Raw genomic sequence first — 124,127 nt, 5'->3', positions numbered from 1 at the left:
TAAAAAAAAAAAAAAAAAAAAAAATACAACATATAAAAATGTATGGGACACAGGCAAAGTGGTGTTTAAATAAAAATTTAAACATTAAATTAGAAAACAAAAGTTTCAAATCTGTAATTAAATCTTTCATTTTAAGAAACCAGATAAAAGAAGAGGAAATTAAATCCAAAGCAAAAAAGGAAGGAAATAAAGTAGAAATAATGAAATTGAGAATAGAAAAACAATAGAGGCCTGGCGCAGTGGCCCACACCTGTAATCCCAGCACTTTGGGAGGCCAAGGTGGGTGGATCACGAGGTCAGGAGCTCAAGACCAGCCTGACCAACATGGTGAAACCCCATCTCTACTAAAAATACAAAAATTAGCCAGGTGTGGTGGCAGGCATCTGTAATCCCAGCTACTCAGGAGGCTGAGATGGGAGAATTGCTTGAACCTGGGAGGTGGAGGTTGCAGTGAGCCAAGATCACGCCACTACACTCTAGCCTGGACAACAGAGTAAGACTCCTTGTCAAAAAAAAGAAAGAAAGAGAGAGAGAGAGAGAGAGAGAGAGAGAGAATAGAGAAAAATCAATGAAAACAAAAGCTGGTTCTTTAAAAAGATAATTAAAATCAATAAACTGCTAGACAGACATGTCTAGAAAAAACTATATTAAAAAATTGATAAAGGAAGAGATGGGGTCTTTGTAGGAGCTGCCGATTAGGGGAGGGACTGACTACAAAAGCGCTTGAGGGAACTTTTAGGGAATTGGAAAATGCTCTATAACTTGATGAGGATGATGCACATAATAAGATAGTCCTTCTACATAAAATACTAAAATGCATTCATGTTTTCTTTCCTTCTTTTTTTTTGTGAGTGGGTGGTGAGAGTCTTGCTGTGTTGTCCAGGCTGGAGTGTAGTAATGCCATCATAACTCGCTGCAAACTTAAACTCTTGGTCTCAAGAACTTCTCTTGCCTTAGCCTCCCAAAGTACTGAGATTGCAGGTGTGAGCCACTGCACCTGGCCTAGGTGGACAGTTCTATGTGCTTTGATAAGTGTACACAATTATGTGCATCATCCTGTTGTCCAGGCTGGAGTGCAGTGGCGCCGTCTTGGCTCACTGCAACCTCCACCTCCTGGGTTCAAGCAATTCTCCTGCCTCAGCCTCCCGAGTAGCTGGCATTACAGGTGCCCACCACCATGCCCGGCTAATTTTTGTATTTTTAGTAGAGATAGGGTTTCACCATGTTGGCCAGGCTGGTCTTGAACTCCAGACCTCAGGTGATCCACCCGCCTCAGCCTCCCAAAGTGCTGGGATTACAGGCGAGAACCACTGCGCCCGGCCTCAAGCATTTCTTTCTTGCCTTCCTGTGTCTGACTCTCCGCCTTTCCCCTCACGGTCGGAAGCAGAGGAGGTGAGAAGGACAAAATGCTTCACCTGACAGGCACACACTAGAAGTGGTTTTGGTTTTCTCTGGCTGTGGCAGACGTTCAAATTGACTTTTGCTCTTGTGCGATGTTTGTGGGTCTTTTATAAACTCCCAATAGCTAAATGTCTCTCACTTATACTCTGTAGCCTGAACTTTGAATTATTTTTTAAACTTTAGGTTCAGCAGTACATGTATAGGTTTGTTATGCAGGTAAATTGTGTGTAATGGGGCTTTGGTGTACAGATAATTTGATCCCCCAAGTAATAAGCACAGTACCTGATAGGTCCCACTTTGAATTTGTCTAGGCATTAGATTGGCTGCAGTTCTCTACCACTTCCTGTTATCCCAGGACTTTACAATGTGCCTTGGCAGCTGGCCAATCTCACCAAAAGGTAGGGCATGATGGCTCCCACATGGAGTCCCAGCTACTTGGGAGGCTGAGGCAGGAGGATAAGTTGAGCCTGGGAGGTGGAGGCTGGAGTGAGCCATTCATGTTCATGCTACTGCACTCTAGCCTGGGCAACAAAGCAAGACCCTGTCTCAAAATAAACAAAAAAACATAGTGAAACCCTGTCTCTACTAAAATATACAGAAATTAGCTGGTGGTGGCATGCACCTGTAATCACAGCTACTCTGATGGCTGAGGCAGGAGAATTGCCTGAACTCAGGAGGCAGAGGTTGCGGTGAGCCAAGATCGCACCATTGCACTCCAGCCTGGGTAACATGAGTGAAACTCTGTCTCAAAAAAAAAAAAAAAAAAAGAAAAAGTTTGATAACACACTCAGCTGACAGGGATGAGGAAAGGAAAGTGATACTGTCACACATTGCTGACAGGAAGAAGGGCACGCTGGTGCGGCCTCTACAGGAAGCAATTTAAAATTATCTACCCAAATCAAGTATTTACATATTCTTTGACCTAGTAATTCTACACTTCAAATAACATACATTTACACTGGACATTTTTTTTTTTTGAGATGGAGTCTGCTCTGTTGCCCAGGCTGGAGTGCAGTGGCACAATCTCAGCTCACTACAACCTCCGCTTCCTGGGTTCAGGCGGTCCTCCTGCCTCAACCTCCCAAGTAGCTGGGATTATAGGCACACACCACCACGCCCATTTAATTTTTATATTTTTAGTAGAGACGGGATTTCACTATGTTAGTCCGGCAAGTCTTAAACTCCTGACATCAAGTGATCCACCTGCCTTGGCCTCCCAAAGTGCTGGGATTGTATGTGTGAGCCACCATGCCCGGCTTACACTGGACATTTTTGAGAGTCAAGCGAGCACTATAACAAACAAGGGGCCTGTGTGGCGGCTCATGCCTGTAATCCCAGCACTTTGGGAGGCCAAGGTAGGCAAATTACTTGAGGCCAGGGGTTTGAAACCAGCCTGGCCAACATATTGAGAGACCTCATCTCCATTAAATTAAATTTAAAAAAAAAAGAAGGAAGCATCTCTCTGTTTGACTTCAAGAGATTAAGTGAGGAAAAGCAAGGCAAAAAATAGTGATCATGTATTTATATGTATGTACATATTTATACATATATATTTATATATATTAACACACGATTGCATATATAGACACTATCTCTGCAAGTGCAGCAGACATAGGTTGGTGGGTGGCTGAAACTTGTACGATTTTGGTGGCCTGTTTTAGGAGAAAAAATACCAAAAGTATAAATGCAAAATTAGGTACAGACCAGCCTGGCCAACACAGCAAAACACCATCTCTACTAAAAAAAATACAAAAACGCCTGTAATCCCAGCACTTTGGGAGGCCGAGGCGGGTGGATCACGAGGTCAAGAGATCGAGACCATCCTGGTCAACACGGTGAAACCCCGTCTCTACTAAAACTACAAAAAATTAGCTGGGCACGGTGGCACGTGCCTGTAGTCCCAGCTACTCAGGAGGCTGAGGCAGGAGAATTGCCTGAACCCAGGAGGCGGAGGTTGCGGTGAGCCGAGATCGCGCCATTGCACTCCAGCCTGGGTAACAAGAGCGAAACTCCTTCTCCAAAAAACCACTCAAAAAAAAAAAAAAAAAATACAAAAACTAGCCACGCATGGTGGCGCATGCCTGTAATCCCAGCTACTTGGGAGGCTGAGGCAGAGAATCACTGGAATCCGGGAGGCAGAGGTTGCAGTGAGCCAAGATCTCATCACTGCACTCCAGCCTGGGCGACAGAGTCTCACTACATCGCCAAGGCTGGTGTCGCCCAGGCTAGAGTGCAGTGGTGTGATCACAGTCCACTGCAGCCTTGACCTCCAGGTCAGGTGATCCTCCTGACTCAGCCTCCTAAGTAGCTGGAAACTCCGGTGTGTGCCACCACACCCAGCTAATTTTCCTTTTTGTTTTTTTTTTTTGAGTGGGAGTCTTTGTCACCCAGGCTGGAGTGCAGTGGCCCAATCTTGGATCACTGCAACCTCTGTCTCCCAGTTTCAAGCAATTTTCCTGCCTCAGCCTTCCCAGTAGCTAGGAATACAGTCATGCACCACCACATCCAGCTTTTTTGTGTGTGTATTTTTAGTAGAGACAGGGTTTCACCATGTTGGCCAGGCTGGTCTTGAATTCCTGACCACAAGGGATCGCCCTCCTTGGCCTCCCAAAGTGCTGGGATTACAGGCATGAGCCACCGTGCCTGGCCCTGGCTAATTTTTTTTTTTTTTTTTTGAGACTGAGTCTCGCTTTGTTGCCCAGGCTGGAGTGCAATGGTGAACTCTCGGCTCACTGCAACCTCTGCCTCCCAGAGCTGAAGCAATTCTCCTGCCTCATCCTCCTGCGTAGCTGGGATTACAGGCACCTACGACCTTGCCTGGCTAATTTTTGTATTTTCAGTAGAGACGGGATTTCACCATGTTGGCAGGCTGGTCTTGAACTTCTGACCTCAAATGGTCTACCTGCCTTGGCCTCCCAAAGTGCTGGGATTACAGGAGTGAGCCACCATGCCTGCTTTGTTTTTACTTTTAATTTTGGAATTTTGCTCATGTCTGAAGTCTTCCTCAAATATCTGGTGTTCCTTAACTCAGCACTCATGTTTAAGAGAGAGCCCGCTGGGCACAGTGGCTCACATTTATAATCCCAGCACTTTGGGAGGCCGAGGCGGGTGGATCACTTGAGGTCAAGAGTTCAAAACCAGCCTGGGGAACAGGGTGAAACTACATCTTTACTAAAAATAAAAAATTAGGCCGGGTGCAGTGGCTCACACCTGTAGTCCCAGCACTTTGGGATGCCAAGGCGGGCAGATCACCTGAGGTTAGGAGTTCGAGACCAGCCTGACCAACATGGAGAAACCCCGTCTCTACTAAAATACAAAATTAGTTGGGCATGGTGGCGCATGCCTGTAATCCCAGCTACTCGGGAGGCTGAGGCAGGAGAATGGCTTGAACCCAGAAGGCAGAGGTGAGCCAAGATCGCACCACTGTACTCCAGCCTGTGTAACAAAAGCGCGACTCCATCTCAAAAAAAAAAAAAAATTTTAGCAAGGCATGGTGGCGGGCACCTGTAATCCCAGCTACTTGGAAGGCTGAGTCAGGAGAATTGCTTGAATCCGGGAGGCAGTGGTTGCAGTGAGCCGAGATGGCACCACTCCACTCCAGCCTGGGCTGAGACAGTGTAAGACTCTGTCTCAAAAAAAAAAAAGAGAGCTACCAACAAGCTGGTGAGCTAGCTGCTCTAGTACCTTGTCAGGAGCAGTGTGATTCAGAGAAAACCCAGTTTCTTTTTTTCTTTGAATAATGCCCAAATATGGTTATTTTTTTTTCAGGGGATCAGTTTCCTCAGATATTCAGATCCTAGAGGGTAGGTTGGGCTCAGTGGCTCACGCCTGTAATCCCAGCACTTTGGGAGGTCAAGGTGGGCAGAATACAAGGTCAGGAGTTCGAGACCAGCCTGGCCAACATGGTGAAACCCCGTCTCTACTAAAAATACAAAAAATTAGCCAGGCATGGTGGCTGGCACTTGTATTCCCAGCTACTCAGGAGACTGAGGCAGAAGAATTGCTTGAACCTGGGAGGCAGAGGTTGCAGTGAGCCGAGATGGTGCTATTGCACTTCAGCCTGGGCAACGCAACACTCTGTCTCAAAAACAAACAAACAGATCCTAGGGGGTAAAAGTGAGTTGCCAGCCTTCTGGGACCAGCTGGCTGGGGGAAGGGGGCTGGCTGGAGACTTCATTGCTCCATATAGAAACCTTCACTAAAGACCCTTGATTTCATTATGGACCCTCATCCCTGCTCTCAGTTGGGCTTGCTGTCCGGGGCCAGAAACTGCTTTGGTCTTTCCCCAGTTTTCTCCCAGCATGATGGGTGGGCCTGGGATGGTGGGGGTTACCAGTGTGGGGGAGGGAGACTAGCTCTGCAGGTATCTTCGCTCCTTCAGAATCTTTGAATCTATCTTCCTGTTGCACTTCTGGCTTTCTTTTTTTTTTTTCTTTTTCTTTCTTTCTTTTTTTTTTAGATGGAGTTTCACTCTTATTGCCTAGGCTGGAATGCAATGGTGCAATCTCAGCTCACTGTAACCTCCACCTTCTGGATTCAAGCAATTCTACTGACTCAGCCTTTTGAGTAGCTGGGATTATAAGTGCCCGCCACTGCACTTGGCCTTGATTTTTAACTTGAGTTTACACCTATGATACATAAGCCTCCATATTTACTCTTGCCCTGGGCCTCTGTAAATGCCTACACCTCTTCTCTCCTCAAATCAACATTTGATTCCTGGGTTGAGACAGAAAAAAATACAAATTGAGTGTAGATTATTATTGTCAGGAAGTAGCAAGTGCTCAAATAACACTGGGGACATTTCAAAAGGACACCAGGGCCAACCTGAAGGGCTTCCCCATTTGCCAATTTTGGGATAATTTGAGCATCGAAATAAATAATGAGGCCATGTGAGGTGGCTCATGCCTGTAATGCCAGCACTTTGGGAGGCCAAGGCAGTTGGATCACCTGAGATCAGGAGTTCAAGACCAGCCTGGCCAACATGGCGAAACTTCGTCTCTACTAAAAATACAAAAATTAGCCGGGTCGTGGTGGTACGTGCCTATAATCCCAGCTACTCAGGAGGCTGAGGCAGAAGAATGGCTTGAACCTGGGAGGCAGAGGTTGCAATGAGCCAAGATCACACCACTACACTCCAACCTGGATGATGGAGTAAGACTCCACCTCAAAATAATAATAATAATAATAATAATGATAGAAACTGATTACTATTCCTTAAGTAAAATAGAAAAGTATAGGTCCAGACAAGATAAATAAATATGAAAGTAATGAATAACAATTCACTGAGTAAAATATGAATCCATGAATCCATTTAATATAAACAAATGAGTAAACGAAGAAGAAGATAAATTTTCTCTCATAATAGATTGCATTTTCTTTTCTTTTCTTTTTTTTTTAAAGACGGGGTTTCACCATGTTGGTCAGGCTGGTCTTGAACTCCCAACCTCAGGTGATCCACCCGCCTTGGCCTCCAAAGTGCTTAGATTACAGGCGTGAGCCACCACGCCCGGCCTAGATTGCATTTAAAAAGAAGAAATGAAGCCAGGTGCGGTGGCTCATAACTGTAATCCCAGAACTTTGGGAGGCTGAGGCAGGCGGATCACTTGAGCCCAAAAGTTCGAAATCAGCCTGCACAACATGGTGAAACCCCATCTCTACCAAAAATTTACAAAAATTAGCCGGGTGTGATGGCATGTGCCTACAGTCCCAGCTACTTGAGGGGCTGAGATGGGAGGATAGCTTAAGCCTGGGAGAAAGAGGTTACGATGAACTGAGATTACGCCACTGCACCACTCCAGCCTGAGTAACAGAGCCAGAGTCTCAAAAGAAGAAGAAATTATATAAATATAAACTCACCATTTAACAAGTATTATCATAGTAGTTATTCTAACAGGAGTCATCATCTATGGATACTAAAGCAGATAGCCAGAGTTTTGATGATATACCCGACAATTAGGACTTACACAGGAACAACTTTATGGTGAAAAAACCTGGCAGACTAAGTTGGCAGTACTAGGGGAGGGATGGGTTTACCTCCTGGGGCCCCTGATACAGTGCACTGAGAAGGACACACATTATTATTATTATTTATTTATGTTTATTATCTTTCTTTCTTTCTTTCTTTTTGAGACAGAGTTTTTGCTCTTGTTGCCCAGGCTGGGGTGCAATGGCACTCACCAAAACCTCTACCTCCTGGGTCCAAGCAATTCTCCTACCTCAGCCTCCCAAGTAGCTGGTATTACAGGCATGCGCCACCACACCTAGCTAATTTTGTATTTTTAGTGGAGACGGGGTTTCTCCATGTTGATCAGGCTGGTCTCGAACTTCCGACCTCGGGTGATCTGCCTGCCTCAGCCTCCCTAACTGCTGGGATTACAGACGTAAGCCACCATGCCCAGTCTTTTCTTTTTTTTCTTTTTGAGACAGTCTTGCTCTGTCGCCCCGACTGGTGTGCAGTGGCACGATCTTGGCTCACTGCAGCCTTGCCTCCCAAGTTCCAACGATTCTACTGCCTCAGTCTCCTGAGTAGCTGTGATTATAGGCGTGCATCACCACACCCAGCTAATTTTTGTATTTTTAGTAGAGAAGAGGTCTTACCACATTGGCCAAGCTGGTCTCGAACTCCTGGTCTAAGGTGATCCACCTGCCTCAGCCTCCCAAAGTGCTGGGATTACAGGTGTGAGCCACTGCGCCCGGCCTAAAAAAAGGTTTTTAATCCTTGCCCCCACAGCCTCCTCAACCACATCCTCCACCAGCAGCCTCTCAGACCCGGACCATCAATGGCAAAACTTCACTCTTCTTTAAAATTATCCCGGCCGGGCTCGGTGGCTCATGCCTATAATCCCAGCACTCTTGGAGTTCCAGGCAGGTGCATCATTTGAGGTCAGGAGTTTGAGACCAGACTGACCAACATGGTGAAACCCCATCTCTACTAAAAATACAAAAAAAATTAGCCAGGTGCGGTGGCACATGCCTGCTGTCTCAGCTACTCAGGAGGCTGAGGCAGGAGAATTGCTTTAACTCAGGAGACAGAGGTTGCAGTGAGCCGAGATTGCACCACTGCATTCCAGCCTGGGAGACAGAGTGAGATTCCATCTCAAAAAGACAAATAAAATAAAAATTACCCCAACAGCCAAGTCCCAATCACACACCCTTGCTCTGCTGATCCATCACAGTCTTTGTCTTTTTATAAACCTCCCCTTGGGCTCATGCAGTCAATGATAATCCTCTCTTGAAACTGCAGAGAACAGAGGTTAGGAAGAGAGCGCTCTGGCTTATACTATCCCAAACTTGGCTGCCTGCAGACCCAGTGGGGAGAACTACTCCTGTGAGAACTCAAGTCCCCTCTGCTTGTTCCCACCCACCTTGGTCAGGAGAGACCATCTCACCCCCTACCATCCAGCCAGAAGGGGCTTTAGACTGACAATGGCTCATAGATGCATGGTAGGTCCATTTCCTCACTATCAGTTGGGACTCAAGACTTTGAGCCTTGCGCCTCGAGTCCCAGAGCGACAGGCAGTTCTAGCTTATGCCTCCATGTTGGGCCTTCAGTTTCCAAATCACAGAATCGTACTATGAAAAAGCTGAATGGAATTTATGGATCATTTAGTCCAGACCTTTCACATCACACTGGATGTTTAAATAATTGTTCCAAAGGCTCAGAGGACCTGTCTCTTTTCTCTTAGGTGTGGGAATTAGGGTCAGGACTGGCAGGTGCAGGACTTGCTACAGCCACACCCCTTAATCCCTGCAGTGCTGAGCAAGGCCTTCCATCCCTGCCCCCTGATCCAGCCAGCTGTCTGATTGTGAGTTGGTATGGCCGAGGAAGGTGATGTGGATGAGGGGGATGTGTTCCTGGCATTTGCCCAGGGTCCCTCTCCTCCCAGGGGTCCCGTGCGACGTGCCTTGGACAAGGCTTTTTTTATCTTCCTGGCCCTCTTCCTGACACTGCTGATGCTGGAGGCTGCTTATATGCTGCTGTGGCCACTACCATGGGCAAAGTTAGGGGACTGGATCCTGGGGACACCTCAGAAGGAGGAGGAGCTGGAATTGTGACCACCTTTCCTATAAACATCCTCTTTCCTCGCCAAGGAGGTGAGAAGGGAGACAGGAGAGAAATGGGAGTGTTGGAAGCTGTGGAGGAGATGCTTGGATAGCTTATGGCAGCAGCAGTCTTAAATTCTGCACCTATACTTGGGGAATAATTTTGAAAAAGTATATACTCCTTCACATATCTTTAAGTAGGTATCTAAAAATTTTATCATACATTAAAATTGTGGCCAGGCATGGTGGCTTATACCTGTAATCCCAGCACTTTGGGAGGCCGAGGCAGGTGGATCACCTGAGGTCAGGAGTTCAAGACCAGTCTGGCAAACATGGTGAAACCCAGTCTCTACTAAAAATACAAAAATTAGCCTGGCTAGTTGGTGGGCGCCTGATTCTCCTGCCTCAGCTATTCAGAAGGCTGAGGCAGGAGAATCGCTTGAACTTGGGAGGCGGTTGGGAGGGAGCCAAGATTGCTGCCACTGCACCCTGGCCTGGGTGACAGAGCGAGACTCCATCTCAAAATAAATAAACAAATAAAAATAAAAATAAATAAAAATTGTCTGAAGGATGTACTTCTGGCACACTGAAAATATTCATTTGATTGATTGATTGATTGAGATGGAATCTTGCTCTGTTGCCCAGGCTGCAGTGCAGTGGCGCAGCCTTGGCTTACTGCAACTTCTGCCTCCCAGGTTCAAACAATTCTCCTGCTTCAGCTTCCCAAGTAGCTGGGACCACAGGTGTGCACCAGCATGCCTGACTAATTTTTGTGTTGTTAGTAGAGACGGGTTTTACCATGTCGGCTAGGCTGGTCTTGAAATCCTTTTTGTTTTTTTCTTTGAGACAGTCTCCCTCTGTCGCCCAGCCTGGAGGGTGTGGCAGCGATCTTGGCTCACTGCAGCCTCCGCCTGCCAGGTTCAGGTGATTCTCCTGTCTCAGGTCCCCAAATAGCTGGGACTACTGGTGTGCACCACCATGCCCAGCTAATTTTTTTATTTTTAGTAGAGAGGAGGTTTCACCATGTTGGCCAGACTGGTCTGGAACTCCTGACCCCAAGTGATCCACTCACCTTGGCCTCCCAAAGTGCTGGGATTACAGGCGTGGGCCACTGAGACCAGCCTATTTATTTATTTATTGAGATGAGGTCTTACTGTGTTGTCCAGGCTGGTCTGTACTCCTGAGATCAAGCAATCCACCTACCTCAGCCTCCCAAAGTGCTAGGATTATAGGCAGTGAGCCATAGCATTTGGCCACATTTTATTTTGTGTTTGTGTGTGTGTGTGATTTTTTAAATTTTTGAGACAGAGTGTCGCTGTGTCGCCCAGGCTGGAATGCAGTGGTGCAATCTTGGCTCGCTGCAACCTCCAAGTCCCAGGTTCAGGCAATTCTCCTGCCTCAGGCTCCAAAACAGCTGGGACTACAGGTGTGCGCCACGATGCCCGGCTAATTTTTGTATTTTTAGTAGAGATGGGGATTTCACTATGTTGCCTAGGCTGGTCTTGAACTCCTGACCTCAGGTAATCCACCCGCCTTGGCCTGCCAAAGTGCTGGGATTACGGGCGTAAACTACCGAGCCTGGCCTATTTTTTTATTTTTTGAGATGGAGTCTTGCTTAGTCGCCCAAGCTAGAGTGCAGTGGCACAATCTTGGCTCACTGCAAACTTCGCCTCCCAAGTTCAAGGGATTCTCCTGCCTCAGCTCCCAAGTAGCTGCGATTGAAGGTGCCCACCACCATGCCTGGCTAATTTTTGTATTTTTAGTAGAGGCAAGGTTTTATCATGTTGGTCAGGGTGGTCTCAAACTCCTTATCTCAAGTGATCTTCCTGCTTCAGCCTCCCAAAGTGCTAGGATCACAGGTGTGAATCAGCGCGCCTGGCCCCACATTTTAAAATAAAACAATTAGCTGGGAGCAGTGGCTCAGGCCTGTAATCCCAGAACTTTGGGAGAATGAGGTGGGCGGATCATGAGGTCAAGAGTTCGAGACCAGCCAGACCAACATGGTGAAACCCCGTCTCTACTAAAAATACAAAAATGAGCTAGGTGTGCCTGTAATCCCAGCTACTCAGGAAAGCTGAGGCAGGAGAATTGCTTGAACCTGGGAGGCGGAGGCTGCAGTGAGCTGAGATCATGCCACTGCACTCCAGCCTGGGCAACAGAGCGAGACTCCGTCTCAAAAAATAAATAAAAATAAAAAATAGCCGGGCGTGGTGGCTCATGCCTGTAATCCCAGCACTGTGGGAGGCCGAGGCGGGTGGATCACGAGGTCAAGAGATCGAGACCATCCTGGTCAACATGGTGAAACCCCGTCTCTATTAAAAATACAAAAAAAATTCAGCTGTGCATGGTGGCATGTGCATGTAATCCCAGCTACTCAGGAGGCTGAGGCAGGAGAATTGCCTGAACCCAGGAGGCGGAGGTTGCGGTGAGCCGAGATCGCGCCATTGCACTCCAGCCTGGGTAACAAGAGCGAAACTCCGTCTCAAAATAAAAATAAAAATAAAAATAAAAAATAAATAAAATAAAATAAAACAATTTACTGTCCAGAGGAATTGAAATATCGGTGGCTCATGCCTGTAATCCCAGCACTTTGGGAGGCCAAGGCAGGCTGATCATGAGGTCAAGAGTTCCAGACCAGCCTGATCAACATGGTAAAAACCCATCTCTACTAAAAATACAAAAATTAGCTGGGTGTGGTGGTGAGCACCTAAAATCCCAGCTACTCAGGAGGCTGAGACAGGAGAATTGCTTGAACCTGGGAGGTGGAGGTTGCAGTGAGCTGAGATCATGCTACTGCACTTCAGCCTGGGTGACAGAGGGTGACTCCATCTCAAAAAAAAAAAAAAAAGAAATATCATAGTAATTGTTACCCACCACTACCCATTTAAAAATGTATAAATAGGCCAGGCGAGGTGGCTCATGCCTGTAATCCCAGCACTTTGGGAGGCCGAGGTGGGCGGATCACAAGGTCAGGAGATCAAGACCATCCAGGCCAATGTGGTGAAACACCGTCACTACTAAAAATACAAAAAAAATTAGCTGGGCATGGCTAATTTTTTTGCAGCACACGCCTGTAGTCCCAGCTACTTGGGGGGGCTGAGGCAGGAGAATTGCTTAAACCTGGGAGGGGGAGGCTGCAGTGAGCTGAGATTGTGCTACTGCACTCCAGTCTGGGCAACAGCAAGACCCTGTCTTAAAAAAAAAAAAAAGTATAAATAAGTTCTTACCAGTTGGGAATCATTCCTTTTCTTCTTTTAGCATTCCTTTTCTTCTTTTATCATTTCTTTTCTCCTTGAACTCCTACTACCATTCCACTTCCCCACAGACTTTATGCTTTTATTTTATTCTATTTTATTTATTTATTTATTTTTGAGATGAAGTCTTGATTTGTCACCCAGGCTGGAATGCAGTGGCGTGATGTTGGCTCACTGCAACCTCTGCCTCCTGGGTTCAAGCAATTCTCCTGCCTCAGCCTCCCAAGTAGCTAGGATTACAGACGTTCACCACCACGTCCAGCTAATTTTTTTGTATTGTTAGTAGATACGGGGTTTCACCATGTTGGCCAGGCTGGTTTTGAACTCCTGACCTCAAGTAATCCACCCTCCTCAGCCTCCCGAGTAGCTGGGATTACAGGCGTGAGCCACCGCGCCCCGCCAAACTTTATACTTTTATACTTGAAGGTCCTTCATTGACCAATCTTTTATATCTTTCTGCCTGAACATATATGTTAATGGAGATGAAAAATATCTTTCTTGTGATTGTAAGTTTCTAGTTGTTAAAAAGTCTTCTGGGAGGAGCTACTGTTACAATTATTATGGGAACAGAATGTTCAAACAGTATAAAGATTGTACTTTTTTTTTTTTTTTTAAGATGAGGTTTCACTATGTTGGCCAGGTTGGTCTTGAACTCCTGACCTCAAGTGATCCACCCGCCTAGGCCTCCCAAAGTGCCGGGATTATAGGCATGAGCGACAGTGCCCGGCTGATCTGTCTTTAAAAAGAAAGGAAAAAGATAGGTGTTGATGGTGCCCTGGTGAAAGAAACGGGGTACTTGTCCCTTTATTTTAAACAGGTAAGATTACCCCAGAGATTTCATGGTTGAGAACTATAGTTTTGAAGGGGGAGGAACTATACTTTTTTTCTCTCTCTCTTAAGAGGGTGACTCTATTGTAAAAGGAGAAGTGAAGAATGAGAAGCTGTATCGCAAGTGTTTCCTTAGGAAGACCAATTTTGGGAAAGTTGAGGTTCTGGAAATTAAATCCCTTACATCTCCCAAGTCCCAGTCCCCTCGGAGAGTTTTATGTTCCCATTTTGAAAGCTGTAGACTTTGACGACTGGAGAGAAGTGATGTGGGATTGTTTAATGGATGGTGTTTGACATTCTGGGACTCAGCGTTAGGGATCTAAGGACCTCTGTGGCCCTATTTAAGTGGCAAGATGTTGTGAAAGTGGGAATCTTAGCGATTGGGACCCTGTTAACATTTCTGGTTTCCTCATAAGCTCACTTCTGGAACCAGCCTTGCCTCCATGAGACCCTACGGTCTCCCTAAACTCAACGAGGTGAGTGTCAGTCTGCTTCTTCATCCTCCATTCTTTTTTTAGCTCTCCCAGAAGAGGAGGCGGAGACCCAGGTATTTTAGGAGCCTCGTTTCGTCTCACAGACCTCGCAGCGGCAATTTGCACAGACTCTCCTCCAAGTCCCACCCCATCATCGCCTATCCGCAGACCCTGAGCCTCCACGACAAAGCAAGGCCTCCTGATCAGCACAAACGGCCCCTCGAGGACCCCCTCTGGAGAAGCAGAACCATTCAGGTCCCACCAGTTTCGTTGGCCATTAGTTCTGTGGTGAAGTTTGAAAAGCAAATCAACAACAGTAGCAATAATAATAATAACAACACTTCTGCATGCCGCGCTGTGCTCATTTGTATGCATGCGTTATAACGGTCGGGAGATGCAGACCCTGGCAGTGGAAGCAACTGCTGGACAGCGGCAAGGAGCGCGCCGCCTAGCGGGGAAAGGGGAAGGGGCAGCCGAATAAGCCTTGGAAATGGGAATCTGGGGGACAGGAAAGCAGGGCCAGAAGGCTTGCCAACAGCCCAGCTGAAAGAAAAAGGTTTTACTTTCCTTTTAAGAAACTTCCGCCCTTCCCTGAAACCCTGCGCAGCTTTGGAAAGCCCAGTTCCTTATCCACCCTGTTCGGTTCCCCTGCCCCTGCTTGAAAAGGAGGCTCTGTCCTCCCCACACGCTACTCGCCGGCGATTGGGCCCCAGGCAAGAAGTTTCTGATTGGCAGAGTCGTAGAAGCACCGGGTGAAAAGAGCTCCACTGGCTGCCCAGCGGAGTCCAGGTTTAGCCAGCGCCGTACGGCAAAATGGCGGCCCCCAGCTGCCTTGGGACGCCTGGGCTGAGGGAGACAAACTCCGAACTGGAAGGGAGTGCTGACTATGTGGGCGGCACTGAAGGTGTTCGCGGGGCGGGCCTACTGCCACTTCCGGCCACAGGAAGACTGGGTTCCGTACGACAATATGGCGGCGCTTAGTTCCTGTAGGCGGAAACTGTGACTTCCGGTCCGTAGTGGGGCCTGCGGTGGGAGGGGGAAGGAAGGCGGAGGGAACCATGAGAGGTTCTGAGATCAGCCGCGAGGGTCGCCTCGAGAGACCGTTTCTGAGGTGGGGGCCGGCCGGTGCGGGGACCAGAGGCGGGGGCGGGGTTATCGGGGGAGGGTATTGGGGAGAGCCGGGCATTGAGTCTGAGGGGAAAGCTATGATACCTTCCTATCCCTGAAAGGGAGTGGGGCGGCCGGGGGCTGAACTGGGGGAGGGGGATTTGGCGGGAAGCGCATCTACCGGACCTGCCCGACCCAGGGTTGGGATCTAAGAAGAATCGGGAGAACGCAGCGTGAGGGGCGGGAGGGACTTTTGATCAGTTACAGGTCACAGAGAGAATGGGGAAAATTAGGGTGGGGTGAGAGGGAGGGGACTTGGAGTAAAATATCTTCAACCTGAAGCCCCAGTTTGAGGAGACTCATCAGAGGGTGAAATATGGAGCCAGTTCAAGGAGGGGAAAAGAGAACGGACTGTTGGGAGGGAACCTCTTTCGCCTCAGAGAGTCTAGAAGTTGGGGTGATCATTCAGGATGGGGTGGGTGTGGGGTTGACGTGTTTGAGGACAGAGGTGGCAAATACATAAGGTGGCGCCCATAGGAGTGTGTTATCTGTGCAAGGGGGTGTCAGGACGATTTGGGGTGCAGTGCGGGAGGAAGACGCAACTTGCCAACTCTGAGAAATAGTGGAGAGACGCGACTGAAAGACCGGAAATGGACGTGAGGGGTGGAGCAGAGGGTGGCAACTTATGGTGTGGGGGTGGTTTGCCCTCCCCACACCACTTGAAGGGCCCGAAAAGCATATAGAACTAATGGTTATTGAAATTAGGTGGTGAAGATAGTTTTGGTCAGGGATGGATGTTACTGAAACCCAAGGAGTTCGGAAAATGTGTGAGGTGAAGGGATGGGGCAATGCTGGAGGGGCTCATTCTGAGGCCCCATCCCCTTCCAGCAGGAATTCTGAAATCCCCACCACTTCCTCCGTCAGGGGGATTTGATCCCCCATGGCCACCGCTAACAGCATCATTGTGCTGGATGATGATGATGAAGATGAAGCAGCTGCTCAGCCAGGGCCCTCCCACCCACTCCCCAGCGAGGCCTCACCTGAGGCAGAAGCCCCTACCTCCTCTGAGCCTCATGGGGCCAGAGGACGCAGTAGTTCGGGAGGCAAGAAATGCTACAAGTTGGAGAATGAGAAGCTGTTCAAAGAGGTGAGCTTTAGCGGGAAGATTTTTGTACCCCAGGGAGGGGGATGGCTGACTGGCTCTCCTGTCCTTTCTTTCCCACTAACCCCACCACCCCTTTCTCTCAACCCCTTCCCTTGTCTCTTTTCCGCTCCCTTCTTCCCCTGAACTTTCCAGTTCCTTGAACTTTGTAAGACGCAGACAGCAGACCACCCTGAGGTGGTCCCGTTCCTCTATAACCGGCAGCAACGTGCCCACTCTCTGTTTTTGGCCTCGGCGGAGTTCTGCAACATCCTCTCTCGGGTCCTATCTCGGGCCCAGAGCCGGCCAGCTAAGCTCTATGTCTACATTAATGAGCTCTGCACTGTTCTCAAGGCCCACTCAGCCAAAAAGAAGCTGAACTTGGCCCCTGCTGTCACCACCTCCAATGAGCCTTCTGGGAATAACCCTCCCACACACCTCTCCTTGGACCCCACAAATGCTGAAAACACTGCCTCTGAGGCCCCAAGGACCCGTGGTTCCCGGCGGCAGATTCAGCGCTTGGAGCAGCTGCTGGCGCTCTATGTGGCAGAGATCCGGCGGCTGCAGGAAAAGGAGTTGGATCTCTCAGAATTGGACGACCCAGACTCCACATACCTGCAGGAGGCACGCTTGAAGCGTAAGCTGATCCGCCTCTTTGGGCGACTATGTGAGCTGAAAGACTGCTCTTCACTGACGGGCCGTGTCATAGAGCAGCGCATCCCCTACCGTGGCACCCGCTATCCAGAGGTTAACAGGCGCATTGAGCGGCTCATCAACAAGCCAGGGCCTGATACCTTCCCTGACTATGGAGATGTGCTTCGGGCTGTGGAGAAGGCAGCTGCTCGCCACAGCCTTGGCCTCCCCCGACAGCAACTCCAGCTCATGGCTCAGGATGCCTTCCGAGATGTGGGCATCAGGTTACAGGAACGACGGCACCTCGATCTCATCTACAACTTTGGCTGCCACCTCACAGATGACTATAGGCCAGGTAGGGGGTTAGTGGGATGCCTGTCAGTACCTTTATATGTCAGGTATGAGGCGGATGGGGCATCTCTCTAGTCCTTTCTAGGGTTTGTACTCTTCTACGCCCTTCAAGGGCTGAGTGCTCTGACTTTATGTCTTCCCACGTAGGCATTGACCCTGCGCTATCAGATCCTGTGTTGGCCCGGCGCCTTCGGGAAAACCGGAGTTTGGCTATGAGTCGGTTGGATGAGGTCATCTCCAAATATGCAATGTTGCAAGACAAAAGTGAGGAGGGCGAGAGAAAAAAGAGAAGAGCTCGGCTCCAAGGCACCTGTTCCTACTCTGCAGACATCCCCAATGCCTCCTTGGATTCTGGTGAGGTGTGGATGGGGTACAGCCTTCAGAGAGACTTTCTCCTTCCCCTGCACTGGCCACCAGGGAGTCCAGGTTGACTGATGGGGGAGTCTGAAAAGGAATGCAAGAATCAAACCCTCTGGGGCAAGGGATTCCTTAGAGAAACTTCTTTGTCCCCAGGGCCCTAGTGGAATGGCATCCCAGGGGTGCCCTTCCACCTCCAGAGCTGAGACAGATGACGAAGATGATGAGGAAAGTGATGAGGAGGAAGAGGAGGAGGAGGAGGAGGAGGAGGAAGAAGAGGAGGAGGAGGAGGCCACAGATTCTGAAGAGGAGGAGGATCTGGAACAGATTCAGGATGGTCAGGAGGACGATGAAGAGGAGGAAGAAGAGGAAGAGGAAGAAGCAGGTAAGTCAAGGGAACGTTATCCTCACCTGTCATTTCTGTTTTGTTAGGCATGAGCCACCTGTTTGAGACCTTTTCCTTCCTCCTCCTAGTGTCCTCTCAGCAGTATTTTTTTTCCCTTATTCTCAAGCTACCCTCTCCCGTTTTCCTCTTTTCCAGATAAAGGTGGAGACAGGAGCCCCATGTCCTCACCACAAATCTCTACTGAAAAGAACCTGGAACCTGGCAAAGAGATCAGCAGGTCTTCAGGGGAGCAGCAAAACAAAGGACTCACAGTGTCACCATCACTACTGTCAGAAGAACCCCTGGCCCCCTCCAGCATAGATGCTGAAAGCAATGGAGAACAGCCTGAGGAGTTGACCCTGGAGGAAGAAAGCCCTATGTCTCAGCTCTTTGAGCTAGAGATTGAAGCTTTGCCCCTGGATACCACCCCTTCCTCTGTGGAGACAGACATTTCCTCTTCCAGGAAGCAGTCAGAGGACTCCTTCACCACTGTCTTAGAGAATGGGTCAGGCACGGTATCTTCTACTTCCTTCAATGGAGGCGTCTCTCCTCATAACTGGGGAGATTCTGGGCCCCCCTGCAAAAAATCTCGGAAGGAGAAAATGCAAACAGGATCAGGGCCATTGGGAAACAGGTAATAACAACAGGAGGAGGAAGAGTCCATTGCAAGGAGGGATTGCAGGGGACTTTTGGAGAGGAATATGGGGGAACTGAGTCTGTTGGGAGAGACTGGACTGCTTCCCTCCAGCCTCAGTCTTCCCGTACCCCTCTACATATTTATGTTTCTGTTCCTAGCTATTTGGAAAGGCAAAGGTCAGTGCATGAGAAGAATGGGAAAAAGATATGTACCCTGCCCAGCCCACCTTCCCCCTTGGCTTCCTCGGCTCCGGTTGCTGATTCCTCCACGAGGGTAGACTCTCCCAGCCATGGCCTGGTGACCAGCTCCCTCTGCGTCCCTTCTCCAGCCCGGCTGTCCCAAACCCCCCAGGCACAACCTCCCCGGCCTGGTACTTACAAGGTAAGAAGGGGAGGCTGGGTTTGCTCTGATAATTTGTTCTTTTTCATTGTCTGTTTCAGCTGCTCTATCTGAATATTTCACCCTCCACATCCTCTCTCTCCCTGTTTCCCACCCACGTTTTATCCTCTAAATCCTCCCATCTGTTTCTTTTCCCCTGTACTCCATATCTCTCTGACTCTTTGTCTCTCACTCCCCTGCAGACGAGTGTGGCCACACAGTGCGATCCAGAGGAGATCATCGTGCTCTCAGACTCTGATTAGCTGCCTCCCATTCTCCCTGCCTCCAAAATGTTTTGGGATAGCATTTGGAGGATGGTGGGAAGCAGATGACTGAGGAAGGGATGGACTGAGCTAATCCCCTGTTGGTGTTTCTTTTAAAAAAAAAAACAAAAAACTTAAGTTTTACACAGAAACATTAATAAACAATAAACTTCTTTTCTTATTGTATCACTGTCTTTTCCTTCTGCTGTCACAGATTGGCAATAGCTGTCCCTTTCCTTGCTCATGGTTTGCCCAATGTTCCCGGGATAGTCCTGATCTGCCCTTTCTAACCTGGTCTTTTTTTTTTTTTTTTTTTTTTTTGTGTGTGTGTCTCATCATATCACCTAGGCCAGGGTGCAGTGGTGTGATCACAGCTTACTGCAGACTGGACCTCCTGGTCTCAAGTGATAATGCCTCAGCCTCCCCAGTAGCTAGGACTACAGGCGCGCGCCACCACGCCTTGCTAATTTTTGTTGTTTGTAGTTTTTGTAGATACGGGGTTTCGCCATGTTGTTGAGGCTGTACTTTTTTTTTTATAAGTGCTTCAGCCGCCTTAACGCACTTTACTTTTTCACTTCTTGCAGTTGGAGTGAAAAAGCCAATGAGAGGCCGACTCAAGGTTATTCGGCCAATCCAGGCCCGGAGACAGGGGGCGGGGCTTCAGGGGAAATGTCAGGAGCTAGGAAGGGGGCGATTAGATCCCACCAACCAGCTGATGGTCACAGCTCAGAGGCGGAGCCTGGGGAACGATGCCCGGACCCGTCGCCAATGGGAAAAGGCAGGCTTGTAGCTTTAAAGGGGAATAAATGCTTCGGCCGAACCAAGTCCTGAGTTCCCAGCGGAGGAGGAGACCTGATCCTTTAAGGTGGAATGAGGCGACGGTTCTTTAAAGGCAAAGTGGCCGAGTCGGCCGAGTATTGCCCAGCGGCACGGGCGGGGTGCCCGGCTGTGCCTTTAAAGTCGGAGGGGCGGGAGGCGGAGCGGAGGCGGAGGGCGGAGGGAGTCGGCGCAAGATGGCGGCGGGAGGGGCCCAGGCTGCAGCTCTGGCCGCCGAGTGAGGGGCGGGGGGGGGCCCGGGGGCGCGCGGCCCGGTAAGCGGGGACGCGCGAGGTTGAGGGGCGCCTTCCGGGTGGGAGAAGAGGCCGAGGTAGCGCTTGGGGCGGAGCGGGGGGGGCGGGGTCCGGTGTGGGCGGAGGTAGACAAGGGGCGGGGTCGAAAGGCCCGAAAGTGGGCGGGGCACGGGGCGAGCCTGGAAAGGGGCGGGGCTAGGTAGAAGCAGGGGCGAAAGCGGGCGTGGTCGGCGAGAGAGCTGGGGGGCAAAGCCTGAGGGGAGATTGAGCAGAGGGTTGGTTTTCAGTAGAGGAGCTGCCCTGCCCCCTCCAAAAAAATGGGTACACAACGCCAAAAAGGTAGATTTTGGAATGTCAGGCTCTCAGGTAAATGGGAAATAGGGTTTAATTCCGAAGGAAGGCACACCACCCTCTAAGAGTGCCTTATTTCTCTAATCTCCAAGGAAAGGGCTCAGGATTTGTCAGATACTTGTGTTTGCTAGCGCCGCCACTTACTGTGTGACCTTGAATAATCTCTTAATCTTTCTGAGCCTTAGTTTCCTCCTCTGTTAAATGGGGTTGAGAGCAATACCTACCACACGTTTGTGGGGAATTACACAGATAATGAGTATAAACGGGCTGTGTCATTATGAGATGTTATCATTATTCTTTTCTCTTTTTCTTCCCAGAGACCCCCCCGGCCGCCCTCCTCCTTCCTTTGTTCCTGTGGCTGGGGGGGTATCCCCTCCCTCCACAACATGGAGCCATCTCCTCTGTCTCCCGGTGGGGCAGCACTCCCCCTGCCGCTGTCACTGGCTCCACCCCCACTACCCCTGCCAGCAGCTGCCGTGGTACATGTGTCCTTCCCTGAGGTGACCAGTGCCCTCCTGGAGTCCCTCAATCAGCAGCGTCTTCAGGGCCAGCTCTGTGATGTGTCAATCCGAGTGCAGGGCCGGGAGTTCCGGGCCCATCGGGCTGTTCTGGCTGCCTCCTCCCCTTACTTCCATGATCAGGTCCTACTCAAGGGCATGACCTCCATCTCGCTGCCCAGTGTCATGGACCCAGGCGCCTTCGAGACTGTCCTAGCCTCCGCTTACACTGGCCGCCTTAGCATGGCTGCTGCTGACATTGTCAACTTCCTCACAGTGGGGTCTGTGCTCCAAATGTGGCACATTGTGGACAAGTGCACTGAACTACTCCGAGAAGGCCGGGCCTCAGCTACCACCACCATCACTACTGCTGCAGCCACCTCTGTCACTGTCCCTGGTGCTGGGGTCCCGTCTGGGAGTGGGGGCACTGTGGCCCCTTCTACCATGGGCTCTGTGCGCTCCCATGCCTCCAGCCGAGCCAGTGAGAATCAGTCTCCCAGCAGCAGCAACTACTTCAGCCCCAGGGAGTCCACTGATTTCTCATCTTCCTCCCAAGAGGCATTTGCAGCTTCTGCAGTGGGCAGTGGGGAGCGTCGAGGAGGTGGCCCTGTATTCCCAGCCCCTGTCGTTGGCAGTGGGGGCGCCACCTCTGGGAAGCTGCTGCTGGAGGCAGATGAGCTGTGCGATGACGGTGGGGATGGAAGAGGGGCAGTGGTCCCTGGGACTGGGCTCAGGAGACCCACCTACACACCCCCTAGCATCATGCCACAGAAACACTGGGTATACGTGAAGCGAGGTGGTAATTGCCCAGCACCAGCACCCCTGGTTCCCCAAGACCCAGATCTGGAGGAGGAAGAAGAGGAGGAAGATCTGGTGTTGACCTGTGAGGATGATGAAGATGAAGAGTTAGGGGGTAGCTCCAGGGTTCCACCTGGGGGAGGGCCTGAGGCTACCCTCAGCATAAGTGATGTCCGTACCCTAAGTGAGCCCCCAGACAAGGGGGAGGAGCAGGTCAACTTCTGTGAGTCCTCCAATGACTTTGGCCCCTATGAGGGTGGGGGTCCTGGAGCAGGTCTTGATGACTCAGGGGGGCCAAGTCCCTCTTCCTATGCCCCCTCCCACCCTCCTCGACCGCTCCTTCCCTTGGACATGCAGGGCAACCAGATCCTGGTCTTCCCGTCGTCTTCATCCTCCTCACAGGCTCCTGGCCAACCACCAGGGAACCAAGCAGAACACGGGGCAGTGACCCTGGGGGGTACATCGGTGGGGGGGCCTGGGCGTGCCGGGTAGCGCTGGTGGGGTCCCTGGAGGAACTGGCAGCGGGGACGGGAATAAGATCTTTCTGTGCCATTGTGGGAAGGCCTTCTCCCACAAGAGCATGCGGGACCGGCACGTGAACATGCACCTCAATCTGCGACCCTTTGACTGCCCCGTGTGCAACAAAAAGTTCAAGATGAAGCACCATCTGACTGAGCACATGAAGACACACACAGGTCTCAAGCCCTATGAGTGCGGTGTCTGCGCCAAGAAGTTCATGTGGCGGGACAGCTTCATGCGCCACCGAGGACACTGTGAGCGCCGGCACCGCCTGAGTGGCAGTGGGGCTGGACCTGGGCCTGGGACGCCCACGGGGCCATCCTTGCCGGCCAAGAGAGAATCCCCTGGAACAGGTGGGGGCAGCGGCGACGAGGCGACTGCGGCCACGCCCCCGTCCAGCAGACGAGTGTGGTCCCCACCCAGCGTCCACAAGGTGGAGATGGGCTTCAGTGGAGGTGGAGGAGCAAACTGAAGGGGCAGCCTACTGGGGTGGGGGTAGCTTTCGGGGAAGAGGGAATAAGCACGATCCAAGGGCAATTTGGCCCTCGGCGGGTCTCCCACCACAATTACTGTCTTCCTTTATCTCTATGGACTTGTATATATGCTGGAAGGGGAACCACAGTTGCACCATCGCCCGCCCATTCTACTCCTCAACCCCTCCCTCCCAAGGAATTTCTGGAACTAAGCCCTTCCTTTCCCTCTGATGGGTACACTGAAGCCCCGGCTCCACAGAGTAGGGTGCACGTGGAGGGAGGGAGAGTGGGTGTGTTGAGCATCCTGCAGTCACAGGGTCAAGGGTCAGGTGGTTGTAGTCTGTGCCTGAAGTCTGTGTTTGTGTTGTCATGGGGACCAGGCCTTTGAGCCCCACCCTTGTCCTAAAACCTACCCCCTCTCAAGGATGTGCTCTTTATTTCTACCCTGTCTACCCCACCCACCCCGCCTCCCGGGGAAATCCCCAACTTGGTTCTCTTGGAGGAGTGGGTGGAGACAAGGAGGGAGTAAGTAGTAGGAGTACGAGGTTTTTATTTTTTTTAACAGTGATTAAAATATTTATTGGTCATTTACTTGGCTTCCCGACAACCCATGTGTTTGCTGGGGACCCGGCACAGGTGGGGAAAAACCGTAGTAATGGTTCTCGGGGAAAGTGGATGCTGGAGGGCGCACACAGGAGGGGGTGGGGGTGCTGGGTTTGGGGAGGGCTCAAACTCGTGGCTGCTGGGTAGTCCAGGAGGGCCAGGCTGGGGTGTCCTGACGAGAACTGGAGAGGCTTTTCCCGGATCCCTGCCTGATCAGCAGGGAAACACCAGTCTCCCAGGCACCCACACCTAACCAGAGCGGGGATTTCCACCGCCCCTCCTGCCGCCCTTTGGAGGAAAGTGAAAGTGAAAGGAGGAAGAGGAGGCTTCATGGCTGAGGGGACCGCAGCGCCATGAAGTCCCTGTTTCTGGTCCTTGCTATGGCTTTGGGTGAGCGAACCCCGCGACTCATCGCCCAAGAACTAGAGGGAAGCGGAGGGAGGTGGCCCCACTGGCGCCGACGCGAGTGGGAGTGGGTAGGTCACCAGACATCTAAGCCGCCCCTCACTTGCGCCCCTATGTGCCAGGCCTGGCGACCGCCGTCTCGGCAGGACCGGCGGTGATCGAGTGTTGGCTCGTGGAGGATGCGAGCGGAAAGGGCCTGGCCAAGAGACCTGCTGCACTGCTGTTGCGCCAGGGGACTGGGGGACCGCCACCCCGGCCGGACCTCGACCCTGAGCTCTACCTCAATGTGCACGGTGAGTCTTTAGGGACTTGCCGCCCCCCTACGTCTGTCACCTCCACAGAAACCCCCTCCTCTTTAGATCGGGCAGTGACCTCGGGGCCTCAGCTTCCTCCTTTATAAAGGGAGTCTCACTGTGGGGTAGTCTGTACATTTGAAGTGCCGCGAACCCTGCCCTTCCAGCCCCCTTCCCGCCCTTGAATCTACAGCTGCAACTTCCTTTTCTACACTCAGACCCCGCGGGCGCCCTCCAGGCTGCCTTCAGGCGGTACCCTAGGGGCGCCCCCGCGCCGCACTGCGAGATGAGCCGCTTCGTCCCTCTCCCTGCCTCTGCAAACTGGGCCAGCGCCCTGACCCCGGAACAGAACTGCCCGCGGGCCCTGGATGGGGCTTGGCTGATGGTCAGCATGTCCAGCCCAGTCCTCAGCCTCTCCAGCCTTTTGCGACCACAACCAGAGCCTCAGCAGGAGCCTGTTCTCATCACCATGGCAACAGGTAGCTGGGGAGGGGAGGTGGAGAAGGATGGGTAGATTCTAAGGGTCCAGATCAGCTGGTGGACTCGCTTTATGTACTTGAGCGAGACATTTCGCCAATCGGGGTTCCGTTTCCTTTTTTAGTTAAGAGAGATGGTTTGGCTAGAATCAGTCAATCTCTACTGCTCTTTCTAGCCCTCACCCAGTTAAAAAAACAACAAAAAAAACCTGCGACTGGGAGGGGAGGAGGTGACTTTGTGGTGTTTCGAAGGGCGGGGCTTTGGAAAGGTGGGGTTTCTCTATACCAGACCTTGAGAGACTTGTCAGGTGATGCGAGGTGGGAGGAGTCCAGAAGCAGGAGGGTTTTTTCTCTGCTCCTCCCAGATCTGTATCTTGCTAGGCGCCCTCCGCTTTGAGGTTCACTCTATTTCGAAAACTGTAGCCCCACCTGCGCCCACACCCGGCGCTGCGGCAATCTGCAAAGCAAAGGCTCTTGCACTGTAGCGCGTGGACATTCCCTGACAGCCGCTTGTGGGGATGTGCTGCCTCTCTGTGGTCCGCAAACAAGTGGGCTTGAGTGGGCGGAGCGAGGCGGCGGGAGATCAGATGGTTCCTATTGCATCAAAGGGTGCATTGCAGTTTGAGGCCCCATGCTTTGCTGGGCTGGGACGCGGGAGGGAGTGTGCAGATAATTCAAGAATGAGGAGGATCTGACCCTCCACCCTTCCTCCTCTCCACCCTCCTCACTGAGAATGACCCACAGAGCCAGGGAGACAAACTGGAACCCCACACTGAAACCCTCTCCTTTGCCTATACCTCCATTCTTAGTTTTAAGCCCCAACCCTGGCAGAAGCTGAGGAACACCGCTCTGGTGTAGACAGGCGCTCTCTGGGCTCAGGGCTGGGGGGAGAAATATTTCCTAGGGCTACCGGCTTCACGGAGGTGATGATGAGAATGTTCTTTGCTTTCTGAGTTTGTTTTTCTAACTGTAAAATGTAGGTACTATTTCCCAGCTGCCTTTCTTGTTATGACTATCAAGAGAGGCACTGTATTAATTTATTCATTGATTCAATAAATACTTATTAGCACCAAGAATGAGTTAGGACTCAGTAGTTCTCAGTACAGGCTGTAAATAAGAATCACGTTGGGGCTGGGTGTCGTGGCTCACATCTGTAATTCCAGCACTTTGGGAAGCTGAGGCAGGTGGATTACCTGAGATCAGGAGTTTGAGACCAGCTTGGCCAACATGGTGAAACCCAATGGGTTTTTCTATTAAAAATACAAAAATTAGCCAGGCATAGTGGTGTGCGCATATAGTCCCAGCTACTTGGGAGACTGAGGCAGGAGAATCACTTGAACCTGGGAGGTGGAGGTTGCAGTGAGCCAAGATTGCACCACTGCACTCCAGCCTGGGCGACAGAGTGAGACTGCGTCTCGAAAATAAAAATGAAAATAAAAAGAAGAAAAAGAAAAATCCTGCTGGAAGTTTCTAAAATATACTGAAACCTGAGTCAATCCATGTCTGGCTCAGCCGATTAAATCGGAATCTCTGGGATGGCCTTGGGTAATCTTCAGGGTCACAAAGATGATCTGATGTAGATTCTGCTCTCCAGGAGGTTCCGGGCAGATTTGCCACAGTCCTAATGTAAAGTAGAAAGCGAAGGACGTGCAGACAGGGAGCCCTGAAGTGCCCAGGTGGGTAAGATTGCCTGTGTCTCACAAACAACTGGGGTAACAGCAAGTTGCTGTGCCATTTATTTATTTATTTTGGAGATATAAATAAATGGAGTGCCATGACACGATCTTGGCTCACTGCAACCTCTGCCTTCTGGGTTCAAGCGATTCTTCTGCCTCAGCCTCCTGAGGAGCTGGGATTACAGGCATTAACCACCATGCCTGGCTAATTTTTTGTATTTTTAGTAGAGACAGGGTTTCATGGCCGGGTGCAGTGGCTCACACCTGTAATCCCAGCACTTTGGGAGGCTGAGGCAGGCGGATCACGAGGTCAAGAGATTGAGGCTATCCTGGCCAACACAGTGAAACCCCGTCTCTACTAAAAATACAAAAATTAGCTGGTCGTGGTGGCGCAAGCCTATAGTCCCAGCTACTTGGAGGCTGAGGCAGGAGAATCGCTTAAAAAAAAACAACCCGGGAGGCAGAGGTTGCAGTGAGCCGGGATTGTGCCATTGCATTCCAGCCTGGCAACAGAGCGACACTCTATCTCAAAAAAAAAAAAAGACAGAGAGAGAGATAAGGTTTCACTATATTGGCCAGGCTGGTCTAGAGCTCCTGACCTGATGATTCACCCACCTTGGCCTCCCAAAGTGCTGGGATTATAGATGTGAGCTACTGTGCCCAGCCCTATTTATTTTTGAGATGGCATCTCTCTCTTGTCATCTGGGCTGGAGTGCAGTTGCAGTGGCACAATCTTGGCTCACTGCAACCTCCACCTCCCAGGTTCAAGCAATTCTCTTGCCTCAGCCTTCAGAGTAGCTGGGATTACAGGTGCCTGCCACCACACCTGGCTGATTTTCGTATTTTTGGTAGAAACGGGGTTTTGCTATGTTGGCCAGGTTGGTCTCAAATTCCTGACCTTGGGCGATCGACCTGCCTCGGCCTCCTAAAGTGCTGGGATTACATGTGGGAGCCACCATACCCAGCGGACAAGTATACTTTCTTATTTATTTATTTATTTATTTGAGACAGGGTCTCACTCTGGTGCCCAGGCTGGTGCGCAGTGCAGGCTGGAGAGCAGTGGTGTGATCTCAGCTTACTGCAACCTCCACCTCAATGGCTCAAATGATCCTCATGCCTCAACCTCCTGAGTTGCTGGGACCACAGGCATGTGCCACCATGCCCAGCTAATTTTTGTTATTTTTTTTTGTAGAGATGGGATTTTGTCAGGTTGTCCAGGCTAGTCTTGAAGTCCTAAACTCAATTGATCCGCCCACCTTGGCCTCCCAAACTGCTGGGATTACAGGTGTGAGCTGCCTGGCCCCAAATATGCCTTCTTAATATACTTTGTGTGTATAGTATTTAATTCTCACCATTCTTTGTTTTTTCTTTTTTTTGAGACAGAGTCTTGCTCTGTTGCCCAGGCTGGACTGTAGTGGTGTGATCTCAGCTCACTATAACCTCCGCTTCCCAGCTTCAAGCGATTCTCCTGCCTCAGCCTCCAAAGTAGCTGGATTACAGGCACGCACCACCACACCCAGCTAATTTTTTGTATTTTAAATAGAGACGGGGTTTCACTATGTTGGCCAGGCTGGTCTCAAACTCCTGACCTCAGGCGATCCACCCACTTCAGACTCCCAAAGTGCTGGGATTACAGGTATAAGCCACTGCGCCTGGCCTAATTTTTGTATTTTTAATAGAGACGGGGTTTCACCATGTTGGCCAGGCTGGTCTCAAACTCCTGAACTCAAGTGATCAGTCCACCTTCACCTTCCAAACTGCTGAGATTAAAGGGGTGAGACCCTGTGATGCCTGGCCTGTGGATCTTTTTTTTTTTTTAAAGACGAAGTTTCAGTCTTGTTGCCCAGGCTGGAGTACAATGGTGCGATCTCGGCTCACCGCAACCTCCGACTCCCAGGTTCAAGTGATTCTCCTGCCTCAGCCTCCCGAGTAGCTGGGATTACAGGCATGCACCACCATGCCCGGCTACTTTTTTTTTTTTAAGACAGGGTTTCACCATGTTAGTCAGGCTGGTCTTGAACTCCCGACCTCAGGTGATCCGCCTGCCTTGGCCTCCAAAGTGCTTGAATTACAGGCGTGAGCCACCATGCCCAGCCGACTTTTTTTTTTTTTTTTTTTTTTTTTTTAAGATGGAGTCTCACTCTGCCGACCAGGCTAGAGTGCCGAGGTGCGATCTCAGCTCACTTCAGTCTCCCCTCCCAGGTTCAGACGATTCTCCTGCCTCAGCCTCTCAAGTAGCTGGGACTACAGGTGCCCACCACCAAGCCTGGCTAATTTTTATATTTTTAGTAGAGACACGGTTTCACCATATTGGCCAGGCTGTACTTGAACTCTTAACCTTGTGATCCACCCACCTCAGCATCACAAGATGCTGGGATTACAGGTGTCAGCCACCATGCCCAGCCTAAATTTGTATTTTTAGTAGAGATGGGTTTCTGTATATTGGTCAGGCTGGTCTCAAACTCCCAACCTCAGGTGATCCGCTCACCTCAGCCTCCCAAAGTGCTGGGATTATAGGCCTGAGCCCTTGAGCCCAGCCTGTGGATCTTGTTTTTAACAATTCAAAAGCATGTTTCTGGATTTTGACAAATTAAGTGAAGTTGCATACTTTTTTTTATTCTACTGAACAGTTCCATGAAGCTGAGAATAGTTTCACCTTATAGGCCTCAGAAGCTAGGATTAAAAAGAACATAAAGATAATTATAAAAAGATTACTTCTATCTGAAGGACCTAGACCTTTCTGGGAAGAAACAGAGGTGAAAGTGACCTTAAAGTACATGGAGCATTTAGATCAGGGGTGTCCAATTTTTGGCTTCCCAAAGCCACATTGGGAGAAGGTTAATTTTCTTGAGCCACACATAAAATACACTAACACTACGATGGCTGACGAGCTAAAAAAAAAGATCACGAAGGCTGGGCGCCGTGGCTCACGCCTGTAATCTTAGCACTTTGGGAGGCCGAGGCGGGTGGATCACGAGGTCGAGATCAAGACCATCCTGCCCAACATGGTGAGACCCCGTCTCAAAAAAAAAAAAATCAAGAAAAATATCTCATAATGTTTTAAGAAAAATTATGAATTTGTGTTGGGCTGCATTCAAAGCCATCCTTGGTCGCATGTGGCCTGTGGGCTGGAGGTTCAATAAGCTTGATAGATGTTAGGGAGAAAATGGGAAAGACATTGTAAACTGAAGGGACCTCATGACCAAAGCAAAGAGATGCTCAGTGATGAGCACTTCTACTAGGCACAAGAAAGGGGTTCTATGTGGCTGGTTTGTAGGGTACAGGAGAAGTCTGGAAGGGTGGCTTAGGGGTTCAATGTGCAAATACCTTGAAAGCTGGGCTTTGTTCTCTAGGTAAGAGTGAGCCATCGGCTGGGCGCGGTGGCTCACACCTGTAAACCCAGCACTTTGGGAGGCTGAGGTGGGTGGATCACGAGGTCAAGAGATCGAGACCATCCTGGTCAACATGGTGAAACCCCGTCTCTACTAAAAATACAAAAAATTAGCTGGGCATGGTGGCACGTGCCTGTAGTCCCAGCTACTCAGGAGGCTGAGGCAGGAGAATTGCCTGAACCCGGGAGGCGGAGGTTGCAATGAGCCGAGACTGCGCCATTGCACTCCAGCCTGGGTAACAAGAGTGAAACTCCGTCTCAAAAAAAAAAAAAAAAAAAAAAAAAAAAAAAAAAAGAGTGAGCCATCAAAAGTTTTTTTGAAGGGTGAGTCATTCTAAAAAGCTTTTTTTTTAAAAAAAATTACGTATGTATTTATTTTTTTTTTTGAGATGAAGTGTCACTCTTGTTGCCCACACTAGAATGCAATGGAGCAATCTTGGCTCATTGCAACCTCCGCCTCCTGGGTTCAGGCCATTCTCCTGCCTCAGCCTTCTGAGTAGTTGGGATTACAGGCACCACCACCACCCCCAACTAATATTTTTTTGTATTTTTAGTAGAGATGGGTTTCATCACGTTGGCCAGGCTGGTCTCGAACTCCTGACCTCAGGTAATCCACCTGCCTCAGCCTCCCAAAGTGCTGGGACTACAGGCATGAGCCACCGCACCCGGAAAAAGCCTTTTATTTTCCTTTTTTTTTTTTTTTTTTTAAGATAGGCAAGAATCAGATCATTGGACTAGTGAGGAAAATATAGGTTGATTTTTCCCCAAGTTAACCAGCAAGTCCACGACAATGATGAAGGTAATGAAAATAGTTAACAGCTAACATTTATTGAGCATTTTCTTTATGTCAGGCCCTGTTCTAGGCACTTATACACATAATCTCACTTATTCCTCTCAACAACCATAAGCTATAGATTTTAATATTATTCCTATATTGTAGACAAAGAAATATGAGACACAAACCAGTTAAATGATTTACCCAAGGTAAATCTTTTAACTTACACACTTACACAGTGTGTAAGAAGCAGGGTAGAAATTGAACCCAGGCCATGTAGCTTCAGCCTATGCCCTTTATCAGCAGATTTCCAAGGTATTTGGGATTTTTATTTTATTTTATTTTTTTGAGACAGAGTCTCACTCACCCAGCCTGGAGGGCAATGGCACGATCTCAGCTCACCGCAACCTCCACCTCCCTGGTTCAAGTGATTCTTTTGCCTCAGCCTCCCAAGTAGCTGGGACTACAGGCGCATGCCATCGTGCCCGGCTAATTTTTTTATTTTTAGTAGAAACGAAGTTTCGTCATGTTGGCCAGGCTGGTCTTGAACTCCTGACCTCAGGTGATCCACCTGTCTTGGCTTCCCAAAGTGCTGGGATTACAGGCGTGAGACATCGTTCCCTGCATATTTGGGATTTTTGAACAGGCAAGTGATGGGATCAGACTTGTAGTCACCTTGTTTGGCTACAGCGTGAAAGAGGAGTTGAAGGCGAGAGAGACTGAGAATAGAAAGACCAGACAGGAGGGCTGCTGAATCGTCCAAATGTACGTTGATGAGAACCTGAGTTGGAAGCAGATATGAGACGTTGGGTCCTGGTGGAGATAGCACATAGCACGTTATTTTTGACAATTTGCTTGTCTATCATTGGACTGTCGGTAATTTGAGGGCAGGGACTCCCTGTCTTGTTCGCCACTCTGTCGTCTACCAGGATACCTTGAACATCTTCGGAGCTCAATAGCTGGTGAATGAAGAAATGAGTCTGAGTAACTTCAAGGGTTTGGTTTTAGTGTCTGGCAGGCTTGGTGATTATTCATCAAAGGCAGGGAAGATGGGCATTGGAGCAGGGTGGGGAATGTTGCAGAAATGCTGTTGACTTGGGGTATGCTAAGTTAGGTGTAACTACAGCAAACACATGTGTAGACTTACTGTGTTCCAGTGTTCTAAGCGCCCTTCATATGTAGGTGTCTCTGTTATCTAAAATTGGGAACTGAATAGATTTGAGTAGCAAGAGGTATTAATGATTTAACCCTCACAACAACCTTATGAAGTAGGTACTATTATTATCATCATCTTTTAATTTTAGAAATTAGGAAGCTAGACCAGGCATGGTAGCTCACGCCTATATCTCCGCACTTTGAGAGGCCGAGACAGGCGGATCACCTGAGGTCGGGAGTTCGAGAACAGCCTGACCAACATGGAGAAACCCTGTCTCTACTAAAAATACAAAAAAATTATCTGGGTGTGGTGGCACATGCCTGTAATCCCAGCTACTTGGGAGGCTGAGGCAGGAGAATCGCTTGAACCCAGGAGGTGGAGGTTGCAGTGAGCCGAGATCACGCCACTGCACTCCAGCCTGGGCAACAAGAGTGAAACGTCGTCTCCAAAAAAAAAGCAGGATTAGGAAGCTGAGCCATGAAAAACTGAAGTGGCCCAAGGCCATATAAGCTGCAGAGTGGAATTGAACCAGGTCAGCCAGGCTCCAGGTGCTTAGCCACTGCACTGTACTGCTTCAGTAGAGCATAGAGGTCTGTGCTCAGGTCTAGACTACAGCTAGAACCTTCTAGAGTCTTTAAATATTCTGTATAGCACCACAGGACTGACAGTCATGGCTCAATCATTGTCTTCGTCAGTAATCAAGAAAGGCTTGCTTTCTCAAGGCTGGTGCTTGGAGACTAGAGTGGTTCAGAAGTGTCAGAAGTGCCCTCAGATTCTGCAGTCCCCAGAGCGTGAGTGGGCTATGTGTTCAGAGCAGCCTTCAAAGGCCATACCCCCTCACTGCCCATACTCACCACCCCTAGACGTCTCTGCCCACCCTCAGTCACACTAGGTCCCACCCAGTCCCAGAGCAAAAGGAGTTTGCAGGGAGGGCTAGGAGATGGTGAGTATCAGAAAAGGTATCCTGAGACACCTGAGATGGTGGGTGAACTACAGTTTGGTCCTCCCCAATAACTGCATTTCTCTTTTTTTTTCCTTCTTTCTCTCCCTCATCCCCATCTTCCTCAGTGGTACTGACTGTCCTCACCTACACCCCTGCCCCTCGAGTAAGACTGGGACAAGATGCTATGCTGGACTTGAGCTTTGCCTACATGCCCCCCACCTCTGAGGCTGCCTCATCTCTGGCTCCGGGTCCCCCTCCCTTTGGGCTAGAGTGGCGACGCCAGCACCTGGGTAAAGGACATCTGCTCCTGGCTGCAACTCCTGGGCTGGATGGGCAGATGCCAGCCGCCAAAGAAGGGGCAGTGGCATTTGCTGCTTGGGATGATGATGAGCCATGGGGCCCATGGACCGGAAATGGAACCTTCTGGCTGCCTAGAGTTCAACCCTTTCAGGAGGGCACCTATCTGGCCACTGTACACCTGCCATACCTGCAAGGACAGGTTACCCTGGAGCTTTCTGTGTACAGTGAGTAGGGGGACGGAGTCTCCAGGGGTAGAGGGTGGGCACTGGATTGTGGGTACTGTGATGGGGGAAGGATGATAGAGAAGAGGGTGCCTGGGTGAGTGAGTAGAGATAGAAAGGGGTTCCTGGGAGTCAGAGGGGTAATGGGAGGCTAGAAGGTTCCTGGGAATTTGAGGGGCTTTGGCATGGGTATTCCTGTGTTGCACCAATGGAGAGACAGTGGGTTCCCCATTGCAGGAGAACAAACCCAACCTTCTTTAGCTCTGAGGAAACCAGAAGGCAAACTGAGGGTCTTTTAGGGAGGACAGTATGGACTGATTTCCCCATGCTCATTTCCTTCTCTTTCCTCAGAACCCCCGAAAGTGTCCCTGATGCCAGCACCCCTTGCATGGGCCGCCCCCGGGGAGTCGCCCCCAGAGTTGGTCTGCCTTGTGTCACACTTCTACCCTTCTGGAGGCCTGGAGGTGGAGTGGGAACTCCGGGGTGGCCCAGGGGGCCACTCTCAGAAAGCCGAGGGGCAGAGGTGGCTGTCAGGCCTGCGCCACCATTCTGATGGCTCTGTCAGCCTCTCTGGGCACTTGCAACCGCCCCCAGTCACCACTGAGCAGCATGGGACACGATATGCCTGTCGAATCCACCATTCCAGCCTGCCTGCCTCGGGGCGCAGTGCTGAGGTCACCCTGGAGGTAGCAGGTAAGAGCTGGGAACTCCAGGAGCCTGAGCCAGCACCTGGGAAGACAGGAGCTCACTCTCACCCCTTCTGCTTGTCAGGTCTCTCAGGGCCCTCCCTTGAGGACAGCGTAGGCCTCTTCCTGTCTGCCTTTTTTCTGCTTGGGCTCATCAAGGCACTGTGTTGGGCTGGTGAGTGTGAGCCCCACCCTGACCATGACCTGGGGCTGGTGAACTTTCCCCACCTACTCCAAGGAGCCTGACACCCATCCCTCCACCCTCCCCCTGTACCACTCTACCATCCAATCCCTTCTCAATTTCTTCCCACAGCTGTCTACCTGTCCACCTGCAAGGATGCAAAGGAGAAGGTACAGTGCCCCACATCTCTGTGTCTTTCCCTTGTCATTTTATCTCCTCATCCTAACTCAAAACCCATGAAGGGAGGCTGCTGGTGTGGTAGGCAGAACCCAGGCTTGAAATTCACACTGATCTGGGTTAAAACCTGGCACTATATCCTAACTGTAGGACTCTTTGAGCATGCTACTTAATCTATATCTGTTTCCTTGGGTGTAGGGATTAAAAAAAAATTATGTAGGCAGTGCTGTCCATTAAAAAGATAATGCAAGCCACATATGTAAATTTAAATAATCTGGTAGTCACATTAAAAAATAAGCAGAAACAGGTAAAATTAACTTAATAATATACCTTATTTAATAATTCTGGTCCCTTATCTGAAATGCTTAGAAAAAGAAGTGTTTTTGGATGTTGGATTTTTTCAGACTTTGGAATATTTGCATATATATATAATGAGATATCTTCTGGATCAGACCCAAATCTAAACACACAATTCATTTATGTTTCCTATGTGCCTTATACACATAGCCTGAAGTTTTTGTTCTTTTTTTCCTTGCTCTGTCAGCCAGGCTGTAGCGCAGTGGCGCGATCTCAGGTCACTGCAACCACCACCTCCTGGGTTCAAGTGATTCTTGTGCCTCAGCCTCTCAAGTAGCTGGGATTATGGGCATGTGGCACCACATCCAGCTAATTTTTATATTTTTAGTGGAGACGGGGTTTCACCATGTTGGCTGGGCTGGTCTCAAACTCCTGGCCTCAAATGATCCACTGGCTTCTGCCTCCCAAAATGGGTGGGATTATTGGGGGGAGGACTTGTCCCAACTTTTTTTAAATTTTTTTTTTTTTTTTTTTTGAGACAGAGTCTTACTGTGTCGCCAGGCACCAGGCTGGAGTGCAGTGACATGATCTCAGCTCACTGCAACCTCTGCCTCCTTCAAGCAATTCTTCTTCCTTGGCATCCCAAGTAGTTGGGGCACGCAGCAAGACGCCCAGCGAATTTTTCGCATTTTTAGTAGAGACAGAGTTTTGCCATGTTGATCAGGCTGGTCTCAAACTCCTGACCTTAGGTGATCCAACTGCCTGGCCTTCCAAAGTACTGGGATTACAGGCATAAGCCACCGCACCCGGCCACAATATTTTTTTGTTTTTTAACACAATGTAAACAAACACAGTATTTTTAATAATATATGTGACCCATCATATGAGGGCAGGTGTGGAATTTTCCACTTGTGGCATCATGTTGGCACTAAAAAAATTTCATGTTTTAGAACATTTCAGATTTTAGATTTTTGGATTGGTGGTGCTCAACCTGTACACCCAAAATATTCCTTCGACATGTAAACAATATAAGAAATTACAGGCCAGGCACGGTGGCTCACGCCTGTAATCCCAACACTTTAGGAGGCCAAGGCAGGTCTCAGGATCACCTGAGGTTGGGAGTTCAGGACTAGCCTGAACAACATGCAGAAACCCCATATCTACTAAAAATACAAAATTAGCTGGGCATGGTGGTGCATGTGTATAATCCCAGCTACTCCAGAGGCTGAGGTAGGAGAATCGCTTGAACTTGGGAGGCGTAGGTTGTGCTGAGCCCAGATCTTAGCACCACACTCCAGGCTGGGCAACAAAAGTGAAACTCTGTCTCCAAAAAAAAAAAAATCTTGACCAGTCATGTTGGTTCACGCCTATAATCCCAGCACTTCAGGAGGCTGAGGCGGGCGGATCACTTGAGGTCAGGAGTTCGAGACCAGCTTGACCAACATGGTGAACTCCCGTCTCTACTAAAAATACAAAAAAATTAGCCAGGTATGGTGTTGTGCACCTGTAATCCCAGCTACTCAGGAGGCTGAGGCAGGAGAATTGCTTGAGCCTGGGAGATGGAGGTTGCAGTGAGCCGAGATTGCACCACTGCACTCCAGCCTGGGCAACAGAGCGAGACTCCATCTCAAAAAAAACCAAATTAGCTGGGTGTGGTGGCACACACTTGTACTTCGGGAGCTGTGGCAGAAGGATCACTTGAATCCAGGTCGAGGCTGCAATGAGCCAAGACTGTGCCACTGTACTCCAGCTTGGGTGACAGTGAGACCCTGTCTCAACAAAAAAAGAAAAGAAAAATAAAAAGAAATTGCAGTCTTTTTTCCATCCTAAATCTTCAAAAGCAGGTATTTAAACAGTCAGCACATCTTAGTCTGGACTCATCACAAATGTTTAATAGCGAAATGTGGGTAGTGGCTGCCATATTGGACAGCAGAGCCTGAGAGGACTGTCAGGAGGATTAAAGAAGACAGTGCGTCTCCTTTAGAAGATGCAGGAGACAGAGCACTCAACACAGTGTCTGGAAGGCAGAAAATACAGAAAATGTTAGCCTATCCTTCTCCCATCATCTGTGCCCATGGAATGAGGCTAACATTTTCTGTCAGTCTCTGAACTGACCATGTGCATCTCAACTACCTTCTAATATCCTGAATTCCTCACCACCTTCTTCTCTTGCAGAAAGCAGAGTGAGGGCACTCACCACCATCCTGTGGAAGCCACTATCAACTCTGGCCCAAGCTTCTGCAGTAGCTCCCCAAAATAATACCTGTCATCTGCTCCTATTCCCTCCAATCTTCCTCCACTGAGTGACTGGAATGCTTTTTTTTTTTAACTTGTCAAGGGGGAAATAATTTTTTTTTTTTGAGATGAAGTCTTGAGTTGCCCAGGCTGGAGTGCAGTGGAGCAATCTCCGCTCACTGCAACTTCCACCTCCTGGGTTCAAGCGATTCTCCTGCCTCTTAAGTAGCTGGGATTACAGGCACACGCCACAACACCAGCTAATTTTTGGATTTTTAGTAGAGATGGGGTTTTGCCATGTTGGCCAGGCTGGTCTTAGACTCCTGACTTTAGGTGATCTACCCCTCTGGGCCTCCAAAGTGGAATTACAGGCATGAGCCACCACACGCGGCCCGGGAAATGCTTTTTTGAAAAACACAAACCTTATGGCATTCTCCTTCTTGGAGCTCTAGGGCAGTGGTTCTTAAGATTTTTTTCTTTCAGGACCTCTTAAAAATCATCAAGGGAGGCCAGGCGCGGTGGTTCACGCCTGTAATCCTAGCACTTTGGGAGGCCGAGGTGGGTGGATCACCTGAGGTCAGGAGTTCAAGACCAGCCTGGCCATCATGGTGAAACCCCTTCTTAAAAAAAAAAAAAAAAAAAAAAGTCTTAATCTCGCATACCCCCGGACAGTCTCAGCGACCTGTAAGGCCGAGGCTATACTGGGAGAACCGGTGCTCTAGGGCCAAATCCATTCTTCTTGCCCTGGCTTACAAGTCCCCCGCACTGGCGCCACTGCTTAATTCTCCAGCCCTAGATGGTGCTCCCCAGCCCTCCTCTCGACGCTCATCACACAGAGAATTATTCCTTTCCTCCAATGAAGCAAACGCCTCCCGCCCACCTCCAGGTCCCAGCCCTCTTGTTCCCTCTGCCTGGTTCTACCCTTGCCCTCGCTGAATCGCAGACCAGGTCAGCCTCGTCATTCCCCGCAGGCTGCCGCGCGTTCCTCCTGTGCGGCTCACCAGTTGTATTTAAGCGATCGTGTGAGTCGTCGTTAAATGCCTGTCTCCCCGTGGACCGTGCGCTCCTCGAGGACTGGGACCCGCCTATCTGTCCACCGCTGTAAGCCCCGCGCCGGGGCTAACGCCCACTGGAGGGCGCTCATCAGATAGCTGCTGGACGTTGACGAAGGAAGCGGCGGCGCAGCTTACGGACGTCCGAGTCAGGACGGTCGGACAGACCGACGGCGTAACGGGTTTAATCGTGTGGGAATAAAATTGTGTCCCAATGCTTTCAACCGGGTCTCTCATTCCAACCCCTTTCCAACCTGAATAAATCTTCCAATCACTTCTGGTCCCTTCCAGAGTGACCCTGAATCCCTCACAGAACGCCCCGTCGACACAGTTCGGCGTCGGGCGCTACTACTGGCGCATGAGATGTCCGCAAGCAGTAGGGACTCCACCGGCGAGGCGACACCTAGCCAGCCGAGATCCCAGCCCCAGCGCCGGAAGCCCCAGAGCGCAGAATCTGGAACCGGAAGTGGGTACTTCCTGCCCCGCCCCCTGGCGCGGGGGCGGGAACCGAGGGCCCTTCGGAAAACCCGGCCGGGATTTCGGTCCGCTACATTCGTGGGTTGGGTGGGGAGCATAACCCCGCGGGGTGGAGTGACCCGCTCTTTCTCCGCCTGAAAAGCTTACCGCGGGAGTTTTAGTCGTGTTCTTGTTGGGGAAGGGAATGTCAAATTCTGCTCCTGCCTTTCCCCGCGGGCTGGAGACAGGAATCTTTATTGCAATTCAGTGCAGGGCGACGTGGTCTCCAGAATCGCGGAGTGCGGAGGCGGAGGACAGTGGAGCTAGGGACTTGGGCTCCTGGGTCCTGGCCCCTGAGCGTCCAGCGCTCCCCTAGTCCGTGGCCCTGGCTCCTGTCCTCACTTCCTTCCCCTTTTGGCTCCTGCTCTCGGAGCGGGCGGACGCGGGGGGGAGCGGAAAGGGCGGGAGGCCTAGGAGCCCGGCGGGGGGGTTTCGAGGGGTACGGAAAAGCCGGGGAGGGGACTCGGTCCGGGTCCGGAGACCGACAGCAACAGCGGCCCAGGACCCACGCTGCCCCCACCCCTCCCGAGCAGGTCAGAGCCTGAGCACCCTGTGACCCTGCGCGTCCCCGTACTCGTGACCCCGTCCTCCCCCAACTGCACCCAAAGGCCCCCCATTCCACCCCATTGTTGCCCCCTTCCCCCAGCTTTCCTGCAGAGCTCCCTTCCAGTCTTCTTGACACCCACCCCCGTCCCTTCCCTGCCCCGCTCCCCCGCGCCCTCCTGACTCTCCACCCCCACCCCACCCCGTCTCTCCCCAGGCGCCCCCATGGCCCGACCCCGCTGATTCCTTCACTCGGCCATGCTCCCGCGGCCCCTGCGGCTGCTTTTGGACACGAGCCCCCCCGGGGGAGTCGTACTGAGCAGCTTCCGAAGCCGGGACCCCGAAGAGGGTGGGGGCCCGGGTGGCCGGGTCGTGGGCGGGGGGCAGGAGGAAGAGGAGGAGGAAGAAGAAGAAGAGGTGAGACGCAGGTGGTGGGAGGTAGGGGGCGTATGCATTTCTGAAGTCTCCACCTTTCTCTTGTCTCTGGGTCCCTACATCTCATCCTCCTAGCCTCAGTTATTCTCGCGCCTCCCTGGGTGTCGGTCCGTTTCCCTGCTGCGGGGAGTCCTGGCATCTCTGTGGTTCTCTGTCAGTGTGACTCAGGACCTGCCCGCAGGGACCTGCCTGCAGGAACCTGCCCTGTTCCTGCCTGGAACTTCTGGCTGGCTGTTCCTTCGGGTCTCTGCCCCTCTCTGCCTCTGCCTGAGTGTGCCGGCCTCTCTGAGCAGTTGTGTCTTGGTCCCTGTCTCCCTCCTTGTTTTTGTTTGGTGGGGAGGGGTTTGTTTCCACAGTAACCAGCTCCTCTGACTCTGGGATTGGGGAGGGAACCCTCAGATTTCATGACCCCTCCTTCCCCCACTTACCCACCGCCCCCACGCCGGGAAGTCGCCAGTTCCAGAACAGAATGGTCACCCGTTTTCATTAGGGATTAATGGTGGTGGCCAGGAGCAGGATTTAGGGCCTCAGGAGGGGCCACAATTTGGATTTGGGGCCCCGAGGCCCTAAACTCCTAGGTCCAGATACTAGGTGAGGGCAGGGTGACTGGCAGGGCTGGTTTTTCGGGATCGGTCGGGGGAGGGGCTGGAGCCACGTGATTCTCTGAGTCTACCCCCCCCCCCATCATCCCACTTCCCCTTTTCCTTCCTGTACTAGGATTGGAGCTGCTACCTTCGAGGGTCCCTTAGGGCTGAGATAGTGGAGGCGCTACCCGAGGGACCAGGGTGAAAGGGGGCCTGAGAAGGACTAATTCTCTGGGCTGGTCTAGTCCTTGGTGGGGAGGGGCGGGGCATGCGGCAGTGACTGGACTGAGGTTTCAGCTACTCCAGGTTGCTGGCTCTGGCTTCCCTCTCCTGCCCTTTGTATTCTGCTTCTCTGTCTTTTGTGGGTTCAGCTCTGGGGGGAAGGGGCTTTGGGGGTCTCCAGGATCAGGATTCCTGTACTCCATCCACCCCTCCACTGCAGCCCCTTCGACTCCACCAAGCCCTGAGGCGGCTGGGGTGGGGCTGTCTGGGCCCCAGTGGGGGAGACCTGGGGTCACCAGCCTCCCCCACCCTTCCTCGCACTCGCTGGTACTATCCCCTGCCACCACAGGTGAGGGGTACAGAGGGAGGAGCAGGGCCTGTGGTGAGGGCTGAGGGCAGTGGGGGGTGGTGTGGAACTGTCTGACTTCCCCTTCCTTGCTCCTCCAGGCCCCTGTGTCAGTCTGGGATGAGGAGGAGGATGGTGCCGTGTTTACCGTCACAAGCCGCCAATATCGGCCTGTTGATCCCTTGGTGAGATCATGACTTTAGCTTCTCATCTCTGACCCTTCACTCCCACTTTCCCTTCCTCTGGCTGACTTTCTGGCCAGAGTGCTAGGTTGGAGTTCTGGAGTTCTGGACTCTGCTGTGTGACATAGGCCAAGATTTTTGCCCTCTCTGAATATCAGCAAAATAAGTCTGGAACATCTTCTAGGTCTGGGATTGTCCTCAGAAATCTAGGGGAGTGGGAGAAAGGGTTGGTGATCATCTCTCTGTGTCTTCCAGGTCCCTATGCCTCCCCCGCGTTCTTCCCGACGGCTCCGAGCTGGCACTCTGGAGGCCCTGGTCAGATACCTACTGGATAGCCGGACATCAGGGACTGACGTGACCTTCATGTCAGCCTTCCTGGCCACCCACCGGGCCTTCACCTCCACGCCTGCCCTGCTAGGGCTTATGGCTGACAGGTCAGAGTCATAAGGGACCCAGGGTCGTGGAGTGTCTGTCTGGATTTCCTAAAGCTCCAACATCCCACTAAAATAGGCAAGGCCACTGGGAAAAATAGACAGATAAATTCTCTTCTACCCCTCAGGCTGGAAGCCCTTGAATCTCATCCTCCCGATGAACTAGAGAGGACAACAGAGTGAGTGACCTCTGCTTCTTAACCTCACAGTCCCCTCTCTCCAGGCTGCAGCTTTACCTCTCACCTTTGGCTGATTCCCCTTCTCCCAGGGTAGCCATCTCTGTACTGTCAACTTGGCTGGCCTCTCACCCTGAGGATTTTGGCTCTGAGGCCAAGGGTCAGCTTGACCGCCTTGAGAGCTTCTTACTTCAGACAGGGTATGCAGCAGGGAAGGGTGTTGGGGGGGGCAGCGCTGACCTCATCCGCAACCTCCGGTCCCGGGTGGACCCCCAGGCCCCCGACCTTCCTAAGTCCCTGGCCCTCCCCGGCGATCCCCCTGCTGACCCCACGGATGTCCTGGTGTTCCTCGCTGACCACTTGGCCGAACAGCTGACCCTGCTAGATGCGGTGAGACCCTGACCTCTGACCCCTGTAACCCCTGACCCCCTACTAACCTCTCCTGACTCCAGATCCTTTCCTTGCTTCCACCCCTTCCTGATCCACCTCCTAACCTGTTTCACCTTCCATTTTGACTTTCCCCTTTTCCCTTTGGTTGTTACCCTTCAAACCCTATGCCCCTCTAGTTCCTTGGCCACCTGAGATCCTCAGATCCCTGATATTGGAAGGCTGACCTCACTTGACTATTAATTTTAACCTCTGACTTCTACCCTGCAGGAGCTGTTTCTCAATTTGATCCCCTCTCAGTGCCTGGGAGGCCTGTGGGGTCACAGAGACCGGCCAGGACATTCTCACCTCTGCCCATCTGTCCGAGCTACTATCACACAGTTCAACAAGGTGGCAGGGGCAGTGGTTAGTTCTGTCCTGGGGGCCACCGCCACTGGAGAGGGGCCTGGGGAGGTGACCATACGGCCACTCCGTCCCCCACAGAGGGCCCGGCTCCTGGAGAAGTGGATCCGTGTGGCAGAGGTGAGAGATAGGATTGCCCTATGGTTGGCCAAGGTGGCATGGAGAGGGCTCCCATAGCCTTAGCTCTCCTCTTTGACCCCAACAGGAGTGCCGGCTGCTCCGAAACTTCTCTTCAGTGTATGCTGTGGTGTCCGCCCTGCAGTCCAGCCCCATCCACAGGCTTCGGGCAGCCTGGGGGGAAGCAACCAGGTGGGGAGACCGAGGCACTGGACTGGGGTGGGGGTTCCTCAGAGGGCGGGGAAGAGGGGGTGACAGAGTCAGGCCTGTCCTTAGGGCCATTCTTCTCCCTTCCCCAGAGACAGCCTCCGAGTCTTTTCCAGCCTCTGTCAGATTTTCTCTGAGAAGGATAATTATTCCCAGAGCCGGGAGCTGCTCGTGCAGGTGAGAGCCTAGTTTCTGGCATTCCCACCTCTCCCTGCTCCCTACTGCTCCCCATGTCTCTTTATTTTGTCACCACCAGGAGGTGAAGCTGCAGTCTCCTCTGGAGCCACATTCCAAGAAGGCCCCGAGGTCTGGCTCTCGGGGTGGGGTGAGTGACTAGTGGGCTGGTGGGCTTGGGGGTGGTGATTGTGAAGGAGTGAGGAGCGTGTTTGGGGGGAGCAGCCTGAAGGATGGGAAAGGGAGACACAGAGGGATGAGGAGAATGAAATCTGTTTTCTGAGGCAGTGGAGACGGCAAGTGTGGAGGGATGGAGGGCCCTCACATCAATGGCAGGCATGTCTGATCCTGACCCTTTACCTCAGGGTGTGGTCCCATACCTTGGTACCTTCCTGAAGGACCTTGTGATGCTGGATGCAGCCTCCAAGGATGAGCTGGAGGTCAGTGGTGTGTGTGTGTCACTGCAAAGTGCCACTGGTTTACCAGACAGCTGTGTGTGCATGCCAGTGTGTGTGTCACTGCGAAGATGTAACAAGTGGGTTGCAGGGTCACACAGACCCCCCCTTGCAAAGGGCTATCAATAGCTGAGTGTGGGACTCTGGAGTCAAAGCCAGATCTGTTACTGTGCCAAGTTGCCTCGGTGATCTGTAAATGGGAAACTAGAAATAGCATCTACATCAATCTGTTATTATGGGGGTTAAATGAATTTGTATTTGTCAAATGCTCAGAACACGCCTGAAACGTAAGCACGTCTATGTTTTGCGATGGGCTCCTGCTCTATTGCTAGAGTTTGTCAAGTAAACAAATACGGAGACCTTGGGCAAGTTCCTCATCCTCTCTGGATAAGGAATCCTATCCAATGGGATCCTATCCAGTCTTCTCATCTGCAAAGCAGATTTGTTGTCTACCTGAGATACTCAATTTAAAGGGTCGAGTGGAGTGCTTAGGGCATTATAGATTGAGGGGGGAGGGAAGGGAAGGAAGAGTCAGAGGCTGCAGGGAAGTGGTTGTGATTGAATGTGGCTGTGTGTTTAAGAGAGGGGATATATTCTCTCTGTGGTCTGGAAGGTAGGGTTAGAATTTCACCCCATCCCCGTTTTCCTTGCAGAATGGATACATCAATTTTGACAAGCGGAGGAAGGTGAGCGGAGTGCCTGGGCTGGATGCTGGACTTCCTTATCCCTGTCCCAAGAAGGGGAGGGGGAAAAGTCAGGGGTCCCTGAGTTTTGGCTCCTGCAGTTTGAGGGCTCCTTCCCAGGAGTTTGCAGTCCTTTCTGAGTTGCGACGGCTCCAGAATGAATGTCGTGGCTATAACCTCCAACCTGACCATGATATCCAGCGGTGGCTACAGGGGCTCCGGCCACTTACAGAAGCTCAAAGGTGACTGGTGGCTGAGGTTGGGACTCCAGGACTCTGGACATGTGTGGGGGATTGCTGTCATGTTCTGAGCTCTGCCTATTGCCCCCCAACCCAGCCATCGTGTGTCCTGTGAGGTGGAGCCACCTGGTTCCAGTGACCCTCCTGCCCCACGGGTGCTTCGGCCAACGCTGGTCATCTCGCAGTGGACAGAGTGAGAGATTCACTGGCTGGGGGGTGGTTTTTTGGGACTTCCACTCCTCTTCTGATCCTCCCAATCTCGTGCCACTGCAGGGTTCTGGGCTCTGTTGGAGTCCCTACCCCGCTTGTGTCCTGCGACCGGTCCAGTATAGGGGGAGACGAGGTGCCTGCAACTCCTGCTCCCCTGCTGACTCGGCTGGCCCAGGTGAGCTCGGCTCCTGACCTCTGACGTTGATGCTGACCCTCACTCTGTAAATGTTTCTTCTTTAACCTCCCTGCCTTCATGCCAGTCCCCTCATGTTGTTTGTTCCTAGCACATGAAGTGGCCATCTGTCTCGTCACTAGACTCTGCCCTGGAAAGCAGTCCATCCCTGCACAGTTCGGCTGACCCCAGCCACCTCTCCCCGCCAGCCTCCTCCCCTAGGCCTTCTCGAGGTCACCGCCGCTCAGCCTCCTGTGGCTCCCCGCTGAGTGGGGGTGCAGAAGGGGCCTCGGGGGGGACTGGATATGGGGGAGGGGGATCTGGGCCAGTGGGATCTGGGCCAGGGGCCTCTGATTGCCGAATCATCCGAGTCCAGATGGAGCTGGGGGAAGATGGCAGTGTCTATAAGAGCATTTTGGTGAGGGAGCCTTGGGATGGAGTTGGGGTGAAGGATGGTGTCTTGTTGGACTATAAATGTTGTTGGAGGTTTGGGCAGCCAAATGGAATTGAATGTAGTTTTAATTTTGACCTTTGGTTTTGGCAGTTATATTTTTTATCTTCTAAACTCCAGTCTTCAATACAAGCTGAAATTTGTTTTATTTTGATGGCTGTTTTGCATTAGTTGCTGCACCTTAAACTTTTGGTGGTCATAGTAAGATGTCAGAATCAACAGCAGTTTCCCCACAGGGAAGGAGCTGTTTCACTGGGTACCATGTGGGCTGGCTTATAGGGTATAGGAAGCTACCATACTGAGTTTCCCTGTTCATTTTAAAGCCTTGGACACAGTAACCTTTTGTGGTTGGGTCCAGTGGCTAAGGGTAGAAGATGGGAAATCATGGCTGATTGATTGCTCTTTTGGTCTCCTGTCCTGCCAGGTGACAAGCCAGGACAAGGCTCCAAGTGTCGTCAGTCGTGTCCTTAAGAAAAACAATCGTGACTCTGCAGTGGCTTCAGAGTATGAGCTGGTACAACTGCTACCAGGGGAGCGAGGTCAGAGGCCATGAGGGAAAGGCACTCAGGAGGAGAGTGGACTGCTTCCACACCTGGGCGGCTGTGGGGGGGAACGACTGTGTTTGTGCTTGATATCCACCCTCCGAACCTACAGAGCTGACTATCCCAGCCTCGGCTAACGTATTCTATGCCATGGATGGAGCTTCACATGATTTCCTCCTGCGGCAGCGGCGAAGGTCCTCTACTGCTATACCTGGCACCAGTGGCCCATCTGCCTCAGGGACTCCTCCAAGTGAGGGAGGAGGGGGCTCCTTTCCCAGGATCAAGGCCACAGGGAGGAAGATTGCACGGGCACTGTTCTGAGGAGGAAGCCTCACTGGCTTACAGAAGTCATGGTGTTCATACCAGATGTGGGTAGCCATCCTGAATGGTGGCTGTTGTTTCACAATGAGACAGAAATTCAGAAAGGTGGCCAGCCACCCTGGGGCAGTGAAGTGCCACTGGTTTACCAGACAGCTGAGAAATCCAGCCCTGTGGGAACTGGTAATTTTATAACCAACTTGGATACCTGTGTATAGCTTCCCATCTTCCACCAGCACAGCACACAGGTAGTGTTGGAAAAAGGCATCAGTTTCTGATTCTTGGCCATATCCTAATGTGAAGGGCCAAGCAAACGCCTCAAGGCTCTGAGCCCCAGGCAGATGGGGATGGCAAAAAGTAGGTCCTTGCAGGAGTTCCTCTTCCCACTCTGGGGTTTCTATCACTGTGACAACACTAAGATAATAAACCAAAACACTACCTGAATTCTACTCCCCTGTCCTTGCAGTGTGTATCAACTGGCTGCTATGAGTGGGGTGGGGAACTGGCTGAAGGTAGATGCCATTGAGCAGGAAGGGGCACAGTGTTTTCTATCCCCATAAACAGAGCAAAAAGCGAGGTACTTGGTGAACAGTTTCCTCAGAACAATGCTGCAAATGTGTATAAAACAATTTTAGGACAAAGAAATGGCAGAACAACCTTATGGACAACATATAAACTTGGGAGGACTTATAACACCATAAAGCATTACATGCTAGGATTTTAAGTCAGTTTAAGCTACATTCAAGCAAATTCTAGAAAGACAGAGGCTGAAAAGTACTAATAGAGATGTCAGGACTGCTGGCAAGGAGGGTAACCACATTTCATCTAGGGGCCTCATGTTAGAGAAATGTATTCTTCAATTAAACTGACATTCCTCACAATATGACCTGTTGTAAATGCCCCTCTAAAAGAATCATGCCAACCAAGATGAGGGAGAGTTAAAAGAAGGTTTGAGGACATTTGGGATTTCACTTTCAAGAAAGAAAGAACACTGTGCCACAGAGAGATTTCAAGTGCAAGAGTTTGGACCTGAGGGAGTAATATAGGTGGTGTGTGTTAAGGTGGAAGGGGCTGTGGGGATATGCCTGACCAGGAAACAGAGGCAGGTGTTTTTACATTTTATTAGCTACAATATAGATCTTAGAGCTGCCTCATTCCCTCCGCTCCCCTTCCCCCACCATGGGGTCAGGCCTTGCCAGGAGCCCCTGCCTTTGCTGCCTGGGCCCGCTGGAACTCCTGCTGCAGCTGAGCAAGGGTCTCTCTCTGTTGCTCTGACTGCCGCTCAAGATCCCGGAGCTGGGATTCGTATCGCTTACTGAGGAGAGACAAGCAGAAAAGGAGAAATTAGTGGGACTTACTATGGAGGGTGCTAAACTCAAGAAAGATTTCCATCTCTTTCTTGAGATCTAGGTAAGGGCGCAGAAGGGGTGTTGGAAGGGGTTTGGAGGAACTGGAGGACTAGGGGCGACTATGGAGAGCTGTTCTGCAATGGTTCCTCAACACCTCTACTCCAATGGTTCAGTTAGACTCACATTTCAGCTGTAATATAGTCCAGCCTCTTCCCCACCGTGGCCCGAGCCTCTCCCAGCTCCTGTTTGACCAGCACCGGACCCAGAAGTTTAAAGACCACGTTGGACCCATCCAACAGGGCCAGTTCCTGATGGAGGGACGGGACATATGTAATCAGAACCATGGCCAGTACAGGCCCCTCCTCGCCACACAAATCCCAGTCCCTCACCTCTTTCACGATATTATTTTCTGTTAGTTGTGCTTCAAGTTTCTGCCTCCCCGACATGGATTTACTCAAGTCTGGGGATGACAGAAAAGGCAAGATTAGAAACATCAAATGTGCCACCTATCCCCACAATCCTAGTCAGGAGAAAATGGATCTGAGGAAGTAGACAAGGATGGGGGCAGCGGGTCAGTGAATAGGGACGAATACTGATGAGGGAAAGTCTCCGCACGCGAAGGCACGCAGATGGGGCAACAGACCTTATCTTGGTATGGTTTTGGCTTGTGAGTGCATCGGGCGAGGCCACACTGACCCTGCTCCCTTACCCTTCTGTAGCTGTTGATATTTCTCCACTTCTCCTTGCAGCTTCTTTTGAATCAGCTCCGCCATGGCGGGGATGAAAGCTTAAGGGGAGCGAGAGAAGGGCGCTGGATCTTACTCTCTGGAAGGTACCTGAGCTCCCCTTTCTGATCTGGCCTGCGGAAATGATGGCACTCTTGACAGGTAGCCCTGAGGGGGACCGCAAACTCCCCACGTTCCGGATATCGACTCCACCCTGTTCCCAGGAGATGACGGGCGAAACACGAAACCCGGAGCCCCTCAACCGAAATCCTAACCTACTCACGTTCTCCCTTTAGTAGTAATAAACCCGGAAGTAAACAAAGAATGCTGGGAAAAGACTGTGCCGGAAGTTTATTTCTGACCCTTGTTGGGAAGTGTAGTTCTGACATGTTTAGTGAATGGCGTTCTGCTAAAAAGACTAGACTCGGACATTTTTAGGCAAGACGGGGAAACTAATCCGGAAAAAGAAATCGCACCGCTACTTAGTCCCTGGTCCCGGACCTGCCCTTTTTTTTTTTTTTTTTTAAAGTGCGACAAGGTGCCAAGAGCTGTTCTGCCCCTCTAAATAGAGAGCGTGCCCTCACTCAAGATGGCGTTAAGAGAGCTTCAATTTGGTACGCTGCTGATTGGATGAAGGACAGAGGGCTTCCGGGAGTTTTCAAGCCGACTGTGGGGCAGCTGAGAGGAGTTTTGCACGTGGAAAGCCGTTCCGGTGGGCGAGATGGAGACAGCCCCCAAGCCGGGGAGGGGTGTCCCGCCCAAGAAGGACAAACTTCAGACCAAGAGAAAGGTAAAGGCCTCTCTGGGTGGGAAAGGAAGTTTTTAGCTGCGGAGTCGGGGGGCGTGGCGTAGGTGCGGAGTATCAGGGCTCCTGATCTGCCCGTAGAAACCGCGGCGATACTGGGAGGAAGAGACCGTTCCGACCACAGCCGGAGCCTTTCCAGGGCCTCCTCGTAAGAAGAAGAATCGGGAGCTCCGTCCCCAGGGAGCAAAAAGTACTCACATCTTAAAGAAGTCTGGGATCTCCAAGAAGCCTCAGGTCCAGAAGAAACCCCGAGAATGGAAGAATCCGGAGTCCCAGCGGAGCTTGTCCGGGGTAAGCGTGGGACCTAATGGGTGGCGAGGCAGGTCGCTTTGTACTTTGAGAGTGAAAGGGTTGGGGTCAATTTAAGGCTGTCTGCTAATTGCGTCCTTCCTTCCCCTAGGCCCAGGACCCATTCCCAGGCCCCGCCCCCGTCCCTGTGGAGGTGGTCCAGAAGTTCTGTCGCATTGACAAATCCCGAAAGGTGAGGTCCAGCTGGAGAGTTGGGAAGTGTTGGAGGCCGGGAGTGTCAGTGATTTGGATGGAGGCTGGGCCAGGTAGCCCTCCTGTGACCCCACCTATCCTGTGGTTCTTTTGCCACTTTTGCCTACCAACAATGTTATAGCTACCACAGTCTAAAGCCAAAACTCGAAGCCGACTTGAGGTGGCTGAAGCTGAGGAAGAGGAAACAAGTATCAAAGCTGCTCGTTCTGAGCTGCTGCTTGCTGAGGAACCTGGGTGAGTGAGCCCTAATCTGGCCCCCCGCATTCCCTGCTTTATAGGACTCTCATTTCTCGTTTTTATGTTGGTACACTTGCTTCATATTGGGAAACTTTACTGCCATCCTAACCCTTGCTTTCAGGTTTCTGGAAGGGGAGGATGGGGAAGACACAGCAAAGATATGCCAGGCTGACATTGTGGAGGCTGTGGACATTGCAAGTGCAGCCAAGGTGAGCGAGGAGATAAAGGAGCTAAAGGGTTGATTGATGGTGCAGGACAACAGAGGAATGGAGGCTAGAAGAAGGCGTTACTGCAGAGAACTCATTCTTTTTTTTCTTCACTCTTTCCCAGCACTTTGACTTGAATCTGCGGCAGTTTGGACCCTACAGACTAAACTACTCTCGAACTGGGAGGTAAGGTTGAATCTAGTGACTCTTGAACTAAAATGTGTTTCCTTAACCACTTCAGCCATGCCCATTTCAGCTGTTCCCCCTGTATGTTTGGGTTGTTGATGAGGTGAGAGTCCTGCGATTTGCTTGGGTGTGAGGGTGAGCACCTACAGCAACATCTGTCTGCCCACCTGGAGAGGGAGAGGCAGGGCTGGCATGGGGCAGACCTCAAGTTGTTTGAGTTGGTGCTCTACTGCCTTAACACCCTGCTTGCCCCTCACCTCCAACAGACACCTGGCTTTTGGAGGGCGTCGGGGTCATGTGGCTGCCCTTGATTGGGTAACAAAGAAGCTTATGTGCGAGATCAACGTCATGGAGGCAGTGCGGGACATCCGGTCAGTGGCCTCACTGTCAGCAGTCAGTAGGGGTGAGACAGTCCATCCCTGATAGAATGATAGCCTGTGACCTCATTTCCCAATTGAACCACTCTTTCTCTCCTCCAGGTTTCTCCATTCTGAGGCACTGCTTGCTGTTGCTCAGAACCGCTGGCTCCACATCTATGACAATCAGGGCATTGAGCTCCACTGTATCCGCCGTTGTGACCGAGTAACACGGCTTGAGTTCCTGCCCTTCCACTTCCTCCTGGCTACCGCTGTGAGTGGCCGTGGGGCTCAGGAACTGGGTGGCAGCCCTTGGGAAGACCACTTCTCCTTTAGGACCCCAGGAGAAGGAATACAGAGGGCAATCAGGACTGGGTCATTCCCTCTCTCTCTCTCTGTCTCTCTGTCTCTCTCTTTCAGTCAGAAACAGGATTTCTAACCTACCTGGATGTGTCAGTGGGGAAGATCGTGGCAGCTCTGAATGCTCGAGCTGGGCGGCTTGATGTTATGAGTCAGAACCCTTACAATGCCGTCATCCATCTCGGACACAGCAATGGTCAGTCCCTGGCTTAGTTTTGACCCTGACCATCCTGACTTGCTTTTCTTTATATTTGTACTTCATGAGTTACCTTAAAGGTACCCTTTTATTTTCCTTTTTTATTATCTCTTGGTCTTGAGTTCCCATCTTTCCCAGGTTTAATAACCTCAGGGTTAGGTTTATATTAGCAACTTTGGTTCTTATTCCCTTCCAGGTACTGTGTCTTTATGGAGTCCAGCTATGAAGGAGCCACTGGCAAAGATTCTCTGTCATCGTGGTGGGGTCCGGGCTCTGGCAGTGGATTCTACAGGCACGTAAGTCACTGGTGGGATGAGATACTGGGAGTCACAGGTGGGCAGAAACGTGTGGAAGGCAGGTGCTTTAGGAGCACAGACTCTATAGCCAGGATGACATGGTTTAGATCACAGTGTTACTACTGATGGGCCTTGTAAGCATGGGCATATTGCATAACCTGTGTGCCACAGTTTCCTAACCCCAAAGGTGGAAATATGAGTGTCCAGTTCAAAGGTCCACAAACTTCTTCTGTGAAGTGTCAGATAGTAAATATTTTATACTTTGCTGATAAGAGGTAAAATCAAAGGGTACTATGTAGGTATTTAAATACCAAGAGGAACCGAATTATCATAATTTTTTTTTTTTTTTGAGATGGAGTCTCACTCTGACATCCAGGCTGCAGTGCAGTGGTGCGATCTCAGCTCACCGTAACCTCTGCCTCCCGGGTTCAAGGGATTCTCCTGCCTCAGCCTTCCAAGTAGCTGGGGTTACAGGCACTCGCCATCATGTCCGGCTAATTTTTGTATTTTTTTGTGTGTAGAGATGGGGTTTCACTATGTTGGCCAGGCTGGTTTTGAACTCCTGATCTCAGGTGATCTGCCCACCTCAGTCTTCCAAAGTGCTGGGATTACAGGTGTGAGCCACTGTGCCCAGCCCACAAATTTTTAAGTCATAAAATTAAACATAACATGAGGCTGGACACAGTGGCTCATGCTTATAGTCTTAACACTTTGGGAGGCTGAGGTGGGCAGATTGCTTGAGCCCGGAAGTTTGAAACTGATCTGGGCAACATGGCAAAACTCTGTCTCTATGAAATATATAAAAATTTGTCAGGGGTGGTGGTGCATGCCTGTAGTCCCAGCTCACAGGAGGCTGAGGTGGATCACTTGAGCCCAGGAAGTTAAGGCTACAGTGAGCTGTGATCATGCCACTGCACTCCAGCCTGCGCAACAGAGTGAGAGTCCGTCTCAAAAAAAATAGTAATTGTGATAATTTGTTTTCTCTTGGTATTTAAATTCTTCCATAGTACCCTTTGATGTTTACCTCTTATCAGCAAAGCATAAAATGTTTACTATCGACACTTTACAGAAAAAGTCTATGGACCTTTGAACTGTACACTCATATTTCCACTTTTGGGGTGAGGAAAAACTCTAGCATGGGCAACAGAGAGACCCTGTCTCAAAATAATAAAAATAATCAAATTTGATATTTTTGTAATACAGAGCTACTAATGGGAAGAACTGAATTTCTCTTTTTGAGGATAACATTTTGCCTAATTGATGTACAAAGTTAGTGTTCCAAATGGTCAAATTTGATTGTAGATATTCATGTTCATGCTGATCTGTAGAGATTTCATGTATTTCATCTTTGAAAACATCTTTTGACACAGATAGCTAATGATAGGTGACATGAGATGCTCAAAATGCTGTGAAGCATTTATGACTGTGTCACTGTGACTTGTAGTATGCAAAGCAGCAGTGCAAATCAAGGTGCCATAGTCTCTGCCATGACCACTCGGCTGTGTGTGTGGTAGAGCAAAAGCAGCTACAGTGTAAATAAATAGTCAGTTTGGCCATGTTCCAATAAAACTTTATTTGTGGATATTGGAATTTGAATTTCATACAGTTTTCACAGTCTCAAAATATTTTGATTTTTTTCAACCACTTAAAAATGTAAAAACCATTCTTAGCTTGTGGGCTACACAAAACTAGATGATGGGCCAGGTTTGGCCCATGGGCAGTAGTTTGCCAAGCCCTGGTTTAAAGCCCTCATAAAAGCTCTTGTAGACATTAAGATGAGTTAAGGCATATATAGTTTGGCACAGTGCCTAGCAAATAGGGAGCACTGTGTTCATCACTGTCATTCAAGGTGATCACTCTCTCTAGGTCTGGCTGGTAATGTGGGGGTGGAGGTGGTATCTGCTTTGGATTTCTGCTGTTCCTGAGAGAGTGTGCATTTTCCACAGCTGTTCTGTCTGATTTGTATTTTCCTCTGATTCCTTTCATCGTCAGGTATTCACTGGGCACCTGCTGTGGGCTGGACTCTGTGCTGAGGTTCTGGAGATATAAAGATGAATTGTTGAGCCTGCCCTGGTGTGGTGCTCCAGTTACCCTTTAGGTACAAAAACTTATGGCTATGGTTTTTGAAAATGATTGGCCAGTAAAATGTATTTATTTATTTTTTGAGATGAAGTCTTGCTCTGTCCAGGCCGGAATGCAGTGGTACAATTTTGGCTCATTGCAACCTCCACCTCCTAGGCTCAAGCGATTCTCCTGCCTCATCCTCCCAAGTAGCTGGGACTACAGGTGCATGCCACTGCACCCAGCTAATTTTTCTATTTTTAGTAGAGAGAGTGTTTCACCATGTTGGCCAGGCTGAGTCTAGAACTCCTGACCTCAGGCGGTCCGCCCACCTCGGCCTCCCAAAGTGCTGGGATTATAGGCTTGAGCCACCACGCTCAGCCCTGGTGATGCCAGTTTCTGTGCAGTTGTTGTCTGTTATCCCAGACTCAATGTGTCCATCCCTGGATAGGTCACCCCCTCCTAAAGTTTCTCTTGACCTGCTCTCATTCTCTCAGAATTGTCCTGTCACCCAGAATTTGACTCAGACACACAATACCATAGCCAGCTAATTCTTCTGTTTTTTTGTAGAGATGGGGTTTCACCACATAGCCCAGGCTGGTCTCAGTCTTGAACTCCTGTGCTCAAGTGATCCTTCCACCTTGGCCTCCCAAAGTGCTGGGATTACAGACATGAGCCACTATGTCCAGCTTGGCCACCAGCTTATTGAAAGTCTCCAGGATTGGCCGGGCGTGGTGGCTCATGCCTGTAATCCAAGCACTCTGGAGGCCAAGGCGGGTGGATCACCTGAGGTCGGGAGTTCAAGACCAGCCTGACCATCATGGTGAAACCATGTCTTAAAAAAAAATAAAGAAAAGAAAAGAAAAAGAAAGTCTCCAGGATGCTGGGACCCCGCGCCCTTGCCCTTCCATAATTGTATCTTTGTGAACAAGTGATTTAGTTTTGCCCTTTTTACTCCATATCTATACCAGCCTGGCTCTAGGAGAGTGGGGAGGCCTGCTCTAAGGTTTCTGCCCTCTCTGGGCCACTGGGCCAAAGCTGTAGCTTGGCCTTCGTGGGCTACCTGGGTCAGCCACTCCTGTGCTTAGGGCTTAATCACTAGTTTACTGAGGCCTGAAGTTTAATCAGCACCTTGATGCTGAACAGCTCTTTTCCTTGATCTTCAGCCCTCCTTGCTTATCTCTGGTCTTCCTCTGACAGAAGCTTGTCAGACAGGCGATGGGGGCTCCAGTGATGAAGCTGACCATCTTTCTTAAGAGGTGTTCTGGAAGCTTGCACTAAGATTGGATTGGGTTGACTTCTTAAAGCTGAACTGCTGTTTGCAAGTTTGGTAGTACAATAGCATGGCCCAGACTCCCATCTGGCATAGGGCTGGTCTTTACCCAGGAATCCCACAGATGGGGGTAAGGAGGGGAGAGGAGCCAGCATGCACCCTTGAGTCATTAGATTATCAAAGGATGTGACCCTGTGTCCCAGGAGCGCTTGGTAATTCCTGGTTTGCACTGGTGGCCTTTCTCTGTGGCAGTCAGGGCCCTGATTATCTTGTCAGAAGTATCCAGCTGGGTCTCTCTTGGGCTCCATCACCGTTCAAGTCTCTGCTCTTAAGAACTCTTTAAGTTGGGTGCAGTGGCTCATGCCTGTAATCCCAGGACTTTGGGAGGCCAAGGTGTGCAGATCACCTGAGGTCAGGAGATCGAGACCAGCCCAGCCAATATGGTGAACCCCCATCTCTACTAAAAATAAAAAATTAGCTGGGCGTCGTGGCGAACATCTGTAATCCCACCTACTTGGGAGACTGAGGCAGAAGAATTGCTTGAACCTGGGAGGCGGAGGTTGCAGTAAGCCGAGATTGCACCACTACACTCCAGCCTGGGTGACAGAGTGAGACTCCATCTAAAAAAAAAAGAACAAAAAACAAAAAACTCTTTAGTTCCCTTCTCCTGGGTTCACAGCCAAGGCAAAAAAGAGAGTCCTTGGCCTCTTGGCAAACATACATCCCCTGCCTGGCTGGTGCCCCTTCAGCTTCCCTCTCTAAGGAACAACTTGAACATAGAACTCCAACCTCACCTGTAGTCCCAGCACTTTAGGAAGCTGAGGTGGGCAGGTCACTTGAGGCCAGGAGTTCAAGACCAGCGTGGCCAATATGGCAAAACCCTGGCTTTACAGGAAATACAAAAATGAGCCATGGTGGTGTGTGCCTGTAATCCCAGCTGCTTGGGAGCGTGAAGCACGAGAATCACTTGAACCAGGGAGGCAGAGGTTGCAGTGAACCAAGGTCACGCCACTGCACTCCAGCTTGGGCGAAAGAGTGAGACCCTGTCTCAAAAAAAAAAAAAAAGGAAGAAAAGAAACTTCAACCTCTGAAAGTAAACAACTTATGCAGTGATTCCCAGAGAAGATTTAGTCACCAACCTTCCCTCTCTCCTTCCAAGGAAAGCCAAGAGAGGGGCGGGGCACGGCCCTCCAGTGCGTTACTTCACCGCTTCCTGAGTAAGCCTTCTCAAGTCCGTGCAGCCTTCAGTTTGTGATTTGTCATTGCCTGAGAGCAATGTTAGGATGATGAGCTACGAGTCCTCAGTCTGAAGCCCCACAGGCCAGGTGCAGTGACTCACACCTGTAACCCCAGCACTTTGAAGGCCAAGGCAGGTGGATCACCTAAGGTTAGGAGTTCAAGACCAACTTGACCAACATGGAGAAACCCCATCTCTACTAAAAATACAAAATTAGCCGTGCGTGGTGGTGCATGCCTCTAGTTCCAGCTACTCGGGAGGCTGAGGCAGGAGAATCACTTGAACCCAGGAGGCAGAGGTTGTGGTGAGCAGAGATTGTGCCATTGCACTCCAGCCTGGACAAGAGCGAAACTCAGACTCAAAAAAGTAAAAATTTAAAAAAAAACCATCACAATTTGTCCCCTCTTGATTTTCCTGACCATATTTTCCACTAATCCCGCTAACAAACCTCTGCCACCATCTCGGTCTCCACGCTCTGGTATTAATGCATTTGAACTTGCTGTGTATGTTTCCTGCACTTTTTTTGAGAATTACCTAGAATGGATCAATCCTACCTTTCCCATGAAGCCCCTCCTGACCATTGCAGATGCCTTCCCTTTGCTGGGCTGTGTGCTGCATATGTGTACAGGGGAATATCACATTTAGGTACAGCACAGCCTGTTCGTGTGTGAGCTCCTTTTGACTCCCATGTCTCGAGAGGGGTGTGTGGTGTTAGCATCTGCAGGTCAGAGGCAGATGCTAAAGAGACAGGCCTGACCATTCACCTAGCTTTCCTTTCTCTGAGCTTCAGTTTCCTCACCTCTAAAAAGGAAATAAAACTGTGTGCAGCTTAACCGAGGAGATGCCTGTGGAGTGTTCAGGGTGACGGCCGTGGTCACTACTATTAATCTTTTTCTCCCCATCTGGACTTGGCCACAGCTTGCTTGTTAAACCCATTTACTGATAGATTGATTAATCTCTCTTCTCTCACCAGGTACATGGCCACCTCTGGCCTAGACCACCAGCTGAAGATCTTTGACTTGCGAGGGACGTTCCAGCCTCTGAGCACTCGGACCTTGCCCCATGGAGCAGGGCACCTGGCCTTCTCCCAGAGGGGACTGCTGGTGGCGGGAATGGGTGACGTTGTCAACATCTGGGCAGGGCAGGGCAAGGCCAGCCCACCCTCCCTTGAGCAGCCCTACCTCACCCACCGGCTCTCAGGCCCTGTGCATGGCCTTCAGTTCTGCCCCTTTGAAGATGTGCTGGGGGTGGGGCACAGTGGGGGCATCACCAGCATGCTGGTCCCTGGTGAGTGGGTCAGGGGACTGGGCTTGGAGTGAATGAACTCTGGGTGGAAGTTTGGGCCTGAGACAGCTAGGAGCTGGGGACTTGGTTGGGCTGGAGCTGTTGGACTGAGGGCCTTCCTTATGGCTCCATGCTCCTCTCTCCCTCTGTCCAGGGGCTGCTGAGCCCAACTTTGATGGCCTGGAGAGTAACCCATATAGAAGCCGGAAGCAGCGCCAGGAATGGGAGGTGAAGGCCTTGCTGGAGAAGGTGAGGCTTCCCTACTGGAGAGCGTGAGCTTGAGAGGGTGAGATTCCCCCCTGCTGGAGAGAGTGAGGTCCCTGCTGCTGGGGAAGGTGTGTATGTGGTTTGCGGCTGAAGGCAAAGAAGGGTCTCGTGCTGGGGGTCTTGGGTAGAGGGGTTCAGCAGCCTCCCTGGCTTCTCTTTGGTGCTGCCCTCCTGTGGCTCCTTGCTGAGTCCTATCCCTCTGTGACATCCCCAGGTACCCGCAGAGCTTATTTGTCTGGACCCACGAGCCCTGGCTGAGGTGGATGTCATCTCTCTGGAGCAGAGAAAGAAGGAGCAGATAGAGAGGCTGGTATGGAGCAGATCCCTGAGTGCCCAGACCCATCCTCACCCCACATCTTCTCCCCACCATGGCTTGTCCCTACAAGTGCGGCCAGCATGTGGGTGCTGCCAGTTCCTTGACTCTGCGGCTGTAACAGATTTCACTCCTGTCCCCTCCTTCAGGGCTATGACCCAGAGGCTAAGGCTCCATTCCAGCCAAAGCCAAAGCAGAAGGGCCGCAGCTCCACGGCAAGCCTGGTGAAGAGGAAGAGGAAGGTCATGGATGAGGAACACCGGGTAGATGAGCATTGGGATGGGCTGGGCCTCCCACAGGCTACACCTTCCTGCTTGTGCCTCTGCCCTTGGCAGCCTGCCATTTCTTACTCTGTCCCTGTGTCCTCCCTCTCTCTGGTCCCCAGGACAAGGTCCGGCAGAGCCTTGAGCAGCAGCAGCAGCTGCAGCAGAAGGAAGCAAAGACCAAGCCCACGGGGGCCTGGCCATCTGCCCTGGACAGATTTGTGCGCTGAGCCAGGCTCCAGGGTTGCCTGGGGACAGTGTCTCCCAAGATCACCTGTAAGGAAATTACTATTCCCTGGAACAAGGAGGTGGGGACAGTGTGCTCCCTTCCCCAGTTTGGGGGTGGACAGGTGGCTCCTGGGGTGGGTTGGTATTAAAAAGGAAAGTGGTTTTTTTGGATAATGTGTCTGGATCATACTGTGGACCTGTTCCCCTCCCCCTTGCCCAGCATGAGGCCATTCTAGGATTAGAGGAATCAGTGTCCTGCCTCTACCCCCACCCCCCATACCTTGTGGCTGCTGTGGCCTTAGCTTTGCCTTTTAGGGGCCTTCGTCATCAGAGAGGCTGTCCTCTTTCCCGTGACCCTGGAGACATCCTTCCCATGCAGCAGGGTCTGGCAGCCTCTGGGCTCTCCAGGTTTGTGTTCTGGGAGTTCTGGTGAAGATGACACTGCACTCGAAGAAGTGGAGACAAGTTTATTGAGGAGCTTAACACCCCTCTTCTGCCCTAGCTGGAGAGAACAACTGCAGCATTTTTTGTTTCTTTTTCTCTTCCTGATGACCATCTTTGGGGCTGGCAGGCCAGGCCCCTCAGTGTCTCCCATATCCCTGTCTTTAGTGAGACTGAGGATGTAGTATGAGGAACCATATCAGCTGCAGCCAGTGAGGGCCCCTGCATTGGGCCTGGGAGAGAGAAGGTCCTGTTCCTGCCTTTCCTGTGGTCCCAAGCACTCTCAGCTGTGAAGCCAGGCTATTATCCGACACCGCAGGACGCCCAGGACTCCCTGGAACCAGGAGCAAAAGGGCACAGTCCTTTCTCCATCAGAGCCACCCACCAGCTTCCAGGCTTCCTGCATCTTCCAGGGGTCCAGCCTGTGGGACGTCAGCAGGAATTTCCCATAGCAGCACCGGTCCAGGGGGTAGTGGGTAGCACCAGCCAGCTTGACACACTGTGTTGGGGCGAGGCCTCCTCGTCGGGCACTTACCCCCACAAAGACATCCTCTAATGGGAGAGGGGGTGCCCGGCTGGCCACCTTGAGAATGAGCTGCACAGCAGACGCTGACAGCACGTATCCCGTGCCTGAGGCATAGGGTGGAAAGGGGCCCCAGGTGTGAGGCCACTGCTCCTCCGAAACATGGTGTCTACCCCCTGGTGTCCGAGAGGGGTTCACCCGCCAGTGCACCCGGCCCAGGTACAGAAGAGGCACTTCCTCGCTGTGCAAGGCCTGGCCACCTTCCTTCTCTTCATTCCCAACCTCAGCCTCTCTCTGAGATTCCGTGCTTGTCTCCCATTGCTCCCAACGGCCCCCTCGCAAGACCAGCTCTGATACCAGTTCGGGGACGTTGACATACACATCATCGTCTGTCTTGAGGACGTATCGGGCCATGGGACAGTGTTTGTCAGCCCAGTTCAGCCCAGTGAGGGTTTTGAGTGTGAGGTTGCGGTAGGAGTCCTGGAAGGCAGCCTGTAAGATGTCCCCCTGGGCCAGTGACTCCGAGGCCAGGTCGTTCCCATGGGAGCCCCACCTGGGGTTCTGTGGGTTCGGCTCTCCCAGCAGGAATAGCGTCTGTACCCTGAGCCCTCGAGCCTCACGCAGCCCGCCCCACGAGGCCCGAATGGCGTTTCTCTGGTTCAGGTTCCCCGGAGCCGTGCACACTAGGATGAGCAGGAAGGGAGGGGCGCCGGGACCACCGCAAGCTTCCTGGTTGGGGATCAAGAGGCGGGGCAGGGCCAGGGGAGGCCCCGGTGAGGCGGGGGCTGGGAGCAGGGAGGCTAGTGAGAGGCTCAGCAGCTCCTCCCCCAACCCCGAAGGCCCAAAGAGGGTCCAGACAATCACCAGCAGCAGAGCTGCGAGGAGCAGGCGCCGGAAGAGCTTGAGATGCATGGTGCGGCGCACTCTTAAGGGGATCCGGAAAAGCGAATGGCGGCTGTGGGGCGGAGACTAGCTCCCAGGGGCTGGGCCGCGGCCGGGGACTTAACCGACCACGCCCGGGATGCGGAGAGCGGGGCGCGCGGCCGGGACCAGCGCACCCTGGAGTACGCGGGGAGGCGGTGCAGCTGCAGACCGTGGTCGAGGTATGCTGCGGGGGTGGCTACCTTGTTGCGGCCTCGCCGCCAGCAAGCTTCGCTCCATGGCCGACCGACTGCGGCGCTCACGGCCCCTCCCCCGCCTCGCCCGGGCGGCCGGCCCGCCGCAAGCTTCCGCGCTGCGCGCATCCCCGCCGGAAGCCGCGTCGGAGTAGCGCGGCAAGACGCGGAAACCCGGGCAGGTGGAGTGGCACCGAACGGAGCGAGACCGGTCTGCCCAGCCGCTCCCCGTCCTGACCCACCCATGTACTCCACCAGGGAGCCCAGGCCTTTCATAACCAATGTCGGCGTCTTTGCCTTTGTTGTTTTAGATCAGAGCCCCAAGGACTTTATGACTAAATGACCCTTTTGGCTAGGCTCAGCTACCCATCCCACAACCGTGCTGCAACACCAACCCCAGATGATTTGTCTCTAAACTGATCTCGGTCTCCCCCACAAGGCTGGAAACTGTTTTCCCCTCACTCTTCTCTTTACAGGGAAGGACATCACTACATGTAGGGAGACTGGGGGGTCTGCAGCATCACCACTGCCAGAACCAATAGTTATTGTGTGGGTGACTGAGTCGGGACAGCTCTAACTGGAAAGGGAGAAATGCCTATAAGGACTCAGCACCTTAACATTCCCTATTAGAATGGACAGAACCACAAAGAAGGAAGCCATCGGTATATAAACTATTTATTAACAGACAAGGCCTACAGACTTATTTCTTCTTGGATACACCCACGGTGCGGCCACGGCGGCCAGTGGTCTTGGTGTGCTGGCCGCGGACACGAAGGCTGCAGGTAAAAAGAAGGGTCATAGGTCATACACAGCACAAAAAATGTTGGGCAAAAGGGAAGAGTGAGCAGGAGGAATGCTGTGAGTTGAGGCAGGCAGGAAGGGGAGACCCCCAACTCACCCCCAGAAGTGGCGAAGCCCTCTATGGGCCCGAATCTTCTTCAGTCGCTCCAGGTCTTCACGGAGCTTGTTGTCCAGACCATTGGCTAGGACCTGGATTCAGAGGGGGCAAGGGATCTTTATCGCCTGACCTCCCATGCCCAATTCTATTAGGATTCTCCACCATTCCTCTAATCCTGCCCTCATTTTGGTACACACCTGGCTATATTTTCCATCCTTTACATCCTTCTGTCTGTTTAAGAACCAGTCTGGGATCTTATATTGGCGTGGATTCTGCATAATGGTGATCACACGTTCCACCTGGCAGGCAGGACAAGGTCAGATCTAGACAGCCTCCTTTCCGAGGCAGACTCTACCCCCAACCCCCTTCCTTATCCTCACCTCATCCTCAGTGAGTTCTCCTGCCCTCTTGGTGAGGTCAATGTCTGCTTTCCTCAACACCACATGAGCGTATCTTCGGCCCACACCCTGAATGAAGTGAGAGGTTTTGGAGTTAAGGTTGAATCTGATTTATGAATACAGACTTTATAGTATAGACAATCAATCTTTGCAAGCAGGCAGTATCTTTTCTTTTCTCATTGCCCAGCATATGTAGTTGGTACTATGTGCCTTCTGATTTTTGCATTTTGGAGAACAAGGGGCCTGCCCCTCCAGGCTGATGCAGCAAACAACCAGGGTCTCATGAATTACAGGCTTTGATTAAAGTACTGGGCCGTCAGTTGCTCGGAATCTCTTAAGGGTCACAATTCAGGCAAGTCACTGTATCCCTATGAACAAAGTATCCAAAGATCACCAACTTAATTTTGTCAGTGCCCAGAACTGACTGCTCAAGTGATTAAAAAGAAACTAATGCGCCAGGCGTGGTGGTGCACGCCTGTAATCCCAGCACTTTGGGAGGCCAAGGCAGGTGGATCACCCAAGGTCAGGAGTTCGAGACTAGCCTGACCAACATGGTAAAACTGTCTGTAATAAATATAAAAACTCAGCCAGGTGTGGTGGCACTTGCCTGTAATACCAGCCAATCGGGAGGCTGAGACAGGAGAATCACTTGAACCCGGGAAGTGGAGGCTGCAGGGAGACGAGACCAAGCCATTGCACTCAAGCCTGGGCAATAAGAGCAAAACTCTCGTCTTAAAAAAAAAAAAAAAAAAAAAAAACAAAACAAAACAAAACAAACTAATGCTTACTTTGGTAGCATAATATCAACGCCAGCACTAGCACTCATGCCATCTAAACTCATGAACCAAAGTGATTTGGATAGTGAAGGATGGACTGAATAGTGAGGTCCTCCCCTCATTTATGTCCAACTAGAAACTCAGAATGTGGCCCTATTTGGATGTGAGGTCATTAGGGGAATATTTAGGTAATATGATGTTATACTTGATTAGGGTGGGCTCTAGATCCAATGACAAGTCATCTTATAAGATAAACACGAAGAGGATCACGAGATGACAGCAACAGACTGGAGTAATGCAGCTACAAACCAGGAACACTAAGAATTACTGACAACCACCGGAAGAGAGGAAGAGACAAGGCAGGATTCTTAAATGCCTTCAGCGCCAAGAATAATTTTCTTTTCTTTTTTTTTTTTTTGAGATGGAGTTTTGCTCTTGTTACCCAGGCTGGAGTGCAATGGCGCGATCTCGGCTCACCGCAACCTCCGCCTCCTGGGTTCAGGCAATTCTCCTGCCTCAGCCTCCTGAGCAGCTGGGATTACAGGCACGTGCCACCATGCCCAGCTGATTTTTTGTATTTTCAGTAGAGACGGGGTTTCACCATGTTGACCAGGATGGTCTCGATCTCTTGACCTCGTGATCCACCCGCCTCGGCCTCCCAAAGTGCTGGGATTACAGGCTTGAGCCACCGCGCCCGGCCAAGAATAATTTTCTGATTAGTTTATATGAACTTGTTATAGTAGGTCCCAGGAAATTAAAACAAATGCCATTTCCTCTCAGCAAGAAAGAAATCAAAGAGGTTGGCCTCACAGTGGCTCACGCCTTTAATTCCAGCCCTTTGGGAGGCTGAGGCTGGATGATCACTGAGCCCAGGAGTTTCAGACCAGCCTAGGCAACACAGTGAGATCCTATCTCTAAAAAACAAACAAACAAAACTGCACTCCAGCCTGGGCAAGAGTGAGACTCTGTCTTGGAAAAAAACAAAAATAAATGTGACCAAGGGTCAAATTAGCAGGCTGATTCAGAAGAGAGTAGTCTTTCAAATTTATTTATTAAATGACAGGGTTTCACCATGTTGGCCAGGCTGGTCTCGAACCCCTGACCTCAGGGGATCCACCCACCTCAGTCTCCCAAAGTGCTGGAATTACAGGGATGAGCCACTGTGCCCAGCCTCAAATTTTATTAAATGTCCTATTTCATAAGTCAACCATCAAATTTCATAAACTTACAAATGAAAAGATTTACCTCAGGCCAGGTGTGGTGGTTCAGGCCTGTAATTCCAGCACTTTGGGAGGCCAAGGCAGGTGGATCACCTGAGGTCAGGAGTTCAAGACCAGCCTGGACAACATGGTGAATGAAACCCCATCCCTACTAAAAACACCAAAATTAACTAGGTAATTTCAGGTGCCTGAAATCTCAGCTGCTCAGGAGGCTGAGGCAGAATTGCTTGAATCCGGGAGGTGGAAGTTGCAGTGATCTGAGATGGCACTACTGTACTCCAGCCTGGGCAAAAGAGCAAGACTGTCTCCCCACCAAAAATGGAAAGAATTTTCCTTTACAGTCCTCAAACCTGCCAAGAGTATCCCTACTACTATCCGTTCCCTAACATCACCTAAGTACCTACCATGCAACAGAAGCTGAGAACTGAAAGACAGGCCTAGACCTGTACCCATGAAATGGACACATACTGATAGGCTATTTCCACAACTAACTACACATTCTGATTATAAAAAAAAAAAAAAAAAGCATGTATCTAGAAAGGAGTTCCTTGTATTTGTGGAGAGAAATATACAAGTGAAGCAATGTTCTTGCATTCCCTTTTGGATTCTTACAAGCGAAAGAGATCTGTACTCCTTCCCACTTTGATAGGAAAGGAGTGTCAATTTTGGCATCTGAGTAAATGTCCTGCTCAGACTTCCTCCACCCTCCATTTACAGGTTTCTTCACACTTTATCTGTTGGCATGTCTACTCATCCCTCAAGAAGCCCAATAATCCTCCTGTTCCCAGGGCATATAAATTTCACAGGAAAGGTTGCTATTATGATGGTGGTTTGGGTAAAGAAACGAATCTAGAAGGGATCTCACAAGCTCGTGGTTCAGGGAAATCTTAGTGAATTTGGGTAGGTAACCATACCCCTCCCCACTTCCCCCAGTGAAGTGTTTTGGCTTGATCTTAAACCACTCTATTGGCATTACTTAACCTCTGTGATAAATGTGGTAAGGACTAAAGGGGTTAGTTTCTCCCTAAACCATTTTCTTTTTTTTTTTTTTTTTGAGACGGAGTTTCGCTCTTGTTACCCAGGCTGGAGTGCAATGGCGCGATCTCGGCTCACCGCAACCTCCGCCTCCTGGGTTCAGGCAATTCTCCTGCCTCAGCCTCCTGAGCAGCTGGGATTACAGGCACGTGCCACCATGCCCAGCTGATTTTTTGTATTTTCAGTAGAGACGGGGTTTCACCATGTTGACCAGGATGGTCTCGATCTCTTGACCTCGTGATCCACCCGCCTCGGCCTCCCAGAGTGCTGGGATTACAGGCTTGAGCCACCGCGCCCGGCTAACCATTTTCTCTTCTTTTGAGACGGAGTCTCGCTCTGTCGCCAAAGCTGGAGTGCAGTAGCACGAACTCGGCTCAGGGCAATCTCCGCCTCCCGGTTTCATGCGATTTTCCTGCCTCAGCCTCCCGAGCAGCTGGGACTACAGGCGCGCACCACCACGCCCAGCTAATTTTTTTTGTATTTTCAGTAGAGACAGGATTTCACCATGTTGGCTAGGATGGTCTGGATCTCTTGCCCTTATGATCCGCCCGCCTCGGCCTCCCAAAGTGCTGGGATTACAGGTGTAAGCCACCGTGCCCGGCCCACTTTCTTTTCTAAATCCAGCAGTCCAGGTGATCTGGATGAGACTCAAGTTTCCCCAACCTTGCTTTATTTTTGCTTATATCTTCACAACCCAATTCTCATTTACATTCCCTATTCCTTACCCTACTTCACTTACCTTAATGGCAGTGATGGCAAAGGCTATTTTCCGCCGCCCATCGATGTTGGTGTTGAGTACTCGCAAAATATGCTGGAACTTTTCAGGGATCACTAGAGACTGATTGAAAAAGTATGGGGGAGAAATCAGACACAGTAAACTACTATCAAACAGTAATGTTGCTAAGGCAAACGAACTTCATAAAGAAAAGTTAAAAACCTGTCACACAAGTGGGCAAAGACACCCGACCCCCATCCCTTAGGTTTTCACATCACAGCAAACTCCTCAAGTCCTGCACAGAGTAGGAACATGAAGCATTCAAGCCTGGGAAAATAAAACCTCTGGAGAGAGGAGGCAGGTCTCCTGCCCATTTCCAAAAGTGCACTCTGCGTGGCAGAAGCCAGAGTTCCCCATAATACGCCCAAGCCTTTGGAAGCTTCCATGTACCCAAGCAGTCACCCTTCCTCGGGCCCGCTACCCGGAATTGGAAATCTTTGGTGTCCCTTTCCAGGGGTGCGATTCAAGGCTCCATACAGAAGGTTGCAGGCCCTCAGGACAGAGCGTTTACAGAACTCTGACAGCCGGCTTCCCTTGCCCGAGTTCCGATGTCGCTGGATCACGGCACAACTTCCAGGCTTACCATGGCGGCAGCACAAGCGGCGGCGTGAAAGCCTCCTGTGGAAGAGAGAACGGAAGTGACGCAATATTCTTATATAGCTTCTAGGAGGAAGAGGCGGAGCTATCTAACAGAAGTGCTTCCGGAAACTTTCAGCGCGAGCTGCCTGGACTTATGAGAGTACGGCTTAGGTACCGTAACTTCCGGTACAGCCTTTCTTTACAGTTCGTAAAGTTCATGGGTATGAGAACAGCGAAGGTTCCGGAGCTAGTTTGTGCTTTAGATTTCCCTGTTTCCATTTGCAGTTGGGTGAAGTGGTTAGAGCTGGAAGGGGACTCCTGGAATCAAACAATTTAACTCAAACATCTGGGAAAGACTTCGCTCTGAGGAAGGCCCTCTGAGACTTGTACTCCACTCTAGGGAACGGACTAGCCAGGACTGACAGTGGCCGGAAGTGAGGCTGCGGGGAATGGCCGCCGCTGCGACCATGGCTGCAGCCGCCCGGGAACTGGTATTGCGGGCTGGAACCTCAGATATGGAGGAGGAAGAGGGCCCGCTGGTGAGAGCGCGGAGCTGTTTCTCCTCCGAAAGGCCTGGGCTGGGTTTAGGCACAAGGGGCGGGGGGGAAGAACTTGGCTGCTACCCGTGATGTTACCTGTTTGGCTCCTCTTACCCTTCCCAGTGATCAGACCCGACCCTGAGCAGGTCACTAGTGGCTGCAACTCACGTTCTGGGACACAGTTTCAACTTCTCTCCACATTTTGGGGTAGAGTCAAGAAGCAATATAATATAAAGGTTAAGAACATGGCCTCTGGAGCCAGACTGCCTGGGTTCTGATTCCATCTCTGCCACTTACACGCTGTATGCCCTTCGGCAAGTTAATCAGCTTCTCTGTGCCATCATTTCCTACACATGTAAGGTGAGGAAGATAGAACCTACTTTAGACATTATCGTTAGGATCAGATGAATGAGTATGTGTAAGATGGCACCTGGCACGCAGGTAAACGCTATGTGTTTTGACATTTCTAGAAAGTCTGGGGAACCCCAGAGGTATGATAGAACTCCTGAGATATCAGGAGTCTGAGGGTCCTAAATTTAAGCGCAAGTTCTGCTCTATTCTCTGCAATTTCTAGTTTTCCTCATTTGGTCATCTCCACTGTCTTGTCTTTAGTTTAGTTTTGTTTTTTTGAGACTGGTCTCTCTGTGTTACCCAGGTGGTTGACCTTGAACTCCTGGTCTCCTCAGTCCTCGCGTCTCAGCTTCTAAGTAGTTGGGACTACAAGGAGCCCACCACCATGCTGGGCTACCTCCTTCAGTAAGGAGTCTTACTGAATCATCTGACTCCTTGTCATATTCCTTACCCATCAGCACAAAATAGGAGAGCGGGTACAATGGGAGACTTTTAGAATTTTTCAAAGCAGCACCTGTGCTCCCAGTAAAAGCACCTCTATCTCACTTGAAGGACTGGGGGTATTTAATTACATTTTTTCTTTCTGTCTTTCCCCGTACCCTACTCCCATTAACCTATCCCTTTTTAGGCCGGTGGTCCTGGGCTCCAGGAACCACTGCAACTTGGGGAGTTGGATATTACTTCTGATGAGTTCATCCTGGATGAAGTGGATGGTAAGTGATGGCATGGGGAGGGTGCAGTACCTGTAATCTGAGAGGCATGTGGGCTAGAAGGCATAAGGTAGGGATTGGTGTGCAGATACTCAATGTGGGGAGAGGGAACTGTGGAGCTGGACCCTTATGATGAACTTCTATTTCCAGTTCACATTCAGGCAAATCTGGAGGATGAGTTAGTAAAGGAAGCTCTTAAAACGGTGAGGCTTTCTCCTATGCTAATCTGCCCTTCTATCTACTCTCCCCCAAGAGGAAAAACAAGTCTCTTGCTTTTGTTGTATTAGCCTGGTGTCTGACCCTTTAGTCCTTCACTGATTCTGTTACAGTGTCCCTTTACTGAGACTTCCTCCTGACCTGTCATCTTTATGTTCTCCCAGGGTGTAGATCTCCGTCACTATTCAAAGCAAGTTGAGCTGGAGCTACAGCAGATTGAACAGAAATCCATTCGGGATTGTATCCTCCAGCAGAGGGAAGGGGCAGTGCTATTGACCTGGGGATTTTATGGTGTGTGGTACAGATGGCCCAGCTGGGGTCCACATCTCTGAGGCTTCTGTCCCTTCAGAGAGAAATTGGAGAGGTACTACAAATCTGAGGATCTCCATCTTCACCATGAGGCCCCTTGACTTTTTGTGGGTCAGATATTCAAGAGAGTGAGAATATAGCATCCCTGCACAACCAGATCACAGCCTGTGATGCCGTCCTGGAGGTTAGTAATTATGACCTGTGACCCATAATAGCTACTCTGAACCAGATCATGGACTCTAGTGCCGTTTTTAGGTCATCATCCTCAAGATGGGACAGGTTAGGATAATTTTCAAGATGACCTCAGGAGCCTTTTTTGTTATCACTGCCATATTTAATGTTATTTCCTGGCAATCTATGAGGTTTATCATCTGCTACCCTCATGGACTGATCAATACTGAGGACTTCACCAAGAGGCTTTGGTGGCCCACTTGTCCCCTACCAACTCTATAGCACTCCAGCAACATCTTCTACCCTCCCTACAGCGAATGGAGCAGATGTTGGGAGCTTTTCAGAGTGACCTCAGCTCCATCAGCTCTGAGATTCGGACACTGCAGGAACAGTCAGGAGCCATGAACATTCGACTTCGAAATCGCCAGGCAGTTCGGGGGAAACTTGGGGAACTCGTTGATGGTCTGGTGGTGCCTTCTGCTCTGGTCACGTGAGTTACCAGTTTGAAGGGTCATAATGTCCATAGTAGGTGAATGGGCTGGGGTGACCTACCCTCTTTACCACATGGGTCTCCTAGCTCCACGTTAAGTGATTTTTAGAAATTAGTAGCCGGGCTAACAACCATTTCTTTAGGCATCAAATATTAAGATTAAGAATGATGCAGGGTCAGGTGTGTAGTGGGGAAGTCCAGGAATAGAAAACTTTGTACATGTGTCCTGATATACGGTACAATGCAGGGTGGTAGCATGACAGAGGCTGGATGTAAGGAATGTGGTCTAGGTCTGGTTTAGGAATGTCTGGTTCTCCCTTATAACTCATGTCACCCCTTCCTGCTACCCAGGGCAATTCTAGAGGCTCCAGTGACAGAACCCAGGTTTTTGGAGCAGCTACAGGAGCTGGATGCCAAGGCAGCCGCAGTCAGAGAGCAGGAAGCTAGAGGCACAGCGGCCTGCGCAGACGTCAGAGGCGTGCTTGATCGGCTCCGGGTCAAGGTGGGAAGTAGGGATGGATACCCTGGAGGCTACTAGAAGCAGCCTTCCCAAGACCTTTGGTATGGATTTCCTTGGCAGAGCTCACTGTAGCCTGTCTCCAAGAACTTCACCTTGCCTTTTCCGGGCAGCCCCACTCTTGCCTCCCTGGGTTTCCCTGAAAATCTTAAAATACCAAAGAGGTGTTCACCACCCTTCTGTCTATGTTTACCGTTTGTTGCTTCCTCCAGTTCCTCTCATACAGTAAAAGGGTTGCAGCTTCATGCCCTGTGTTTGGTTCCCCACATCTAGGCAGTGACGAAGATCCGAGAGTTTATCCTCCAGAAGATTTATTCCTTCAGGAAACCAATGACCAACTATCAGATCCCCCAGACAGCCCTGCTGAAGTACAGGTCATCACCCCAAGGAAGTGCATGGGATGGTCTTTGAGCATTTGAGCAGCCTAGTGTGGGCATCTGGTTTCTTGGGCAGACAGGTAGACTGACATGTTCTTAACCCTTCTAGATTCTTCTATCAGTTTCTGCTTGGCAATGAACGAGCAACAGCTAAGGAGATCAGGGATGAATATGTGGAGACGCTGAGCAAGATCTACCTGTCTTACTACCGTTCTTACCTGGGGCGGCTCATGAAGGTGCAGGTAAGGCCAGGAGGGAGAGGCATTCCTGGGCACATGGACTGGGAGGAGGGGACATCTCTGGGCAAGGAATATTTTACCATGCTATGGGAAGAGTTGGTTATCAGTTCTCTTTTCTGTTTTCTTAGTATGAGGAAGTTGCTGAGAAAGATGATCTGATGGGTGTGGAAGATACGGCAAAGAAAGATATCCTAGTACTGGGGAACCCTCATGCCAGGCCTTGAGAGTGGGAGGACTTTCGGCTCCAGCCACCAAGGCACTGCTCCTTACCTTTTCCTATGGGACTGAAACCTTTTAGAAAGTGATGAAAGTTATAGTCTCTCTTCCTAGAAAGATGCACACATCATTTTGAAACGTAGTTTTGCATATGATTGCAGGGGAGGGAGAGACCCCCTGAAGCCCATTCACAGATGTCAGGTGAAGTGGGGCCCCAGTACTGGGAAAGGGGGCTGGCTGGGGTTCCCGCAGATAGTCTTTGGGCCCAGTTATGGTCTCGTTGTTTTCCCTGACGCTGACCCATCTTACGATTCTTTTCAAAGCCATCGCTCCGCAGCAGGAACACCATTTTCACCCTAGGAACCCGTGGCTCTGTCATCTCCCCAACTGAACTTGAGGCCCCCATCCTGGTGCCTCACACAGCCCAGCGTGGAGAGCAGAGGGTATGAGGAGGAATAAGCTTCAGTCATGAAGAAGACTCTGAGCATGAGGGGAGGGAAGGCCAGACCTCAGGGCAAAGCTTCCCAACCTGCAGGCCCTGTCTCAATCCCCTTAGACTTGAGAATGGTCTTCTCCAATCACTTCAGCGTGCTATGATGTGAAAAGAGCTGAGAACCATTGACTTAAGGGCATGCAGAGGGGAGAGACTGGCTGAAGGGAATGACGGTCAGAGGCAGGTGTTGAGGTGGATACAAGAGTACCGACAGCAAGAGGGTGTAGGCCCTTCTTTTACCCCTGTGTTCCCTCAGCTTTTCAGTGCCCATTCAGGATGCTCTTTGACAGCCTGGACCTAGATGGATGCGAAGGGTCTGCTCAGCTCTTATTACCCAGGTTTATTGATTTTCCAGCCATGTCCATGGGAAGTCAGTGTTGGGGTCCATCCCTTCTGTTTTTCTTTACTTCTCCTCTCCTAGTATCCATTTGAGGCCCTCTTCCGCAGCCAGCACTACGCCCTCCTAGACAATTCCTGCCGCGAATATCTTTTCATCTGTGAATTTTTTGTTGTGTCTGGCCCGGCTGCACACGACCTGTTCCATGCTGTCATGGGCCGTACACTCAGCATGACCCTGGTAAGATTCCTATTTCAGGTACCATTCAATACCTTTGTCCCCAGTCTTCATCAGCAGCATAGTGGGGTCATGGCTGGTAGAACTGAAATCGGGATCACCTCATTCTAAAATGTCTGAGCCTTGGCTGGGTGTGGTAGCTCATGCCCATAATCCCGGCACTTTGGGAGTCTGAGGCAGTAGGATTGCCTGAGCTCAGGAGTTTGAGACCAGCCTGGGCAACAACCTCATCTCTACAAAAAATAAAAAATTATCTCGGTGTGTGTTGGTGTGTGCCTCTGGTCCCAGCTACTTGAGATGCTGAGGTGGAAGGATTGCTTGACCCCAGGAGGTCAAAGCTGCAGTAATCTCTGCACTCCAGCCTGGGAGGCAGAGTAAGACCTGTCTCAAAAAAACAAAAACAAAAGGTCTAAGCCTTGTTACTTAGACTTGTTACAGCGTTACTCCCCATGAAATCCTCAGAGCTTAGGTTCCCTGAGATTTACCCCTAGTGCTGACCCACAATCAGAGAATAGCACGTGAGAATTGAGGGGCCCCTAAATCTTGGTGCTCAAGCCCCTGACCCAACCTCAGTCCGGAACTCTGCTATGACAGGCTTGTGATCATAGATCCTGGTGGGGCTGGGTGCAGTGCCTTATGCCCGTAATCCCAGCACTTTGGGAGACGAAGGCAGGAAGATTGCTTGAGACCAGGAGTTCGAGACCAGCCTGGGCAACATGGGGAGAGCTTGTCTCTAAAAAAATTAAAAAAAATAAAACTTAACCATGCATGGTGGTGTGCACTCGTGGTCCCAGCTACTCAGGAGGCTGAGGTGGGAACATCACTTGAGCCCAGGTGTTTGAGGCTGCAGTGAACAATGATTGTACCACTGCAGTCCAGCCTAGGTGACAAAGCAAGAACCTGTCTCTAAAAAACGCCAAAAATTACAGGTGCAGTGGCTCACACCTGTAATCTCAGCACTTGGAGGCCAAGGCAGGCAGATCATCTGAGGTCAGGAGTTCGAGACCAGCCTGGCCAACATGGAGAAATTCTCTCTCTACTAAAAATACAAAAATTAGTCAGGCGTGGTGGTGGGCACCTATAATTCCAGCTACTCAGGAGGCTGAGGCCAGAGAATTGCTTGAACCAGGGAGGCAGGCGGAGGTTACAGTGAGCTGAGTTTGCGCCATTGCATTCCAGCTTGGGCGACAAGAGCAAAACTCTGTCTCAAAAAAAAAAAAAAAAAAAAAAAAGCCAAAAACAGATTCTGGTGGGCCAGGCAGCAGGACCACCTGGGTGGCAGTGGACAGGAAAGCAGGGGGCATTTCCCTTTTAGGCCTCTCTCTTCTCTCTTGTCCAGTGCATCATCCCCAATGAAACACGTGTTTGTTCACAGCCACTAAGGACAACAAACTAACAAACATTCTCGTTTAAACCTCTGCTTGTTCCCCAATCACAGAAACACCTGGAGTCCTATCTCACTGACTGCTATGATGCCATTGCTGTGTTTCTCTGTATCCACATTGTTCTCCGGTTCCGCAACATTGCAGCAAAGAGGGATGTTCCTGCCCTGGACAGGTCACTGAATTCTGGTCCTTGATGCCCAACAGGCCATGAACTCTCTTGGTCTTACATGGCTCTACCCTGACCTTAGACTCCTACTGACTTGGTATCATCAACCTTTATTCCTGTTCATTTGCTCTGGAGGCAGTACTGCTGCCTTTTGACTCCCATTTCTCCAACCACCGCCCTCTACAACTGGCTGTTGACCATTGAACTGAATGATGCCCTACTCCCTCCCATCCCTCTCCCACATTCTTTGCCAGCTGACCTCTGATTCTGATTAAGTCCACAGGTACTGGGAACAGGTGCTTGCCTTGCTATGGCCACGGTTTGAGCTGATCCTGGAGATGAATGTCCAGAGTGTCCGAAGCACTGACCCTCAGCGCCTTGGGGGGTTGGATACTCGGCCCCACTATGTGAGGGAGGGCAAGGGTAACAAAGGGTTCTTGAAAGGCAGGGCTCGAAGTTTCATTGTGTGGGTTGGCCAAGGTCATAGTTGTGTCAAGGTCACAGCATGCTATGAGCAGGCATGCTGGGAGGGTGGTAAAACTCATGGTGGGTGGTGCACTGTGGGTAGGAGGGACTGGAGGCAAAGTTAAATCACATGGAGATGGGTTGGCCAAAGGAGTTAGGAGGTTGTGTTGGTTGGGTCAGGAGGTGGGTGTGATTTTCCTTCCCACTCTCTCCTAGATCACACGCCGCTATGCAGAGTTCTCCTCTGCTCTTGTCAGCATCAACCAGACGATTCCCAATGAAAGGACCATGCAATTGCTGGGACAGTTACAGGTGAGGGTTGGACCGGAGAGACTTCCCAGCAGCAGGGCTGTTGCCAGTGGGTGGAGCCCGAGGAGGGGCCAGATGGGGGCCAGATGACCTTGCTTTCTGGTGTCACCGCTTCCTCTCCTCTCTGCCTTTTCAGGTGGAGGTGGAGAATTTTGTCCTCCGAGTGGCAGCTGAGTTCTCCTCAAGGAAGGAGCAGCTTGTGTTTCTGATCAACAACTATGACATGATGCTGGGTGTGCTGATGGTAATAGATGCTCCTCTTCCTTGTCTTCCTACCCAGAAAGTTTGGTTTCTCCCACTGCTCTGTCAGCTCTGTGACGGCAGAGATGATACCTGTCTTGTTCAGTGTTTTACTCTTGGAGTCTGGCACAGTGTCTGGTGTAGTACAGTAAGGGGGGAATGAAGGGGACATCCTGAAGTGAAGAACTGCTTTCTCCAAACTTGACCTTTCCCTTTGTCTTCCCTTAGGAACGGGCCGCAGATGACAGCAAAGAGGTTGAGAGCTTCCAGCAGCTGCTCAATGCTCGGACACAGGTAGGGTGTGGGGAAAAGGGAAGGGACAGCCTTGTGTGCTGTTTTTAGCTGTGTGTGTGTGTGTGTGTGTGTGTGTGTGTGTGTAGGGAGTGGCATAGTGGACCTCAGGTACATGGAATTACTGTAACTCTTGATTCACAACATACTGTCATTATTGGTCTATTTTATTTTGCCTTTGGATTTTTTTTTTTTTTTTTGAGGCAGGGTCTCTCTCTGTCACCCAGGCTGAAGTGCAGTGGCACGAACATGGCTCACTGCAGCCTCAACCGCCTGGGCTTGAGCGATCCTCCTACCTTAGCCCCCTGGATAGCTGGGACCACAGGCATGAGCCACCATGCCTGGCTAATGTTCTATTTTTAGAATGAATTTTATTTTTTTCTTTATCCATCCCCTCAAGCATTTATCTTTTGTGTTATAAACAATCCAATTACACTCTAAGTTATTTAAAAATGTACAATTAAGTTATAATTGACTATAGTCACCCTGTTGTGCTATCGAATGGGTCTTATTTTTTTTTTGAGACGGAGTCTAGACCTGTTGTCCAGGCTGGAGTGCAATGCTACGATCTTGGCCCACTGCAACCTCTGCCTCCCGGGTTCAAGGGACTCTCCTGCCTCAGCCTCCCGAGTAGCTGAGATTACAGGCGTGCACCACCATGCCCTGCTAATTTTTTGTATCTTCAGTAGAGATGGGGTTTCACCATGTTGGCCAGGCTGGTCTTGAACTCCTGACCTCGTGATCCACTCTCCTCAGCCTCCCAAAGTGCTAGGATTGCAGGCCTGAGCCACCATGCCCAGTCATTCTTTCTACTTCTGTTTGTACCCATTAACCATCCCCACCTCCTCCCTAGCCTCTACTAGCCTTGCCAGCCTCTGGTAGCCATCCTTCTACTCTCTTCGTGCATGAGTTCAATTGTTTTGATTTTTAGATCCCACAAATAAGTGAGAAGAGGTGAGGTTTGTCTTTCTGTGCCTAGCTTATTTCACTTACTATAATCTCCAGTTCTATTCATGTTGCTGCAAATGACTGGGTCTCATTCTTTTTTATGGCTAAATAGTACTCCATTGTGTATACGTCCCACATTTTCTTTACCCATTCATCTGTTGATGGACACTTAGGTTGCTTTCAAATCTTAGCTACTGTGAACAGTACTGCAGCAAACATGTAGTGCAGATACCTGTTGAATGTACTGATTTCCTTTCTTTTGGGTATATACCCAGCGGTTGGATTGCTGGATGGTATGGTAGCTCTACTTTTAGTTTTTTGAGCAACCTCCAAACTGTTCTCCATAGTGTTTTACTAATTTACATTCCCACCAGCAGTGTATAAGGGTTCCCTTTTCTTCACATCCTCGCCAGCATTGTTATTGCCTGTCTTTTGGAGAAAAGCCATTCTGACTGGGGTGAGATGAGATCTGATTGTAGTTTTGATTTGCATTTCTCTGATGATAGTGATGGTGAGCCCCTTTTCATATATGCCTGTTTGCCATTTGGGGTCTTTTGAGAAATGCCTATTCAAATCTTCTGCCCGTTTTTAAATAGGATTATTAGACTTTGTCATGTAGAGTTGTTTGAGCTCCTTATATATTCTGGTTATTAATCCCTTGGCAGATGGGTAGTTTGCAAATATTAGTTGTCTCTTCACTTTGTAGTTTCTTTAGCTGTGCAGAAGCTTTTTAACATCATGTGATCCCATTTGGCCATTTTTGCTTTGGTTGCCTGTGCTTGTGAGGCTTGTGCCCAAGAAATTTTTGCCCAGACCAGTATCTTGGAGATTTTCCCTACTGTTTTCTTGTAGTAGTTTCATAATTTGAGGTCTTAGATTTAATCCTTTGATTTCGTTTTGTATAATAGGGATATAGTTTCATTTTTCTGCATAATGGATAGCCAGTTTTCCCAGCATCATTTATTGAAGTGACTATCTTTTCTTTCTTTCTTTTTTTGAGACAGAGTCTTGCTTTATCGCCCAGGCTGGAGTGCAGCACTGTGGTGTTGGCTCATTGCAACCTCCACCTCCTGGGTTCAAGCAATTCTCCTGCCTCAGCCTCCTGAATAGTGGGATTACAGGTGCCTGCCACCATGCTCAGCTAATTTTGTATATTTAGTAGAGATGAGGTTTCACCATGTTGGCCAGGGTGCTCTTGAACTCCTGACTTCAAGTGATCCTCCTGCCTTGGCCTCCCAAAGTGTTGGGATTATAGGTGTGAGCCACCATGCCTGGCCAGGAGACTATCTTTTCCCCAGTGTATGTTATTGGCACTTTTATCAAAAATGAGTTTACTCTAGGTGTGTACTGGCTAATTTTTTAATTTTGTAGAGACAGTGTCTTGCCATGTTGCCCGGGCTGTCTTGAATCCCAGCTTTCAAGTGAAAAATCTTATGATTTTTTTTTTTTTTTTTTTTTTTGAGAGACGGAGTCTCATTTTGTCTCCCACCCTGGAGTGCAGCGACCACAATCTTGGCTCACTGCAACCTCTGCCTCCCAGGTTAAGCAGTCCTCTTGCCTCAGCCTCCTGAGTAGCCAGGACTACAGGCGTGTGACACCATGCCCAGCTAATTTTTGTATTTTTAGTAGAAATGGGGTGTAGGGCTGTCAGCCCCACAGGGTCGTGGGGTGTCCCTTATGCTGTGCTGAGGTGCAAGATCCAAGAAGTAAAGAAACAGGACATTGAAGAACTGGAGAAGAGTAGCTGGAGTTGGGGGGGCCACACCACCTATGAGTAGAGACAAGCAAGGCCCTGAACGTCCAGAAGCATCTGCATTTATTAGGTACAAGCAGGGGGAAGGGTCCTAAGTGAGGTCATCATCTATAGGCTTAGTCATAGGGCATACATAATCACATGAGTAACAAGCGAAGGGGCCACCCCATTATGTCACCTGGGCAGAGAGGTGGGCCGTGCGCAGTAGGGGGCTGTGCCGTGTACAGTAGTAGAGGGTCGTGTACAGAAAAGGAGTGCACCCCCATTAGGTCACTGAAGCAAGGATGTAGGCTGTGTGCAGCAGGTGTCATGCGCAACACTTCTTATCTGGGGGTGGAGACTTCAAAGGATTTCTAATAGAAGGATACTATAAGCCAATGCAGTGGGAGATGACAGACTTGTGCTTTTCTCTAAGATATTTATGGGAGGATGATTTGAGCTAGCACAGAATCGAGAAAAGACCTGACAGGGTGTAAGCCGCAGTGACCGGTCACACTGGGAGGTTCTTCTCCCTCTGTTTTTTGCAGAGTCTCAGGCCTGAGGCCTACTTTCCACAGGAACTGGATGCAAGGTACTACAATTCCTCTTTCAGGAAGAGAGGCCCTTGCTCCAAGCCTGCTGTACAGCGTTTCCCCTTTCAGGCAGGGACGCCACCGCCTGGGTCTTTGGTTCTTGTCCTGGTCTGGTTGTTTTCCCATGTACTGCTTCCGCTTTGTGACTGCTCTAGGCATTCTTCCTACTACAAACTACTATATGGTTATATAGAAGGATTATATAAATCAGCACTAAATATGTCAGTACAGCTCTGACTACAATATCTATATGATTATATAGAAAGAGTATATGGAACTAAGTATGCTAGATATAAGTATTAAGTATGATTATATAAGCTAGATATATGTAAGCAGTAAGTTATACTTCAGGCACTAATTCTATAAACTAATATATGATTGTATATAAAGGATTACATAAAGGAAATAGCTGAGTAATAACACTATAACCTAAGATATTCTTCAGGCACTAATTGTGCCTGGGGTTTGCACAGCTTTCCTTCCTCATTGCCCATGTTGGGGGTTACCCACAATGGGGTTTCACCATGTTGGCCAGGCTGATCTTAAACTCCTGACCTTAGGTGATCCACTCGCCTCAGCATGAGCACTGTGCCCGGCCCAGATTCTGTGTTTAATGACACTGAAAAACAGAATGAAATTTTGTTTTGGTATATATATAGCTTTACTTTTAAAAGCAAGAACATGCACAAAAACGGGGGGAAAAAGCAAGAGCACAAAAAATGCAACATTTAGATCAACGAGAGGCTGTGCATGAGGCACAGGGATGGTTTGAGGAGGATTTCATAGTTTGATGGTAACTTCTGCCAATCTGCTACTTCTTGGATTGTGTGTTGTGTTCCTGGGTGTTTATATCATTAAAAAACAAAACAGGCCAGGTGCGGTGGCTCATGCCTATAACCCCAGCACTTTGGGAGGCTGAGGCAGGCGGATCACCTGAGGTCAGGAGATCGAGATGATCCTGACTAACATGGTGAAACCCCACCTCTACTAAAATAGAAAAAATTAGCCAGGCGTGGTGATAGATGCCTGTAGTCCCAGCTTCTTGGGAGGCTGAGGCAGGAGAATCGCTTGAACCCAGGAGGTGGAGGTTGCAGCAGTGAGCTGAGGTTGCAGTGAGCTGAGATTGCACCACTGCACTCCAGCCTGGGCAACAGACAAAGAAACAAAGAAACAAAGAACTGCACTGGGCTGTTTTATTTTTTTAATGATATAAACACTGATGATATGTTTTTTTTAAAAAAAAAATTAAAAGCCACATGGTGGTAAGCACTTGTAGTCCTAGCTATTTGGGAGACAAAGGCAAGAGGACCACTTGAAATCCAGGAGTTTGAGGCTACAGCGAGCTATGATAATGCCATTGTAGTCCACCATAGGCAACAGAGCAAGACCCTGTCTCAAACAGCACAACAACAAAAAAAAAACCCCAGAATCAGAGAATTCTTTTCAGGCAAAATTTTGCTAATATTGTCATGTTATTGCATATAGCTATAGCTAATTCTTTTTAATTGCCATATGTGACTTATGTGATTAAACAGATTCTATAAATGGATTATTTCCAGTTTCTTGCTTCTGTGAGCATTGTTTTATGAATAATCATGTCTTTTAGCACACATAGATATTGATTATCTTCATCAAAAGTTTCTTTTGGGTATAAACCTAGCACAGTAGTCTAGCTGCTTATAAGATATGCAGTGTTAGTCTTTATGAGACAATGCTAAATTGTTTTCCTAAGTAGTTACTTCTTACTAGCAATATGTAAGAATTGCTACTGAGCCACATTTTCTCCATGTGGTATTATCAGACCTTTGCCATTGTGTTATCTCAACATGTGGTATTATCAGACCTTTGCCATTTTTTTTCTTTTCCTTTTTTTTTTTTAGAGATCAGGGATGCTGCTAAAGATGCTTGGGATCAGAAATGTTTCAGATTTTGATTTTTTTTCAGGTTTTGGATTACTTGCATTATTTTTACTGGTTAGCGCCTGTAGTCTGAAAATCTGAAATCTGGAATGCTCCAAAGAGCATTACCTTTGAGCATCATGTTGATACTCAAAAACTTCCAGATTTTGGAGCATTTTGGATTTCAGATTATTGGATTAGGGATACTCAACCTGTATTTCAATGGGTCTTTATTTGTAATTTCCTGATTAGGAATGACATTGAGCATCATTTCAAATGTTTAGTAACTGTACAATTTTTTTTTTTTTTTTTCTGTAAAATGTCTGTTGTAGCTTTTGACCTTTTAAAAATTGGGTTGTGGCTGGGCATGGTGACTCATGCCTGTAATCCCAACACTTTGGGAGGCTGAGGCGGACGGATCACTTGAGGCCAGGAATTTGAGACCAGCCTGGCCAGCATAGTGAAACCTTGTCTCTACTAGAAGTACAAAAATTAACCAGGCATGGTGCGCATGCCTGTAGTCCCAGCTCCTCAGTGGGGCTGAACCTGGAAGGTGGAGTTTGCAGTGAGCCAAGATTGTGCTACTGCACTCCAGCCTCGGTTACAGAGCATGACTCTGTTTCAAAAAATAAAGAAAAAAATAAATCTCCTAGTATTTTTTGATTTATAAGAGTTTTTTGTATCGTCGACATACTAACCTTGTTGATTATATAGGTTACAGATTATCTTTCAGTATGTATCTTTTTACTTTTTTTTTAAGAAAGATTGGGTTTCACCATATTGGTCTGGCTGGTCTTGAACTCATCCTGACCTCAGGTGATCCACCTGCCTCGGCCTCCCAAAGTGCTGGGATTACAGGTGTGAGCCACTGCGCCTGGCCGTACTTTTTTTTTGGTAAGATAAGGGTCTTGCTATGTTGCTCAGGCTGGTCTTAGACTCCTGGGCTCAAGAGATCCTTGTACCACATTTTTGGTTTTTTAAATGTTGCTTTTTATGAAAGAAATTTGTAATTTTAGGCCGGGTGCGGTGGCTTAAGCCTGTAATCCCAGCACTTTGGGAGGCCGAGGCGGGTGGATCACGAGGTCAAGAGATCGAGACCATCCTGGTCAACATGGTGAAACCCCGTCTCTACTAAAAATACAAAAAATTAGCTGGGCATGGTGGTGCGTGCCTGTAATCCCAGCTACTCAGGAGGCTGAGGCAGGAGAATTGCCTGAACCCAGGAGGTGGAGGTTGTGGTGAGCCGAGATCGCGCCATTGCACTCCAGCCTGGGTAACATGAGTGAAACTCCGTCTCAAAAAAAAAAAAAAAAAAAAAGAATTTCCTTATTATTCCAAAGCCAGAAAAATACTGTGCTACATTTTCTTCTTAATATTGTAGAATTTTGACCAGGTGCGGTGGCTCACACCTGTGATTCCAGCACTTTGGGAGACTGAGGCAGGAGGATCACTTGAACCCAGGAGTTCAAGACCAGTCTAGGCAATATAGTGAGACCTTGTCTCTACAAAAAATTAAAAAAAAATTAGCCAGGCATAGTGGCACACACCTGCAGTCTCTGCTACTCAGGTAGCTGAGGTGGGAGGATTGCTTGAGCCTGGGCGGTTGAGGCTGCAGTGAGCCCTGTTTGTGCTACTGCACTCCAGCCTGGGCAAGAGTGAGACCCTGTCTCAAAAAAAAAAAAAAAAAGAAAAAACAAATATATATACAATTTTTTTGTTACCTTTAAGTCTGAAATTTACTTGGAATTAATTTTAGTGTATGATGTGAGGTAGGGATCTATTTCTTTTTTTTATGTGGATAGTTGGCCCGGAACCATTTATAGAAAATCCTTTCTTTTTTTTTGAGACAGAGTCTTGCTCTGTCACCTAGGCTGGAGTGCAGGGCCATGATCTCAGCTCACTGCAACCTCTGCCTCCCGGGTTCAAGTGATTCTCCCACCTCAGCCTCCTGAGTAGCTAGGATTATAGGCATATACCACTATGCCCAGCTAATTTTTGTGGTTTTGGTAGAGATGGAGTTTCACCATGTTGGCCAGGCTGGTCTCCAAAAGTTTTCACATTTTAAAAAGTCTTTAAGGATTTTGATTAGAATTACATTGTCTATAGATTCATTTGGAAGAATGGATACTTGTGATATTGAAACTTCCTGTTGATAATCAGAGACAGGTTTTGCTCTGTCACCCAGGTTGGAATGCAGTGGCACAATCATAGCTCACTGCAGCTTTGAACTCCTAGGCTCAAGTGCCTCTCCTGTCTCAGCCCCCTGAGTAGCTATCACTAGAGGCACACAGCACCGCAGTTGGCTTTTTAAAAAAATTTTCTGTAGAGACTATACAATTTAAAAATTTAATTTTTTGTAGTGTCTCACTATGCTGGGATTATAGATTTTTTTTTTTTTTTGAGACAGAGTCTCACTCTGTTGTCAGGCACCAGGCTGGAGTGCAGTGGCACAATCTTGGCTCACTGCAACCTCCGCCTCCCGGTTCAAGCAATTCTCCTGCCTCAGCCTCCCGAGTAGCTGGGACTACAGGCACACGCCACCATACCCAGCTAATTTTTTGTATTTTTAGTAGAGACGGAGTTTCACCATGTTGGCCAAGATGGCCTCGATCTCCTGACCTCGTGATCCGCCCGCCTCAGCCTCCCAAAGTGCTAGGATTACAGGCTTGAGCCACCGCACCCGGCCTGGGATTATAGATGTAAGCCACCTCACCTGGCCTCCCTCTCCAATTTTTAAGATAGTCTTTTAATGTCTTTTGATAACTTTTCTAAATTTTCAGCACAAAGACACTGTAGGTCTTTTGTCATATTTATTTTTAGGTGGGCATAGTATGTATGTTTAGTCCTACAGGAATAAATAAATCTTTCTTAATTTTTTGTCTTTAGCGTCTTATATTTTTGATCTCTTACCCTACTGGCTAACACTCCCAGGATTATATTTAAAGGTTGAATAGAAAGGTGATAGTGAGAACTCTTCGTATTTTGAAAGGCTGGCTGCAAGCGCAGTGGCTCATACCTGTAATCCTAGTACTTTGGGAGGCTGAGATGGGAGAATCTCTTGAGCCCAGGAGTTCAAGGAGATCAGCCTGGGCAACACAGTGAGACCCCATTTCTTAAAAAAAATATTAGCCATGTGTAGTGGCATGCACCTGTATTCCTAGCTACTTAGGAGGTTGAGGTTGGATGATTGCAGGAGATCAAGGCACCCACAAAGATGCACTTAACCAGTGGTCTCTGCTGAGAGCAGGTGGGATTTGTCACGGGATTTGCCAGGTATAGAGAGCTAGCTGCCATCAATGCTTTTGGTTCTTTTTGATCCAGCTGCTGCTTGATACTATGTAGGAAAGATTGTTAAAGCCCAGGGCACTATTTCCCTCTGGTCACTCTTCTGCTATCAAGGTGTTCTCTTTTGCATAAAGAAAGCTTGAAGTTCATTTAAGTCCAGACTAGTACTTCTATAGGAATATAATGCATGTCACAAATGTGAACCACTTAAATAATTTCAAAGTTTCTAGAAGCTACATTAAAAAGTAAGGAAAAACATAAAATAATTTTTTTTTTTTTTTTTTGAGACGGAGTTTCGCTCTTGTTACCCAGGCTGGAGTGCAATGGTGTGATCTCGGCTCACCGCAACCTCCGCCTCCTGGGTTCAGGCAATTCTCCTGCCTCAGCCTCCTTAGTAGCTGGGATTACAGGCATGTGCCACCATGCCCAGCTAATTTTTTGTATTTTTTTAGTAGAGACGGGGTTTCACCATGTTGACCAGGATGGTCTCGATCTCTTGACCTTGTGATCCACCCACCTCAGCCTCCCAAAGTGCTGGGATTACAGGCTTGAGCCACCGCGCCCGGCCTGAAATAATTTTTTAAACCACTGCATCTAAAACATTATTATTTCAACATGTAATCAATAAAAAATAATAATGACGTCAGCACAGGGAGTCACACCTGTAATCCCAGCACAGGCCAAGGCTGGGAGGATCACTTAAGCCCAGGAGTTCAAGACCAGCTTGGACAACATAGTGAAACCCCATCTCTACAAAAAAAAAAAAAAATTATTGGGGTCTGGTAGCATATGCCTGTTAGTCTCAGCTACTCAGAAGGCTAAGGTCGATAATCACAGAGCCAGGAAAGTTGAGGCCGTAGTGAGCTGTGATCGTACCACTGCATTCCAGCCTGGGTGACAGAGCAAGACCCTGTCTCCAAAAAAAAAAAAAAAAAAAAGGTAACAGTATACTTAAAATTTTTTCCAATATAAAGTCTTCAGAATTGGGTATATATATCATGCTTACAACACATTTCAGCTCAGACTAGCCCTGTTTCAAGTGATCAACAGCTACATGTAATTTATGACTACTGTGTAGCATTGGTCATCAGCATTAGCTCAACTTTTCTCTGGCAGTCCACTCCCTATGTCCCACACTGCTACACTGTTGTTTGTACATGTGTGTGTGAGAGACTGCATTTAGACAACTAAATAGGCTGAATATGGTTATTTCATCTCTGTCCAAAATCACATCACAAAGATGCCTTGGTTATAGAAAGATCCTTCTTGCAGCACGTCTCCCTAGTCTCATATTAGATATCTCACATCCTCAGTGGATGTAAGTGAAGATTTTGAGGGAAGAATAGAAAAAATACAATTATTATTTTTCTTTTATATATATGTATACGTGTGTGTGTGTTTGTATATATGTGTGTGGTTTTTTTTTGAAGACAAGTTGCTGCTCTGTTGCCCAGGCTGGAGTGCAGTGGTATGATTTTGACTCACTGTAACTTCTGCCTCCTGGGTTCACGCGATTCTTGTACGTCAGCCTCCTGAATAGCTGGGATTACAGGCATTTGCCACCACACCCAGCTAATTTTTATATTATTTATTTATTTTTAAATGGAATAATAATTTCACTTTCTTCTTACAAGGTCTTATTGTCTGGGTTTTTGTTTTTGTTTTAATCTCCCTTTAACTTTTTATTATGGGAAATTTCAATATGCTAATAGAAGAGCATAGTGAACCCCCCAGGCACCATCAGTGATGTTCAGTGTGTAACAATTCATGGATAGTTTTGTTTCATCTATACGAACACCTATTGCTTACCCTCCTTTTGTGTCCCCCAGTTACTTTGAATTAAATCTTATACATTATTATCACTTGATCTGTATCGGAATGTGTTTTTATTTTTTATTTAAAAAGTTATTTTTTGAAATTATTTTGCTGTGCTGCCCAGGCTAGAGTGCAGTGGCATGATATAGCTCACTGCAGCCTTGAACTCCTGGGTTCAAGTGATCCTTTCACCTCAGCCTTCTGAGTAGCTGGGACCACAGTTGTGTTCCACCACACCTAGTAACAGAATGTGTTTTTTTTTTTTTTTTTTTTTTTGGAGACGGAGTTTCGCTCTTGTTACCCAGGCTGGAGTGCAATGGCGCGATCTCGGCTCACCACAACCTCCGCCTCCTGGGTTCAGGCAATTCTCCTGCCTCAGCCTCCTGAGTAGCTGGGATTACAGGCACACACCACCATGCCCAGCTAATTTTTTTGTAGTTTTAGTAGAGACGGGGTTTCACCATGTTGACCAGGATGGTCTTGATCTCTTGACCTCGTGATCCACCCGCCTCGGCCTCCCAAAGTGCTGGGATTACAAGCGTGAGCCACCGCGCCCGGCAACAGAATGTGTTTTAAAAACTATAATACATTATCATACTTAGAAAATTATCTTATTTAAAATAACTAATATTCAGATTACCCCAGTTATTTCATAAATGATTTTTTTTGTTTGTTTGAGACGGAGTTTCACTCTTGTTGCCCCCAGGCTGCAGTGCAATGGCCTGATCTCGGCTCACTGTAACTTCTACCTCCTGGGTTCAAGCTATTCTCCTGCTTCAGTCTCCTGAGTAGCTGGGATTATAGGCACCTGCCACCATGCCTAGCTAATTTTTGTATTTTTAGTAGAGATGGGGTTTCGTCATGTTGACCAGGCTGGTCTTGAACTCCTGACTTCAGGTGATCTACCCACCTCAGTCTCCCAAAATGCTGGGATTACAGGCATGAGCCACTGTGTTCAGCCTTCATAAATGATTTTTATGGTTCACATCAGGATTCATATAAGGTATATATATGTATATATGTCTTTATCTATAGATTTCCCTTACATCTTGGTCCCCTCTCCTCTGCAATTTATTTGTGGAAGAAACTGAGTTATTGAGTCATTTGTCATCTAGAACGATGTACAGTTTAGATTTTTGCTGACTGCATTCTGTGGTGTGCCTAACTGTTCCTCTGTTTGGTATATTTCTCATAAATGTGTAATTAGATGGAAAGGCTTGATCAAATTTAAATTAGATTTTTTTTTTACAGGAATATTTGAGAGATTTGAGAGGTAGTGGTATGTATTTCCATTAGGAAGCACATAATGTCTTCTTGGCTTTCTTTGTGGTGTTAGTAGCCATCAATTTCAGTGCCTAGATCCATTAATTAGATTTCTATATCTCCTACCATCTCAAAATTTTCTGTCTCCTGTCTGTGCTGTATTCTGAGTCCTTTCTTCAGTTATAAATTCTAGTTCATTGTATCATTCTTGTTAATCTGTTGACTTTATAAAACTGGCTTCCCATATCTAAATAATTTCCTTTTTTAAAGTCTGTTCATTCCTAATAGTTCTTATTAATTGGTCAATTTTATGTCTGCATCCTTAACTTTTTTTTTTTTTTTTTTTTGAGATGGAGTCTTGCTCTACTGCCCAGGCTGGAGCACAGTGGTGCAATCTCGGCTCACTGCAACTTCCGCCTTCCAGGTTCAAGCAATTCTCCCTGCCACAGCCTCCCAAGTAGCTGGGATTACAGGTGGCCTCTACCATGCCTGGCTCATTTTTGTATTTTTCAGTAGAGATGGGGTTTCACCATGTTGGCCAGGCTGGTCTTGAACTACTGACCTCAGGTGATCTGCCCGCCTCAGCTTTCCAAAGTGCGGGGATTACAGGTGTGAGCCACAGTACCTGGCCTATCCTTAACTTTAGACATTGCATACAGAACATACAACTGCTGCCTGTATTGGATAGTTCTAAGGTCAGCAGCTATTGCGTATTGTGTCTCCTAACTCTCTTGGTAGCTTCCCTTCTTCCATGTCTGGTGATCTTTAAGTTCATTGCTTGATCATAAACAGGGGAATTGTATGGGCCAAAATTAGGATTGAGGATATTTTTCTCCACAGAGGATTTGCCTTAACTTTTGCAGCAGCTGAAAGATGCCATTGACACGGATCTGCATTCATCTGATGTCAGAATTGGGCAAATCCGCTGACACCGGGACACCTATGTATATGTATTTGTGTCTTTCCAGGAGTTCATTGAAGAGTTGCTGTCCCCCCCTTTTGGGGGTCTGGTGGCATTTGTGAAGGAGGCTGAGGCTTTGATTGAGCGTGGACAGGCTGAGCGACTTCGAGGGGAAGAAGGTATGAGGAAAATGTGGTAATGGTGGGATCAGTGATAAGGGAAATAGAAAAGAAAAAGGAAAGGATACAGATTACTTGGGGGGCAGTGTAGAGTATGAAAGACTGGATCGAGAGAATCCAGAAAAGAGGGGTTTGATGGTAAGGATGGCTGTACCTTGGGGAGAACCTGCAGTCGAAGATCAGCCAGCCAGATCCCTCTCTGACACTCCCTTTCCTCCCGCTATCAGCCCGGGTAACTCAGCTGATCCGTGGCTTTGGTAGTTCCTGGAAATCATCGGTGGAATCTCTGAGTCAGGATGTAATGCGGAGTTTCACCAACTTCAGAAATGGAACCAGTATCATTCAGGTGACCTACAAGTCCCAGCCCCCACTCACATCCCCCATTATTTATTGTTTTCTTGCATCTTTTTGCTGGGCCTAGCATCATCTAAGTGACCCTTGGTCTTTAGCTACTAGCTGTGCCCAAAGCTCTGGTTGAGCCCTAACCTGATTTTGTGTGTGTGTGCAGTGGCAGTCTCAGCTCACTGCAACCTCCACCTCCCGGGTTCAAGCCATTGTCCTGCCTCAGCCTCCTGAGTAGCTGGGATTACAGGCACCTGCCACCACGCCCAGCTAATTTTTGTATTTTTAGTAGAGACAGGGTTTCACTGTGTTGGCCAGGCTGGTCTCAAACTCCCGACCTCATGATCCGCCCACCTCGGCCTCCCAAAGTGCTGAGATTACAAATGTGAGCCACCGTGCCCAGCTGCCTAAACTGATTCTTAATAATCACTGTCAGCACCACTTTACAATCTGATCCCTCAGTGACTTTCTTTGACCAGGGAGCACTGACCCAGCTGATCCAGCTTTATCATCGCTTCCACCGGGTGCTGTCCCAGCCGCAACTCCGAGCCCTTCCTGCCCGGGCAGAGCTCATCAACATTCACCACCTTATGGTGGAGCTCAAGAAACATAAACCCAACTTCTGATGTGCTGAAACCGCCCTGAGATCTGCCAGTCATCTGCATGGACTTCTGCACCCCATTCCATACCCTTCTTCACCTGGGGTCGCTCTTCCAGTTTCCCCTTGCCTCCCAGGCCTTTTACATGGCTTACCTGCCTTCCCTCCCAGCACCTTGCTCAACAGGATAAGCTGGATCCCCTTGGCCTTCTGAATCTCCCAGTGTCTTCAGGTTTCCCAAGACCACTTCCGTGTGGGCTTCCAAAATGGCCTTTATCATTTCCCCAGTCTGTCACCCTCCTCCCCTGCTCCCATACACCCAAGCTCTTTCTTCCCCTGTAAAAACCACGGCCTCAATCTCTGGTTCACTCAACTCTTGTCACCGTGTTCTGAGGCATGAAGCCTCAACTCTTGGAATTGCTGGCAAGGGGTGACTGCCTCTAAGTCATTGTTTTATTCAAAGTGATTTCTGTAGCTTTTTGATGTAAGGTCTCAGCAATTTGAACACTAACCCCTCCCCTCCTGGCTCAAGAATTACTCCCAAGACAGTCTGCAGAAAATAAATATTTAATATGATATAACAATCATCTCCCATTTCTTTTCTCCGTCCTCCTGAAGGCCTTCAGGTGGCCCCATCTCTTCTCTAGAGCCACCTTTCCTTTCTGACTGCTTCCTGGGCTTACTCCCTTCTGGTGAGTGTAACCTTTAACTTCTAGCTACTTCCAGGCCAGAAGAGGAAGGTGACCCCTGGTTAAAATGGCAGATGCTGCAAGGGCTGAGAACCAGGCCACAGCCCCAGACACTGTCCTGAGGGCTCCCGTGGGACAAGCCCAAGCTGACTCTGGAATTGCCTCCTCTCCCTCCGGAGCAGCTCCGCGGCTCCTCTGATTGAGGCTGTCAGAGCCCCTTGCTCAAGGGCTGCACCACCCAACCCACACCCAAACCGTTGGAGCAGGGATAGACCAGGCGAAATTTATCCATCTCATCCATTTCTGTTTTACTTGGAGCCTTCCTGCTGCCCTCGTCTTATGCCTCATTTGAACTTAGACTCTAGACTGGAGAGACACGATGACCCCTTTAAGGCATAAGAGGAGAGGCGCGGTTAAGGGGAAATGATAATTTGGGATGTTTCCTGTCTCCACTCCCAAGCTGTAAACATTCTGTCCCCAGGTCCCTGGAGAGTGGTGGAAAGAAAGCGGATGCTACTCCCCGCTTAGGCCCTCTGGATGGGGGACGTCTAGCCCGCTGGCGATAGGAGGTGTCCTGAGTGGGTCTGTGACTGCCGAGTACACCCACCGCGGAGAGGGAGTCTGCGAGAGAGAGAGAGAGAGAGAGAGACAGAGCTCTCCAGCTCTCGCCTTTTCAGGGTTCCGCCCCATTTCCGAGAGCCGCTCCCTGATTGGCTTGGGAAACCGTATCTCAGCGCTTTGGCCTAGCGGCTTTGAACTTGTTTGCGCCTGAGACCGAAATGCAGAGAAGGGCGAGTCCAAGGGGAGAGGTTTGGGGAATGAGCAATTCCTGATTGGCCGGGAGTGCCTTGGGGGCGGGGCCAGAACCGCGTCCTTAGGTGACCTCGCCCCTGCCCAGCGCACCGCCTCCGCATTCTTCCGGGTTTACCCCTCCTGACTCGCCGTCCGATACGTTCCCTCACGCCTGCCGGATGCCAGGCGGCTGTGTGCCAGGCTCTGGGGGGCCGCGAGCTCACCCCAGACGCCCGCCCCGGGAATCCTCTGCTCCTCCACCTTCCCTTCCCGCTACTCTTTCCTAACCCACGCACTCCCAGGTGTCACTCTTGGGGCATCTAGATGTTCTGGCACTTGACCTAACTTCCAGCCTCAGCGCAAGGACGGGAGAAGGGCCAAGGGTATGAGATTTGGGACAGGAGAGGCATAGGCTTCTCTGACAAAGAGCGTGGGTTCCCAAAGAAAGGGTCCCCAGATACCCCGCAGGGGAGACTGTCGAGACAGGCGACTTTAGTCAGTTAATGCTCCGATGCGGGGAGGGCTGTGCAGGCAGGCGCCGCGACTCTTCACAGGCTTCCTTCTTTCCTTCCCCTGTCCGTCGCGGAGCCAGAATACTCAGAGCTGGCCGAGAGGAGCGTGTTGTTGCAGAAGTCACTGAGGGTCAGCGCTGGAATGTGAGCCGTGGGGCGGAGACAGCTCCGGAGACTCGTGATTCCGGAACCGGGTGGGCATTCAAGTGATACCTGGAGCACGCAGTTATCGGGGACATTAAGCTCACCCTGGGGGTCCATAGGAACCCCCTGACCCAATGGTCTCCAGAACAGGGTGATCCAGAACAGACGATGAAGAGACAGAACAGCGTGAAAGAGAGCGGCGATACCTACACTGACCTCCGGAGGGCAGCATGATCAAGGCAAGGAGCTGTTCTCGCTCCGCTCAAACCCCTGCGCAGCCTCAACGGCTTACTGCTGCTTCAGAAGGCCGCGAGGTTCCACGCCCACCCCACGACCCCCGCCGCCCTCTTCGCGCTGAAGCTGCAGAGCGTCTTTTTCAGCCCCCAAATCCTCTGCTCTGTGCCTTAAGATTCCCAGTCTTAAACTCAGATAACTTCTAGGGTCGTCACTCTTCAAACTTCTCCCTCACTTGTTTTGCTGATGACGGACGCAGGGGCGTCACAGACTCAGAGGCATCTGGAATCATTCTGTAGGACAGAACTGTGTCAATATCCTCTTCCTCCTGCTAATCTCTGAGACCAGTGTTTGTACATGGCACAGGGGTTCCTAGTGTCATATAGAAGGACTTGGAGATGTCCTCATGGGCTGTAACCGCCCCCAGTGCTATTCAGGTATCTCTGTTCTTTAAAGAAATATCATTTCCCCTTTTCCCCCTTACCTTTGTGCCCTCACCTCGCCGTGAATTGTTTCTTAACTGGGCCTTCTGGGAAACGTTTACTTCGTGTTCAACAGCAGTCTCATAAGGCGAGGGCGGCAGGGGGCAGCGGTGCAGGCGTTTGCTCACCTTAGCATTAATTTCAGAGCTACTGAGTGGACGAAAGGGAGAAGAAACATCCTCCTTTCCTCCATTCCTGTAAATATGGACCCACTTACCCTCCACTTAAGAAGGGTGGTTTTTCTGATCTTAAGATATCAGGCAGCCAGGCAAGGTGGCTCACACTTGTGATCCCAGGACTTTGGGACGCCGAGGCAGGAACATCCCTTGAGGCCAGGAGTTTGAGACCAGCCTGACCAACATGTTGAAACACCTACTCTACTAAAAATACAAAAATTAGCTGGATGTGGTGGTTCATGCCTATAATCTCAGCTACTCAGGTGGCTGAGGCAGGAGAATTGCTTGAACTCGCGAGGTGGAGGTTGTATTGAGCTGAGATGGCCACTGCACGCCAGCCTGGGAGACAGAGCGAGACTCTGTCTTAGAAAAAAAAGAAAAAGGTATCAGACATTATGGGGAGCAGACAAATTGGCTGGGTTTTAAAATAATCAGAGGCCCAGGGTGGTGGCTCATGCCTGTAATCCTTTCGGAAGGCAGAGGCCAGAGGATCTTGAGCCCAGGAGTTTGAGACCAGCCTGGGCAACATAGGGAGACCCCATTTCTTAAAAAAAAAAAAAAAAAAAAAAATGCCAGGCATGGTGGCCCATGCCTGTGGTCCCAGCTACTTGTGAGGCTGAGGTGGGAGGATTACTTGAGACCAGGAGTTAGAAATTACAGTGAGGTATGATTACACTACTGCACTCCAGCCTGGATGACACAGTGAGACCCTGTCTCTTTAAAAAATAAAATAAAATAAAAAAACAAAGTAGTCAGACTTAGTGTGAAGATTCAAGGAAAGAAAGAGAAAGCAAGACAAAACTTTAAGGAAATGAGAATAGAAATTGGCTCTCTTCATCCTGGGCATAATGGACGCAGCTATTCATGTTACATACTAGAGTTAACAAAGTGTTTCCAGATATAGTTGTCATTAAACCAACACATTTTTCGAAGCTCTGCTCTGTGTTCTGTGATAGGCATTGTGGATTCAGCAGAGAATAAATCAAAGTTCTTGATCTCAGAGAGCACATATTTCATCTAAAGGAATTCACATACCAGCTTTGGGAGAGGTCTTCTTCCTGTTTCAGGCAATGAGTTTAAATTTCAAATAATGAGCTCAAAACCATTTAGGCACTCAGTGGCTGAACCTTCTGTGCCCACATTCACCTTTTGTTCCATGATTCCAGGCTGGGAGTCATGGTGCTGAGGAGGCAGCCAGTTGTAGAGAAGCAACAGATTAATAAGTAATAGTAAATTATTGAAAGTATGCTTACAGAAATGAAGGAAAAGCTGCACAGGTGGTCTTTGGAAAGGACAGAAGCCAGGACAGTTCCAGCATCCATGCAGCAGACACCAAATGGTCAGTGCTTCTGCTTTGGATCAAAGAGAGAGAACTCTGATAGGCTTAGGGTGGGTCAGGTGCTCACGCTCCTCTGAGGAAGGGGAGAGTCCCTTGACGAATAATACGATAGACTACTGTGTTGGAGGATAATGGCCCCACTGCAAAATGGGATCCTGCTTCCCGACGAGTGGGATATAGATGCTAGGCAGCAAAATCCAACAAATGTCCATGTGCCCAAATCCCAACTCGATCACTGATAGCCATGCAGTCCTCTGAATATCAGTTAGTTGACACTCTTTCCTCTCACTACTGTGGTACATGCAGTACTTACCTTTATTCTTCACTTTGTTTCCTCATAAGACTATCAAGCAGTTTTTTTTAAAAATAAATAAAAGCAAAATTCTTTATTGTTTTAGTCTGTTCATTGGCCAACTGTAACATTAAATAAACTCAAGACAGAGCCACTGGAGAAGAATCAAGTACAACTCAGTGGAAATAACAGTGTGTGTGAGGGTGAATGTGCATGTGTGTGTGTGATGGAAAATACCTTTGTCCTGCCCAAACTGTAAGTCATGACCATGCCCCTCTCAGCAGAAGTTTCTCTTCGTCTCATTTGAAAGTTTATAGGAAGGCAGCTTAGGACCGGGTGTGGTGGCTCACGCCTGTAATCCCAGCACTTTGAGAGGCCGAGGTGGGTGGATCACGAGGTCAAGAGATCGAGGCCATCCTGGCCAACATGGTGAACCCCCATCTCTGCTAAAATACAAACAGCCAGACGTGGTGGCGGACACCTGTAGTCCAAGCTACTTGGGAGGCTGAGACAGAAGAATCGCTTGAACCTGGGAGGCAGAGGTTACAGTGAGCAGAGATCTCGCCACTTTACTCCAGCCTGGCGACAGAGCAAGACTAGTGTCTCAAAAATAAAAAGAATGCAGCTTAAAAAACAATGTGATTTTGGAGCAAGGTCTAGCCTTCGCTATTGTTTGTACATTTTGTTTTATTTATTTATTTACTTTTTAGTTTTTTTATGGTTTTGATTGTTTGTGTTTTTGAGACAGGGTCTTCCTCTGTTGTCCAGGCTGGAGTGCAGTGGCACCATCTCACCGCAACCTCTGCCACCCAGGTTCAAGTGATTCTCCCGCCTCAGCCTCCTGAGTAGCTGGGATTACTGGCACACACCACCACATCTGGTTAATTTTTGTATTTTTAGTAGAGACAAAGTTTTGTCATGTTGGCCAGGCTGGTCTTGAACTCCTGTCCTCATGTGGTCTGCCCACCTAGGCCTCCCAAAGTGCTGGGATTACAGGCATGAGCCACCATACCCGGTTAGTTGTTAGTTTTTTGAGGCAGAGTCTCGCTCAGTCACCCAGGCCGGAGTGCAGTGGCATGATCACGGTTTACTGCAGCCTTGACCTCCCGGACTTAAGCAATCCTCCCACCTCAGCCTCTGGGATAGCTGAGACTACAGTCATTTGCCACCATGCCTGGCTAATTTTTGTATTTTTTGGTAAACGATGTTTCACCATGTTGCCCACGCTGGTCTTGAACTCCTGAGCTCAAGTGATCTGCCTGCTTTGGCCTCCCAAAGTGTTGGAATTACAGGCATGAGCCACTGCCCCAGGCTGTTTTATTAATTTAGTTAAAAATATATGAAAAGGCCAGACACAGTGGCTCACGCCTGTATTCCCAGCACTTTGGGAGGCTGAGGCAGGTGGATCAACCTGAGGTCAGGAGTTCGAGACCAGCCTGACCAACACGGTGAGACCCCCGTCTCTACTAAAAATATAAAAATTAGCTGGTGGTGGGCACCTGTAATCCCAGCTACTTGGGAGGTTGAAGCAGGAGACTCTTTTGAACCCAGGGGGCAGAGGTTGCAGTGAGCCAGGATCTCACTATTTCAGCTTGAGCGAAAGAGTGAAACTCCATCTCAAAAAAAATTATATATAAATATATATTTTTTCATATATATGAAATATATGAAAAAATATATTTTCATATACATTTATTTTTTCTTATATATATATATATATATGGATAGCAGGCTGGGCATGGTAACCCATGCCTGTAATCCCAGCACTTTGGGGGGCTGAGGTGGTCAGATCACTTGAGCACAGAAGTTTAAGACTAGCCTGAGCAACATGGTGAAACTTCATCTATACAAAAAATACAAAAATTAGCTGGGTGTGGTGATGCATGCCAGTAATCCCAGCTATTTGTGAGGCTGAGCCAGGAGGATTGCTTGGGGAGGCAGAGGTTGCAGTGAGCCGAGATGGCACCAGTAGACTCCAGCCCAGGGGGCAGAGCGAGACCCTGTCTCAAAAAAAAGAAAAAGAAAAAAAAAGCAAAACAAATTACCTACCTTATGAAGGAACAGTTTGTAATAGATATAAGATACAGAATATACACCCCCTGGCATGGAATAAGTCCTCAGAAAATGTTAGTTCCTCTCTGTCCCTGTGTGACGTGAAGGGAATTTCAGGGCCAGTACCACTGCCTGGTGGCGTCCCTTGCTTAAGTGCTGTGTGCCCCATTGCAAAAGCATATCTTCCAGGTTCCTGATACCACATCCCATGTCCTCTGCCTTTGGGGCTCTCACAGGATAAAGTATCATCATCCGTATGAGCTAGGAAAGAATCTTATCTTCAAAACAAACATCTGTCTTGGGAATAATGACATAGCTGAGCTGAAAGGACAATTAGTTTTCCTCCCTAGACCAACACAATCTTCAGGGCTGGGGACTCATTTGATGCTCCAATTCAGACAGTTGGAGAACATTGTCACTGAGTACCAGGCCTTTTTAGCATCTTTTCTCCAAATGTTACATCCTTAGGGGCTTTGAATAGTGGAAGAGCCTTCAATAGTGGTTCAGGTGGAAGCATGCAGGCATGTGGAGAGCTTCCACTCCCAGATCCCTGAGACAAGGCTTAGGATGGAAAAGAGGCTGCTGGGGAGTTTGGCTCTGAATGTAAACCTGGGAGAGGCACCTCCTGCCATCCTAAGGGCTTGTGGGCAGGGGTGACATGTTGATCTGGCTTTTGTTCCACTCTGAGACATCACTGGATCTCATGCAGAGCTCTTTTTTTTTTTTTTTAGACAGGGTCTCACTCTATTGCCCAGGCTAGAGTGCAGTAAGTGGCGCGATCATGGCTCACTGCAGCCTCAACTTCCTCGGCTCAAACAATCCTCCCACCTCAGCCTCCTCGGTAGCTGGCATTGCAGGCATGAGCCACCATACCCAGCCTAATGCAGGGCTCTTCATGCAGGATCCCAAAGGGCAAACAAAGATAGGAGTAGATTACATTTCATTTTCATTAATCTCTAACTAAAATTTAGCATTTTCTCCAATGATAAACATAGGTAATAAACCCACACAGGTATTTGTAGTACATGTGACTGTTGTTAATAGAATTTACACATTATTTATGTCACCTTCCAGGAGTTGCAGAAATTTCAAAACGTCACGGTATGCTCACGGTTACTTTGTAGTTAGTGGTAGTGGTTAGACTTACCACTAGATCTTCTTCGCACATTTTGTTTCATTTTGGTAACTGTCCTTCAATATGATTGTTTTCCTTTGTAGTCCCATGTATTTTACTTTATGTAGTTGAAGCTTATTCTGAGACTCCACAGACTTCACCAGACTTCCAGAGCCTGTCCTAGACATAAAAAAGTAAGAAACCTTAGCTCTCTAATGATGCTGTCATTTCCTGTTTTGTATTTTTTACAACCAGGGTAATTTGGAATGCTTTCTTCTTGTTTAAACTAAATGTCTGCTTGTAAAATTTCTGCCCCATATTTTCTTCGTTATTCTTCAAATTCAATTATTCATTTATTTGCCAAATATTTGGGAAACACCTCTCTTGTACAAAACTATGCTGCATAAAACTATGCTAGTATGTGAAAAATAATCCTTACTCACCACGCCCTTCACCCTCGACCCCCCAACCCCATTTACAATCTAGAAGAGAAGCCGGACTGTTTGCCCACATAGGCCACACAGGTGGCAGCTTTCAGGGGAGGAGGGATGGCAGGGAGGGGTGATGGTTGTCCCGGGTGCAGGCAATAAGAAGGCGTACTGTCTGTGGAGAATTCAAAAATAAATCTAAAACCAACTTCCTTTTTTTTTTTTTTTTTTTTTTTTTTTTGAGATGGGGTCTCCCTCTGTCGCCCAGGCTGGAGTGCAGTGGCATGATCTCTGCTCACTGCAGCCTCTGCCTCCTGGGTTCTGGCGATTCTCCTGCCTCAGCCTTTCAGGTAGCTGGGATTACAGGCAGGCACTACCACACCTGGCTAATTTTTGTACTTTTGGTAGAGATGGGTTTCACCATGTTGGCCAGGCTGGTCTCGAACTCCTGACCTCAGGTGATCTGCCCGCCTCAGCGTCCCGAAGTGCTGGGATTACAGGAGTGAGCCACCACGCCCAGCCTAAAGCCAACTTTTTATTGATACCCCACACCAGCAATTATAAAACTGTTAGCGACAAAATACTTGCAGTATAGCCTCCTCCCACCACTTTACCTGCTTGGTATGCCAGTTTAACCATTTCCAGTTTACACCAGCCCCTCCCCAACACACACACACACAGCCTTTGAGACTTCCTTTTCTCCTCCTCAACTCCCCCAGCACAGTTCTCACGTCTCTCTACTCAGGGTGGGATCTGCAGCGCTGCTGGGCCAATATTCCCAAAGGTGAGTGTCCAGCCCTCTCCCTGTAAGCTCCTTGGCCTCTGGATGGCCTCATTAATAGTCCAGGATGATCCCTGCAAACTTAGCCTCTGCCGGCAGGTCTCAGCTCTTCATGCCCCTGGGCTTGAACCCCTTCGCAATTGCGTTTGACAGTACATGATTCCCATTTCTTATCTGCAGATTTTCCATCCTTCAAGAATGCTGGATTTCCTGGTCATGCAAAGGCTTAATGAACTGGCCTGGCAGCTTGTCTGGTCCTCGAGTTTCCTTTTCTTGCCTAGTTTCTGAGGACTTCTAGTAATTTTACTTGGGAATCCCACTGTCTCCATTTTTATTCCTGAGTTTTCTGCATTCTTTTTTCTGCAGCCACAGGGCCTCATCCAGGGTCTGCAGGGAGCTGATGTCTTATCTGAGCAGCTAGAATTGAGGAGAGAAGGGAGGTTCCTAAGTGCAGAAATGGGTTTTCTTCTCTCTAGCCACCCCTGAAGGCCCTGGATGTGATTGTGTCAGACCTCCCCTGCACAGTCTCCCTTTGGATTACCTCAAGATAAACCAATTTGTGACTTTAATTACATCTGCAAAGTCCCTTCCCAGAAGGACCTAAGCTAAAGTGTGATTGAATCAGTGAAAGAGGGTGTGCTAGCGATCAGCTAGGGAAGTGATTCCAAGGGTCCCTAGACTCCACATTGCCAACTGCAAAATGTGACATTGTTACGTTCCTGCAAGTGAACTCTCCTCCCAAATTCATTGTCTGAGTTGTTGCAAATGAATCCAGCCATGCCTTTTGGGTTTGGCATCTGAGAAGTGTCTATGGCTTGGGAAGAGTGGTCAGAATGGCAGGTGATGGGAAGAGACCATATTTCAGCTGGTTGACAGTGAAAGGGCAGGGCAGCCAATTCCTTGCTCTTTCTGAAGCACAGGCGTATCGGAGATTGAAAGTGTCTGTTGGCCTCACAGGCACTGAGGAAAGCCTCCCATCCTTTCAGATTTTCCTCCTTTTTCCTGAGGTATCCTGAACCTGATGGTCTAATCCTATCCCATGTCTGGGCCAAGAAACCGCCTTCCATGGAGGATTTGAATATAATAATCAGTTTCCTCTGCATTCCTCCAGGACACAGAGTCCCATGCCATCCACGAGTCTATCATACAAAAGCTTCCTCATTGGTCCCACTGTTGAGCAGTCAAAGTTCTCTGAGCTCATTTAGCACCAATCATCATCCTTAAAATCCATAGGATGGGCTAGGTGCGGTGGCTCATGCCTGTAATCTCAACACCTTGGGAAGCCAAAGGGGCAGATAGCTTGAGCCCCGGAGTTCAAGACCAGCCTGGGCAACATGGTGAGACACTACTTCTACAATTTTTTTTTTTAATTAGCCAGGCATGGTGGTACACACCTGTCATTCCAGATACTTGGGAAGCTGAGATAGGAGGTTCCCTTGGGCCTAGGAGGTTGATGCTGCAGTGAGCTGTGATCACACTACTGCACTCCAGCCTGAACAATAGTGAGACCTTATCTCAGAAAAAAAAAAAAAATCCATGGGATGAAATACAGGCATGATGATCACAACTCATTCATGGCAGCTTCTGAATGGCCCAGCTCCCCTTCCCCAGACCAACTGCTTTTGTTAGAGACAGCTTCTTCTTGCAACATTTTTGTTTGTTTGTTTGTTTGTTTTTTGTTTTTTGTTTTTTTTGAGACGGAGTTTTGCTCTTGTTGCCCAGGCTGGAGTGCAATGGCACGATCTCAGCTCACTGTAGCCTCCGCCTCCTGAGTTCAAGAGATTCTTCTGCCTCAGTCTCCTGAGTAGCTGGGACTACAGACGTGCACCACCACGCCTGGCTAATTTTTGTATTTTTAGTAGGGATGGTGTTTCACCATGTTGGCCTGGCTGGTCTCGAACTCCTGATCTCAGGTGATTCACCCGCCTCAGCCTCCCAAAGTTCTGGGATTACAGGTGTGAGCCACCGCACCTGGCCTATGGCCTCTAATTTCATTTTCATCCAAAAGGTTTAATGGAAGACCCACAGATTCCCTCTTCAAATAACAGCAAAGCCCATCTCCTTTAATATTTATTTGATCATCTTTGTAAAGCTTGACCTTAAAGTCTTCTTTAAGGATTTCTCCTGGAGACAAACCAGATATGTATACATTTGTATTCTGTCTTCTTCAACATGAAACCATCCTGATTCCATTTTTCTTTTATCTCCCCTCTTTTTGGGATCAGTGGGTTTGCGGGTTTTCTTTGCAGAAATTCTGCATTCCTAGCATTGACATCTTGTACATTTGCAGGAGAGCTAGATGCCTCACCATTAGAAAAGCCACACTTGGCTGGGTATGTAGCAATGAAACCTTCAGTGACCTTAGGAAACCCAAGCCTTCTTGTCCAGATCCCATTCATTGTGGGATTCAGTTGGCTGCTGCCCTAAAGAACCCGTATTCCACTGAGATCTTCTTGTCTGTTGCTGTCCTTGGTGTCTCCATATAATTTTAGCATTCACAGCTGCTCATCAAGTCATCATTTTCACCCACTTCATGTTTCCTACCTAGCCAAGGGCAGGGTTCAGGTAAGCAAAGAGGCTACTCTGCTGGGTCTGCAAGGCTCCACCAAGTGTGTCTGAGGCGACTGCCCAGACACTGTTGTAAACATTTGCATTAATGTGTTCTCTAACGCTATAAAGAAATATCTGAGATTGGGTAATTTATAAAGAAAAGAGGTTTGCTGGGCTCAGTGGCTCATGCCTGTGATCCTAGCAGCACTTTGGGAGGCTGAGGGAGGAGGATCGATTACTTGAGCTCAAGAATTTGAGACCAGTCTGGGCAACATGGCAAAAACCCATCTCTATAAAAATACAAAACTTAGCTGGGTATGGTGACATGTGCTTGTGGTTTTAGCTATTTGGGGAGCTGAGATGGTCTCACTATCATGAGAACAGCACCAGGGGGATGGTGCTAAACCATTCCTGAGAATTCACTCCCATAATCCAACCTCTTCTCACCAGGCCCCATCTCCAACACTGGGACTACAATTCAACATGGGATTTGGTGGGGACACAGATCCAAACCATGTCAACATTTAACACACTGCATCTTTAAATTGCCACAGCAACCCTGTGAGGTGGACACTAAGGAGAGGAAATTTGATGCCCAGAGACCTTGCCAAGGTTATAGGCAGCACAGCTAGTGCATGACAAAGCTGGGATTGGAATGCAGGCAGTTCTGCAATAAAGAAGCCACTTTCTTGCCTCTCTTTCTTTCCCTTTCTTCCTTTTTCCCTCCCTCCCTCGCTCCCTCCCTCCCTTCCTCCCTTTCTTCCTTCCTCCCTTCCTTCCTTCCCTCTTTTCTTTCTTTCTTTCTTTTTTTTTTTTTTTTTTTTGAGACAAGGTCTGGCTCTGTTGCTCAGGCTGGATTGCTGTGGCACCATCTTGGCTGACTGCAACCTCCACCTGCTGGGCTCAAGTATCCACCTAAGCTTCCCAAGTAGCTGGGATTACAGGTGTGCGCCACCACAACTGGCTAATACTTGTATTTTTTTGTTTGTTTGTTTCGAGACTGAGTTTTGCTCTTGTTGCCCAGGCTGGAGTACAATGGCGCCATCAAGGCTCACTGCAACCTCTGCCTCCCAGGTTCAAGTGATTCTCCCGCCTCAGCCTCCTGAGTAGCTGGGATTACAGGCATGCACCACCACGCCCAGCTAATTTTGCATTTTTTTTAGTAGAGACGGGGTTTCTCCATGTTGGTCAGGCTGGTCTCCAACTCCTGACCTCAGGTCCACCCGCCTCAGCCTCCCAAAGTGCTGGGATTACAGGCGTGAGTCACCGTGCCCGGCCATATTTTTATTTTTTTTAGTAGAGATGGAGTTTAGCCATGTTGGCCAGGCTGGTCTTGACTCCTGGCCTCAAGGGATCCACCTGCCTCAGCCTCCCAATGTGCTGGGATTACAGGTGTGAGCTAGCGAGCCCAGTCTTATTTATTTATTTATTTATTTAAATGAGACGAGTCTTGCTCTGTCCCCAGGCTGTAGTGCAGCCGTGGGATCTCTGCTCACTGCAACCTCTGCCTCCTGGGTTGAAGCAATTATCCTGCCTCAGCCTCTGGAGTAACTGCCACGACGCCTGGCTGCTTTTTGTATTTTTAGTAGAGATGGGGTTTCACCGTATTGGCCAGGCTGGTCTTGAACTCCTGACCTCAAGTGATCTACCCACCTTAGCCTCCCAAAGTGCTGGGAATATAGGCACGAGCCACTGTGCCGGGCCAAGGCTACATTCTTAAACATCACTTTTTACTTTTTCTAGCTTCCAGGAAACTAACTGGGTGAAATCCAGCCTGCCTCCTGTCCTTGTTTTTATCATTTCATAGTGAAAACATAAACTCCCCAGCCCACCTACTCTACTGCGTTGTGTCTCCCTGACACTCTGTACTTCCTGGCTCCAGCCCAGCCTTCCACTTGCTCCCTCCCTAACCTGCCGGTGCCCTCTAGTAAACTGCAGCATGGCTCATACCCTTAACTTCTCCTTGGAGCATTCCCTCCACTTCCTGGCGTTAAGTGAAATTTAATTCTCCCTTGAGGGCACTACCTCCTCTGCAGGCTTCTGAAATGAGAGCTGTTGATTTTCTTACAGCTGAGGGTACTCTCCTGGCTTCAGATTGCTGCCTCCAGACTACTCCTCCCTCAGCCCCCAACTCTCGCTTAAAATAGCCCTCTGCCTTCCAGGCTCAGCAATTAGACTGAACTTTCTTCTTCCTTCATCGCCACTAATTATGCCAGACCCCTCCACCTCACTCAGGGGAACACTGGCCCAGCTGACCGTCTAAGTCTTCGCATTGAGTCCTCCCTCTGGGCGACTTCATCGTCCATCTGAAGGATCCATTCCCCACCTGGCCTCTCAACAACCTGGCCACTTTATCCCCAGGAAGCTTCTCTCCAGCTCAGCCACACATTCTCATTGTCACAGCCTGGACCTTATCACCTGAAGGAGCCTCTCCTTGAGAATCAGTCAAGCAGCCTGCTCTTAGCCCCCACCTCCTAACCTTCTGTCCATCAGTCTATCAGCCCTCCTTGCAACCAATTTTCAGTCTCCTAGGACCTTAGGATAGATGATGCCTTCATTCTACCAGCTCATGAGCCCCTCCCTATCCAGCTCAACTCCACCACCCTTCAACACTTCTCTGGACAATATCACCAACCCCCTGCCCCTGTGTATTTTCATCCTTTGTACTCGTGTAGCAAAACCCCAACCCTGGATGAGCCCAGTGATCTGTTTTCTTCAGGATTTTACTTTGATAGCCAAGAACTGTTGGTGGTGGTGGGATCACACAAATGGGAAATGGTTCCCACTCCTCACTCCTGGTCATCAACTCTAAGGAGTCTCCCAGCATTGGGAGGTTAGAGGCCCAATCACATGACTTTGGTCAATGGCTACGTTTAACCTTCCTGGTTCTTGAACCTCTGAGGCTCTTCTGCTTCTCACCTCACGCTCACCTGATGACCTCCCTCTTAGGCCACAGAGAAAACTGAAGCCATCAGGGGCAAGCTCCCTCAATCATCTGTCACCAGATCCACACCCCTCCTGCATCTGTGCCCATGCTCTCTGTGTTCCTTTGTGTCAAAGGAGAGCCCTGGTTCTCTAACATTAATGTCTGTTGGATTCAGTAGGTCAGGGTTGGAGGAAAGAGTTTTCATTTTCAACTAAATTCCAGGTGACGTTTGATGCTGCTTGTCTGAGGACCCCTCCTTTGACCACCACTGGAGTAGAGGAAGTGATATGTTTGGCAGTGTCCCCACCCAAATCTCAAACTGTAGCTCGCATAAGTCCCACGTGTCATGGGAGGGACCCAATGGGAGGTAACTGAATCGCGAGGGTAGGTCTTTTCCATGATGTTCTCATGACAGTGAACAAGTCTCATGAGATCTGATGGTTTTATAAAGGGGAGTTCCCCTGCTCTCTCTTGCCTGCCGCTATGTAATACATGCCTTTGCTTCTCCTTTGCCTTCCACCAGGTGAGGCCTCTCTAGCCATGTAGAACTGGGAGTCCATCAGACCTCTTTCCTGTATAAATTACTCAGTCTCAGTTATGTCTTTATTAGCGGAGTGAGAGCAGACAAAAGCAGGGACCGTCCTCTTCTCCATGGCCAGTCTCCCTGCATCTCATTTTCTTAATCACTTCTTTTATTCCTCCTGGATCTTCAACCTCTCCCTCTCAAATTAAAACAAAAATAAATCCCTCCTCTACCTTGATTCCTTCTCTGACTACCACCTGTGTCTCTCAGTTCTCTCAATAGCTTCGCTGCCAGACTCACTCTCTTACTCAAGAGGAACACAGTGCATGCAGCACATGTACCTTGATTTGATCCTGGCTTGAAACGTATGCATAGGCTGGGCGCAGTGGCTCAGACCTATAATTCTAGCACTTTGCTTGAGCTCAGGAATTCAAGGTGGGTGGATTGCGTAAGCTTGGGAGTTTAAGACATATCTGGGCAACAGGGAAAAACCCTGTCTCTACAAAAATAATACATAAAGTAGTCAGGTGTGGTGGCTCACACCTGTAGTTCCGGCTACGTAGGAGGCTGAGGTGGGAGGATCGCTTGAGCCTGGGAAGCAGAGGTTGCAGTGCACTCTGGCCTGGGTGACAGTGAGACCCATAAGAGTAAGGTAGAAGGAAAGAAGGAAGGAAGGAAGGAAGGAAGGAAGGAAGGAAGGAAGGAAGGAGGGAAGGAGGGAGGGAGGGAGGGAGGGAGGGAGGGAGGGAAGGAAGGAAGGAAGGGGGAAAGAAAGAAAGAAAGAAGGAAGGAAAGAAAGAAAGAAAAGAAAGAAAGAAGAAAGTAAGAAAAAGAGAGAGAGAAAGGGACGGAGGGAGGGACAGCAAGCAAGCAAGCCAGGTTCAGTGGCTCACACCTGTAATCCCAGCACTTTGGGAGGCCGAGGTGGGTGGATCACCTAAGGTCAGGAGTTTGAGAACACCCTGACCAAAATGGTGAAACCCCGTCTCTACTAAAAGTACAAAAATTAGCTGGGCATGGTGACACACGCCTGTATTCCCAGCTACTTGGGAGGCTGAGGCAAGATAATTGCTTGAACCCAGGAGGCGGAGGTTGCAGTGAGCTGAGATCACCCCACTATACTCCAGCCTGGGCAACAGAGCGACACTTCATCTCAAAAAACAAAAAAAGAAAAAAGAAAGGAAGGAGAAAGAAAGAAAGATATATAAAAAAGACATCTTGAGGCTAACGGGAATATTTGAGTATGTTCTGCTATCAGATGAAGTAGAGGAGTTTTTTTTTTTTTTTCCTTTTTTTTTTTTTTTTTTTTTGAGAGGGAGTCTCACTCTTTCATTGGGCTGGAGTGCAGTGGCATAATCTAGGCTCACTGCAACCTCTGCCTCCTGGGTTCAAGCAATTCTCCTGCCTCAGCTTCCCAAGTAGCTGGGATTATAGGCATGTACCACCACGCCTGGCTAATTTTTGTATTTCTAGCAGAGACGGGGTTCACCATGTTGACCAGGATGCTCTCAATCCTTTGACCTCGTCATCCACCCACCACAGCCTCCTAAAGTGCTGAGATTACAGGCTTAAGCCACCGCACCTGGCCGTGATTATTATTTTCTTAGCTGTGATTATGTATTGTGCTTATAGACTCTCTTTATTTTTGGGAGATGCATGCTGAGGTACTTAGGTGTGAAGCACATGCTTTCCTATATTTTCACATGGTCCCAGAATCTCTTAGTAGTCACTTTTTTTTTTTTTGAGATGGAGTTGCAGTCTGTTGCCCAGGCTGGAGTGCAGTGCCATGATCTCAGCTCACTGCAACCTCTGCTCCCAGGTTCAAGCGATTCTCCTGCCTCAGCCTCCTGAGTAACTGGGACTACAGGCATGTACCACCACTTCCAGCTAATTTTTGTATTTTTAGTGGAGACAGGGTTTCACCATATTGGCCAGGCTGGTCTTGAACTCCTGACCTCGTGATCAACCCACCTCGGCCTCCCAAAGTGCTGGGATTACAGGCTCGAGCCACTGCGCCCAGCCTCTAGTTATTTAATGATTTCTATGTTAAAAAATAATAATAACGCTGGGTGCAGTGGCTCACACCTGTAATCCCAGCATTTTGGAAGGCCAAGGTGGGTGGATCACCTAAGGTCGGGATCAATATGGAGAAACCCTGTCTTTACTAAAAATACAAAATTAGCCAGATGTGATGGTGCATATCTGTAATCCCAGCTACTCAGGGGGCTGAGGCAGTAGAATCACTTGAACCTGGGAGGCAGAGGTTGCAGTGAGCCAAGATCACACCACTGCATTCCAGCCTGGGTGACAAGAGTGAAACTCCATCTCCCCCCCCAAAAATAAAAATATAACATCCATATATTTTAAATAGATATATACATTAAAATCTTATATATTTAATATATATATATTATGTATATATTTCTAAACTCCAGCCTGCACAACGAAATAAGGCCCTGTCTTGGAAATAAAAAAGAACCATATATATATCTGTATATATAATATATAAGTATTTGTATATCTGTATAAATAACAATTGTTAAATCTAAGTAAAATGATGGACATACAAACAATATTGTATTATATTTTCAAATTTTATGTATGTTTGAAATTTTTCATAATAAAAAACTGGGCAAAATTCCCTCACTTACACTCACTGCTTGACTCTCACTCTGGTGTTCATCTCTACCTTGCTGCTACTCAAATTTTTTTTATAATGAACTTTATGTCATTAAATCCATTATTTTGTTTTCTTCTTACCGGAACTGCCACTAGTATCTGACATTGTCAGCCAGTTCTCTCTTGAACACTGTCTTTTTTTTTGGCCTCCAGGACTTGGCCTCTTCTGGCTTCCTCCTATCCCTTCCCTGGCTGCTCTTCCACTCCTCCGCTGGCTCACTCTGCCTTTAACTAAAATCACCTGGTGAAATTGGAGTTCATCAAGAGCGGTCGGTCCTGGACCCTCCTCTTCTCACTCTACCCTCTCCTTCACCCCTGTCCCATGGCTTCCGTTCCCATCAGCTGATTACTCTCAAATTTATCTCTTGCCTTGAATCTCCAGATTTGACAGCCTGCCTTCCTGGCATTGCTACTTGTATGTCCCAGAGGTACTACTAACTTAGCATAGCATATTTCTTTTTTCTTTTTTTTTTTTTTTTGTAGAGTTTTGCTCTTGTTGCCCAGGCTGGAGTGCAGTGGCAAGACCTTATAGCTCATTGCAACCTCCACCTCCCAGGTTCAAGAGATTCTCCTGCCTCAGCCTCCGGAGTAGCTGGGATTACAGGCACCTGCCACCACGCCCGGCTAATTTTTTGTATTTTTAGTAGAGATGGGGTTTCACCATGTTGGCCAGGCTGGTCTCAAACTTCTGACCTCAGGTGATCCACCTGCCTTGGCCTCCCGAAGTGGTGGGATTACAGGTGTGAGCCACTGCGCCCGGCCTAACTTAGCATATTTGAAACAGAAGTCATGATCTTCCCCCAGAAGCAATATCACCCTCAGATCTGAACCACAGGGGCTCTGCCCTGGCCCACATAGTTTAGGGGGATTCACCTATCACAAATAACCTATCACACACATTTATTACATGACACCTGGGCACCTCTGACACTGTTCTGCTCTCATTGCTGGCACAGCACAACCTGAAATCTTACACATCTGCTCTTGTAATTAACACCATTCAAGCCCTGGGGAATGGTGACTTCTGCAATCTCTTGCCCTGTATCTTGGAACAAAAGATGACTATAACCCAATTCTGTGAAAGGCTGAAGTTGTGCCTCTGCCAGATTCTGAAGCACATACTGCTTTGGAGTTTAGGGAGAATTTAAGTAGTGGAACCTCTCAGGTGGAAGAAAACACAGTTTAACCAGCTTGTTAAATATTACCTCTCAAATAGCATGATAAAGTATCATTTCCCAATAGTATGGAGTGTTGTGTTTCTTGTTTCTCTTTGTTTTAGAGGTATCGATTTATGTTGTGCTGCATTTACAACAGTTGCAAAGGACAACTGAGGAACGTGTTGCTATATTAAACAACTCTTATTACTGTTAAATTTGTATGCATGCAGTAGGATGGGAGGGGCCATGAGGGATTAAAAGCTACACATTTACAGTGTACATTGCTCCAGTGATGGGTGCACCAAAACCTCAGGAATCACCACTAAATAACTTATTCATGTAACTGAACACCACCTGTTCTCCAAAAGCCTATTGAAAAAAATTATATGCATGCAGATCTAGATATAACTCATGTGACGTATGATATTGATTCTCTATATTGTAATAGTTGGCCATTGATTATGAGATTATAATACAATCATTCTCAGTATTCACCAGGGATTGATTCCAGAACCCCCAGTGATGCTTAAGCCCCTTGTATAAAGTGGCGTAGTATTTGCACATTGTGCTATAGTAATCATCTCTAGCTTACTTAAGGTACTTATCACAATGTAAATGCTATATAAATAGTTGTTATACTGTATTTTTTTATTTGTATTATTTTTATTATATATTTTTCTTTCCTTCTTTCCTTTTTTTTTTTTTTTTTTTTGAGACAGAGCCTTGCTCTGTCACCCAGGCTGGAGTGCAACGGCATGATTTCAACTCACTGCAACCTCTGCCTCCTGGGTTCAAGAGATTCTTCTGCCTCAGCCTCCCAAGTAGCTGGGATCACAGGCATCTACCACCACGCCTGGGAAATATTTTTGTATTTTTAGTAGAGATGGCCAGGCTGGTCTTGAACTCCTGACCTCAAGTGATCCGCCTGCCTTGGCCTCCCAAAATGCTGAGATTACAGGTGTGAGCCACCATACCCAGCCATATATATTTTAAAAATATTTTTATTCTTTGGTTGGTTGAATCCATGATGTGGAACTGCTGATAAAAAACACCAATTATAGTTTAATTTTTGTAAAACTGTCTCAGTCCACTCAGGCTGCTATAATGAAATACCTTAGACTGAGCAATTTATAAACAATAAAAACTGCTTACAGTTCTGGAGGCTGGAAGGTCCAAGATCGCAGTGCCAGTGGATTTGGTACCCAGTGAAGACACACTTTGCTTCATAGATGACACCTTCTTATTGCATCTTCACGGGTCAATGGGGCAAACAAGCTCCTTTGGGCCTTTTTTGTTTGAGACAGGGTCTTGCTCTGTCACCCAGGCTGGAGTGCAGTGGTGCAGTCTCAGCTCACTGCAACCTCAGCCTCTGGGGTTCAAATGATTCTTCTGCCTCAGCCTCCTGAGTAGCTGGGATTAGAGACGCCTGCCAACATTCCCGGCTAATTTTTCTGTGTTTAGTAGAGATGGGGTTTCTCCATATTGACCAGGCTGATCTCAAACTCCTGACCTCAAATGATCAGCCCGCCTCAGCCTCCTAAAGTGCTGGTATTGCAGGCCTGAGCCACTACGCCTGGCCTGGGCCTCTTTTATAACGGCATGAATCCCATTCATGAGGACAGGCCCCTTATGACCTAATCACCTCCTAAAGGCTCCAACTGTTAATATCACCACATTGGGGATTAGATTTCAACTTATGAATTTTAGGGGGGCACAAACATTTATGCCATAGCAATACGTAATAAAAATTAATAAAAATGTCTTTTTATTTTTGAGACACAATCTCACTCTGTCACCCAGGCTGGAGTGCAGAGGTGAAATCATGGCTCACTGCAGCCTCGACCTCCCAGGCTCAGGCAATCCTACCTCAGCATCCAGAGTAGTTGGGGCCACAGGTGTGCACCGCCATGCCTGGCTACGTTTTCCATTTTTTGTAGAGACGGGGTTTCGCCATGTTGCCCAGGGGCATCTTAAACTCCTGGGCTCAAGCGATCCGCCCGCCTTGGCCTCCTCAAGCACTGGGATTTCAGGTGTGAGCCACTGTGCCAGGCGGAATTTCAAAAAAAGAAAGCAAAAAGTCAGCTTTATCTAAATGTATTTGATTTGAAATATTGATGTGTATTAATTATAATTTAGATTTTGTCCAGGTGTTATGTCTCATGGGTGAGATCCCAGCACTTTGGGAGGCTGAGGTGGGAGGATCGCTCAAGCTCAGAAGTTTGAGACCAGCCTGGACAACATAGTGAGGCCATCTCTTTACCAAAAATAAAAAAAATTAGCTAGGTGCGGTGGGTCATGTCTGTAATCCCAGAACTTTGGGAGGCCAAGATGGGTGGATCACCTGAGGCCAAGAGTTCGAGATTAGCCTGGCCAACACCTGCAGACTCTGTTATTTGGGAGGCTGAGATGGGAGGATTGCTTGGACCCAGGAGGTCAAGGCTACAGTGAACCAAGATTGTGGTACTGCAGTCCAGCCTGGGTAACAACATAAGATCTTGCCTCAAAAAAGAAAGAAGAAAGAAAGAAAGAAAGAAAGAAAGAAAGAAAGAAAGAAAGAAGAAGGAAGGAAGGCAGGAAGGAAGGAAAGGAAGGAAGGAAGGAAGGAGAGAGAGAGAGAGAACAAAAAAAGAAAGAAAGAAAGAAAGAAAAAGAAAGAAAGAAAGAAAGAAAGAAAGAAAGAAAGAAAGAAAAGAAAAGAAAAGAAAAGAAAAGAAAAAAGATTTTACAGAAAAATTGAGATTTCCAGTTTCTCATGGCAATGCCAGCTCTGAATTCCTATGTGGCAATATTGGACCAGGAGCTGCTGCCCCTCCAGGAGGGGAGGGTACCCTCCAGCCTGTTACAGCCTTCCCTTGGCACTTGGCACATTACCTGCCTGGCCCTTACAGGAATTTGGGTTGCAAATGGACCTAGATCCTTGAAGGAAGAGTCTGGGTCTTCTTAGTTTTGGGGCACTTTCATTGCCAAGTGAGGTTCTTATACGATTTTTAGAAGTTGAGATTAAAAAAGAGTTTGTATGCAACTGGAGGTGATACCCAACAACGACCATTGTAACAGCACCACCACCAACAAAACAATAGCCTAGGGCAGTTACTCTAAGCCAGGTAGGTAAGTTAAGTTCTAAAGCACTTAACACAACTTATTCTCACAACAATGCTATGACATCGCACTTTGAATATACACATTTTGTAGGCAGGAAATTGTGGCATGTAGCAGTTAAGATTTATACCAATTTATTGATACCTTTTGAGATAAAGAAAAAAAAAGATTTATACCAATTTATACCGTCCCAATAGGAAGACTGAGACTTAGCACAGCAGAGGAGAGAAGAGGCCAGGAAATCGCATCTCTCCACCTACACAGCCACCATCCTTGTACCCTTCTCAAGAGATTGGCAAGAAACTTTCATTTAGCACTGTCCCATTTATTGGCTTGTTTAATGATCACAGCAACCCAGTGAAGCAAATCCTCACCTTTGCATTGCCTGCTTTGTATCTCTTTTTCTTTAAAAAAAAATTTTTTTTAAAAAAAAGGATTACAAATTCGGCTAACACCCATCCCATTTCTCTCCTTCCTTGTAGTGATTATCATTCTAAACTTGTTGCGAATTATCCCTAGGCGTACTTTGTACTTTTAACAAATATGTTTGCTTTCCTAAACACATACCACTGCTTTGTGTGTTTTAAAACTTACACAAGACCAAGTGCAGTGGCTCACGACTGTAATCCCAGCACTTTGGGATACTGAGGCAGGCAGATACTCCTTAGGTCAGGAGTTTGAGACCAGCCTGGCCAACATTGTGAAACCTGTCTCTACTAAAAATACAAAAATTAGCTGGGTGTGGTGACGGGCACCTATAATCCTAGCTACTCAGGAGGCTGAGTCAGGAGAATCATCCCTTGAACCTGGGAGGCAGAGGTTGCAGGGAGCCAAGATCGCACCACTGCACTTCAGCCTGCGCAACAGAGTGAGACTCCATCTCAAAACAAACAAAACAAAACAAAACTTCACACAAATAAAATCATATAACATCTATTTTTGCAAGTTTCCTACTCATTACATTGCTAAATATTCATTTAGCTGTATCCCATTATAAGAACAAACCATACTTTATCCATTCCTTTACTTAATGACGGTTAGCTTATTTCCACTTTTTCTTGACAATTACTTGATAATGCAAAGACCATTTGTGTCCTTGCCTTTTTGTGCATGTGTAGTAATGTTTTTCTAAGGAATAGATCTAGAAGCAAGGGTGCTGGGTCACAGGGAATATTCAGTTTCAGCATTAACTGGTGCCAAAATTATCTTCAAATTTGTTATATCTGTTTACACTTCAACACAAAATATAGGCATTCCTATTGCCCCACATTTTTGTCAACAGTGTTAGGGTAACTTTAATTTTGGTGATTTCGTGTGTGTAAAATGGTGTCACATGCTGTGATTTGCATTTCTACATTGCTGGTTAAATTGAGCGTCTTTTCTTATGTTTATTGACCATTTAGGTTTCTCTTTTGCGACTTGCCTATTCACAGCTGTTGCTCATATTCTCTTGCGTTGTCCTTTTCATATATGGATCTGAAATTTCTTTATAAATCCTGGATATAATCCTTTGTTATTTATGTAGGTTGTGAATATTTTACAAGTCTGTGGCTTGTCTTTTACTTTACATGATTCCTTATAAAAGCTTAAAAATGTTTTAATGTGGATTGGGTGTGGTGGCTCATGCCTATAATCCCAGCACTTTGGGAGGCTGAGGTGGGCAGATCACCTGAGGTCAGGAGTTCAAGACCAGCCTGGCCAACATGGCAAAACACTGTCTCTACTAAAAATACAAAAATTGGACGGGCATGGAGGTGTGCACCTGTAATCCCAGCTACTCAGGGGGCTGAAGCAGGAGAATCGCTGGAACCAGGGGGACAGAGGCTGCAGTGAGCCGAGACTGAACCATTGCACTCCAGCCTGGGTAACAGAGCAAGTCTCCATCTCAAAAAAAAGTTTTAACGTGTTCACATGTGTCAGTATTTTCCTTTATTGTTTGTGCTTCCATTTATTTACGGTTAACAAATAAAAATTGTATCTATGGTGTAACAACATGATGTGTGTATATATATATGTATGTGTGTGTGTATGTGTAATGGCTAAAGTAATTACCATATCTGTTATCTCACATACTATCTTTTTTTTTTTTTTTTTTTGAGACAGAGTCTCGCTCTATCACCAGGCTGGAGTGCAGTGGTGCGATCTTGGCTCACTGCAACCTCTGCCTCCTGAGTTCAAGCCACTCTTCCACCTCAGCCTCCTGAGTAGCTGGGACTACAGGCATGCACCACAATGCCCAGCTAATCTTTTGTATTTTAGTAAAGATGGAGTTTTTAGTACAGACGAGGTTTCACCATGTTGGCCAGGATGGTCCTCAATCTCCTAACCTCCTGATCCACCCACCTCGACTTCCCAAAGTGCTGGGATTACAGGGGTGAGCCACGGTGCCCAGCCAATTTTTGGATTTTTTTTAGAGATGGGGTTTCACCATGTTGCCCAAGCTGCTCTCCAACTCCTGTTCTCAAGCGATCCACCCACCTCAGCCTCGCAAAGTGCTGGGATCTCAGACACCAGCCACTGCAGCTGGCCAGCAACTTTCAAGTATACAATGCATTGTTATTAACTCTAGTCATCATGTTATACAATAGATCTCCTGAATTTATTCTACCTTCCTCAAATTTTGTATCCTTTGACTAAAGCTCTCCAATCCCTGTCCCCTACACCCCCAGCCCCTGTGTAACCACCGTTCTATTCTCTGCTTCTGCAATGAATTTTATTTTATTTATTTATTTTGAGTCAGGGTCTCATTCTGTTGCCTGGATTGGAGTGCAGTGGTGTGATCACAGCTCACTGAAGCCTCAAAGTCCTGGATTCAGGAGATCCTCCTGGCTCGGCTCCCAAGTAGCTGGGACTATAGGCATGCCACCATGCCTGGCTGAGTTCCAGGCTGAACTCTTTAGGTTCCACATATAAGTGAAACCGTGTTATTTGTCTTTCTGTGCCTGGTTTATTTCATTTGGCATAATATCCTCTAGGTTTTTCCATGTTGTCACAGATGACAGGATTTCCTTCTTTTTAAAGACTGAATAGTATTCCATTGTGTATATGTACCATATTCTCTTTATTTATTCATTGATGGACCTTAGGTTGATTCCATTCTTGGCTATTGTAAATAATGCTGCAGTGAATATGGGAATGCAGATATCTCTTCAGTATACTTAGTTCATTTCTTTGGATATATACCTGATAATGGAACTACTGGATCATATGATAGTTATATTTTTAATTTTTTGAGAAAGCTCCATTCTGTTTTCCAAAATAGGTGTACAAATTCACATTCCCACCAACAGTGTGTGAAGTTTCCTTTTCTCTCCATATCCTTGCCACCACTTGTAATCTCTTTGTTTATTTTTATTTTTATTTTTTTTATCAGAGCCATCTTAGCAGTAAGAGGTGATATCTCGCTGTGGTTTAAATTTGCATTTCTAATGATTAGTAATATTGAACATTTTTTTATACACCTGTTGGTCATTTGTGTGTCTTCTTTTTGAGGAACGTTATTTCAGACCCTTTGCCAATTTTAAAATCAGATTTTTGGCTGGGTGCAGTGGCTCATGTCAGTAATCCCAGTACTTTGGGAGGCCAAGTCAGGAGGATCACTTGAGCCTGGGAGTTTGAAATAAATCTGGAAAACATAGGGAGACCCCGTCTTTAGAAAAAGCTTTTCTGAATTAGCAGGGCATGGTGGCATGTGCCTGTGGTCCCAGCTACTTGGGAGGCTGAGGTGGGAGAATTGCTTGAGCCTGGGAGGTGAAGGCTGCAGTGAGCCATGACTGTGCACAGTATTCCAGCCTGGGCAACAGAGTGTGACCCCATCTTAAAGAAAAAAAATCAGATTTTTAGTTTTCAACAACTCTTGCTATTGAATTTCTTATATAGGGTCCAGCCCTATAGGGTTTTGTGAGCCCCTGCCTGTTGGTGCGGAAATGAGAAACTGTAGAAATAACAGACACAGACAAAGAGATAGAGAAAAGAGAGTTTGGGCTCGGGGGTCCACTGCCAACCAAAGTGCGGAGACCTGCAGTGGCCCCGAGTGCCAGGACACTCTGACTTTTATTGAGTACAAAGCAGGGGGCAGGGAAGGTAGGGTGAGGCAATGGTGGTCGGTGATAGGGTCAGGTAAACCATGTGTCTTCAAGATAGGGGGCCCAAGACTTTCAAGTAGGAGAGGCGAGGAAAAAAGCTAATGCGTCGATGCTCTTTGCGTATATGTCAGAAATATTAAGGACATTAAGATTATATTACTATTATTAATTCTTTTTTTTTTTGTCATCCTTGCGCAGGGGCCATGCTAATCTTCTCTGTATAGTTCCAATTTTTTTTAGTATATGTGCTGCCGAAGCGAGCACATTAATTCTTATCTTTTAAGAAAAAAAGAAACCAGGTGCAGAAGAAGGGCGCGAGAGCAGACATGGAACATGACCACTGAAGCACAGCATCACATAGAGACAGTTAAGCCCCGGGATGTCTGCGGGCTTTCCTGACAGTCGTCAGGCCTTGCCACACGAGCTTGGAGAAGCGGAGTTTTCTCCTAACTCCCCCAGGAAGGAGATGTCTCGGTCATTTTGGACATTTCCTTCCCTAGCTGGCTAAACAGCGAGCGCTTTCACAACACTGGCACTGCCACACAGCCAAGGCGCCCCCCCCAGCAGCCCTTATGCGGGCGTGACAGAGGGCTTAGAGCATCTTGCCTTAGGATCACTTTGTTCACAATGTCACCTCAGTTCCATGCTTCATAACCTGATAGTCATTAGTAAAATTAAAGGTTATATTGAGTATATATCTTTATGATTATAGGTAACTATAAGATTATATATAATTATATAAATATAATTATATAAAAATAACTATGTGCCTACATTTCTAAGTCTTTTCTTTATTTTTTTTATTTTAAAAGACGGGGTTTCACCATGTTGGTCAGGCTGGTCTTGAACTCCCAACCTCAGGTGATCCACCCGCCGTGGCCTCCAAAGTGCTTGGATTACAGGCAAAAGCCACCACTCCTGGCCTCTAAGTCTTTTCTAAATCAATATTATATGAGAACAGGCTGAGGCTTCAGATCCTTGCCACGACACTTGCGGGGCTTCCCTCCTACATCTTATATATTTAAAATATTCACCCCTTGCTAGATGTATGGTTTGCAAATATTTTGTCCCTTTCCGTAGGTTGTCTGTTGATTGTTCAGAAGCTTTAGTTTGGTGTTCAGAAGCTTTAGTTTGATGCAATCTCATTTGTCTATTCTTGCTTTTGGGGTCCTATCCAAAAAAAAATCATTGCCCAGACCAATGTCAAGAAGCTTTTTTCCTATATTTCCTCCCCCTTTTTTTTTCAGAGTCTTGCTCTGTCTCCAGGCTGGAGTGCAGTGGTGCAGCCTTGGCTCACTACAACTCTGCCTCCCAGGTTCAAGCGATTCTCCTGCCTCAGCCTCCCAAGTAGCTAGAACTACAGGCACCACACCACCATGCCCAGCTAATTTTTGTATTTTTAGTAGAGACCGGATTTCACCATGTTGGCTGGGATGGTCTCGATCTCTTGACCTTGTGATCCACCCGCCTTGGCTTCCCAAAGTGCTGAAATTACAGGTGTGAGCCACCGTGTCTGACCCTTTTTTTGTCCTGTATTTTCTTCTAGTAGCTTTACAATTTCAGATCTTATGTGTAAGTCTTTAATTCATTTTGAGTTGAATTTTTTTTTTCTTTTGAGACAGTCTTTCTCTGTCCTTCAGGCTGGAGTGCAGTGGCATGGTCTTGGCTTACTGCAACCTCTGTCTCCCAGGTTCAAGTGATTCTTGTGCCTTAGCCTCCCGAGTAGCTGGGACTATAGGTGTGCACCACCACCCCTGGCTAAATTTTGTGTTTTTACTAGGTTTCACTATTTTGGCAAGGCTGGTCTCAAACTCCTGATCTCAAGTAACCCACTGGCCTCATTCTCCCAAAGTGAAGGGATTACAGATGCGAGCCACTGTGCCCAGCCTGAGTTGATTTTTGCATATGAGGTGAGATACAGTCTAATTTTATTCTTCTACATGTGGATATGCAGTTTTCCCAAGACTGTTTATTGAGACGACTGTCGTTTTCCCACTGTGTGTTCTTGGTATATTTATAAAGGATCAGTTGTCCATAAAATGTGTGGATTTACTTCTGGTCTCTATTCTGATCTTATATGTCTGTTTTTGTTCCAGAACCATGCTTTTTTGATTAGTACAGCTTTGTAGCAGTTTCTGAGATTAGGTAGTGTGATGCCTCTAGCTTTGTTCCTTTTGCTCAAGATTGCTTTGGTCATTTGATTCTTGTCTTTTGCGGTTCCATACGAATCTTAGGATTTTTTTCTATTTCTGTGAAAATGTCACTGGAATTTTGGTAGGGATTGGATTGAATCTACAGTTTTGGGTAGTGTGGACATTTTAACAATATTAATCTTTCCAATCCATTAACATGGAATATCTTTCCATTTATTTGTGTCTTTAATTTCTTTCTTCAGTGCTTTATAGTTTTCAGTGTACAGATTTATCACCTCTTTGATTAAATTTATTCCTAAGTATATTTTTGGATGCTATTGTAAATGAGATTGTTTTCTTGATTTCTTATTTGGTTGGTGCCTTATTAGTGTACAGTAATGCTACTGACTTATGAATATTGATTTTGTATCCTGCAACTTTACTGAATTTATTAGTTCTAATAGTTTTTTTTGGTGGTATCTTTAGGGATTTCTCTATATAAGATCATGTTGTCTGCAAACAGTGACAACTTAACTTCCTTCTTTCCAATCTGAATGCCTTTAATTTCTTTCTCTTGCCTATCTGTTCTGGCTAGAATTTCTAGCACTATTGAAGAGAAATGGTGAGATGGTCATCCTTGTCTTCTTCCTGATCTTAGAGGAAAAGCTTTTAACTTTTCGCCGTTATGTATGATGTTGGCTGTGGGTTTGTCCTATATGGGCTTTATTGTGTTGAGATACGTTCCTTCTATGCCTAATTTGCTAAGAATTTGTATCATGAAATGATGTTACATTTTGTCAAATGCCTTTCCTCCATGTATTGATATAATCATATAGTGTTCTTCATTTTGTTAACTGCTTGTACTTTTAAAATTTTGTATAAGAAATCCTTCTCTCCTCTGATATCATCAATATGTAATCTTATATTTTCTTTGAGAAGTTTTCAGCTTTGCTTTTCATTCTAGCTATCTGGAATTTACTTCTGGGTAGCATATAAAGTAGAATCTATTTTTTGTATATTTGTTTGGATAGCCAGTTAACTCAAAACCATTGAACTTTCCCACTGATTCATGTCACTTTCATTATACACCAATTCTTGTATTTTTGAGGGTCTGTATTAGCTCTTTCTTGCTCTGCTATAGAGAAATACCTGAGACTGAGTAATTTATAAAGGAGTTTAATTGGCTCACAATTCCACAGGCTGTATAGGAAGCATGGTTGGGGAGGCATCAGGAAACTTACAATCGTGGTAGAAGGTGAAAGGAAAGCAGGCATGTCTTATGCGGCTGGAGCACGAGGAAGATTGAAGGGAAGAGGTACCACACGTTTTTTTTGTTTTTTTTTTTTTTTGAGACATAGTCTTGCTCTGTAACCCAGGCTGGATGCAGTGGCACAATCTTGGTTCACAGTAATCTCTGCCCCCTGGGCTCAAGCGATGCTCCCACCTCAGCCTCCTCAGTAGCTGGGACCATAGGCATGCATCACCATGCCCGGCTATTTTTTTGTATTTTTGTAGAGATGGAGTCTCGTCATGTTGTCTAGGCTGGTTTTGATCTCCTGGGCTCAAGTGATCCTTCTGTCTCAGCCTCTCAAAGTGCTAGGATTATAGGTGTGAGCCACTGCACCTGGCCTCTATGCACTTTTAAACAACCAGGTCTCATGAGAACTTACTCACTATCATGAGAACAGTAGCCAGTGGGAAATCCACCTCCATGATCCAATCACCGTTCATCCTCCAGCAATGGGGATTACAATTCAACATGAGATTTGGGTAGGGACACAGATCCAAACCCTATTAGGGTCTGATTCAAAAAAGTTTTGTTCTGTGCTGTGGTCTATTTATGTGTGCATGTGCCAGGGCTAGGCTGTTTCAATCGCTCCAGCTTTCAACCAGTAAACTTGTGACGTATGGTTTGGGAAGGGAGCTCATGTTCTTCAGCTTCAAGTTTTGTTTTTTCTTGGCCATTTATTCTTCCGTAAGAATTTTTTTTTTTTTTTTTTTAGATGGAGTCTTACTCTGTCACAAGGGCTGGAGTGCAGTGGCATGATCTCGGCTCACTGCAACCTCCGCCTCCCAGGCTCAAGTGATTCTCCTGCCTCAGCCTCCCGAGTAGCTAGGATTATAGGCACCCCCCACTATGCCCAGCTAATTTTTATATTTTTAGTCGAGATGGGGTTTCACCATGTTGACCAGGCTGATCTCGAACTCTTGACCTGTGATTCGCCCACCTCAGTCTCCCCAAGTGCTGGGATTACAGGCATGAGCCACAGTGCCCAGCCCCTTCCAGAAGAATTTTAAGAACAATCCGTCAAGCTCCATAAAATATCTTGTTGGATTTTTGCTTAGAATTGTACTGAATTTTTAGATTTGAGAAAACTTATCAGCTTTATATCAAACTACCCTCTTCATAAAGGACATAGCATCTCTTCCTATTCTTTTATAACTTCTTTATGTTCTCTAATAAAACTTTATCATTTTCTCCATAAAGATCATACACAGACTATTATATTTATTCCTAAGTATCTTATGATTTTTACTATTACAAGTGGTATTTTCTTAAAATGAAATATTTTGTTTATTGCTGCGGTGTAGGGGTATTGATGTTTAAGTATTCTCATTGCCCCCAGCAAGGAAGGTATTAGTTCTAATAGTTTGTAGATTCTTGAGAATTTTCTTTGTATAGTAAGCAATCCATGTATAGTAATTGTCTATGTATAGTGATAGCTTTATTTCTTCTTTTTCTTCTTGTGTCACTTCAGACTTCTTGGGAGAAGAGTGAATAGGAACAGTAATAACTGGTATCCTTGTCTTGACTATGGAAGTTATTTTCTTTTCTTTTCTTTTTTTTTTTTTGTTTTGTTTTTGTTTATACTTAGGAAGACCTCACCCGAATGGAAGTTACTTTCTATTCCTAGTTAGCTAGATTAAAAAGATTGAAAAAGAAATACAATCTCACTATGCAGTGGCTATTCAGAGCCTCAAGCATAGAACACTACAGCCTCCAACTCCCAGGCTCAAGGTATCCTACCACAAGGTATCCTACTTAGCCTCCCAAGTAGGTGGGACTACAGGCACAAGCCACCACACCTGGCTAACTTTTAAATCTTTTGTAGTTTTTTGCAGTACTATTCACAATAGCAAAAACATGGAGTTAACCCAAATGGCCATCAATGAAAGACTGGATAAAGAAAATGTAGTATGTGGCCCCGCGTGGTGGCTCACACTTGTAATCCCAGCATTTTGGGAGGCAAAGGCGGGCAGATCATTTGAGGTCAGGAGTTCGAGATCAGCCTGACCAACATGGTGAAACCCTAACTCTATTAAAAATACAAAAAAATTAGCTGGGCGTGGTGGCACATGCCTGTAATCCCAACTACTCAGTTGACTGAGGCAAGAGAATCACTCGAACCTGGGAAGCGGAGGTTGCAGTGAACTGAGATTGTGCCTCTGCACTCCTGCCTGGGTGACAGAGTGAGACTCTGTCTCAACATAAAAAAAAAAAAAAAAAAAAAAGAAAGAAAATGTAATATGCATAATACACCATAGAATACTATGCAGCCATATAAAAGGGAATGAGATCATGAGATCATGTCCTTTACAGGGACATGAATGGAACTGGAAGCCATTATCCTCAGCTAACTAACACAGAAATAGAAAACCTCACAGGAAGATGGCTCACTGGATATGGGTGCTGGGTGTAGCGTGAGCACCTGAGGCAGGAGGAACCCAGCAGCCCCTGGGGGAAGTGACGGGGTTCAGTGGGATTAGTTGGGGGACTATGATTTGATGTGGGGGTTTCATCATGGAGATCTCTGGAGATTAAGTTATCTATTTTTTTTCCTGTTTTTATTTTTTTTTGAGATGGAGTTTCACTCTTGTTACCCAGGCTGGAGTGCAATGGCGCGATCTCGGCTCACCACAACCTCCGCCTCCCGGGTTCAGGCAATTCTTCTACCTCAGCCTCCTGAGTAGCTGGGATTACAGGCACGCGCCACCATGCCCAGCTAATTTTTTTGTATTTTTAGTAGAGTCAGGGTTTCACCATGTTGACCAGGATGGTCTCTATCTCTTGACCTCATGATCCACCCACCTTGGCCTCCCAAAGTGCTGGGATTACAGGTGTGAGCCACTGTGCCCGGCCCCCTGTTTTTATTTTTATAAAGGAACTCTTAAGGACATTTTTTGTTTGTTTGTTTGGTTTTGAGATAAAGGTTCAATCTGTTGCCCAGGCTACAGTGCAGTGGGGCGATCTCGGCCACCGCAAACTCCGCCTCCCAGGTTCAAGTGATTCTCATGCCTTAATCTCCTGAGTAGCTGGGATTATAGGCATGCACCACCACATAAGAACATGTGTGGGAACACCAGATGTTCTCACTTATAAGTGGGAGCTGAATGATGAGAACACAGGAACACATGGCAGGGAACAACACACACTGGGTTCTGTCAGAAGGGGGAGTGGCAGGAGGGAGAGCATCAGGAAGAATAGCTAATGGATGCTGGGCTTAATACCTAGGTGATAGGTTGATCTGTGCAGCGAACCACCATGGCACATATTTACCTGTGTAACAAACCTGCACATCCTGAACATGTACCCTAGAACTTAAAACAAAAGTTAAAAAATATTTTGTAGAGACGAGGTCTCACTATGTTGCACAGGCTGGTCTTGAACTTCGGAGCTCAAACTTCAGAGCTCTTGCCTCGGCCTCCCAAAGTTCTGGGATTTTAGCAGTGACCCACTGCACCCGGCCTCCAGTTCTGGATCCTGTGTTCTTGCTGCATTATTCCATGCTGGCTTCTGAAGCCAATGAGGCAAAACCAGAAAGGGGAACCAAAAATTTAATAGGGGAGAGAGTCTCACAGGCAAGATGAAGGGAAGAAGTAACAGTATTAGGTAACAGCACAAGGGACCCTTGGGCTGCAGCTACAGGAGGGAGAATCATGGCCTTAATTCATTACCTCCGAAATCCTGAAATATCTAGCCTCCTGCCCAGGTCCTGGCATGAATGCATCTATCCAACCACTATTTATGAAGTGTCCAGTGCTAGGTCCAGAAAATGGCAAGAGCAGATGCAGTCATAGTCCCTGCCCTCAGGGAGCTTACATTCAATGGGGCAGACAGACATCAATCTGTACATAATCATCAACAAATGTAGAACTCCAACAGGGCCAAGTGCCTCTGAGGAAAGGTACACCTTAGTGTGAGCGCTTATAAGAGGGGAATTAGACCCTGAAAAGAAGGTCAGAAAGCCTTCCCTGAGGCTGTTGAGAAGCTGAGGCCTGAAAAATAAAGAGGAGCTAAGAGGAGAGGAACAGAAAAACGACGCTTCCAGCACAGGGTCCAGCCTCCCTGGAGGGTCTGTGCAGGAGGAAGCACAAAGCGGACAGGAACTAGAGCACTCGAGTGAGGGGGAGTGGTGGGAGATGAAACTGGAGAGGAGGGGCCACCCCTTGCAGGGCCTTAGAGGTCAGCTTAAGGACTTGGGTCTTTAACCTAAGATCGATGGAAAACCACTGAATGGGTTTAAGCAGGTGACTGAAACAATCAGATTTGCATTTTTAAAGGATCCCTCTTAGGTGTGCATCGTATTGTAGCGAAGGCCATTCCCAGCCTCTTCAGCCACTGCAATGATTCAGAGGAGGCCACATGGTCCACATGGAGGCTGGCTCAGGGATGTGGAGGGCTGAAAACAAGTGGACAGACTTGAGATATATTAGAGCAGATAAAATGGATAGGACTAGGTGTTGGATTCAATATTGAGATGCTCATTCTAAACCTCCCCTACATCAAATCCTTCGAAGGCAGGGGCCATGCCACATGACTGTGAGACCCAGGTCCGAGAACAACTCCTGACACATGGTAGACTCAATACACGTTTCCCGAAAGGGTTGAAATGATTAGCGGTCTCTCAAGTGATCCTTTGACCTCTAAGGGTATTTAATTCCTTCTAGCATGTGTCAATCATCAACCTCCCTGATACATCATAGGGAGAAATATTGCCAAGTTCCAGAGGATATACCCTGGGGCAAGTTAATACAATAAGGTCTCACTTATCCTATAACATGAAGAGTACCAGTAAACTTGTAACAACAGGGCCTGGTGAAGCAAGGAGTGGGCACAGGAAGATGGCTCATCAGATATGGGTGCTGGGTGTAGCGTTAGCACCTGAGGCAGGAAGAACCCAGCAGCCTCTGGAGGAAGTGATGGGTTTCAGTAGAATTAGCTGGGGGGCTAGGATTTGATGGTGGGGGTTTGTCATGGAGATCTCTGGAGATTAAGTTATCTATTGTTTTCTATTTTTATTTTTATAAAGGAACTCTTACGGGCATTTTTTTTTCCTTATTTTGTTTTGAGATAGAGGTTCACTCTGCCACCCAGGCTAGAGTGCAGTGGGGTGATCTCAGCCACTGCAAATTCCACCTCCCAGGTTCAAGTGATTCTCATGCCTTAACCTCCTGAGTATCTGGGATTACAGAGATGAGCCACCACGCCCGGCTAATTTGTGTGTTTTTTGTACAGCCACGGTTTTGTCATGTTGGTCAGGCTGGTCTTGAATTCCTGGTCTCAAGTGATCCACACACCTCGGCCTCCCAAAGTGTTGGAGTTACAGGCATGAGAGCAGCATGGGCAGTTGGAAGCAGGGGAGACAGAGGTGGGGGAGGAGAGGCTAAGCCCCACACCCAAATGAAGAAGTGGTTGGGGGTTTCAGTGGCACCTCCCTCCTCACTGAGGTGGACTCTGAGGGTGGAGGAGCCCCAAGCACAGCCTCCTGTGAGCAGCTCACCAGGGCATTGAGGGCTGCCAGGCAAGGACAGGGCCCTTAGAGTTAGGCCTTGCCTGGGCAGAGGTCTCCTGGGGGCACCTTCCCTCAGGCCCCTGAGGCTCTGGGCTCCAGAGCTCAGCTTCTGTGTTCAGATACACGGTCTACTCTGCTTTGGAGACTGAAGCCTGAGAGAGGTAAAATGTGTTGGGTGCCAGGTAGGGTAAGGGAGAAGGATCTTCCCCCATCTCTCTCACCCACTGCAGAAAGGCCTCTCTGTTTCCTTCCCCAGCCCAGTCCCACCTCCTCTGTGAGGCAGCTCCTGACATTCGTACTTGCCCACAGTGATCCTCCCACTTGGGAGTCACAGAGCCCCCCGACACGGGCTCTTTGCCATCCTTTACACTATAAGGCAAGGTGGTAACATTTTGTGGGGCATCTTCTGCTGTGTCCTCAGCCTTGTGTGAACATCAGAAGCACATGGGTGGCTTGGGAAAATGCAATTGCTGGCCCTACCTCCAGAGTTTCTCAAACAGCAGATCTGGGTTGGGGCCCAAGAATTTGCATATCTAGCCGGGTACAGTGGCTCAAGCCTGTAATCCCAGCACTTTGGGAGGTTAAGGCGGGTGGATCACGAGGTCAAGAGATCGAGACCGTCCTGGTCAACATGGCGAAACCCCGTCTCTACTAAAAATACAAAACATTAGCTGGGCATGGTGGCGCGTGCCTGTAATCCCAGCTACTCAGGAGGTTGAGGCAGGAGAATTGCCTGAACCCAGGAGGCGGAGGTTGCGGTGAGCTGAGATTGCACCATTACACTCCAGCCTGGGTAACAAGAGTGAAACTCCATCTCAAAAAAAAAAAAAGAAAAAAAAGAAAAAAATAAAAAGAATTTGCATATCTAACAAGTTCCCAGGTGATGCTGATGCTGCTAGTCTGCGATCCGCACTGGGAGACCCAGTGATCTGTCAGGCATGTAACTTTACTCGTATTATCTCGAAATTCTCAGGGCAACCTGCTATTCTCCCCCATTTTGCAGATGAGGAAACAGAGGGAAGACTTGCACAGTGCCTTGTGCAAGGTGGCTCAGTTTGTAAGTGGCAGGGCAGGTTTGAACCCAGGTATGTCTGACTGTATTAGCCTTCCTTCCTCTACCCTGTTCTGCATTGTCAACTATTCCACATGTATCTCCTTCCTCAACAAAATAGCAAAGTTTTCTTTTGTATACTTTGTATCTCTCACCTTGCCTGACCCAGTAATGCAGGCTTGACTAGGAGGGACTGAAGGACTTGGAAAGGAAATGCCCCAGTGAAGCCCGGATGCAAGGGGGTTCCTGTGTGTCTTCCACATGGTGTCACCTAAATAAACAGCCTTGTTGGCCCGGCGCACGCCTGTAATCCCAACACTTTGGGAGGCCAAGGTGGGCGGATCACCTGAGGTCGGGAGATAGAGACCAGCCTGACCAACATGAAGAAACCCTGTCTCTACTAAAAATACAAAAATTAGCCGGGCGTGGTCGCACAAGCCTGTGATCCCAGGTACTCGGGAGGCTGAGGCAGGAGAATTGCTTGAATCCGGGAGGCGGAGGTTGTGGTGAGCCGAGATGGTACCATTGCACTCCAGCCTGGGCAACAAGAGCAAAATTCCGTCTCAAAACAACAACAACAAAACAGCCATTTCTCTGAGGTTCAGTCATGGGGGAAGAAGGGCGAGAGAGCACTCGCAGCAGAGGCGGGGAGAGAAGCACGAAAGGGGGAAATGTGATAAAGACAGAAGTGGGGCGGGCGGGGCGAAGGTGAGGACTGGGGACGCTGGAAGGGACAGGCTGTTCCAGAGTGAAGGCGGGGCGGGCGGCAGAGACAGAAGAGGCTGACAGTAGGTTAGGGCTGGGGAGGACAAGGAGGGTGAGGACAGACGATCCCGGCAGCCCCTGGAGCCAGAAGAGAAGTCAGGTTAACCCCATACTTTCGGCTTCCACCTCGGTATCTCACCCGACTCCTCCCACCTGCTTCTCTACCCTGAAACTCTAGAAACACTACCCACCTGCCTC

The 124,127-nt window shown here is 48.4% G+C and overlaps 10 protein-coding genes and 1 non-coding gene across 19 annotated transcripts; 7 read left to right on the top strand and 4 right to left on the bottom strand.

Moving 5' to 3' along the window:
• Positions 1-9,165: 9,165 nt before the first annotated feature.
• Positions 9,166-14,106, top strand: SMIM40 (small integral membrane protein 40). Its single transcript, XM_032253393.1, has 2 exons — positions 9,166-9,495; positions 14,045-14,106. The coding sequence occupies exon 1, from the start codon at positions 9,217-9,219 to the stop codon at positions 9,454-9,456; it is 240 nt and encodes a 79-aa protein (XP_032109284.1). The 5' UTR covers positions 9,166-9,216; the 3' UTR covers positions 9,457-9,495; positions 14,045-14,106.
• An 857-nt stretch (positions 14,107-14,963) lies between these two features.
• On the top strand, positions 14,964-19,437 carry DAXX (death domain associated protein). 2 transcript variants are annotated; one of them, XM_032253392.1, is made up of 8 exons: positions 14,964-15,110; positions 15,998-16,253; positions 16,404-17,235; positions 17,379-17,590; positions 17,745-17,973; positions 18,130-18,607; positions 18,769-18,991; positions 19,192-19,437. In XM_032253392.1, the coding sequence occupies exons 2-8, from the start codon at positions 16,047-16,049 to the stop codon at positions 19,249-19,251; spliced, it is 2,241 nt and encodes a 746-aa protein (XP_032109283.1). In that variant the 5' UTR covers positions 14,964-15,110; positions 15,998-16,046; the 3' UTR covers positions 19,252-19,437. The 2 variants fall into 2 exon arrangements, with proteins under 2 accessions (XP_032109283.1, XP_032109282.1); XM_032253391.1 differs by having other exon boundaries at positions 15,995-16,253.
• Positions 19,438-20,231: 794 nt separating this feature from the next.
• On the top strand, positions 20,232-23,550 carry ZBTB22 (zinc finger and BTB domain containing 22). Its single transcript, XM_032253384.1, is given in 3 exon segments — positions 20,232-20,342; positions 20,990-22,435; positions 22,437-23,550. Coding segments are annotated over 2 exon segments (1,899 nt in total). The 5' UTR covers positions 20,232-20,342; positions 20,990-21,058; the 3' UTR covers positions 22,959-23,550.
• Positions 23,551-23,580: 30 nt separating this feature from the next.
• On the top strand, positions 23,581-36,842 carry TAPBP (TAP binding protein). Of its 2 annotated transcripts, XM_032253386.1 has the most exons (8): positions 23,581-23,952; positions 24,090-24,260; positions 24,479-24,739; positions 32,803-33,201; positions 33,550-33,891; positions 33,970-34,059; positions 34,198-34,235; positions 36,715-36,842. In XM_032253386.1, exons 1-8 carry the CDS (start codon positions 23,916-23,918, stop codon positions 36,724-36,726), a joined length of 1,350 nt encoding a protein of 449 aa, XP_032109277.1. In that variant the 5' UTR covers positions 23,581-23,915; the 3' UTR covers positions 36,727-36,842. The 2 variants fall into 2 exon arrangements, with proteins under 2 accessions (XP_032109277.1, XP_032109276.1); XM_032253385.1 differs by lacking the exon at positions 36,715-36,842 and having other exon boundaries at positions 34,198-34,555.
• A 1,511-nt stretch (positions 36,843-38,353) lies between these two features.
• On the top strand, positions 38,354-46,067 carry RGL2 (ral guanine nucleotide dissociation stimulator like 2). Of its 3 annotated transcripts, none has more exons than XM_032253377.1 (18): positions 38,354-38,875; positions 39,103-39,302; positions 40,574-40,657; positions 40,910-41,088; positions 41,214-41,264; positions 41,354-41,651; positions 41,919-42,170; positions 42,256-42,359; positions 42,467-42,551; positions 42,631-42,699; positions 42,914-42,988; positions 43,657-43,689; positions 43,807-43,928; positions 44,023-44,118; positions 44,199-44,310; positions 44,420-44,725; positions 45,183-45,297; positions 45,413-46,067. In XM_032253377.1, exons 2-18 carry the CDS (start codon positions 39,144-39,146, stop codon positions 45,619-45,621), a joined length of 2,349 nt encoding a protein of 782 aa, XP_032109268.1. In that variant the 5' UTR covers positions 38,354-38,875; positions 39,103-39,143; the 3' UTR covers positions 45,622-46,067. The 3 variants fall into 3 exon arrangements, with proteins under 3 accessions (XP_032109268.1, XP_032109267.1, XP_032109269.1); XM_032253376.1 differs by having other exon boundaries at positions 39,103-39,323; XM_032253378.1 differs by lacking the exon at positions 39,103-39,302.
• A 654-nt stretch (positions 46,068-46,721) lies between these two features.
• Positions 46,722-48,066, bottom strand: PFDN6 (prefoldin subunit 6). Of its 2 annotated transcripts, none has more exons than XM_032253390.1 (5): positions 47,976-48,066; positions 47,677-47,827; positions 47,357-47,427; positions 47,151-47,275; positions 46,722-46,933 (listed from the first exon to the last, which is right to left on the bottom strand). In XM_032253390.1, exons 2-5 carry the CDS (start codon positions 47,738-47,740, stop codon positions 46,804-46,806), a joined length of 390 nt encoding a protein of 129 aa, XP_032109281.1. In that variant the 5' UTR covers positions 47,741-47,827; positions 47,976-48,066; the 3' UTR covers positions 46,722-46,803. The 2 variants fall into 2 exon arrangements, with proteins under 2 accessions (XP_032109281.1, XP_032109280.1); XM_032253389.1 differs by having other exon boundaries at positions 47,968-48,056.
• A 19-nt stretch (positions 48,067-48,085) lies between these two features.
• WDR46 (WD repeat domain 46) lies at positions 48,086-57,985 on the top strand. Of its 3 annotated transcripts, XM_032253382.1 has the most exons (15): positions 48,086-48,482; positions 48,579-48,788; positions 48,898-48,978; positions 49,120-49,232; positions 49,357-49,444; positions 49,566-49,627; positions 49,894-49,998; positions 50,107-50,257; positions 50,404-50,539; positions 50,736-50,835; positions 56,380-56,693; positions 56,845-56,939; positions 57,172-57,267; positions 57,420-57,533; positions 57,656-57,932. In XM_032253382.1, the coding sequence occupies exons 1-15, from the start codon at positions 48,414-48,416 to the stop codon at positions 57,761-57,763; spliced, it is 1,842 nt and encodes a 613-aa protein (XP_032109273.1). In that variant the 5' UTR covers positions 48,086-48,413; the 3' UTR covers positions 57,764-57,932. The 3 variants fall into 3 exon arrangements, with proteins under 3 accessions (XP_032109273.1, XP_032109272.1, XP_032109274.1); XM_032253381.1 differs by having other exon boundaries at positions 48,275-48,482; positions 57,420-57,985; XM_032253383.1 differs by lacking the exons at positions 57,420-57,533; positions 57,656-57,932 and having other exon boundaries at positions 48,275-48,482; positions 56,845-56,976; positions 57,172-57,261.
• A 228-nt stretch (positions 57,986-58,213) lies between these two features.
• B3GALT4 (beta-1,3-galactosyltransferase 4) lies at positions 58,214-59,951 on the bottom strand. The gene has a single exon (XM_032253387.1). The coding sequence runs from the start codon at positions 59,635-59,637 to the stop codon at positions 58,486-58,488; it is 1,152 nt and encodes a 383-aa protein (XP_032109278.1). The 5' UTR covers positions 59,638-59,951; the 3' UTR covers positions 58,214-58,485.
• Positions 59,952-60,499: 548 nt separating this feature from the next.
• On the bottom strand, positions 60,500-65,627 carry RPS18 (ribosomal protein S18). The gene is made up of 6 exons (XM_032253388.1): positions 65,526-65,627; positions 64,907-65,005; positions 61,119-61,205; positions 60,936-61,037; positions 60,739-60,830; positions 60,500-60,616 (listed from the first exon to the last, which is right to left on the bottom strand). The coding sequence occupies exons 1-6, from the start codon at positions 65,526-65,528 to the stop codon at positions 60,541-60,543; spliced, it is 459 nt and encodes a 152-aa protein (XP_032109279.1). The 5' UTR covers positions 65,529-65,627; the 3' UTR covers positions 60,500-60,540.
• A 100-nt stretch (positions 65,628-65,727) lies between these two features.
• On the top strand, positions 65,728-87,714 carry VPS52 (VPS52 subunit of GARP complex). 2 transcript variants are annotated; one of them, XM_032253379.1, is made up of 20 exons: positions 65,728-66,060; positions 67,040-67,124; positions 67,272-67,324; positions 67,502-67,577; positions 67,763-67,830; positions 68,132-68,307; positions 68,659-68,809; positions 69,098-69,198; positions 69,311-69,443; positions 69,569-69,626; positions 69,966-70,099; positions 70,571-70,726; positions 72,162-72,280; positions 72,558-72,681; positions 72,956-73,051; positions 73,185-73,292; positions 73,517-73,582; positions 86,082-86,193; positions 86,421-86,539; positions 87,015-87,714. In XM_032253379.1, exons 1-20 carry the CDS (start codon positions 65,971-65,973, stop codon positions 87,159-87,161), a joined length of 2,172 nt encoding a protein of 723 aa, XP_032109270.1. In that variant the 5' UTR covers positions 65,728-65,970; the 3' UTR covers positions 87,162-87,714. The 2 variants fall into 2 exon arrangements, with proteins under 2 accessions (XP_032109270.1, XP_032109271.1); XM_032253380.1 differs by lacking the exon at positions 70,571-70,726.
• Positions 87,715-113,340: 25,626 nt separating this feature from the next.
• Positions 113,341-113,451, bottom strand: LOC116533747. Its single transcript, XR_004261429.1, has one exon. It is a non-coding gene; the product is annotated as a U6 spliceosomal RNA (small nuclear RNA).
• Between the last annotated feature and the right edge of the window lie 10,676 nt (positions 113,452-124,127).

This window comes from Sapajus apella, unplaced genomic scaffold, assembly GCF_009761245.1.
Source record: "Sapajus apella isolate SASKATOON/1434 unplaced genomic scaffold, GSC_monkey_1.0 scaffold83, whole genome shotgun sequence".
Taxonomy (NCBI): Eukaryota; Metazoa; Chordata; class Mammalia; order Primates; family Cebidae; genus Sapajus; species Sapajus apella.
Note: the sequence above shows the minus strand (reverse complement) of the source record. Positions and strands in the feature narration are given on the sequence as shown.

Excerpts from the sequence above, each read along its gene's own strand:
- SMIM40 (XM_032253393.1), top strand. The coding sequence starts at position 9,217 with ATGGCCGAGGAAGGTGATGTGGATGAGGGGGATGTGTTCCTGGCATTT.
- DAXX (XM_032253392.1), top strand. The coding sequence starts at position 16,047 with ATGGCCACCGCTAACAGCATCATTGTGCTGGATGATGATGATGAAGAT. Across the intron at positions 17,236-17,378 it reads CACAGATGACTATAGGCCAG|GCATTGACCCTGCGCTATCA; the intron begins GTAGGGGGTTAG and ends CTTCCCACGTAG. Across the intron at positions 17,591-17,744 it reads CCTCCTTGGATTCTGGTGAG|GGCCCTAGTGGAATGGCATC; the intron begins GTGTGGATGGGG and ends CTTTGTCCCCAG.
- TAPBP (XM_032253385.1), top strand. The coding sequence starts at position 23,916 with ATGAAGTCCCTGTTTCTGGTCCTTGCTATGGCTTTGG. Across the intron at positions 23,953-24,089 it reads GGTCCTTGCTATGGCTTTGG|GCCTGGCGACCGCCGTCTCG; the intron begins GTGAGCGAACCC and ends CCTATGTGCCAG. Across the intron at positions 24,740-32,802 it reads TCTCATCACCATGGCAACAG|TGGTACTGACTGTCCTCACC; the intron begins GTAGCTGGGGAG and ends CATCTTCCTCAG.
- RGL2 (XM_032253376.1), top strand. The coding sequence starts at position 39,144 with ATGCTCCCGCGGCCCCTGCGGCTGCTTTTGGACACGAGCCCCCCCGGG. Across the intron at positions 42,552-42,630 it reads GCCGGGAGCTGCTCGTGCAG|GAGGTGAAGCTGCAGTCTCC; the intron begins GTGAGAGCCTAG and ends TGTCACCACCAG. Across the intron at positions 43,690-43,806 it reads ATTTTGACAAGCGGAGGAAG|GAGTTTGCAGTCCTTTCTGA; the intron begins GTGAGCGGAGTG and ends GCTCCTTCCCAG.
- PFDN6 (XM_032253390.1), bottom strand. The coding sequence starts at position 47,740 with ATGGCGGAGCTGATTCAAAAGAAGCTGCAAGGAGAAGTGGAGAAATAT. Across the intron at positions 47,428-47,676 it reads ATATCAACAGCTACAGAAGG|ACTTGAGTAAATCCATGTCG; the intron begins GTAAGGGAGCAG and ends TGTCATCCCCAG. Across the intron at positions 47,276-47,356 it reads AAAATAATATCGTGAAAGAG|GAACTGGCCCTGTTGGATGG; the intron begins GTGAGGGACTGG and ends TCCCTCCATCAG.
- WDR46 (XM_032253381.1), top strand. The coding sequence starts at position 48,414 with ATGGAGACAGCCCCCAAGCCGGGGAGGGGTGTCCCGCCCAAGAAGGAC. Across the intron at positions 50,258-50,403 it reads ACTTCCTCCTGGCTACCGCT|TCAGAAACAGGATTTCTAAC; the intron begins GTGAGTGGCCGT and ends TCTCTCTTTCAG. Across the intron at positions 56,694-56,844 it reads CACCAGCATGCTGGTCCCTG|GGGCTGCTGAGCCCAACTTT; the intron begins GTGAGTGGGTCA and ends CCCTCTGTCCAG.
- B3GALT4 (XM_032253387.1), bottom strand. The coding sequence starts at position 59,637 with ATGCATCTCAAGCTCTTCCGGCGCCTGCTCCTCGCAGCTCTGCTGCTG.
- RPS18 (XM_032253388.1), bottom strand. Across the intron at positions 61,206-64,906 it reads TTGCCATCACTGCCATTAAG|GGTGTGGGCCGAAGATACGC; the intron begins GTAAGTGAAGTA and ends CACTTCATTCAG. Across the intron at positions 61,038-61,118 it reads GAGAACTCACTGAGGATGAG|GTGGAACGTGTGATCACCAT; the intron begins GTGAGGATAAGG and ends CCTGCCTGCCAG.
- VPS52 (XM_032253379.1), top strand. The coding sequence starts at position 65,971 with ATGGCCGCCGCTGCGACCATGGCTGCAGCCGCCCGGGAACTGGTATTG. Across the intron at positions 72,281-72,557 it reads GATGTTCCTGCCCTGGACAG|GTACTGGGAACAGGTGCTTG; the intron begins GTCACTGAATTC and ends TTAAGTCCACAG. Across the intron at positions 86,540-87,014 it reads ATGGAACCAGTATCATTCAG|GGAGCACTGACCCAGCTGAT; the intron begins GTGACCTACAAG and ends TTCTTTGACCAG.